The sequence below is a fragment of the Podarcis filfolensis genome (assembly GCF_964270895.1).
Source record: "Podarcis filfolensis genome assembly, chromosome: 13".
Classification (NCBI taxonomy): Eukaryota; Metazoa; Chordata; class Lepidosauria; order Squamata; family Lacertidae; genus Podarcis; species Podarcis filfolensis.
This window is the reverse complement of record NC_139615.1, coordinates 44,814,710-44,921,765: the sequence shown is the minus strand read 5'-3', so window position 1 is coordinate 44,921,765 and position 107,056 is coordinate 44,814,710. Positions and strand designations below refer to the sequence as shown.

Below are 107,056 nucleotides of genomic sequence, written 5' to 3'. Positions count from 1 at the left end.
TGGAGTGCGGTGGCGGTTGGTGGAGCTCAGCGACTGGCTGCTGCTTTTTTCCCGCCCCTTCCTGATTGGGCAACGCCAATGCTTCCTACGTGGCCGATTCTGAATGTGGACCACGCTCCCCAGTGCCCCAGGGCGTCAAGGGAGTTCGCGTCTTAAAGGGGCCGCAGCAGTAGAGCGCTTAGCAAGGCTGGTTTTTGCAAAGGGGAAAAGCATCGCGAATGTGCCTTGTGGAATCTGAAGGCTTCTTTCGCACTCGCCCAAGGCAGCAGCTGAGAATATATAATAAATAATAACAGTGATAATGTGCTACATTACATGGTCAAAACAAAAAAAAAAGTTTTTCTTCCAGTAGCACCTTAAAGACCAACTAAGTTAGTTCTTGGTATGAGCTTTCGTGTGCATGCACACTTCTTCAGATACACTGAAACAGAAGTTGCCAGATCCTTCTATATAGTGAGAAGGTGGGGAGGGGTATTAATCAGAAGGGTGGTGGGAATGGGTGATTGGCAGATGAGCCTGTTGACGACTCTTAACGACTGCAATAGGTCTTACAGGAAAAAGCAAGGGGTGAGAAGGTGAAAAATGGCTTTGTCATGTATAATCTGTCATGTATAATCAGATCTGGCAACTTCTGTTTCAGTGTATCTGAAGAAGTGTGCATGCACACGAAAGCTCATACCAAGAACTAACTTAGTTGGTCTTTAAGGTGCTACTGGAAGAAAAAAAAATTTTTTGTTTTGACTATGGCAGACCAACACGGCTACCTATCTGTAACTACATTACATGAACATTAATCCCAGCAGCAAAAATAAAAAAATTAAGTGCCCTGTTTTATAATTAGGCCCGGTAGAATGAGACTTTGGGGACTCCTGAATTCACAGTGTGGTGGTGTCCTACACTTTAGAACTCCCTGCCTGTTATGTACTGAGTTGAATAGGATCCGAAATGCAGCAGTCTGATTGGTCCTAGAACAATGGGATCAAGAATGCAGCAGTCTGATTGGTCTTACAACAATAGGATCAAAAATGCAGCAGTCTGATTGGTCCTAGAACAATAGGATCAAAAATGCAGCAGTCTGATTGGTCCTAGAACAATAGGATCAAGAATGCAGCAGTCTGATTGGTCCTAGAACAATAGGATTCAGAACGCAGCAGTCTGATTGGTCCTAGAACAATAGGATCCAGAATGCAGCAGTCTGATTGGTCCTAGAAGAATAGGATCAAGAATGCAGCAGTCTGATTGGTCCTAGAACAATAGGATTCAGAACGCAGCAGTCTGATTGGTCCTATAACAATAGGATTCAGCATGCAGCAGTCTGATTGGTCATAGAACAATAGGATCAAGAATGCAGCAATATGATTGGTCCTAGAACAATAGGATCAAGAATGCAGCAGTATGATTGGTCCTAGAACAATAGGATCAAGAATGAAGCAGTGTGATTGGTCCTAGAACAATAGGATCAAGAATGCAGCAGTGTGATTGGTCCGCAGGAGCCACCCAATCCAGCTCCAGGTGGAAGTGAATCCGCAACCTGATTGGCCTACAGGAGAATCCTGGAATTAGCTGATCATGTGGGGCCTATTGTGTAAATAATTTATATAAAGCTGACACTTTGGGGGAACTTGCATTCCTCACTACTATGAGCTGAATAAAGAGCATGAAATCCACACTGGACTCTGAGTATATTTCACTGCCTATTGAGATCAAGCAGGCATCTTCTTGAAAACATTCCTGTTTAGACAAGCACACCCAGATACTTAGGTAATTATAATCCATTTTAGTATTTTAACTTGTGTATGTTTCAAAGTACGGCTGATTCTGCCCGCCCCCCGCCCCCCAGGTTTTTATTGGGGGCTTTTTGTAAATCGTTTTGAGATATATATAAATATCAATATTACAACTGAGGAATTTTATTAAATAAATAAATAAATAAATAAATGGGGATGGCTACCACTTCAGGGGCTGCATTCACATTTTTGATAGACAATGGAACATTTCCTGCAGTTGTCGTGGGGGGAGGCAGGATTGCAGCGAAGGGGGTAGAGCAAGAACCTTTCTCTCCATTGTATTTGACAAGAATGAATAAAGTGTTGGGGTGAGCTCCCACTGCTCGGTCCCTGCTCCTGCCAACCTAGCAGTTCGAAAGCACGTCAAAGTGCAAGTAGATAGATAGGTACCACTCCAGCGGGAAGGTAAACGGCGTTTCCGTGCGCTGCTCTGGTTCGCCAGAAGCGGCTTAGTCACGCTGGCTACATGACCCGGAAGCTGTACGCCGGCTCCCTCGGCCAATAAAGCGAGATGAGCGCCGCAACCCCAGAGTCGGCCACAACTGGACCTAATGGTCAGGGGTCCCTTTACCTTTACCTATGTTGTGGGAGTGGGGCAGTCAAAAAATAAAACTGAAAACCCATCAACTGCTGCCTCGAGTTGCACAGTCGGCTCTATACCGCCTTAGTATTCTGCTGCAGTCGAATGTATAAAACCAGTCCTGCATTCCTAAGTTTCCACAGGTCGCTTTCTTCTGCTCAGCTGCCAGCAACTCAGAAGTGTGCATGCACACGGAAGCGCATACCAAGAACAAACTTAGTTGGTCTCTAAGGTGCTACTGGAGGACATTATATACACACACACACACACACACATATATATATATATCTATATACACACACACACACATATATATACACACACACATATATGTATATATATATACACATATATGTATACATATATACATATATGTATACATATATACATATATGTATATATATATATATACACATATATGTATATATATATACATATATGTATATATAAATACATATATGTATATATATATACATATATGTATATATATATACATATATGTATATATGTATACATATATGTATATATATATATACACATATATGTACCGTATTTTTCGCACCATAGGACGCACTTTTTCCCCTCCAAAAATGAAGGGGAAATGTGTGTGCGTCCTATGGTGCGAATGCAGGCTTTCGCTGAAGCCTGGAGAGTGAGAGAGGTCGGTGCGCACCGACCCCTCACGCTCTCCAGGCTTCGCACACATCTCTGCAAGCAGCGGGAGCCCAGCGCTGGGCTCCCGCTGCTTGCGGAGAGTTGCCAGCATGCCGAAGCCTGCGCGCGCTGAGATCAGCGCGCCCAGGCTTCGTGGACCTCTCCGCAAACAGCGGGAGCGCTCCCGCTGCTTGCGGAGAGTTGCCAGCATGGGAAGCCTGCGCGCGCTGAGATCAGCGCGCCCAGGCTTCGCGTACCTCTCCGCAAACAGCGGGAGCGGTCCCGCTGCTTGCGGAGAGTTGCCAGCATGCGGAAGCCTGCGCGCGCTGAGATCAGCGCGCCCAGGCTTCGCGGACCTCTCCGCAAACAGCGGGAGCGGTCCCGCTGCTTGCGGAGAGTTGCCAGCATGCGGAAGCCTGCGCGCGCTGAGATCAGCGCGCCCAGGCTTCGCGGACCTCTCCGCAAACAGCGGGAGCGCTCCCACGGCTTGCAGAGAGCTGCCTGTTTGGGGGCAGGGGTCGGGGGAAGCTCGAGCTTCCCCCGCCCCAGCCCCGCGCCTGGGGGGGAAATAATTTTCCCCCTTTATTTCCCCCCCAAAAAACTGGGTGCGCCCTATGGTCCGGTGCGCCCTATGGTGCGAAAAATACGGTATATATATATACACATATATGTATATATATACACACATATATGTGTATGTGTATATATATATATATATATACACACACACACACATATATGTGTATATATATATATATACGTATATATACATATATATACATCTATATACATATATATACATATAATATAAAATATATATAATATATATATATCTATATCTACTAGGTAGGAAGAGCCTCTGTATAAGGAAGTTCCATTGGAAAACTGCCCCGAGATGTAAAATAATAAATAACAAATAAAGTAAAACAACTTTTTTAAAAAAAACAACCCTGAATAACCAGCACAAAACTTCCATCTAGCAAGCCTGAATCATGCGGGTGTTGTCATGGGAGGGGTATTTTTAGGATCAAGGCTAAACTGTCAAGCCCCCACCCACCCCACCCTGCTGCTATTTTGCTATTGGCAGGAGGTGCAAAGTTGTCAGTGTCATGAAAGGCGGCATATATAATTGGAATATTGTTTTTGAAAAATGATATTGGAAAACTGCTACGTTTAGTTACAAGGAAATTCAGATGGGAGGGACTGGAGGAAGTCAAGTAAGATGTTTAGAAGGTTGGAAGCTTAATTATGAATTTGTATTGTATTTGTGTGTTTGTTGTTATATCTTTTGTTGTTATTTGTTTTATTTGTTTCTCTTTCTATTTGTTCTTTATTGGGTTTTTTTTAGTTTGTGTTATTGAAATATACTCAGAGTCGCAAAGTGATTTCATGCTCTTTATTCAGCTCATAGTGGTGAGGAGGAATGAATTAATGTCCCCTCAAAGTATCTGCTTTATATACATTATTTACACAATGGGCTGCACATGATTGGCTAATTCCGGAATTCTACTGTAAGCCAACCAGGTTGTGGATTCACTTCTATCTGGAGCATGATTGGGTGGTTCCTGCCAACCAATCATACTGCTGCATTGTTCTAGGACCAATCAGACTGCTGCATTCTGAATCCTATTGTTCTAGGACCAATCAGACTGCTGCCTTTTGGATCCTATTGTTCTAGGACCAATCAGACTGCTGCAGTTTGGATCCTATTCAACTCAGTACATAACAGTTATATTTGTAAGGAACTTAATAAACATTATGGGGAAAAAATGAAAGGCGGTATAGAACTTTAAATTAAATTAAGACATGACATATAATATAATATAATATAATATAATATAATATAATATAATATAATATAATATAATGTAATGTAATGTAATGTAATGTAATGTAATGTAATGTAATATAATATAATATAATATAATATAATATAATATAATATAATATAATATAATATAATATAATATAATTAATATAATATAATATAATATAATAATATTCAGCCACTGCAAGGACAGGCTACTGGACTAGACGGGCCTTCACCCTGAGGCAGCAGGCCGTTCTCCTGCCCTTAACATGAGGCCTTGGCGCGCCGGGGTGCATTGTGGGTGCTGTAGTTCCCCGCCCGCCTGGCGCAGGCTCTCCGCCTGGCGGCGGCACTACAAGCCCCATGCGGCCGCGGGGTGGCGAAGGCCGCTCAGCTGAGGAGGGAGAGGCCGGCTTCCCTCAGCCGCGGAGCAGCCAGGTGGCTTCCATGGGGCCGGCGGCGGGCCGAGGCAGGCGGAGCTGAAAGGGGGCGGAGGAGGGCAGGCGATGCGGAGCCGGGGGCAGCGCGCCGCCCTTCTCTGCCGGAGGCTCGCGGCGGAGGGGAGGAGGCACGTGCACCGGCGCGCCCCGCGTTGCAGCAGCCAAAGCATTATTAGCAGCCAAAGCAGCGCGATGACCGAGGAGGCGAAGAAGCTGGCCGCCTGGGCTGCGGTGAACAACCACGTGCAGGTGGGGAATCTCCTTTGGGCTTTGGCTTTTTGCAAAGTGCACAGCAGGCTGCGGGAGCCGGGCGCCTCTGCTTCCACCAGAAATGCAGGATCCCGTCTCAAATGTTGGGGGTGTGGATCTCGTGCACGTTGCCTCGGCTGGGGTTTTGGAGGACAGCGGTTTGTAGGACTACTGCGAAGAGAGAGAGAGAGAGAGTGTGTGTGTGTGTGTGTGTGTGTAAATATATATATACACACACGCACATGTATGTATATATAGTGAAATACACAGAGAGAGATACGCACGCTCAAAAGTTTCACCCAAGAATTCATAGAATTTCATCCTATAGAATTGTTTTTATATATATACTGTACTGTATATATATACATATATATATATATATACATACATACAGTGGTACCTCGGGTTACACACGCTTCAGGTTACAGACTATAGAACTGTTTTTATATATATACTGTACTGTGTGTGTGTGTGTGTGTGTGTGTATATATATATATTCACCCTATAGAATAGTTTATATATATATATACCATACTGTGTGTGTGTGTGTGTGTGTGTGTGTATTCATCCTATAGAATTGTTTTTATATATATACTATACCGTATATATATATATATATATATATACACATATATATATACAGTGGCACCTCACGTTACAGACGCTTCAGGTTACAGACTCCGATGCTAACCCAGAAATAGTACCTCGGGTTAAGAACTTTGCTTCAGGATGAGAACAGAAATTGTGCAGCGGCAGCGGGAGGCCCCATTCTCTAAAGTGGTGCTTCAGGTTAAGAACAGTTTCAGGTTAAGAACGGACCTCCGGAACGAATTAAGTACTTAACCCGAGGTACCACTGTAATATATATACACACACACACATGTATGTATATATAGTTAAATACACACACATATATAGAGACTCACGCTCAAAAGTTTCACCCAAGAATTCATAGAGTTCTCAGCTGGCCGCCTGGGCTGCGGTGAACAACCACGTGCAGGTGGGGAATCTCCTTTTTGGCTTTGGCTTTTTGCAAAGTTCACAGCAGGCTGCGGGAGCCGGGCGCGTCTGCTTCCACCAGGAATGCAGGATCCCGTCTCAAATGTTGGGGGGGTGGATTTTGTGCTGAGGTTTTGGAGGACAGCGGTTTGCGAAGAGTGTGTGTGTGTGTATAAATATATACACACACACACACACACATATATATACACACACGCACATGTATGTATATATAGTTATATACACACATATATAGAGAGAGAGATACGCACGTTCAGAAGTTTCACCCAAGAATTCATAGAATTTCATCCTATAGAACTGTTTATATATATACTGTACTGTGTGTGTGTGTGTGTGTGTGTGTGTGTGTATATATTCACCCAGGAATTCATAGAGCCGGGCGCGTCTGCTTCCACCAGGAATGCAGGATCCCGTCTCAAATGCTGGGGGTGTGGATTTTGTGCTGAGGTTTTGGAGGACAGCGGTTTGTAGGACTACTGCAAAGAGTGTGTGGGTGGGTGTATGTGTATATATATAATATATATATACACACACACACGTACATGTATTTATATATAGTTAAATACACACATAGAGAGAGAGATACGCACGCTCAAAAGTTTCACCCAAGAATTCATAGAATTTCATCCTATAGAACTGTTTTTATATATATACTGTACTGTGTATGTGTGTGTGTATATATATATATATATATATATATATTCACCCTATAGAATAGTATATATATATATATATATATATATATATATATATATATATACCGTACTCTGTGTGTGTGTGTGTGTGTATTCATCCTATAGAATTGTTTTTATATATATACTATATATATATATACATATACATATATATATATATATATATATATATATATATATATATATATAGTGGTACCTCGGGTTACAGACGCTTCAGGTTACAGACTCCACTAACCCAGAAATAGTACTTCGGGTTAAGAACTTTGCTTCAGGATGAGAACAGAAATCGTGCTCCAGCGGTGCAGCGGCAGTGGGAGGCCCCATTAGCTAAAGTGGTACCTCAGGTTAAGAACAGTTTCAGGTTAAGAACGGACCTCCGGAACAAATAAAGCACTTAACCCGAGGTACCACTGTATAAAAACAATTCTATAGGATGAAATTCTATGAAATCTTGGATGAAACTTTTGAGCGTGTGTATCTCTATATGTGTGTGTATTTAACTATATATACATACATGTGCGTGTGTATATATTTCATTTTAATACATCACACACAAAAAAGAAATATAGAAGTAAACAAATATCCATAACCACCTAGCAACTAAAAAGGAAAGAAAAAAGAAAAGAAAAGAAAAACAACAATAATAATACATTAAATAGTTCTCACAATACATTTAACATAAAAATGACTTTTTCCCCTATATCCTATAGAATTGTTGAGTTGGAAGGGACTCCGAGGGTCATATGCATGCCCTTGTATTTATTCCTCACTTCATTATGGTTCTGTTTAGTTCAGTTTGTAGAGCCCAAGACTCTGAGCCCCACGTTGGGCGAAAAGATTCCTGCATTGCAGCAGGTTGGGCTAGATGACCATGAGGGGTCCCTTCCAACTCTACGATTCTATGATTCTGTTATTGGAACAAATAAAACAAACAAACAAAACCCTCCAAGCGGTTTATGAAAAGATGCAGCAAGAAAACTGTGAAAAATCCACAACCACGCTTTAAAGAGTACAAAAGTTAAAACGTTGAAAAGGATTAAAACGCACCTCGGCTTTCTAAGCATCTGTGTAAACAAGAGTGTTTTAGAAGGTGCTTTTAAAAGAATGCAGTGACTGAGGGCAGTTGCTTGATCTCAATCTTGTTAATATCCCAGGAATTGTATGTTTGGCTTGGACCTAAAGCAGTAAAGCACTCATAAGTTTTGTTTGTTCACAGCTAGGAACTTTTGCAATGCATGTTTGCTAAGTCCCGCTGAACTTCAAGGGTTACTCTTTCAGGTATTTCATAATGTTGTTAAATACACACTTGAAACAGGAAATTCCAAATATATACCATACAGACAAGTAGCAGAATTCTGTATTAAATACAATGGTGAAATACAGTATTTAGCTGTACATGTTAGTTTTCAATGTAAGGAAATTAATAACTATGACTTCATACTTTTTTCCATCTGCTTAGTTTTTAACATAGAAGGGTGTTTTTTTATCAAAGCATGTCTTATTTTACTGGGCCCTATCTTACAAGGGATGTGGGACGCGGGTGGCGCTGTGGGTTAAACCACAGAGCCTAGGACTTGCCGATCAGAAGGTCGGCGGTTCGAATCCCCGCGACGGGGTGAGCTCCCGTTGCTCGGTCCCTGCTCCTGCCCACCTAGCAGTTCGAAAGTACGTCAAAGTGCGAGTAGATAAATAGGTACCACTCCGGCGGGAAGGTAAACAGCATTTCTGTGCGCTGCTCTGGTTCGCCAGAAGCGGTTTAGTCATGCTGGCCACATGACCCGGAAGCTGTACGCCGGCTCCTTTGGCCAATAAAGCGAGATGAACGCCACAACCCCAGAGTCGGTCACGACTGGACCTAATGGTCAGGGGTCCCTTTACCTTTACCTTATCTTACATGGGATGTCTTTCTGCCTCAAAATTAATACTGTGGTTCAAGGATTGGGAACCTCTGGAACTCTGTATGTGGCCCTGCTACTCGGTTTGATGGCAGTTGGGAGTCCAACCGTACCTGGAAGGGTACAGGGTCCACACCTGTGCCATAAATTATCAAGTTTTCTAGAAGTTGCCACTTTTTGCCTATGCTAAATACTCTCCAGTAAACTCAAGCCATGTGGTTTCTAAGTTGACTAAGTGAGAACAAAATATTTGTCTTTTTTCTTTAGAATAATCAAGTCCTTGGAATTGGAAGTGGGTCTACAATTGTTCACGCTGTGCAGAAATTGGGTATGCATTTCCGCTATTCTTTTTGTCAGAAATTATGTTTCAGTTATTTAAACTTCAAGAGTCTGTTCTAAACAAGTGTACCTTGTTTTACTTGCCAAACAGCTAGCCCAGTGTGTGGAGTCTGTGTCAGGCTAAGGGCTGGGATATCTCTATCTTGGATGTGATCTTTGTACAGTGACTCCATGGATTAAATCCAACACATGTAGGCCCAAAACATAGTTAGTTTTTGGTTTCCATGTGGGCATATGTGTGTAGCACAGTTTTCTTCAGTCTAGTGATCTCTAGAGGCTTGAGTTATTTATTAAATTTGCATACCGCCCTTCATCTGAAGATCACAACACAAAATAAGAGCACAAAATACATAATAAAATAAACCAATAACTCCCCTCCCACAAACACACTTAAAAGGACACCCAGCTCTACCTCTCTTTTAAATCAGAACCAGTGAAGGTCCTGTGTGAGTGCCTGGAGGCGGTTGGAGGATGGACAGCAGCTAACAGATTTAGACTGAATCCTGACAAGACAGAAGTACTGTTTTGGGGGGACAGGCGGGCGGGTTTGGGAGACTCCCTGGTCCTGAATGGGGTAACTGTGCCCCTGAAGGAGCAGGTGCGCAGCCTGGGTGTCATTTTGGACTCACAGCTGTCCATGGAGGTGCAGGTCCACTTTGTGTCCAGGGCAGCTGTCTACCAGCTCCATTTGGTACGCAGGCTGAGACCCTACCTGCCCGTGGACTGTCTTGCCAGAGTGGTGCATGCTCTAGTTAGCTCCTGCTTGGACTACTGCAATGCACTCTACGTGGGGCTACCTTTGAAGGTGAGCCGGAAACTACAACTAATCCAGAATGAGGCAGCTAGACTGGTGACTGGGAGCGGCCACTGAGAACATATAACACCAGTCCTGAGAGATCCGCATTGGCCCCCAGTACCGAGCACAATTCGAAGTGTTGGTCTGACCTTTAAAGCCTTAAACGGCCTCGGTCCTGTATACCTGAAGGAGCGTCTCCACCCCCATCGTTCAGCCCGGACACTGAGATCCAGCGCTGAGGGCCTTCTGGCGGTTCCCTCATTGTGAGAAGTGGTTATAGGGAACCAGACAGAGGGCCTTCTCAGTAGTGGCGCCCAACCTGTGGAACGCCCTCCCATCAGATGTCAAGGAAATAAGCAGCTATCCTATTTTTAAAAGACATCTGAAGGCAGCCCTGTTTAGGGAAGTTTTTAATATTTAATTCTGTATTGTTTTTAACACTCAATCTGGTCTAGGGAATTGGTCAAGGACCAATAAGTGCAAAGGATTAAGGTCTCAACTGCGGATAAGATTCCAGGATGATTATGTTAAACTTTCTAAAGTTTTCGTAATCTTGAAAATTTATTCAGAATCTAATTTCCAAAGCTGCCTCGAGCTACAGTATCATGTGATAACAGCCCACTTCCCTCTTTAGCACGGTTATCGTAGCGTTTTCATGTGAAGCAGTTTCAAAGCTGCAAGTTGCACGGTTGTGACTTGAATCAAATCTCTGTGTGGTCTGCTGAGGTCTCTGGGTTGTGCTCCTGGAGAGAAGCCAGTTGAATATTGTGATATGGTGCGTTTCCTGATGTTTCTCTGGTTACTGGAACATGCTAAGAGCTAGAGATATGTAGCCTTCAAGGCATGCTTGGAACAGATATACAATTCTGAGAGGCTGGAGGGCTCAAAATGCTGCAGTCCCGTCCCCCCCCAATGAATGCAGTGCCCTTGTATTGCCCTCATCACAACAGGAAGGGAGCAGGAACCTGCACAATTGGGGCTATATAGCCGGTAGTCTTAATTCCAGTGGTGCATGGCTTTTCTGCCCAAGCATGCATGGTGCACAGGGACATGGGTGGCGCTGTGGGTTAAACCACAGAGCCTAGGACTTGCCGATCAGAAGGTCGGCGGTTTGAATCCCTGCAACAGGGTGAGCTCCCGTTGCTCGGTCCCAGCTCCTGGCAACCTAGCAGTTCGAAAGCACGCCAGTGCAAGTAGATAAATAGGTACCGCTATGGCGGGAAGGTAAACGGTGTTTTCGTGCGCTGCTCCGGTTCGCCAGAAGCGGCTTAGTCATGCTGCCCACGTGACCCGGAAGCTGTACGCTGGCTTCTTCGGCCAATAAAGCGAGATGAGCGCTGCAACCCCAGAGTCGTCCACGACTGGACCTAATGGTCAGGGGTCCCTTTACCTTTATGCATGAGAGAAGCCTCCTCTGGCAGGTCCACTTCCTCAGTTCTTTGAAATAAAGCAATACCTCTGGATTGGGATTGGCTGAGCAGGACAGAGCGCTGATTGGCAGAAATATCTCCAGAGCTCCTCTCGAGTTCAAATGGAAGTATAGTGGTACCTTGGGTTACATACGCTTCAGGTTACAGACTCCGCTAACCCAGAAATAGTACCTCAGGTTAAGAACTTTGCTTCAGGATGAGAACAGAAATTGTGCTCTGGCGGCGCGGCAGCAGCAGGAAGCCTCATTAGCTAAAGTGGTGCTTCAGATTAAGAACAGTTTCAGGTTAAGAACAGACCTCCGGAACGAATTAAGTACTTAACCTGAGGTACCACTGTATAACACATATGTGGGACAGGGAAGAGTATGTGGCCTTGAAATTTGGGTGCTCTTTTGTTTTGTTTTGTCCTTGGGAGTGCTGTTCCCCGGTAGCCCTGGTTGCAAGAGTCCCAACCATTGCTTTAGCTGAGTAGTGATGAATGTTAACCCCAAATGACGATGCTCATGGATGAGAAAAGGGCCATATTCAGAAGAACAGCAATGCTAGCTATTCCATGATAGCTGCTAACCAGAATGGTCAGAAATTTTCTTCTTATTTGCTACTGGCTGTCCTCCATCAGTTGTATCACCTTCAAGATGGTTTCCTCAATCTGTAGTTTGAAGAGTCTTTTCTGAACTTGTGAGTAAGGTAGCAGCTTGCAATTTGTTCAAGGCAGGAGCTGTAAAAACTGGTATGTTCAGTAAATTTCGCGGCGTTAGCTAACTGCTAATGTGCTGCTAACTGGACATACCTTTTGCTTCATTTGCTGCGCAGAAATGACACGGGTAATTAGGCTTTTCATCAGAGATTGAAAGTGGAAATTGTTCTCCATTCGGCAGAAACCTTAAACTGCACCAGCAGTGGGCATTTCCTTCCTGTTTCCTTTTGCAAGCGGAATGAAGCACAATATGGTCGTACCTTGGAAGTTGAACGGAATCGGTTCCAGAAGTACATTTGACTTCCAAAAATAGCTCGCAAACCGGAACAGTCACTTCTGGGTTTGCGGCATTCGGGAGCCAAAACATTTGAGATCTAAGCTGTTCAAAAACCAAGGTACGATTGTAACTGAAAAATAAATAAATGATTGGACTAGTTTAAGCAGGAATATTTTAATAAGGGTGCATGACTCTTTCTGGTCTGAGTACGTATTTAACAAAGCAATTTCCCCCCACAGCTGAGAGAGTGAAGCAAGAGAATCTCAACATAGTCTGTATACCTTCGTCTTTCCAGGTAAAATCTTCCCCTTGACATCTCCATTTTTTAAAGAGCCAGATCTTCTGTTTACATCTTGATCAGCCACTCAACAGCTACGAGGCTGTTTTCCAGTATGTAAGCAGCTAAATTAAGGTTATTTGTAGGATAGCTTTCTGAACTGATCTCGTGTGGACCCCTATCCCATTAGGACTCCACTTCTGACTTCCTTATGAAAATCTATATGCCATCACAGAGGTGTTAACAATACTCCTTGTGGTGTCTAGACCATGGGGAAACTCTGTTCCAACAGTGAGTTGTACTTGTAAGTCGTCAAGGCAGCACACTGGAAAGGCATTGCTAATTTGCCTTGTTTCTTTTTCCCATTCGTTGTTTTCTTAATGCTCCTCCCGAGATTAGAGCTCTGAACATGACAGCAGTGCTACTTGCAACCCTGTCCATTTTTGAACTGTGTGCTGAACTCACCTGAGGTCACAGCCTAGCAACTGTTGGTTTCCTAGCAACTAACACTGAATTGCCTTCGTGTCTGGAGCCTGAATTTCCAGATCATTAGACCGTTGGTGCAGTACGTCTACATTCAGCTGGGCAACATAACAATGTTCTTTAATGTTCATTCCCACAATAATGTTCATTTTCATGTGTGAGTAGGATGTTTGAATGGCCACCTTAGGTGTTCCTTTTGGGACTGGAAGGTGGGGTTTGAGTAAATATCCAAGTTCTATTCATTCAGAAGATCTAGCATGCATTTACATGCTTCCTTATCCTGTTGAAACAGGTAATCTGACAGGTGAGACCTGCAAGGTGGCTAAACACTGGAAAAGTCAGTTTTGAAATGTGGCTGTGTCTCTAGTACAGAGAAGGCTTTCTTGGTTTGTGGGGTATATGGCTGTAGTTGTAAGAATCAATTGACAATATGTGGTTCTCCAACAATATTAAGCAATTTCTTACTGGGAAAGGTAGCCTGTAAAAATACCTTTCAGCTGCATTAGGCCTTGATTTTACAAGAGTGTTTCCTGGGACTGGAGTTACTAGAAGCATTAGGTAGCACCACACACCCTCCAGATGTTTTGGGACTACATTTCCCATCATCCCTGACCACTGGTCCTGTTAGCTAGGGATGATGGGAGTTGTAGTCCCAAAACATCTGGAGGGCCAAGTTTGGCCATGCCCTGGATTAGGTGGTGCCCAGGTTGCTTTTGTTAAATATTGCATAGCTGTCGAAAAAGATGTGCTCATAGGAGCATCAACTGTTGCTTATATCACTCAAAATGTACTGCTGGTATGCAGCGTTACAGGTATACATGCCACAGTGCGTTAATATCAGAGTCCAGCAAATCATTTTAAGAAATCCCACCCTTTTCTAATCCTCATGGAATATGATCTTGCTTGCAGAGGGCGTCAGGCCACACCTAATAAGTACACAGGTTTAGGATTGCAGCCATCGTTCAGTTGTATCGATGTGAACCTTGTGCAGCGTTTTTAATGCGAGTATCTTTCATAGTCTGTTGAAATACTAAATGGGTGTTCCAAGTCAGACCATTAGTCTACCTAGATCAGTATTGCCTGCACTGGTTTGGCAGCATCCCTCCAGGGTTTCAGGCAAAGTTACGACAGATTAAATTTGGGACATTTTGCATGCAACACATGTGCTCTGCTATTAAGTTTGTGCTGTTTTGACACCAGAGATTACATGTTGCTTCTGAGAGGGCCGTTCCGACCTCTTACAGAAGACGATGGATTTTATATCTGCCTGGCTTGTTAAAGAAGAGGAGAACTTGAGGGTGCAAAGGCTTTAAGACTCCTTCATTGTGGGAGAAATGAGTCTTTTCTTGGTTGAAAACCCGCTTTCGTTGGATCAAAATAGCATGCTCCTGAAAGATTAACATTCACTCCATTATAGTGCAGTTTCTTAACCACTAATTTGTATTACTGCTGCTAATAAAAATGTTGAAATGACTCTGATTTCTCCCCTATAAACTCTGGGAAACAATTTTGGCTTTTTCTTTCCATTTAGGCACGTCAGTTGATTCTGCAGAATGGCTTAACCTTAAGCGACTTGGATCGACACCCTGAGGTAAAAGATTTGGGTTTTTCTTGTGCTCTTCAGCAACTGTTCAGTTCCCATGCAACACTGCTCTTAGTTTTCTCAGTACAGTGGAACCTTGGTTCTCAAACTTAATCCATTCCGGAACTCTGTTTGACTCCCGAAACTGTTCAGAAACCAAGGCACAGCTTCCGATTGGCTGCAGGAGCTTCCTGCACTCAAACGGAAGCTGCGTTGGACATTTAGCTTCCAAAAAAGATCGAAAACCGGAACACTTAATTCCGCGTTTTCGGCATTCGGGAGCCGATTTGTTCGTCAACTAAGCCGTTTGAGAACCAAGGTTTCCACTGTATAAATGATTCTAATGGTTCTAATAATTGCAGATGATACAACGGTGGAACTCCCACCGGGCTCCGCAGGCTTGCAGAGAGCTGCCAGAAGCCCGGGGTGCACAGCGCCTCACTCCCCGGGCTTCGGGCTGCAGGCCTGCGGAGCCCGGCAGGAACTTCCCCTTCATTTTTGGAGGGGGAAAAGTGCGTCCTATAGAGCGAAAAATACGGTACGTTCAAAGAAGATTGGAAAACATTTATTGAATATATGGGGGGAAGTTGTGTACACCTGAAAATGCTGGCAGCGTTAAGATAAATTCAACAGTGTAAATAATTTTGGATGGATGGAAAACCAATTGGTATAGTTTTTGTAAAACATGCAGAGATATAAGATATGCAAAATGAACCATGGAACGAGAAGGGAAGTCATTGATTTCTTAAGGATGTAAAATGTTGATCTGAAATTGGAAAACAGAAAAATTAATAAAAATCATATTTTTTAAAAAAAACTCTTTTCTTTCCTGAAGTTGAATGTTGCCATTGATGGTGCCGATGAAGTCGACTTGGACCTCAATCTTATCAAAGGAGGAGGGTAAGAAATAATGCCTAATTATTTTACTTGCAGATGAAAGCACTGAGAACAAGGGTGGAAAGCTCGTTGGAAGCTGCTGGACCCTGTAGCTGGTAGGCTGGTGACCAGGCAAGGCTATGGAAAGCAATCATTCCCCTCCAGCTTTTATTTTTCTAGGCCTGCTTTTCAGAAAATGGAAACACTAGAATACCAGTTGCTGGAAAACCGTAGGAGGCTGATTTGCACAGAAGCAGGGCTGGGCATTCTCAAAACAGAAAAATAATTCTAATCGGCTTGCCAGATTGCCAAGGCCTTGGAGTCCAGACATTTTGGGAGTGTTTATATCGGATGCCTACTAATTTCTATGCCCAGATTGGCCGGATTGCCTATACAGATGCAGGTGAAGATTTTAAAAATGAACAAACAAACAGCAAAAATCCCTGGGGTTTGCTATGGGAATGTGTTTTCCTGCCTGGAGGTGAGCTAGAGAGACCTTCAGGCCACAGCAATAGTTTTGGCTCGGGGTTGGCTGAGCAGTGGAAAGAGCTGATCGACAGAAATGGCTATAGCAGTTACAACGGAAGGCTAGGGAGTGCTCAGGGAGAGCAGGAAATAGTATGGTTTTCTTGGCAGGGTGGGGTTATATTTGGGAGGATTTTGCGATGGGGCAGTGCCCCAGTTGTCCTAAGCCATGGATAGACAGCCATGGACCCGGCCCAATCGCCTTCTCAATCCGGCCCGCGGACGGTCCAGGAATCAGCGTGTTTTTACATGAGTAGAATGTGTCCTTTGATTTAAAATGCATCTCTGGGTTATTTGTGGGGCATAGGAATTTGTTCAATTTCCCCTCCAAAATATAGACCGGCCCCCCACAAGGTCTGAGGTACAGTGGACCGGCCCCCTGCTGAAAAAGTTGCTGACCCCTGTCCTAAGCTGGCCAGCCTGGAATAAATAGCTGTGTTGATATCCAGGGCTCCAAGATTCTATAGATAGATTTCCTTCCTAAGCCGTCGGTTGCTAAATCCTTAGTTGACTTCTGATCGGTCTGGGTGACAGAGTTTGTGTTCTGCTCTCTTTCCTCCTCCAGAGGCTGCCTGACGCAGGAGAAGATTGTCGCTGGCTATGCGAAAAGCTTCATTGTCATTGCTGATTATAGGTAAAACACGCTGTTTGGTGCTTTTTCCAGAAGAGAGAGGGAGCTGTATTCAGTCCTAACATACCTGAAAGACTATCTCACTCAATCGACCATTGCATATTGCAGGAGAAGACCTCCCGAAAGTTTATCAATAAGGCCCATTCGGTAACATCGTGGAATTGGGGATGTTAGTGTTGTGACGGCTACCCTTTTGTGTAGGTCAAGGTAAAGGGACCCCTGACCATTAGGTCCAGTCACAGACGACTCTGGGGTTGCGGCGCTCATCTTGCTTTATTGGCCTAGGGAGCCGGCGTACAGCCTCCGGGTCATGTGGCCAGCATGACTAAGCCGCTTCTGGTGAACCAGAGCAATGCACGGAAACGCAGTTTACCTTCCCGCCAGAGCGGTACCTATTTATCTATTTGCACTTTGACGTGCTTTCGAACGGCTAGGTTGGCAGGAACTGGGACAGAGCAATGGGAGCTCACCCCATTGCGGGGATTTGAACTGCCAACCTTCTGATCGGCAAGTCCAAGAGGCTCAGTGGTTTAACCCACAGCACCTCCTGCGTCCTTTTTGTACCCTTTTGTATAATAGGTAAAGGGGCCCCTGACCATTAGGTCCAGTCGTGGCCGACTCTGGGGTTGCGGCGCTCATCTTGCTTTCTTGGCCGAGGGAGCCAGCGTACAGCTTCCGGGTCATGTGGCCAGCATGACTAAGCCGCTTCTGGCGAACCAGAGCAGCGCACGGAAACGCCGTTTACCTTCCCGCCGGAGCGGTACCTATTTATCTACTTGCACTTTGACGTGCTTTCGAACTGCTAGGTTGGCAGGAGCAGGGACCGAGCAACGGGAGCTCACCCCGTTGCAGGGATTCGAACTGCTGACCTTCTGATCAGCAAGCCCTAGGCGCTGTGGTTTAACCCACAGCGCCACCCGCGCCCCTTTTGTACCCTTTTGTATACAACCCCATTAAATATTGTAGGGGCACTGTCTCCTGTCCCTTCTGCACTGTACTTTTAAAGCAGTGTCATACCACTTTAAGAAGTCATGGCTCGCCCACACCGTAAAAAGAAGGAACCCTGGAACTGTAGTTTAAGGTCACTGTGACTTGTTTTTTAAATTTTATTCATTTTTCTTTTCATTCATTACATACATCTCAAATTCTTAACGTTTCCTATATATTCTTCCCCTCCAAGACTTCCCCCAACTTGCATTTCTGGTTTGTTTCTATTTTCATCCACTTTGCTATCTCTCAACAGAAAAGGTTATTAATAACATAACTTCAAACCTATGAACATAGAAATAAAATTAACTACATCCTCTTATTTCACTATCTTCTAAATATTTCCTGATGCTAATAATGTGAATGTTTATTTAAATCCTGCCATCAAGTCTATTGCCTTTCTTTGTTTCTGCAAATATAATATGAATGGTTCCCAATCTTTTTCAAAGTCTCTGTTGTCTTTTTCTCTTGGTCTTTCTGTCATTTTTGCCAGTTCTGCATAGAAGGGCACTGGGAGTTGCAGAGAGAGCCCTGTTCCCTTCGCAGAGCTACAATTCCCAGAGTGGTTCATCAACCAGTCCCTCTTCTCAGGAAACTCTTTCTTGTGCAACCAGCTGCAAAAGAAGTGTGCATTTGTACAATGTGTTAATTCCGGTTTTGCTTTTAAACAATGTCCCTGTAGGAAAAAGTCTGAAAGCCTCGGAGAGCAGTGGAAGAAAGGTATTCCTATTGAAGTCATCCCAATGGCCTATGTTCCCATTTCCAGAGCTCTGGCCAAGAGGTTTGGGGGTGTTGCTGAGCTGAGGATGGCTGTGAATAAGGCGGTAAGTTTTGATTTCTGGGCAAAAATGCGCCTTCTAGAAGGTATAGAATTTATTTCAGCTTGGGCCTGTATAATTTTTCTCTTTGATCAACTTGTAGGATTGTTGTGTGAGACAGGTATTACCCTATAGGTAATACTGTGCTTGCAATATGCTTTACTGAGTATCTTTCATCGTCCAATTCTCTTTTTTTCCCAAAATTTTTACTGGACTTCCTCGTATCCCCCTAGTTGAATTTCAATGCATATCATTTTAACGGTTTCCCAAATCAAAGTTCTTAAGATAATCTTAACTTAATCACTTAACATCACTCTTTTTTCCCAATTCAGCGTTAAACATAATAACTCATCACATTGCTTATTTAAATCCTAAGCCTAACTGGTAATTGCAAGCTTTTTCCAATTAATTTAACTTAATGTATTTAACTAAATATTAAATTTCGTCCATTCTTCCTGGTACTCCTCCTCCTTCTGGTCGCAGACTCTTCGGTCAGGTCAGCTAGCTCCAAAAAGTCCATCATCTTCATCTGCCATTCTTCCACAGTTGGTACTTCTTGCGTTTTTCACTTCTTAGCTAGTAAAATTCGAGCAGCAGTTGTGGCATACAAAAATAATTTAACATCTTTCTTGGGCAATTCCAAACCTGTTATTCCAAGAAGAAAGGCCTCTGGTTTCTTTATAAATGTATATTTCAACATTTTTTTCAATTCATTATAAATCTTTTCCCGGAAGTATTTCACCTTGGGGCAGGTCCACCACATACATGTGATAAAAAGTTCCTTCTTTTTCTTTACAGTTCCAACATAGATTATCACAGTTATGATAAATCTTTGCTAATTTAACAGGAGTCAAATACCATCTATATATCATTTTCATTGTATTTTCCTTTAACATTGTACATGCAGGGAACTTGACCCCTCTCTTCCACAATCTTTCCCAATCCTCAAACACTATGTTATGACATTGTCCAATTCTAGGTAACATCACACTGTTGAATCTGTTCTGCAGTATTCTTCCAGGGGTATACAGTATAACAAACATTCGCCCCCATTTGTGCTTTGATTTGCATTAAATTAGGGAGTCGCTATCACATGTGAATATGGTGACTTTTCTTTTTTCAGTCCAGCAGTCCATAATTCCATATAATGATTCTGTTCTAGAGTGCTTAAGTTTTCACTTGGAAGTTAGGGTTTGTTTTGTTTCTGTTTCACCCGTTTTGATTTTTGTTTCTTAAAAAACGAGCCTCTACCTATTCTCTTCGCTGCTAGGGCCCTGTCGTGACTGACAATGGGAACTTCTTACTGGACTGGAAATTTGATAAAGTCCATAATTGGCGTGAAGCGAATGTGGCAATCAAGATGATACCAGGTAGGTAGTCTTGCAACAGAAGCATATTTCATGAGGGTTTTTTTAAAAAAATTCCCTTGTAGCTGGCGTATTAACAGCTGTACAACTGTGGAATTAAAAATTCTAAAAAGTTATTAATTAGTGAGTCCAGTCCTCTTCTTTATAAATGAGGGAAAATATATGCCTAATGCCTGAATAACACAAGAGTCGAATTAAGTGCTTTGGAACTTATTTTTGCCCCTGACTGTACATCGTCTTAGTACAATGATAAATATGAATTCTTAGAAAATATTTCTTTTACCGAAAGCCTAGTTAATGCTGTATTTTCAACTGTTAGACAGCAGGTGGCGCCATTGGTGTACATTGCTCTATATGCAGTTCGCTCAGATCACCTGTGTTAGGATATATTGTAGCATCATTTATTTTATTTTACTTTTTGTAACTTTATTAAGAGTTTCAAAACGAATATTTTGTAAATGCAGTAACAGAAAAACCATCTTGAGGTGTAGGACAATGGCACATGTGGATAACATTGTTCTACCATTATATAAAGCAGTGGTTCTCCAACTTATTTCTCTGGACCACACTTCCAGGAAAAAAAATTTGCTCGTGCCACACCATTTATTATTATTATTATTATTATTATTATTATTATTGATAGGAAATACATTGGAAAACAGAAAGAAGCAGCTCCTAGCAGTGCTTGCTTCATAACATAGAATGTGACTGCTTTATAATATGAAGACGAGTCATCCAGAAAGTGTAAAACATAAATCATTCCCAAAATATAATTATGAATGAGCCTCTTACATATATCTAAGTATATATATGCACCTTAAGTGTGTATGCAAACTCAACGAAAGTTGTGAGCTCGCAATGTCTGCAGCAAGAATCCTGGTGGCTAAGTATTGGAAAGGGAATCAGTTACCCACTAGGGGAGAGTGGCTATGTAAGGTTTCAGAATACTTAGAATTAGCCAAATTGACAGACATAATAAGACAAAAACCAAAAAGTGAAGTAAAAAAGGAATGGGAGTGCCTAAATGAACACCTCAAAAGTCAAGGTTCGAGGGCAGAAATTGGCTGAGTCTGGAATAACCTTGTGAAGTGAAAGGATAAGGAAGAGGGATTTATATCTAGATGCTAGGATAGAGATGATAAAGAAAACAAGAAGACACAATGAGACATAAAGGAGGTGCTGTGGGATTGGTGGAAGTCAATATCTTCTTGTTGTTTTAGTGTTTATAATATTAACTTGTAAGATATGGATTTTTATTTTGTTTTTGTTGTTGTTGCTTTCTTTAGTTTTCGAATGTTGATTTTTGTGTGTTGTGTATTGTTATTTTTAGATATCTTTCGTGTTGTTGTGTGGAAAATACTAATAAAATTTATTTTTTTAAAAAATACTTCTATTGCATTCAGACGTGATTTTGCTTTTCTGTTCTAGGGGTGGTGGAAACAGGCCTGTTTATCGACATGGCGGAACGGGTTTACTTTGGCATGGAAGATGGTTCTGTCAGCATCCGGGAGAAGCCAGTCCACTGACCGCCACCCAGCCCCCAAATCTACTCTGCCTTCAGCCCATTGCATACAGTTTTATCACTTTGGTGCCAATTTGACATCTTGCCTTAAATCCTGTCCCGATCTTGGTGAATGTAACCAAAGGTCCAGCAGATCTCACTAATACTGGAAATGAATGTTGTTTTAAATTATATTTTTTACTATTTTTTCATGTAAATCATTTTTTTAAAAAAAGCAAAATGTGATCAATCATTTTGAGCATTTTAAACTTTTTTTTCACTTTGGTTTTTATATAAAACATTGTACCAAAATGGATATTTTATACAGTACTTGAACCATCGGGTTGCTCGGAGTGTGTCTAATGGGGGGGGGAATAGAAGTTGCATTTTGTGGTATTTGCATAAACACCCCCCCCCCAAAAAAAATGCATTGACGCAGAAGGGTAGTGCCCAGTTGGTACTCACAGATGCCTTATTAGAATCTTTTTTTATTCTCTGATTTATGCCTTTCAATGATTTTTACCATAACTGTTTTTAACAGAGAATGTTTAGTCTCAGTATAGATAATTTACTGATAATTTGTGCTGTTGGCCTCCATGGAATTTGTACGGCATGGGATCAGCCACGACGCCCATTCCACGCAAGGAATTCATACCTTTAAAATAATATATGAAATAACAAAATAATATATTTCGGAAATGTTTCAGGACCCCCCACCCCAACTTCCCCAATAATGGATATGGCTGAAATTCGAGGCTGCCTAACCATCCGTACAGGTGAAGATGCACTGGGTTAATGTCCAGTTTAACAATTTTGGGCCCAGTTGGAGTTTCAAAGAGTTCCTGGCCCTCCCTTTGCATGACGACATTTTCGCAGAATGCTGCTTCGAAACACGTCCAAAGAACGAGCCTTACTGGAAGGATTGTATTAATGTAGCAAGAGCAAGGCACTTTTTTAAAAACAAAAAACCTGTTGTCTCTCATCTCTTAAGTGCTTTGCATGATAACCGTGTCAGAAATGTACGACTCGTCGTTTTTGTTTTAGGCACTGAAATAAAGAGCTGTAATGCCAGCCATTTGTGTGTTCGTGTTTGTTCTTAAACGCCTTCCTGGTCCCCGGATTGGGTCAAAGTGCCTCGTGCTGCCCCGCCCCAGATTGTCATGCAAGATTGGATCCTGACGCTTAACAGTGTCCAATCCTGTGCCCTGTTGCTTCAGGGAAACAACATCAAACCTAGCGTTACGTAAAATACATTCAACAGACCCACAAAACGTAACTGGCTGTGCATTCACATAAACAATGCTCTTCTGTATTTATCACAGTATCAAATATTTCTCTTGCACATAATCAACACATAAAGTACAACAAAGTAAACGGAAATCCCAATAGATCAGTTCATTCAGAGAGTCCAAATATTTGCTAGTTTCTGTTCCACGTATGTCTTTGTATGTTCATAAAATCCAAATGGGAGCTTGCTGCAGTTCCACAGAATCTTGACAAGGATTTCCAGAATAATGCCTTGTTTCGCACTCCTGGGCTTCATCAGTTGTTTCTGCAGAAACCATCATGTCATACCGTATTTTTCGCTCTATAGGACGCACCCGACCATAGGGCGCACCTTGTTTTAGAGGGGGAGAACAAGGGGAAAAAATTCTCCCCCTCTCTGCTCAGCGCCCCTTCAGCGAAGCAGCAGGAGAAACAGAGCCCCTTCCATTTCTCCTCCCGCTTCGCTAAAGGGGCGCTGCACAGCTCTCCCTCTCTGCTGAAGCCAGGAGCGTCTTGCTCTCCTGGCTTCAGCAAAAGGAACCTGAAGCCTCTGGAGCGCAGCGGGAGCTCCCGCTGCGCTCCGAAAGCTTCAGGCGGCTATCCCTGAAGCCTGGAGAGCAAGAGGGGTCTGCGCACCGACCCCTCTCGCTCTCCAGGCTTCAAAGAAAGCAACGCGAAGCCTCCGGAGCGTGGAGGGAGCGCTCCCTCTGCGCTTCGGAGGCTTCGCGTTGCTATCGCTGAAGCCAAGGAGTCTGCATTCACTCCATAGGACGCACACACATTTCCCCTTAATTTTTGAGGGGGAAAAGTGCGTCCTATAGAGCGAAAAATACGGTAAGTTCCATTATCTTGATATACTACATACAAACATGTACAACTGATGAAGGTGAACGGCATTTCCATGCGCTGCTCTGGTTCGCCAGAAGCGGCTTAGTCATGCTGGCCACATGACCCGGAAGCTGTACGCCGGCTCCCTCAGCCAATAAAGAGAGATGAGCGCCGCAACCCCAGAGTCGGTCACGACTGGACCTAATGGTCGGGGTCCCTTTACCCTTTCCCCCTGGGTTATCTCAGCCTGGCTCCTGACGCTTTGATAATCTCAAAAGACCACGAGAGGGAGCTCCAAGCTAACGGAGTCCAAAATCCTGCAACAGTTTAGTGATGGAGCAGATCATTTCATTCTCCACATTCTCGTTTTAAGGAAAAGGAGAGATGCTCCTGCAGAGTGATGCTGTTTGAAATGAAAACTCGCAGCTGGTCCTTCTCTTCCCAAAGCTTGCTAATCTGAATTACCACAAATGCAGAGTAATAATGCTTTTGAAAAACATAACACAGTTTTTCATTTGAATTTATGTTGAAAGGTAATTCACCTCCTGGCAAATAGAAGGGGAAGAAATGGAGGCAGTGAGAGATTTTACTTTCTTGGGCTCCATGATCACTGCAGATGGTGACAGCAGTCACGAAATTAAAAGACGCCTGCTTCTTGGGAGAAAAGCAATGACAAACCTAGACAGCATCTTAAAAAGCAGAGACATCACCTTGCCGTATAGTTAAAGCTATGGTTTTCCCAGTAGTGATGTATGCAAGTGAGAGCTGGACCATAAAGAAGGCTGATCACTGAAGAATTGATGCTTTTGAGTTATGGTGCTGGAGGAGACTCTTGAGAGTCCCATGGACTGCAAGAAGATCAAACCTCTTCATTCTGAAGGAAATCAGCCCTGAGTGCTCACTGGAAGGCCAGATCCTGAAGCTGAGGCTCCAATACTTTGGCCAGCTCATGAGAAGAGAAGACTCCCTGGAAAAGACCCTGATGTTGGGAAAGATTGAGGGCACAAGGAGAAGGGGACGACAGACGACGAGATGGTTGGACAGTGTTCTTGAAGCTACCAGCATGAGTTTGACCAAACTGCGGGAGGCAGTGGAAGACAGAAGTGCCTGGCGTGCTCTGGTCCATGAAGAGTCGGACACGAGTAAACGACTAAACAACAACAACAACAATTGTGTGTATGTGGTTGTAACCAAGATAACTGGTTACTTCAAAGAACCCTATGTTCTGCAGACTTGTGAAATACGTTCTCTGAGCAAAGAGTGGAGTTTCGCTTTATCTTTTCAACGTCTGACAAGGCTACTGCCACTAGCAAACTCTCTTTACCTTGCAGGGTGATAAAACTATTTTTAATTCTGTTGTTTGTGGGTGGTTAATTCTGTTGTTTGTGCTCTCTGTTCTGTGAGCTGGCTAAGCGTTGGTAACCACACTGCTTGAATACAATGGACCTCCTGCACACAAACTCCTCACTTCCTCAGTACACGGTGTGTGGCTTCATTGCCGGTTTTGAACATATTGTACCTTCTTTATAGAAAAACAATGCTTCTAGAAAGTTGTTTTAACATAATAAAACATAATAAAACATCAAATATCGGAAGCTTCCTGAAACACGGCTACCTTCAGATGTCTGCAAAAAGTCATATAGTTGTTTATCTGTTTGACATCTGATGGGAGGGCATTCCACAGGGTGGGCGCCACTACCAAGAAGGCCCTCCGCCTGGTTCCCTGCAGCTTCACATCTCGCAGTGAGGGAACCTCCAGAAGGCCCTCAGTGCTGAACGATGGGGGTGGATATGCTCCTTCAGGTACACAGGGTGAGGTCATTTAGGGCAGGGGTAGGCAACCTAAGGCCCGGGGGCCAGCTGTGGCCCAATCACCTTCTCAATCTGGCCTGCAGATGGTCTGGGAATCAGCGTGTTTTTACATGAGTAGAATGTAAATTAGTTAAAATGCATCTCTGGGTTATTTGTGGGGCCTGCCTGGTGTTTTTACATGAGCAGAATGCGTGCTTTTATTTTAAATGCATCTCTGGGTTATTTGTGGGGCATAGGAATTCGTTCATTATTTTTTTCAAAATATAGTCCGGCCCACCACATGGTCTGAGGGATGGTGGACCAGCCTATGGCTGAAAAAGGTTGCTGACTCCTGGTTTAGGGGGTCAGCACCAACACTTTGAATTGTGCTCAGAAACGTACTCTTGTGGTGCTGAGTCAAACCCACAGTGAAGGCAGCTGAATGGATAGACTCCTGATATTCCAGTGTGCTTCATATACAGTTGTACCTTGGGTTACATACGCTTCAGGTTACAGACACTTCAGGTTACAGACTCCGCTAACCCAGAAATAGTACTGCAGCTTAAGAACTTTGCTTCAGGATGTGAACAGAAATCACGCAGCACTGGCGCGGCGGCAGCAGGAGGCCCCATTAGCTAAAGTGGTGCTTCAGGTTAAGAACAGTTTCAGGTTAAGAACAGACCTCCGGAACGAATTAAGTACATAACCAGAGGTTGTTGTTGTTTAGTCTTTTAGTCGGGTCCAACTTTTCGTGACTCCATGGACCAAAGCACACCAGGCACTCCTGTCTTCCACTGCCTCCCACAGTTTGGTCCAACTCATGCTGGTAGCTTTGAGAACACTATCCAGCCATCTCGTCCTCTGTCGTCCCCTCTCCTTGTGCTCTCCATCTTTCCCAACATCAGGGTCTGATTTCCTTCAGAATGGAGAGGTTTGATCTTCTTGCAGTCCATGGGACTCTCAAGAGCCTCCTCCAGCACCATAACTCAAAAGCATCAATTCTTCGGTGATCAGCCTTCTTTATGGTGAGGGCTGCCCAGCATTTTGTCGCCCCCCTCGGTGGTGACACCCGGGGCGCATTGCCCCCACCGCCTCCCTCCTCCGCCCCTGCTGACCTGACAGCTTGCTGTCTTCCTACGATTGCTCATGTGTGCATCATACTTTCCGTGAACGTGCATAATGGAGAGGGAGATTACAGCAGCAAACTCTGGCCCCAGAATAGGCGTGTTTATTGCACCATGTGCATAGTCCTTACACTGAACGGGCATTGTAGGTAAACAAAACAAGTTTTGATGTTGTGACTCCATTTCCCTAACTACCTAGGGAAATGTTGTGACTCCATTTCCCTAACTAACTAGGGCAAGAGTGCATAAAAATGCATACTAGTGAAAATAACATACAGAAATGCAATATATTAATGAAAATTTGCTTGCAGGAATGCATGTATTTGTCAAAAAGTGCATACAAAAATGTGTTTCTTAGGAGAAATTTCCACTAAAATGCTGGTGAATTTTCATAAGGATTCTTTTAACTAAAATTCACAAATTGCTATATAAATGTGGAACACTTAAATTAACTGTTTCCGAGCACAATTCAAAGTTTTGGTGCTGACCTTTAAAGCCCTAAACGGCCTTGGTCCAGTATACCTGAAGGAGCATCTCCACCCCCATCGTTCAGCCAGGACACTGAGGTCCAGCTCTGAGGGCCTTCTGGTGGTTCCCTCGCTGCGAGAAGCCAAGTTACAGGGAACCAGGTAGAGGGCCTTCTCGGTAGTGGCACCCACCCTGTGGAACGCCCTCCCATCAGATGTCAAAGAGAAAAATAACTACCAGACTTTTAGAAGACATCTGAAGGCAGCCCTGTTCAGGGAAGCTTTTAATGTTTAATAAGTTATTGTATTTTAGTGTTTTGTTGGAAGCCGGCCAGAGTGGCTGGGGAAACCCAGCCAGATGGGTGGGGTATGAATAATAAATTATTATTATTATTATTATTATTATTATTATTATTATTATTATTAATTATCATCAGCATCCTCTGTCTGGTTCTGCCCAGCAGATTCAGAATGAAACGTCTCAGCCAGTGCTGGATTTACATATAAGCTAAACAAGGTATAGCTTAGGGCTTCGCTCTCTTGGGGGCCCCAAAAAAAATTAAAGGGGAAAAAACTGGATGTACATTTCCAAAATATTAGATAAAAAATCAAATAAAACCTACCTACAGCAACAGTGTTTTGTGTTGCATAGGCTCCTATGATGCAAGTAATGGGCCCCACCTGCTAGCCTGCTCACTAAAATATCACTGGTTTGCTCATTTCTATATATAGGGTGCCTACAAAGAAATGGGAGTGCCTGATCACCTCATCTGTCTCCTGCGAAATCTCTATGTGGGACAAGAAGCTACAGTTAGAACTGGATATGGAACAACTGATTGATTCAAAATTGGGAAAGGAGTACGGCAAGGCTGTATATTGTCTCCCTGCTTATTTAACTTATATGCAGAATTCATCATGCGAAAGGCTGGGCTGGATGAATCCCAAGCCGGAATTAAGATTGCCGGAAGAAATATCAACAACCTCAGATATGCAGATGATACAACCTTGATGGCAGAAAGTGAAGAGGAATTAAAGAACCTTTTAATGAGGGTGAAAGAGGAGAGCGCAAAATATGGTCTGAAGCTCAACATCAAAAAAACGAAGATCATGGCCACTGGTCCCATCACCTCCTGGCAGATAGAAGGGGAAGAAATGGAGGCAGTGAGAGATTTTACTTTCTTGGGCTCCATGATCACTGCAGATGGTGACAGCAGTCACGAAATTAAAAGACGCCTGCTCCTTGGGAGAAAGGCGATGGCAAACCTAGACAGCATCCTAAAAAGCAGAGACATCACCTTGCCAACAAAGGTCCGTATAGTTAAAGCCATGGTTTTCCCAATAGTGATGTATGGAAGTGAGAGCTGGACCATAAAGAAGGCTGATCGCCGAAGAACTGATGCTTTTGAATTCTGGTGCTGGAGGAGACTCTTGAGAGTCCCATGGACTGCAAGAAGATCAAACGCATCCATTCTTAAGGAAATCAGCCCTGAGTGCTCACTGGAAGGACAGATCCTGAAGCTGAGGCTCCAATACTTTGGCCACCTCATGAGAAGAGAAGACTCCCTGGAAAAGACCCTGATGTTGGGAAAGATGGAGGGCACAAGGAGAAGGGGACGACAGAGGACGTGATGGTTGGACAGTGTTCTCGAAGCCACAAACATGAATCTGACCAAACTGCGGGAGGCAGTGGAAGACAGGAATGCCTGGCGTGCTCTGGTCTATGGGGTCACGAAGAGTCGGACACGACTAAACGACTAAACAACAACAACATTCTGCATGTGCAAATGGCTTTAGATACCTATTAGGTCCATAAATTACCATATAGCATATATTCAGCACAAAAAACAGCGGCAATTTGTTGTTGACAAAGGACAGCTGGACATATAAAGGGCCCCGTTACCTTCAGCAGCTTAGGGCCTCATCAAACCTAAATCCGACCCTGGTCTCAGCAATAGTTGCTTTACTTCCTATGGACCCCAAGCACTCAGCAAAATCTTCAGTCACTTGAAAACTAGGACGTGAAATACAAAATCAAGTACAGCCGTACCTTGGAAGTTGAACGTTTTGGCTCCCGAGCGCCGCAAACCCGGAAGTGAGTGTTCCGGTTTGCGAACGTTCTTTGGAACCCGAATGTTCCGCTGCAGCTTCCATGGCTTCCGGTTGGCTGCAGCCAATCAGAAGCTGTGCCTTGGTTCCCGAACATTTTGGTTCCCGAACGTTTTCCGAGATACAACTGTACCTTTCATGCCGTTATCAACTATAGTTTGCAAAATGACAAAGAGCACACCTTGGTTTTTTATCTTATTTTTTAAAGATCTGAACTAAAGCAAGTTTACTTGGATTTGCTGAAAACTACCCCAGAAGTCACCCGATGTGTCCCCCACCCGAGGTACTCCCCCTCTTCAAATACATGGCCATAAAATTCTGCTAAGACCTTTAGATGCAAAGCTGAAATTCCCCATGCATTTCTTTCTTCTTTTTTGAATTTGCATTTTATTTGTTAACATTCTTATATTACATCGGTAAACGTCATATTACATTACAGGACTTACTATAATATAATTTCCGACATGTATACAAAAAATATATACAAACTTTATATACCTAGAAAGAAAATGAAACAAAAGAAAAAGAAAGAACAAAGAGAAAAAACAATTTCCCCAAAATCATATACATACCAACACACTAGACTTACTGTCTTTCCCGTTGTATATTCCTTTTTTACAAATGAATGTACTCTTATTATTGTGTATATCTTTACATATTATCTAATACATCCCTATATCAATATGTGCTCTTAGTCTTATTTCTCAAATCAGTCTCACTCCAAAGTCAATCAAATACTAGCATAGTAGATAGTGAACCTTTACTGTATTTTTGAACATATGTTTCATATCTATCCCATGTTTTCCATAATTTTTTGTTTTGAATTGCTGGAAATTCCCCATGCGTTTCTAGTTGTGGACACGCAGTGGCAGTATTGCCTACCGTAACGTGTAGGCCTAGCAGTTTAGAGGAAGCTACCTAACTGTAGGCTAATTGGACCAAGCAGATATATTTCAATTTTGCTAGCTTTCAGGGCTTCTGATTGTTTCCTCACAATGTTAAGTTTAGGCAGCATTTAGTAGTGTCTGTGCATGTGCAGGTTTCTTGTGAGGTAGTCAGTCTCCCTCAGGAGCAGCAATACAGAGCCTTTTGAACTCGGAGCTCCTCAGTCCAAGGCAGCCTTCCTCACCAACTTGGTGCCCTCCAGATGTTTTGGACTACAGTTCCCATCAGCCCAAGCTGGAAAGGCCCAGGGGTGATGGGTTTTGTAGTCTGCATCATCTGAAATGCACCAGATTGAGGAAGGCTGGACTTTGCAAACTGTATCTGTCGTGATATCCCTCATTCCCTGCACCTGCGCCTTAATTTCTGCTTATTTGAGGCTACACATCTGCTTCTGAGCCACATGGCTCCCCTGTGCCCCCAAATCGAGACCAAACCCTGAAAGTTTTGGAGGTGCCATTTAAATGTTTTTTTGCGCGGGTATTATTATTGGGGGTTTTTCTGTGATTGTTTTATTTTTTATTATTGTTATGGTATGCAAATTATGTTTTTTAATTATTATTTTATTTATGATTTTCAGTTTCATACATTTCAATAATTTTACAACCATTTTAACATTTCAGCAATCGACTTCCTTCCCCTCCTTTCTGCGGTTCCTTAAATTTGTGTGTCCCCCCCCCCCCATATTCCAAATTAACTTAATTGACTCATTTATTCATCTACTTTAAATATATACTCTTATAAAACTGCCGGTTATTGCAATAATCCTGCCCATGTTCTTATCTGTTTACAGTTTATTTGTAAATATTCAATAAATTGTAAAAAACTTTTGTAAAAAGTTTGTTATCTTGATTTCTTATTCTTCCGGAAAGTCTCGCCATTTCTGCATATTCCATAAGTTTTTGTATCTGTTCTTCTTTTGCTGGGAGTTCTTCTTTTCCATTTTTTTGGAAAATGGAAGAAGAGGAAAATGGGGGTGGGTTTGTAAATTGCGTTTTTAATGTACACCGCCCAGGGATGTTCCAATGAAGGGCAGAATATAAATTTAACAACAACAACAACTAGTGCATTTCTGCCCCCTGAACTTGCTTGCGGCTAAAATTGCGAAAAGAGACGACGATATGCTAGCACCCCAAATCCCTTGTGGTACAAGCTGATTGGGGGGCAGAGAAACACCACCTCATACTTTTCCATGGTGAATTAGGGAAAGGAGCAAAGCATTCATCTTGATCCTGCGCTGCTGGGGAGAAGATGTCTGTGTTTAGAGGGAGACTGAGAGCTCACAGGTTGCCAATTGCTTCACACTGAGAGAGGTGTGAGGGAGATGTGAGCACATGAAATGCTCTGTGTAGGTCATTTGGCCATGTGGGTCACTTTTGGTGCGATGTCAAGGGGGCAGGTGTGAGCAACTGCTTTGGCGCTGATTTAAAATTGGGGTTTGGTTTTTGATGCCCAACTCCCCATGGGACTCTGAGTCCCCAAAGTCCATGATTGGTCAGAAAATAATGGATGGAAGATCTACCACAAGAGTGATAATCTATGTTGGAAATGTAAAGAAAAAGAAGGTACCTTTTACCATATGTGGTGGACTTGTCCCAAGTGAAAGACTTCTGGGGAAAGATTTATAATGAATTGAAAAAAATGTTGAAATATACACTTATTAAGAAACCAGAAGCCTTTCTTCTTGGAATAACAGGTTTGGAATTGCCCAAGAAAGATGTTAGATTGTTTTTGTATGCCACAACTGCAGCTAGAATTTTGTTGGCCAATTACAGGAAGAAAATTGGAAATTTCAAGAAGTACCAACAGTGGAGGAATGGCAGATGAAGATGATGGACTTTTGGGAGCTAGCTGACCTGACCAGAAGAGTCCACGACCAGAAGGAGGAGGAGTACCAAGAAGAATGGAAGAAATTTAAAGACTATTTAGCTAAATATGTTAAGATAACTTAAACAGAATTACTTGTGAGTATCAGATTGGCCTAGGATTTAAATAAGTGATGTTGTAGAATATTATGGTAAAAAAAAAATTGAAAAGAAAGATGTTAATTGACCAAGTAAATTTTATGTGAAAATAGTTTTAGAAAACTGCTACAATGATTTATATGGAAACTCAGCCAGGGGGACTCGAGGAAATCACCCAACAATGTTAACAAAAGTGGAATTATTACAGCTAGGATAAATGTTTGTTTGTTTGTTTGTTGATGTTTTTTTTTCTATTTGTTTGTCATAAAGTTGGAAAACTAATAAAAAAAATTGAAAAAGAAAAAAAGAGAAGAATGGATGGAGGCAGGATCCAGTGGAAAGCAAGGCTGATCTTTATTTTCCTCCTTCCAAGGAGCGAAAGACCCTGAACCAAAGTGTGCAGGAACCTTGTAAGACTCGACATTGCCCAGCCCCTTAGCCAAAGACCAGCCCAAAATCATCGTAGGAGGTAGTCTACAGCCGAAATCCTGTCTGCCAGGATACCTGATAATGGTCACTGGTTGCATTACTTGGGCAGCCTGGCCATTCTTTGGTGATGGTTAATACTTTAGTTCAGGGGTGTCAAACTCAAATTCATCGGGGGCCGCATCAGCAGTTTGGTCACCCTCAAAGGGCCGGTTGTATCTGTAGGACTATGTGTCCACTCTTTATTATCATAAATTATTGTCACTGCATTCAATTATTACACATCACAGGATGGCATGCACTCAATATAAAAACAAGTGGAGGTTTCCTAAATGCATGTAAAGTGGAGGTATCCTGTGTAGAACGGCCGGCGCCGCTAGAGGGCAGACGTTCTCTGGCTTGTAGGCTGCCGCGCATGCGCTGAAGAGGCGGCTTTCTTGTGTCAAAAAAAAAAAGCGAGAATAAAAGGTGAAGGCTGGCGGCCGGCGGCGGCTACACGGGTCACATGACGAGGTCTGGCGGGCCGGATTCGGCCCGCGGACCTTGTGTTTGACACCCGTGCTTTAGTTCATGGGTAGGCAAACTAAGGCTCAGGTGCCGGATCCGGCCCAATCGCCTTCTAAATCCGGCCCACGGACGGTCTGGGAATCAGCGTCTTTTTTACATGAGTAGAATGTGTCCTTTTATTTAAAATGCATCTCTGGGTTATTTGTAGGGCCTGGTGTTTTTACATGAGTAGAAGGTGTGCTTTTATTTAAAATACATCTCTGGGTTATTTGTGGGGCATAGGAATTCGTTCTTCTTTTTTTCAAAATATACCGTATTTTTCGCCCCATAGGGCACACCGGCCCATAGGGCGCACCTAGTTTTTTGGGGGGGAAATAAAGAAAAAAAAATATTCCCAGCCCCCAGAACAGGCTGCTATCTGCAAGCCTAGGGAGCCCGGCTGGAAGTCGCGCCGGTCTCCCCAGGCTTGCGGATATCTGCCCGAAGTCACGCAGCTCTCCCACGGCTTGCGGAGAGCTGCGCGAAGCTCGAAGCTCAAAGCTGAGCTCAGCGCGCCCCAGGCTTCAGGATGCAGGCAGCTCTCCGCAAGCCGTGGGAGAGCTGCGCGACTTCGCAGCGGATAGCTTCCTGAAGCCTGGAGAGCGAGAGGGGTCGGTGCGCACCGACCCCTTTCGCTCTCCAGGCTTCAGCGAAAGCCTGCATTCGCCCCATAGGACGCACATTTCCCCTTCATTTTTGGAGGGGGAAAAGTGCGTCCTATAGGGCGAAAAATACAGTAGTTCGGCCCCCCCCACAAGGTCTGAGGGACAGTGGACCGACCCCCTGCTGAAAAAGTTTGCTGACCCCTGCAAGTTTAGTTCCTGAATCCAGGTCACAGGCTCACCCTATTCATATGCAAATAGGCCCTTAAGACAGGATTTGTAAGTGAAAAGACAATGGGAAGACTTTCCCCATTTGCCTCCCTTACCGCAGAGGAATATTTGAGGTCACTGGGGGAGTCCAAATGGCTTCAGGATTGCTCTCCTTTCAGACACATCGTTTATATATTTAGATATGCGAGCATTTATGAATATTTATTCTATATTTGAGACCTTAGAACAGCGCTGGTCCTGCAAACCTTAGTGGCAATGGCTCCATGTTCATCTTTAGTTGATGGTGCAAGGAATTCGGCTGAGGCGATGAGTATGGCACAGTGATACAGTTCAGCACAAAAACCTATCTGGCAGGCTTCGTAATGCCAGCCATCTGTATCGGAACCTATCAAGTCATAAAGAACTTATTTATGTATGCTACAACGGCGGCAAGTGTCTTGATGGAAGAATGAGGAAATCCCAATGGAAGAACAGTGGCAAGAGAAATTGATGAGCTACGCAGAGTTGGCTAAATCGACATACATATTGCGGGACAAGGACAACTGTGACTTTAAAGAAGAATGGGAGCTTTTTACAATTTATTTAGAAGGACAACCAAATGAATTGGACTCCTTGGCAGGTTTTGAATAAACATACACAAATTTATTGGTTGATAACATGGTAGATAGATCATGTAAGGATATGTATAATTTTATAACATGCAGAGAATAATATGTGCTGAGAAATCAGAGGGAGGAGCTGAGGGAAGTCTCTGAGGGGAGAGGGAGGGTTTGAAGGGGGTGGAAAAAAGGGGGGAAATAATGAATATGATGTGTTTTGATAATTTGTTATGTTGAAATTGTTAATAAAAACTTTAAAAAAGAACCTATCAAATCATGCTTAAGAGGAAGTATCATAATGATAATGATAATGATAATGATAATAATAATAATAATAATAATAATAATAATAATAATAAACACTCCCCTTTCTGAACCCCATACGCTTATTTATCAAGGTATGCACTCCCCTTTCTCTTTATATCCGGAGAACAGTGTCTTCTGCTGTGTTCTGAAAAGAAATTACCAATATTTGCACTAGAAAGAAATTGTTTCAGCACCGTGTGCGTGTATGCAAATTTCAGACCAGCTGGGTATTAACGTGCCCAATCAAATAGCCAATGTTTCACAGAACAAAGAATGGCCAATTTTGGTTTCATGCTTTGTGGACCTGAAATGTGCACACATTTTCTCTCTTTGCCACTCAGACAGACACACAGACCAAAACTATTGGTTTTTTCTTTATCTTAAAGTGGTCAATAATGCTACTCAGGACCCAGGTTGGTTTCAGAGATGTACCGTATTTTTCGCTCTATAAGACGCACCAGACCACAAGACGCACCTAGTTTTTGGAGGAGGAAAACAAGGGAAAAAAATATTCTGAATCTCAGAAGCCAGAACAGCAAGAGGGATTGCTGCACAGTGAAGGCAGCAATCCCTCTTGCTGTTCTGGCTTCTGGGATAGCTGCGCAGCCTGCATTCGCTCCATAAGACGCACACACATTCCCCCTTACTTTTTAGGAGGGAAAAAGTGAGTCTTATAGAGCAAAAAATATGGTACGTTTGCAGTTTGACCTGCTTAGCTGCTGGTGAGGAGGAGTGATGGCTTGCAACGTTTGGTTGTTATGTTTTCAAAAATAAAACTAAGAAAAAGTAGTGTGGACAACTGTTTATTCCTACGCACCATTCGCTGCGCATACTCTGTGTTGATGAAGAAGTTCAACAAAAACTACCCCGCTTCCTGTTTGTTTCCTTGAAAAACCAGTCAAGAAACACATGAGAAATCATTTGGGTCACCCATTTGGCTTGCTAGGTCCCTTCAGCACCCCATAACTTCAGGCTTCTGTGGTGGGGCCTGGTGAAGTCCAAAACCAATCAGTGGGGCCTGGACATGTTGCTCATGGTTGTGTTGTTAACGAATTAACTGCTCTTGAACAAAGTGTGCCTGTCACTTTACATTGGGGAAAACCATATTCTGTGTGTTTCTTAATACCTTTTTGGTGTTTTGAAACCTTTTGAGTGACACAGAAGAAGTTCCAAAGGAAGAGGTTGCAGGAGATCACAATGAGTGGTTCACCTAATGAATTTTATCGGTAAGCCATATTTTCTCCAAAAAAGGAGAGATATGTCCCTTATTTTGCTATGTGCAGATTTTCTATGTTCTGATGCCTGGCAAATATTTTACATTTGTGCCATTGAATTTGGCATTGTGCCTTCGTTTCTAATTGAGACAGTTAAGAAATCTGTGATGGCGCGGTTATCTGTTTTTTGGACATGATTGAGGATTGCAGAGCCAGAGGCAAAAAGGTCTGGAGAGATAAAATCAGATATGGAAATATGAAAATATTGTGAGAGGCAGGACTGAGATATTGATACACTTTGAGGTTCAGACTGTGGGAAGTCGTAAAACCAAAATTACAATTCGGAAGACAATTTGATATTTTTTTATTTTTTTATTTTTATTATTGGATTATGATTTGATATGTTAATTGGATGTTTTTTATTGGAAAATTAATAAACGCTCTAACAAACAAACAAGCAAAAATATCTGTAATGTGGAAAGCCGGGACTGAAAATATCCCTAGGTAATAACTACTTGTTGAAAAAAAACCCAAACGTATCTTGTGATTCATGACGTGAGACCTTCTGAGTAAGTCTGCAGTCTAGATCATTTGCATAGATTTCCATCCCTGGCACTTAATAACTCCCCCAATTTTATCCCCATCATTCGGAAGCTGGGCTCTTGGTGGTGATAATACCTGGGAGACAAGCGTTCCGCCAACGGCAACGTCATGCTACAGATCTGTTTGATTTGGCTCATCTTGAGTTTCTTTGAGGGTAACTTTTCACAGAGATGTCATTACTTGCAAATTTCTCCGGCAGGCGTTACGGATTCAGTAACCTATTCTTGTTTTTTTCTCCTCTCCTCCCAGAAGCCAGAGGGCAGATTGTCGTCACCCAGACCCCAGCTTCTTTACAGGCGAATCCTGGGGACAGAGTCACCATCCAGTGCAAAGCTTCCTCTTCCATGGGTGATGATATGGCCTTATATCAGTTTAAACCAGGACAGAGACCCAAGCTACTTATTCATGATGCTACGAGCCGTTTTGAAGGGACCCCAGATCGCTTCAGTGGTACCTACAGTAACACTGACTTCTCCTTCACTATCAATCGTGTCCATGCCGAGGACGAAGCAGTCTATTTCTGTGGCCAAGACAACAGCTTTCCTCTACACAGTGATACACTTCAGTACAAAAACCACCTCAGTGAATTAAGGCAGGGGAGAGAAATGGAACTGGTGTTTTGCAACAGCAGCACCACCCCTTCTAGCTTGCTAGAATGGAGGGTGAGAGAACAACTGAAAGCCCATGCAGATCAACCAAAAGAAAGCCAGGTTTTTGGATTCTCTAAGAACTTTGCTTCCAGGGAAGCTGTGCACAATGTTAAAGAGGCGGCAGCTTCACCTCAGCCTCAGTCCAAGGCACAGGTGCATCAGAAGCTGCCTTGCACTTAGTCAAACTATTGGTCCACCCAGCCCAGGGCTGGATTAGCCACTAAGCAAGATGAGGACGCGGGTGGCGCTGTGGTCTAAACCACTGAGCCTAGGGCTTGCCGATCGGAAGGTCGGCGGTTCGAATCCCTGTGACGGGGTGAGCTCCCGTTGCTCGGTCCCAGCTCCTGCCAACCTAGCTGTTCGAAAGTAGATAAATAGGTACCGCTCCGACGGGAAGGTAAACTCTGGGGTTGCGGCGCTCACCTCGCTTTATTGGCCGAGGGAGCCGGCGTACAGCTTCCGGGTCATGTGGCCAGCATGATTAAGCTGCTTCTGGCGAACCAGAGCAGCGCACGGAAACGCCCTTTACCTTCCCGCCGGAGCAGTACTCCTCCTCTCCACAGTGATACACTTCAGTACAAAAACCAGCTCAGTAACCTAAGGCAGAAGGATGAAATGGCAGCAGGTGTCTTGCATCAGCACCCTCATTTCAGCTTGCAGAATGGGAGAAGACTGGAAGGGAGAATAGGAAAGGGGGTGAGGACCAATGGCCTCTGAAGTTCAACCAGGAGGAAGGCTGCTTGGACATGGCTGTTGAAGAAGACCACACTTTCTTCTCTGTTGAAGGCACATGAACTGCCTTATAGTGAATCAGACATGGCGTCCAGAACTCTGTATTTTCTACACTGACTGGCAGTGGTTGTCCAGGATCTCAGTCTTGAGTTTTTCCCACCATACTTGGAGAGGTCAGGAACCCGGGACCTTTTGTATGCAATGCAGATCATGTGGGCCCTTCCAAATGACAGAAGGCAAATTGGCAAGGAGTGGAACAGCATGAGGGCTTGATGTGGACCAGGCCAGAATGCCATCTCCCACTTCTTCCAGGACTTGGGACAGAGACCGATGGCACAAAGGTGCTGTTCCGAGAATTAAGATTTCACGTGGCTGGCCCATTGCAGTCCAGCATATCCAGCGACCTTGTAAGAAAAAGTTTTTTTAAAAAAATGGTTAAAAAGAGTGAAGCTGAGGCTCCAATACTTTGGCCACCTCATGAGAAGAGAAGACTCCCTGGAAAAGACCCTGATGTTGGGAAAGATGGAGGGCACAAGGAGAAGGGGACGAGAGAGGATGAGATGGTTGGACAGTGTTCTTGAAGCTGCTAACATGAGTTTGACCAAACTGCAGGAGGCAGTGGAAGACAGGAGTGCCTGGCGTGCTCTGGTCCAGGGGGTCACAAAGAGTTGGACACAACTAAACAACTAAACAACAACAACAAAAAGAGTGGGGGGAGGACAGGACAAGCTCTGTGGCCCAGTGCAAAAGTCCTGGGGCCTGGACCTCATGGACCATTCCGTGACAACAACTTTCCTTGCCTACCTGAGCAACTGGTGAAATGAGTGGAGTTGGCAGTGATGGTCTTGGTCTCTGCATGGTGGAGAGTACAAAGGGTCAAAGCTCAAGGGTAGAACCTCTGCTTTGCATGCATAAGGTTCCAGGTTCAATCCTTGGCATTTTTAGGTATGGCTGGGGAAGAAACCCCTGTTTGAAACCTGGAGACCTGTTGATGATCAGTGTTGACAGTCCTTAGCTAGATACACCAATGGTTCAAACTTGGTCAAAAGCATCTTCCCTATCTTTCTACTACAGAGTCCACTGGAATGACGTTAGGCCAAGAGGTGGCCCTCTCTGCCTAGTGAAGGTGCTACAAGCGTGGGCATCTGTTATGTACTGAAGTTCTCACCCTGGGCCAGCAGGGGGATACTATAGATAGTTTTCACTCAGGTCCATGTCAGTTATTTTAGGCGGGAAACCCTGGGTTGTTGTTGCTACAATGTTGACAGCCGGCTGCCTATAAAAGCAGGCCGGCTGAGCTGTTTGCGGTTCAGTTCTGTCCAGCTTACAAGTAAAGAGCTGCTCTGGAGAAATCGCTGTGTCGTCTGCTATGTTCGCCCACAATTTAACAGCATCAAACAAGAGCATTCAGAAACAAGGGCCTGAAAGCTCATTGAGACAGATCTTGGGAATGGAGCACTGAGATGAAGCCAACCAGCCTGGGCTATTGAGGGGCCTCTACTTTTGGAATATGAAGTCAATGCATAACTGGTGCTTTTTTCTGGGGGGACACAGGGGTATGCATACCCCTAAACATTTTGTGAATCTAGGTTTGGCCTCATTGAGGGGCAATATATCAACATGAGTAGGAAAAGGAGAAGGGTCATGAGTGGCACTGTGGGTTAAACCACAGAGCCTAGGACTTGCCGATCAGAAGGTCGGCTGTTCGAATCCCGCGACGGGATGAGCTCCCGTTGCTCTGTCCCAGCTCCTGCCAACCTAGCAGTTCGAAAGCACGTCAAAGTGCAAGTAGATCAATAGGTACCGCTCTGGCGGGAAGGTAAACGGCGTTTCCGTGCGCTGCTCTGGTTCACCAGAAGCGGCTTAGTCATGCTGGCCACATGACCCGGAAGCTGTACGCCGGCTCCCTCGGCCTATAGAGTGAGATGAGCCCAGAGTCGGTCACGACTGGACCTAATGGTCAGGGGTCCCTTTACCTTTACTTTAGGAAAATGAGAGTACCCCTAAACATTTTTTTCGGCAGAAAAGAGCGCTGGGTTCAGCTGCAACTGACATTATTCCGTTTCGTTGTGCTTGCGGCCAATAAAGGTTCTGTAACCATGTCAGTACACGTAACTGACCAGTTCATTTCTGGTTTGCATGAAATCATTTCCAAATAAGGAATATGATTTGTAAGGATCACATTTCCGGAGTGGGGTGGAGGAAGTCAATACATCAATAACTATTGCGACTAAGTGTCTGCAAGTGCTGTGTGGGATGCGTGAAACAAGTACAATGGAGTACCCATGGATTTGGGCTGTGTTTTGCACTCTGATTTCACAATAAAATCATTTGGGAAGAAAGAAGCAACCAAATCAATTTTATTGGAGGGAGGGAAAGACATGACATGGTAAATCACCACAGAACTGTCACTCTGATTGGTTAAATCCAAAATTGTATCGTTTTCCAACACTGTTAAGAAAACTGGAAGCAAAGAAGTATTAACCGTAAACAAAGGGCCCTGAGTTGACATTGGCCTATCATATTCCAACATACACAGTTATTTTATATTCCACATTAGAGCTTTCCGTAATTCCCACTCAGCCTTACTAACAACATATCCTCCAATGTTTACCTTCTTCATATTGGGCTTTTTGAAGACAATGTGCATTTTAAATTGGAAATGCCCATTCAGTGCTTATTTGAGTTCATAACACTGACAAAGTTACTTGAGCCAACATCTCATGAATCCCACACCATACAAAAAATTCTTACATCTCTATTCAACAATAGGTAAAGGTAAACGTACCCCTGACAGTTAACTCCAGTCACGAACAATTCTGGGGTTGTGGCGCTCATTTCGTTTTAGTGGCCGAGGGAGCCGGCGTTTGCCTGCTTCCACAGGCAGTTTTTCCGGGTCATGTGGCCAGCATGACTAAGCCGCTTCTGGCGAAGCCAGAGCAGCGCACAGAAACGCCGTTTACTTTCCTGCCGGAGCAGTACCTATTTATCTACTTGCACTTTTGATGTGCTTTTGAACTGCTAGGTTGGCAGGAGCAGGGACCGAGCAACAGGAGCTCACCCCATTGCAGGGATTCGAACCGCTGACCTTCTGATTGGCAAGTCCAAGCGACGTAGTGGTTTAAACCATAGCGCCACCCACATCCCTCTATTCAACAATAGCTCATCTTAAAAAGAGTTTCAGAAGGTCATGCTACTTCAAGTTGCCTCTTGACTTCAGGAATGATTCCAGCTCACCCTTGTTCCTGTTCTGTACATGGAATATGAAGAGTGGAGTTCTGGGATGATGATTCTATATCCATGTCATTGGCATAAAGAACAACTCCCTTCCTCCTCCAAGACAACATGTAACAACACTTTAATTCTGTCCATGTCAAACAGCATAATTTTTAGGTTCTAGGTATGTAGCTGCAAGTATCACTTCATATTCAAACTGCTGCTTTTCATATATCTTTTTCCTCATGCTGCCTACCAACGTGCTAGAAAACTGTATTGACTGCACTTTAGCAATTGCCAGCTGGCACCTCGACCATGCCCCACTGAAATCCCCTGTGGCCACCTGCTCAGATGGCAGAATTATCGTTGCCACTTGGGCAGGTGCTGGTGCAGCTGTCAAGTTTCTGAACTGATATTCAGCCCTTCTCACAGGTTCCTGTGGCCCCAAATTGCTATGTCTTGACACAACTCCCATCGTTCCAACAGTCTCTCCAACATGTCACAGCTTCGGCGCCATCTTGGAGGGCAATTCAAGTTGTGATTCTACTATTCTCTCTCTCTCTCTCTCTCTCTCTCTCTCTCTCTCTCTCTCTCTCTCTCACACACACACACACACACACACACACACACACACCACTCTCCCAATGCCCAAGTTGACCCACTGAACCCCCTTCCTAAGTGGGATCCAAACCTTGCTCCACCATCAAGAGTATATTCAGAAGCTGGCTGAGCTCTGCAGTGTGTGTGGGAATTAGATCAACTGATGGATCAATAGATCCGTCTATCAATCAATGCCACCTTTGCTCCAAGGAGCTCAGGCTGGCTTACATAATTCTCACTTTCCCATTGTATTGTTACAGCAACCCTGTGAGGTATGTTAGGGTATGAGAGGGTGTGGTTAGTTCAAGCTCATCTTGAGAACTTCTTGACGGAGTGGTATTTGGACCATGGTTGGGTTGTGCCGTTCCAACTGCTACAGTGCCCAGGCTCTCTGAGTATCAATTCAAGAGATGAGATACAGCTCTAATGGAGAAATCCACACATTATTTGAGATTTCAACAACAACAAAAAATCAATTAATGAAAGACCTAAGCTGAGAACTAAGGACCTGAAAAGACAGAAGAGGGGTAACTTTGTGAGATGCTTGGGTTGCCAAGACAGCTCACTGCTTCTCTCAAGGGCACCAGAGGGGATTACAGAGGATTACAGTTCATCATAGGGATGCGGGTGGCGCTGTGGGTTAAACCACAGAGCCTAGGACTTCCTGATCAGAAGGTTGGCGGTTCGAATCCCCGCAACGGGGTGAGCTCCTGCTGCTCAGTCCCAGCTCCTGCCAACCTAGAAGTTCGAAAGCACGTCAAAGTGCAAGTAGATAAATAGGTACTGCTCCGGCGGGGAGGCAAACGGGGTTTCCGTGTGCTTCTCTGGTTCGCCAGAAGGGGCTTAGTCATGCTGGCCACATGACCCGGAAGCTGTACGCCGGCTCCCTCAGCCAATAAAGCGAGATGAGCGCCGCAACCCCAGAGTCGGTCACGACTGGACCTAATGGTCAGGGGTCCCTTTACCTTTACCTTTATAGTTCATCATGTTTGAACAAGCAACAACCTTTAATCAAGATCCACTGAACTGAGAGGAGAAAGCCATTCAGAGGTTAATGTACTCTCCACTATAGGACAGCATTCCTGAACTGTGAATTTAGTTTCTCCTCCCCTTTATCTTCTTGCTTCTGCTATAACAACTGATGGCTGATACAGTGGTACCTTGGGGTACATACGCTTCAGGTTACAAACTCCGCTAACCCAGAAATAGTGCTTCAGGTTAAGAACTTTGCTTCAGGATGAGAACAGAAATCGTACTCTGGCGGCGCAGCGGCAGCGGGAGGCCCCATTAGCTAAAGCGGTGCTTCAGGTTAAGAACAGTTTCAGGTTAAGAACGGAACCTTCGGAACGAATTAAGTACTTAACCCGAGGTACCACTGTATTGTTAAGCGAAATACCCAGTTCAAACCTTAAAGTGTGTCTGTGTTCCTTCTGGTGAGACAAAAACCATGCTCTGCCTCAAGGAATACTACCAACCCATATTTTCCTTCTGTAGTATTTTCATATAAATATGCTGCCTTTTATATACCAGGTGCAAATTTTCTCCATTCTGGTGTTCCTTTGCATTCATGTAAGTGAATTTGGGATAGTGTCCTTTACTTCTAATGGAGTGAGATATAAGGTGGAATATCTATTACGCAGGAAACTGGAGCGGAAAATGATCTCTGCAGAACGTTTTCTTTCCAGATAGGCAAAACTATTTTGTAATTCAGGAACTCAGATCTTCACATTCATGTTTCTCATTGATTGCTGTCTGTACATTCCTTGGGTTCCGTCTGTCTTAAAGCACAATCCCCACAGGAAGGGACTCTCATCCCTTGAACCCCTTCAAGCCATTTGCATAGATTTCCATCCCTGACACTTAATAACTCCCCCAATTTTATCCCCGTCATTCTGAAGCTGGGCTGCCTGGTGCTGATAATATCTGGGAGCCAAGAAAGTGTGTCATCCACAGCAGCAGCAACATGTTACGGCTTTGTTTGATTTGGCTGGTCTCCAGTTTCTTTGAGGGTAACTTTGAAGAGTTGCGTTCTTCTCTCTGAATTTTTAAGGCAAATGTTGCAGATCCACTAACTTGTTTTATGCCTCTCCTTCCAGAATCCAGTGGGCAGATTGTCATCACTCAGACACCGGCTTCTTTACAGGCAAGTCCTGGGGACAGAGTGACAATGCAGTGCAAAGCTGCCTCTTCTGTCGGCCGTTATATGGCCTTATATCAGTTTAAATCAGGTCAGAACCCCAAGCTACTGATTCGTTCGGGTTCAACCCGTTTTGAAGGGACTCCTGATCGCTTCAGTGGCAGCTACAGCGGCAACGACTTCTCCTTCACTATCAATGGTGTCCAGGCTGAAGATGAAGGGGTATATTGCTGTGGCCAATACAGCAGCTTTCCTCTCCACAGTGATACACTTCAGTACAAAAACCAGCTCAGTGGCCTAAGACAGAAGGAAGGAATGGCAGTGGGTGTGTTGCAGCAGCACCGCCCTTGCAGTTTGCTGAATGAGAGGGGGTTGGAATGGAGTATGACAAAGGGGGTGAGGACCAATGGCTCTGCAGATCAACCAATAGGAAGACAGCCTGGGCCTGACTGTTCCAGGTGATCACACCTTTTCCTCAGACTCCTCCTCCTCCTATTATTGTTATTATTATTATTATTAACTGAATTTATATATGTCCATATGACATATATATGACATATAATTTTTATATGTCAGACCATGTCTGAGCCACAAGAAGATGGCCCATGTTTTTTTATTCTGATTTTGTCATGAAATTATTTGGGAAGGGGAAAAGAAGCAAGCAAAGACATTTTAAAGAGGAAAGGGGGGGGAAAGAACTTGGTAAATCACCACAAGACCAGTGCTTTTTTTTAATAAAATAATGTTTAGGGGTACTCTCATTTTCCTACTCATATTGAAATACTGCCCTTCAATCTTGATTCACAAAATGTTTAGGGGTATGCGTCTCCCTGTGTCCCCCCAGAAAAAAGCACTGCGTGACAAGACTGACCCAGGACAGATTATATTGTTTTCCAACTAATTTATGAAAACTGAGGAAAAAAAGGATTATCAACCATAAACAAGTGTACCTGAGTTGATATTGGCCTATCATATTCCTGGCATGCATTGTTGTTTTGTACTCAGTATTGGAGCTTCCTGTAATTTCTGTTCAGTCTTACCTCAGACCTTTTCCTTCACGTCGAGCTTTTAGATCACAATATGCATGACGCCATGATTCTAAATTGTAAATATACATTCAGGGCATACTTGAGTCAAAGCAAGCCAACAGGCACCCTCACATCCGGATTATTTCCTGAACTCCCCCAGTATTTCAAATATTTACATCTCATCCTTGTCGCTTTTCTGTTCATGGACTTTGCAAAGGAGAGTCCAGGGGTGACTATCTTATACTCATGTCATTGGCATGAAGAATAATTTGCATCCTCTTGCGTGGCAACATGTGATGACACTTGGATTTAATTCCGTCCATGTCACATAACCAGGATATTTAGGTTCTAGGCATATAGCTGCAAGAATGATTACTCCATATTCAAAAAATGATTTTTCCTATATTTTTCTCATGCTGCCTACCAATGTGCTAGAAACCTGAATTGGCAGGACTTTAGAGATTGCCAGCTGACGCCTCAACCGTGTCTCATAGAAATCCCCTGTGGCCACCTGCTCAGATCGCAGCGTTTTCGTTGCCACTTCGGCAGGTGACAAAGCAGCTGTCAGTTTCTGAACTGATATCCAGTCCTCGTCGCTCATCATCACAGCTGCATGTTGCCATGTCTTGACAAGATGGCTTTCTTCCATTTCAACACTCTCCACCTTTCCTCCAAAGAGTTCAGGCTAGCACACATAATTCTCACTCTCTCCGTTGTATCTTCACAACAACCCTGTGAGGTTGGCCACTTTAGCTGAGTGGGATTTGAAGTCCAGTCCCCAGCTCCTAGGCTGATATTGTAACTGCTACGCTGCACTGTCTCTCCGGACATCAGTTCAGGAACTGACAGCTGCTCTGCCAATCAGCCAAAGTGTCAGCTAAAACACTGGACTCTGAATATGTTGTGGGCGAAGACCTACTTACTACAGATGCATTCTCAGTACAGCCAACACCAACACTGGGAAGCTTTCTGAGCAATGCAACCTAGGACAGTTATTACGCAGAAAAGAGCAGTGATGTTCTCTCACCTATTATGCCACCAAAAGGTCTTTGACAGAACCTTATTTCAAAATTTGTATTCTCAGCGTGCTTCCGCATTGCCTTGGCTGAGGGTTCGTATGGGCTTTTTGGCCATGACAATGCCTGCCATACCTTCCAACATTTCTCCGATCAAAATAGGGACATCCTATTCCATAGTAGTAGTCGTTGTCGTTGTTGGAATATTTATATCCCCGCCATCTGACTGGGTTGCCACAGCCACCCTGGGTGACTTCCAACAGTGGAACCTCGGTTTTCGAACGTCTTGGCTGCTGAACGTCTTGGAAGCTGAATGCCGAAAACCCGGAAGTGAATGCTTCTGTTTTCAAACACGCCTCAGAAGTCAAACAGCTTCCGAGGCACATTTCTCTATTTTTTCAATTGAATTCTCCGACCGCCCATTGAGCGTCAGTTGTTGAACGTTTTGGAAGTCGAACTGTCTTCTGGAACGGATTATGTTCGACAACCGAGGTTCCACTGTATATAAAAACATAATAAGACATTAAAAATTAAAAACCTTTCCTATACAGTGGTACCTCAGGTTAAGTACTTAATTCATTCCGGAAGTCCGTACTTAACCTGAAACTGTTCTTAACCTGAAGCACCACTTTAGCAAATGGGGCTTCCTGCTGCCGCCGCACCGCCAGAGCACGATTTCTGTTCTCATCCTGAAGCAAAGTTCTTAACCTGAAGCACTATTTCTGGGTTAGTGGAGTGTGTAACCTGAAGCGTATGTAACCCGAGGTACCACTGTACAGGGCTGCCTTCAGGTGTCTTCTAAAACTTGTATAGTTACTTATGTCCTTGACTCTGGGGATCACATAACTGCCAAAATTCCTCTGATGGAAACAGGGACATCCTAAGGAAAAGTGGGATATGCCAGCATCAAATCAGAAACTGGGATGGTTTCTGGAAATCCAGGACTGTCCCTGGAAAGCAAGGGACCCTTGGAGGGTCTGTGTTCCCTCACCTTTCTGGTTCCCCAGGCCTGTTCTAGACTTCACAATGGTTCATATTTGCAGAGCACATATGAGAAAGCTAATCTCTTGGCATGCACACAGAACAAAGTTGTGCATATTTACAATGCATGCACTTAATGGACGGCAAAATGGGGAAACATGAAAGAATGAAGAGAGGCAACAGAGACTAAGCGGGTTTTTGGCATGATCGATCCTACATATGAGTGCAAGTATGCTATAGACAGTGCTAGACAATTCTTAGACCAAAAATTATCCATTAATGAAGATGATTGTATCTGAGGAGGTGAGAACTTCTCTTTGTTTCATTAAGTTTGCTTGAAATCTCCCTTGCTTTTCTTCTGCTTCATGCGTTGCAACATCCACCACAGACATTTATTCTGCCCTGAAGCACAATCCCACAGGGAGGGACATTCTTCTACTCGTTTGCATAGATTTCCATCCTTGACACTTCATAACTCCCCCAGTTTTATCCCTGTCGTTCTGGAGGGGTTGTCTGGTGGTGAGAATATCCCAGAGGGAAAGGGAAAGGTTTCATGAACAGCAGCATCATGTTTCAGATTTGTTTGATTTGGCTGGTCTCAAGTTTATTTGAGGGTAGGTAACTTCTCAATCCGGCCTGTGGACGGTCAAGGAATCAGCATGTTTTTACATGAGTAGAATGTGTGCTTTTATTTAAAATGCATCTCTGGGTTATTTGTGGGGCCTGCCTGGTGTTTTGACATGAGTAGAATGTGTGCTTTTATTTAAAATGCATCTCTGGGTTATTTGTGGGGCACAGGAATTCGTTCATTTCCCCCCCCCCCCCAAAAAAAATATAGTCTGGTCCACCACATGGTCTGAGGGACGGTGGACCAGCCCACGGCTGAAAAAGCTTGTTGACCCCTGTTTTAAGGGAAGTGTTGTTCTTCCTGAGTTTCTCCGGGAAATGGGCTGCCTTCACCATCTTCTTTTCTCTCCTCGTAGAATCCAGGGGGCAGATTGTCATCACTCAGACACCAGCTTCCCTACAGGCAAGTCCTGGGGACACAGTCACCATCTTGTGCAGGGCTTCCTCTTCTGTCAACAGTAATATGGACTTCTATCAGTTTAAACCAGGGCAGAAACCCAAGGTGCTGATTTATTCAGGTTCAAGCCGTTTTGGAGAGACTCCGGATCGTTTCAGTGGCAGCCGCAGCAACACTGACTTCTCCTTCACGATCAACGGTGTCCAGGCTGAGGACGAGGCAGAATACCACTGTTTCCAGCGCCAAAAGTTCCCACTCCACAGTGATACACTTCAGTACAAAAACCAGCTCGGTGGCCTAAGAAGGCAGGAAGGAATGACAGTGGGTCTTCTGCAGCAGCAACATTCATTGGCAGAGCATCTTTTCTGAAGTCAGAAGGTGTGGCGATCACACAGGGTCCCCGGACGTTTGACGGTCTATTGATCCCTGTGCCACCACTGTGCTCGCTTCCCCGCTGCCACCAACCTGTTACTCTCGGGTAAAACACTGAGTCCAGTCAGCTGTTAAAAGTGAACCAAAAAACCAAGTTTATTTTACAAACATTAACAAGTTTATGGTTTCTCAGATAATATTCCTGTTAGTATCTTAACTTTAGTTTCTTTACCGGCCTATACCTTCCCAATACCTTCTGACTGATTATCTCAGTGGTTTGACTGACTCCTCTTAATAAATTCTCTTACTCTCTCACACCAGACTAGCCCAAACCACAGACTTATCTTCTCTGTCTCTTCTAACTCCAGACTGTCTTCTCAACAACTCTAATTCCCTAAAAACCTCTGTGCTTAAAACTTTTACACAGTTAACTCTGCCCCCCGGGTTCCCGTTGCTTAGTAATTTTACAATTAGTTAACCCTTTCCCTATGAACCCAGTATGATGCTACACACAGAGGGCAAACGCCACAGAAGGTTCCAGCTTAAATCCCTGATAATTCCAGCTACAGCACAAGGATGTGATCCCTGATCTAAAATCCTGGAGAGTCCTTTCAGGCTTGGAGTACATGGACGGGGTGTGTGTGTGTGTTAAAAACCTCACCTGCCAGATCCAGTTCCTCACTCCTAACCTAGTTTGAAGAACATTTCTGGAGCACTCAAAAGCTTGCATGTTATGTGTTGACATTTGGGGCTGCCGAATTGCCCCGATTCATATTGAGAAAGCTATTTTTCATCTACTGTCTATATTGTTATGCTGCCTGCTAACATGATTTTTTTCACAAAACCTGCACTGATGGTACTTCTGAGCTTTCCAGCTGACATTTCAAGCATGTCCCACAGAAATCCCCTGTGGCCAGTTGTTCAGATTTCAGCGTGTTCGCTGCCACTTTGACAGGTGGCAAAGCAGGCGTCAGTTTCTGAACTGCTTCCCAGTCATTGCCACGGGGCAGGAGGGGGCATACATTAGATTTGGTTCGCATTTAAAGGTGAACCTACCAGATTAGCACTTTCCCAAACTGCATGAGAACCGAAACACAAGTATGCTTAAGAATCTGCACTTACCTGAATTTTCCATAAATTTCCCCCACCAAACCACATATACAAAAAAAAATCAATATACTAGTGAGAATAACATAAAAAAGCACATTCTGCTTAGGGGAAATTGCCAGAAAAATGATGTACATTAGCTGAAACTCTCTAACGGCTTTACCACACTGGCTCCCAGAATATTAGTTCAGCAACTGACATCTGTTTTGCCAATCTCACCTCAATGCCACAAACTGAATAGTATCCAGTTACACTTGGAGTATGCAGTCGTTCCCTGGTTGCCAAACGCCTTGGAACTCATACAGTTTGGCTCCCAATCGAAAACCGGAAGTGACTGTTACAGTTCTCCAACGATTTATGGAAGCCGAACGTCTGGTGTGGCTTCCGATTGGCTGCAGGAGTCCACTGCAGCCAATCAGACACCGTGCTTGGGTTTCCAAACATTTTGGAAGTCGAATGGACTCCTGGAACGGATTCCGTTCGACTTCCAAGGTACGACTGTACTAGAAGACTGTACTAGAAGACTGTATTGCCAGTTGACACCTCAACCACGTCCCATAGAAATCCCCTGTGGCCAGCTACTCAGACTGCAGGTTTTCATTGATACTTGGGCAGGTGTCAGAGCAGCTGTCAGTTTCCGAGCTGATATCCAGTCCTTGTCACAGGTTACCATAGCTACCTGTTGCCATGTCTTGACAACACTTGCGTAGTTCCAACAGTCGCTCTAACCTAGCATAGGTTCAATTCCATCTTGAAGAATTATCCAAGATGGATTTCTTCCATTCTAACGCCCACACACCACATTTCCTCCAAAGAGATGAGGCTAGCATGCTTAATTCTGCATCTCCCCATTATATCTTCACAACAACCTTGCGAGGTTGGCCAGGGTGAGAGAGTGTGATTAACCCAAACTCCTTAGCTGAGTGGAATTTGAACCCTGGTCCCCTAAGCTGATACTGTCACTGCTTCAGGCACAAAACTGGAGCTGGCCTGAAAATATATCAAGGCAATATATTATTTCTGGAAAGATGAATAATTTTGTAATTCAGCAGGTCAGATTGCACTTGTCTTGTATATCAGAAAGTGAGGTCTTCTCATTTACTGCCATCTGTGGGTCGGCAGTGGGGCTGTGTGCCTTTGGGGGTGAAGTCAAACTGTTGGAAGTTTGCAATGCCTCGTGGTTCCCCCTGCTTTATGAGCTGGAACATCGACCACAGAGATTTCTTGTGCCCTGAAGCACAATCCCCACAGGAGGGGACTCTCATCCCTTGAACCCCTTCAAGTCATTTGCATAGATTTCCATCCCTGACACTTAATAACTCCCCCAATTTTATCCCCGTCATTCTGAAGCTGGGCTGCCTGGTGGTGATAATATCTGGGAGCCAAGAAAGAGTGTCATCCGCAGCAGCAACAGCAACATGTTCCGGCTTTGTTTGATTTGGCTGGTCTCCAGTTTCTTTGAGGGTAACTTTGAAGAGTTGCGTTCTTCTCTCTGAATTTTTAAGGCAAATGTTGCAGATCCACTAACTTGTTTTATGCCTCTCCTTCCAGAATCCAGTGGGCAGATCATCACTCAGACACCGGCTTCTTTACAGGCAAGTCCTGGGGACAGAGTGACAATGCAGTGCAAAGCTGCCTCTTCTGTCGGCCGTTATATGGCCTTATATCAGTTTAAATCAGGTCAGAACCCCAAGCTACTGATTCATTCGGGTTCAACCCGTTTTGAAGGGACCCCTGATCGCTTCAGTGGCAGCTACAGCGGCAACGACTTCTCCTTCACTATCAACGATGTCCAGGCTGAGGACATTGGGGTATATTACTGTGGCCAGCACAACAGCTATCCTCTCCACAGTGATACACTTCAGTACAAAAACCAGCTCAGTGGCCTAAGACAGCAGGAAGGAATGGCAATGGGTGTGTTGCAGCAGCACCACCCTTGCAGTTTGCTGAATGAGAGGGGGTTGGAATGGAGTATGACAAAGGGGGTGAGGACCAATGGCTCTGCAGATCAACCAATAGGAAGACAGCCTGGGCCTGACTGTTCCAGGTGATCACACCTTTTCCTCAGACTCCTCCTCCTCCTATTATTATTATTGTTATTATTATTATTATTAACTGAATTTATATATGTCCATATGACATATATATGACATATAATTTTTATATGTCAGACCATGTCTGAGGCACAAGAAGATGGCCCATGTTTTTTTATTCTGATTTTGTCATGAAATTATTTGGGAAGGGGAAAAGAAGCAAGCAAAGACATTTTAAAGAGGAAGGGGGGGGGGAAGAACTTGGTAAATCACCACAAGACCAGTGCTTTTTTTTATAAAATAATGTTTAGGGGTACTCTCATTTTCCTACTCATATTGAAATACTGCCCTTCAATCTTCATTCACAAAATGTTTAGGGGTATGCGTCTCCCTGTGTCCCCCCAGAAAAAAGCACTGCGTGACAAGACTGACCCAGGACAGATTATATTGTTTTCCAACTAATTTATGAAAACTGAGGAAACAAAGGATTATCAACCATAAACAAGTGTACCTGAGTTGATATTGGCCTATCATATTCCTGGCATGCATTGTTGTTTTGTACTCAGTATTGGAGCTTCCTGTAATTTCTGTTCAGTCTTACCTCAGACCTTTTCCTTCATGTCGAGCTTTTAGATCACAATATGCATGATGCCATGATTCTAAATTGTAAATATACATTCAGGGCATACTTGAGTCAAAGCAAGCCAACAGGCACCCTCACATCCAGATTATTTCTTGAACTCCCCCAGTATTTCAAATATTTACATCTCATCCTTGTCGCTTTTCTGTTCATGGACTTTGCAAAGGAGAGTCCAGGGGTGACTATCTTATACTCATGTCATTGGCATGAAGAATAATTTCCATCCTCTTGCGTGGCAACATGTGATGACACTTGGCTTTAATTCCGTGCATGTCACATAACCAGGATATTTAGGTTCTAGGCATATAGCTGCAAGAATGATTACTCCATATTCAAAAAATGATTTTTCCTATATTTTTCTCATGCTGCCTACCAATGTGCTAGAAACCTGAATTGGCAGGACTTTAGAGATTGCCAGCTGACGCCTCAACCATGTCTCATAGAAATCCCCTGTGGCCACCTGCTCAGATCGCAGCGTTTTCGTTGCCACTTCGGCAGGTGACAAAGCAGCTGTCAGTTTCTGAACTGATATCCAGTCCTCGTCGCTCATCATCACAGCTGCATGTTGCCATGTCTTGACAAGATGGCTTTCTTCCATTTCAACACACACCACCTTTCCTCCAAAGAGTTCAGGCTAGCACACATAATTCTCACTCTCTCCGTTGTATCTTCACAACAACCCTGTGAGGTTGGCCACTTTAGCTGAGTGGGATTTGAAGTCCAGTCCCCAGCTCCTAGGCTGATATTGTAACTGCTACGCTGCACTGTCTCTCCAGACATCAGTTCAGGAACTGACAGCTGCTCTGCCAATCAGCCAAAGTGTCAACTAAAACACTGGACTCTGAATATGTTGTGGGCGAAGACCTACTTACTACAGATGCATTCTCAGTACAGCCAACACCAACACTGGGAAGCTTTCTGAGCAATGCAACCTAGGACAGTTATTACGCAGAAAAGAGCAGTGATGTTCTCTCACCTATTATGCCACCAAAAGGTCTTTGACAGAACCTTATTTCAAAATTTGTATTCTCAGCGTGCTTCCGCATTGCCTTGGCTAAGGGTTCCTACGGGCTTTTTGGCCATGACAATGCCTGCCATACCTTCCAACATTTCTCCGATCAAAATAGGGACATCCTATTCCATAGTAGTAGTCGTTGTCGTTGTTGGAATATTTATATCCCCGCCATCTGACTGGGTTGCCACAGCCACCCTGGGTGACTTCCAACAGTGGAACCTCGGTTTTTGAACGTCTTGGCTGCTGAACTTCTTGGAAGCTGAATGCCGAAAACCCGGAAGTGAATGCTTCTGTTTTCAAACACGCCTCAGAAGTCAAACAGCTTCCGAGGCACATTTCTCTATTTTTTCAATTGAATTCTCCGACCGCCCATTGAGCGTCAGTTGTTGAACGTTTTGGAAGTCGAACTGTCTTCTGGAACGGATTATGTTCGACAACCGAGGTTCCACTGTATATAAAAACATAATAAGACATTAAAAATTAAAAACCTTTCCTATACAGTGGTACCTCAGGTTAAGTACTTAATTCATTCCGGAAGTCCGTACTTAACCTGAAACTGTTCTTAACCTGAAGCACCACTTTAGCAAATGGGGCTTCCTGCTGCCGCCGCACCGCCAGAGCACAATTTCTGTTCTCATCCTGAAGCAAAGTTCTTAACCTGAAGCACTATTTCTGGGTAAGTGGAGTGTGTAACCTGAAGCGTATGTAACCCGAGGTACCACTGTACAGGGCTGCCTTCAGGTGTCTTCTAAAACTTGTATAGTTACTTATGTCCTTGACTCTGGGGATCACATAACTGCCAAAATTCCTCTGATGGAAACAGGGACATCCTAAGGAAAAGCGGGATATGCCAGCATCAAATCAGAAACTGGGATGGTTTCTGGAAATCCAGGACTGTCCCTGGAAAGCAAGGGACCCTTGGAGGGTCTGTGTTCCCTCACCTTTCTGGTTCCTCAGGCCTGTTCTAGACTTCACAATGGTTCATATTTGCAGAGCACGTATGAGAAAGCTAATCTCTTGGCATGCACATAGAACAAAGTTGTGCATATTTACAATGCATGCACTTAATGGATGGCAAAATGGGGAAACATGAAAGAATGAAGAGAGGCAACAGAGACTAAGCGGGTTTTTGGCATGATCAATCCTACATATGAGCGCAAGTATGCTATAGACAGTGCTAGACAATTCTTAGACCAAAAATTATCCATTAATGAAGATGATTGTATCTGAGGAGGTGAGAACTTCTCTTTGTTTCATTAAGTTTGCTTGAAATCTCCCTTGCTTTTCTTCTGCTTCATGCGTTGCAACATCCACCACAGACATTGATTCTGCCCTGAAGCACAATCCCACAGGGAGGGACATTCTTCTACTCGTTTGCATAGATTTCCATCCTTGACACTTCATAACTCCCCCAGTTTTATCCCTGTCGTTCTGGAGGGGTTGTCTGGCGGTGAGAATATCCCAGAGGGAAAGGGAAAGGTTTCATGAACAGCAGCATCATGTTTCAGATTTGTTTGATTTGGCTGGTCTCAAGTTTATTTGAGGGTAGGTAACTTCTCAATCCGGCCTGTGGACGGTCAAGGAATCAGCGTGTTTTTACATGAGTAGAATGTGTGCTTTTATTTAAAATGCATCTCTGGGTTATTTGTGGGGCCTGCCTGGTGTTTTGACATAAGTAGAATGTGTGCTTTTATTTAAAATGCATCTCTGGGTTATTTGTGGGGCATAGGAATTCGTTCATTCCCCCCCCCAAAAAAAATATAGTCTGGTCCACCACATGGTCTGAGGGATGGTGGACCAGCTCACGGCTAAAAAAAGCTTGTTGACCCCTGTTTTAAGGGAAGTGTTGTTCTTCCTGAGTTTCTCCGGGAAATGGGCTGCCTTCACCATCTTCTTTTCTCTCCTCGTAGAATCCAGGGGGCAGATTGTCATCACTCAGACACCAGCTTCCCTACAGGCAAGTCCTGGGGACAGAGTCACCATCTTGTGCAGGGCTTCCTCTTCCGTCAACAGTAATATGGACTTCTATCAGTTTAAACCAGGGCAGAAACCCAAGGTGCTGATTTATTCAGGTTCAAGCCGTTTTGGAGAGACTCCGGATCGTTTCAGTGGCAGCCGCAGCAACACTGACTTCTCCTTCACGATCAACGGTGTCCAGGCTGAGGACGAGGCAGAATACCACTGTTTCCAGCGCCAAAAGTTCCCACTCCACAGTGATACACTTCAGTACAAAAACCAGCTCGGTGGCCTAAGAAGGCAGGAAGGAATGACAGTGGGTCTTCTGCAGCAGCAACATTCATTGGCAGAGCATCTTTTTTGAAGTCAGAAGGTGTGGCGATCACACAGGGTCCCCGGACGTTTGACGGTCTATTGATCCCTGTGCCACCACTGTGCTCGCTTCCCCGCTGCCACCAACCTGTTACTCTCGGGTAAAACACTGAGTCCAGTCAGTTGTTAAAAGTGAACCAAAAAACCAAGTTTATTTTACAAACATTAACAAGTTTATGGTTTCTCAGATAATATTCCTGTTAGTATCTTAACTTTAGTTTCTTTACCAGCCTATACCTTCCCAATACCTTCTGACTGATTATCTCAGTGGTTTGACTGACTCCTCTTAACAAATTCTCTTACTCTCTCGCACCAGACTAGCCCAACCCACAGACTTTTCTTCTCTGTCTCTACTAACTCCAGATTGTGGTTCTAGGACCCGACCCCCGCAGTGTGAAATGAATACACAAGGACACGTGATGTAAGGTTAATGGGCAAGGAAAGGCCACAACTTTATTGATTACAGCAGTGAAAAGGTATTGGCTTAGGCATTGGATCTCTAAAACAAGTGGGTTTATTCACCAGTAGGTGGAGCCTGTTGATGCTAATCCAACTATAGGCTCTCCCCTGATGTCACCGAGGGTCGTGCTATGGCCTCCCGCCAAGCAGGCATCGGACAGAATACACGACCGCCAGATTCCTTTAACGGAATACCCAAAAATTGAAGGCATAGGCGATGGCCACACCTAGCCCTTCGACACACCACAACACATTATTCCAATGCCTAACCTACCCACCAATACCACAAAAGTTGTGACGATTGCTACGAGGTAGGCGAAAAAACCAAAAAGCCTAATGCCAAATGGAAAAACTCCTACCAGGCCCCCTGGACAACCAGGGCGACCAACCTAAGGTCCATAGCAAGGCCAATGACCTAAGCCCTCACTCAAAGGGAGTGGAGGGTGGGTGACTCGCGACGAGACGACGGCGAAGAATGAGGCCGGGGAGAGGCTGGCGCTGCAGCAAAAGGCTGCTGAATACGCCCCCTCTGAGGCACCTGGTTGGGTGTCTGCCGAGGGGGGTGGGCGCCAGCCAGGTGAGGTGGAGGCAGGGGGCTGACGCCCCCTGCTAGGGGCGGTGCTCGGGCTCCCGCCCACAACCACTCCCCTCTCTTCCAGGGAGGAGAGTCTCTGTCTTCTCAACAACTCTAACTCCCTAAAAACCTCTGTGCTTAAAACTTTTACACAGTTAACTCTGCCCCCCCCCCGGGTTCCCGTTGCTTAGTAATTTTACAATTAGTTAACCCTTTCCCTATGAACCCAGTATGATGCTACACACAGAGGAGGGCAAACGCCACAGAAGGTTCCAGCTTAAATCCCTGATAATACCAGCTACAGCACAAGGATGTGATCCCTGATCTAAAATCCTGGAGAGTCCTTTCAGGCTTGGAGTACATGGACGGGGTGTGTGTGTGTGTTAAAAACCTCACCTGCCGGATCCAGTTCCTCACTCCTAACCTAGTTTGAAGAACATTTCTGGAGCACTCAAAAGCTTGCATGTTATGTGTTGACATTTGGGGCTGCCTAATTGCTCCGATTCATATTGAGAAAGCTATTTTTCCTCTACTGTCTATATTGTTATGCTGCCTGCTAACATGATTTTTTTTACAAAACCTGCACTGATGGTACTTCTGAGCTATCCAGCTGACATTTCAAGCATGTCCCACAGAAATCCCCTGTGGCCAGTTGTTCAGATTTCAGCGCGTTCGCTGCCACTTTGACAGGTGGCAAAGAATTTGCACTTACCTGAATTTTCCATAAATTTCCCCCACCAAACCACATACACAAAAAAAAAATCAATATACTAGTGAGAATAACATAAAAAAGCACATTCTGCTTAGGGGAAATTGCCAGAAAAATGATGTACATTAGCTGAAACTCTCTAACGGCTTTACCACACTGGCTCTCAGAATATTAGTTCAGCAACTGACATCTGTTTTGCCAATCTCACCTCAATGCCACAAACTGAATAGTATCCAGTTACACTTGGAGTATGCAGTCGTACCCTTGGTTGCCAAACGCCTTGGAACTCATACAGTTTGGCTCCCAATCGAAAACCGGAAGTGACTGTTACAGTTTTCCAACGATTTATGGAAGCCGAACGTCTGGTGTGGCTTCCGATTGGCTGCAGGAGTCCACTGCAGCCAATCAGACACCGTGCTTGGGTTTCCAAACATTTTGGAAGTCGAATGGACTCCTGGAACGGATTCCGTTCGACTTCCAAGGTACGACTGTACTAGAAGACTGTACTAGAAGACTGTATTGCCAGTTGACACCTCAACCACGTCCCATAGAAATCCCCTGTGGCCGGCTACTCAGACTGCAGGTTTTCATTGATACTTGGGCAGGTGTCAGAGAAGCTGTCAGTTTCTGAGCTGATATCCAGTCCTTGTCACAGGTTACCATAGCTACCTGTTGCCATGTCTTGACAACACTTGCGTAGTTCCAACAGTCTCTCCAACCTACCATAGGTTCAATTCCATCTTGAAGAACTATCCAAGATGGATTTCTTCCATTCTAACGCCCACACACCACATTTCCTCCAAAGAGATGAGGCTAGCATGCTTAATTCTGCATCTCCCCATTATATCTTCACAACAACTTTGCGAGGTTGGCCAGGGTGAGAGAGTGTGATTAACCCAAACTCCTTAGCTGAGTGGAATTTGAACCCTGGTCCCCTAAGCTGATACTGTCACTGCTTCAGGCACAAAACTGGAGCTGGCCTGAAAATATATCAAGGCAATATATTATTTCTGGAAAGATGAATAATTTTGTAATTCAGCAGGTCAGATTGCACTTGTCTTGTATATCAGAAAGTGAGGTCTTCTCATTTACTGCCATCTGTGGGTCGGCAGTGGGGCAGTGTGCCTTTGGGGGTGAAGTCAAACTGTTGGAAGTTTGCAATGCCTCGTGGTTCCCCCTGCTTTATGAGCTGGAACATCGACCACAGAGATTTCTTGTGCCCTGAAGCACAATCCCCACAGGAGGGGACTCTCATCCCTTGAACCCCTTCAAGTCATTTGCATAGATTTCCATCCCTGACACTTAATAACTCCCCCAATTTTATCCCCGTCATTCTGAAGCTGGGCTGCCTGGTGGTGATAATATCTGGGAGCCAAGAAAGAGTGCCATCCGCAGCAGCAACATGTTACGGCTTTGTTTGATTTGGCTGGTCTCCAGTTTCTTTGAGGGTAACTTTGAAGAGCTGCGTTCTTCTCTCTGAATTTTTAAGGCAAATGTTGCAGATCCACTAACTTGTTTTATGCCTCTCCTTCCAGAATCCAGTGGGCAGATTGTCATCACTCAGACACCGGCTTCTTTACAGGCAAGTCCTGGGGACAGAGTGACATTCCAGTGCAAAGCTGCCTCTTCTGTCAGTAACTATATGGCCTTATATCAGTTTAAATCAGGACAGAAACCCAAGCTACTGATTTATGGGGGTTCAACCCGTTTTGAAGGGACCCCTGATCGCTTCAGTGGCAGCTACAGCGGCAACGACTTCTCCTTCACTATCAACGATGTCCAGGCTGAAGATGAAGGGGTATACTACTGTGGCCAATACAGGAGCTATCCTCTCCACAGTGATACACTTCAGTACAAAAACCAGCTCAGTGGCCTAAGACAGAAGGAAGGAATGGCAGTGGGTGCTCTGCAGTAGAACATCTTTTTCCAGGTCAGATTGTTCCAGGTTACATACCTGGCACTATCAGCAACAGCAAAAGCAAGGGACCCCTGGCAAATACCCTGTGGAGCCCTGTCAGACTTGGATTACATGGACTGAGAGTGATGTGGATCTCACTCATTGAATCCAGTACCTTTCTCCTAACCTTGTCCAAAGAAGACTTCTGGAGCACTCAAAAGCTTCCATGTTATGTGTTGCATGTTATGTGTTGATATTCGGGGTTGCATACTTGCCCCAATTCATATTGGGCATCAGTTTCTGAACTGAGACTCAGTTTTTGTCACAGGCTGGGATGGGCGATAAATTAGATTCAGTTCATATTTAAAGGCGAATTTACCAGATTTGCACTTTCCTGAACTATGTGAAAACAGCGACACAACCAGAAATTCACGCTGAATTTTTCCCATGCACTTCTCCCACCAAACCAAAGCATATATTAGCGGAAAGTGAGACTAAAAATAACATAAAAGTGAAAACAACATGCAAAAATGCATCTTGTTGAGGAAAAATTGCTAGCAAAAGTGTGTACATTAGTCAAAACTGTATGCAAAAATATATTAATGGGGAGAAATTTACAACAAAAAGCTGAGGAATTTCCATTTCCTTTTTCTAAAAAAAAAGGAAGGTTCTCAAATTGCTTCAGAAGTCATCCTCTCCCCATTCTTCTTTCCCAACCTTATACTGTACTTAATGCTAATGTCTCACAACAAATGTAACTGATTTGTGAGAACAAATGTACAACCTGAAAATAGAGACAAGGCGTGTACTTTTGGAAACTGAGAAAATCATATATATATATATATATATATAAATTGCTTCAGAAGCGTGAAGAACTGAATTCATGGTTGGAAAACTGAGAAGCAGAGAGAGCAGAAATTGAAAATACCTTCCATTCCTAATCACAGGTCATCCTGGCTTTGTGGCACATATTTTCAAAAGTCTAATGATCAAGCCAACAGATCAGTGGTTGGTGCCATCTTGTTTGTTAATCCAAGAGGCTTATTCATTTTTAGTGCGTACACACACACACACACACACACACATGTTGGGGTGGTATATTGTCAGGCATGAACAAGCTGGCAGTAAATCACACCATGTGAGTTGGCGTTAACTCTTTATTAGCAAAGACCCAATGTGCACAGACCTGGCGGAGTGTCAGGCTGAAAGAGCACAGCCACCTATCCCTGGAAGGTCTTGCTCCCATGAAGCAGCTGCTGAGACTGAAGGTCCCCAACTCCCCCAGCTGTCTAAGTCTCCCCCTCTCCAGGGTTTTCCCCAAGCCACTGGAGACTGCTTCTGCACATAGCCAATATCTCTGTTCCACCCTTTTCATGCCTCTCCTGGTTCTGGGAGACTGCAAAGAGGGGAGCTTGCAGCAGCAGGAGACACCTTGGCTTCTTCACCAGCCTCACTCTTGGCCTCTCTCCTCCCATCCTGCTTCATTTTCTGCCTCTGAGTCTGATTCTGGACTTCTGTCTGCCACAGACTCTCCCAGCTCACTCAGCCCTGTTACCGCCTCCACATCCGACACCTCCTCTTTCCAGTCCTCCCTGTCTTCTCCCTCTGACCACTCGTCATTGTCTCCTCACCACTCCCCAGGCTCTAAGCCTTCTTCCTTTGAACCCTCTTCTTTTGGTGGTTCCCCAGCTTACCTTGGAGTGATGCTGCATTATAGTGGCATGGTCACGTAGCCTTGGCAGTGTCTTGCGCCCGAACAAAACATGGGGTTGGGCTCGATTCTAAGCCAAAGCGGACTGTGGGGTCATTGGGTTTCCTCCCATTCAGCTTTAAAGAGCAGGTTTTGGTGGAGAAAGCTCTGGGGCAAAAGCAAACAAACAAGCAAGCATGATAGGACACAGAGTTTTAAAGTGCACACCTGTGCCTGGGAAGAGCTGGGCAAAATGTAAGTGTAGATAAGCCCTGAGTCTACATAGAAGAGTTTGGATTTGATATCCCACGTTATCACTACCTGAAGGAGTCTCAAAGCGGCTAACCTTGGGGGGGCACTAGGGGCGCATTGGAAGATGGCCGACAATACCATCTCTCCGGACCACACAGGGTAATTAAGAGGCTTTTATGGGAGTAGGCAGCCTCCCTTGTTGCCCCAAGGGAATGGGGAACACTGCCCTTGCCTGCTGTGCCCATAAATCACCCCCGAATTCGAAAGAAGGGGGTGAGGACACTAGGCAGAATGCCCCCGTGCGGACTCCGGCTCTCCTAGATGCTGTCTCTGATCGCGCACTAGCTGCAGCAATTTGGAATAATTAATTACAAAAGAAACAAATGCACATATTTCAAGTGAAAAAGGGGAGGGAAGACTGCTAATAGAAGGGACCTCTGTGAAAGAAGACGACGGGTTGGAGCAACAGGAATATTTCAGAAGAAGATACATCAAAGCTGGGTATGTTGGCAACGGGACATGATGGGGGGGGGGAAACCTTTCTTTTCTTTTCTTCTATGTGATTAACCAAGAACCCCCCCTCGTTAGAACCATCGGTTAACTGACCCAAGCAGGATGATTAAGGACTGTGTGTAAATGAATTTTAACCAAAAGTATGCTTTATGGAGATCGAGTAAAGAACAAGAGCTTTTGGAATGGCGCAGCAATAAATACAGAGTCGCCATCTTGGCAGGTTTTGCCGAAGGATTTATAACCGGGAGGAGGAATGGATTTGTTTTCAGACTGCATTCCTGGTGAATCTTCTCAGAGGTTTGAGAAAGGCGACAGATTTGTGAAGATTAACGACGCTAAGACTGTTTTGATTTATGGAAGTGATGTTATACGGAAAACGTATGGATATGGCTTTTGGATTAAAATATATATATATCCACACAGGATTACAAACTGTTTTAACCCGCTTGTGGAGACTATGAGAGGTCACAAAGAGAAAGGGAAAATATATGAAAATAACAAGAAGAGATGTGGAAAAACAATAAGAAAGGACTGGATAGTACTGTGAACATCATATGGTCAGATTTGTGGACATTAAAGCAGTAGCAAGAAGATGATTGTATCCCCTTCGGAACTTGAAATATGGGTACCCCCAACAAAAACAAAAAATTCGGCTTTGTAATTTGGAATTTATGTAATTTGGTTTGATTTGATGTGATTGGTCGGTTAATAAAAATTATTCTTAAAAAAACAACATCAAAGCAGCTAACCTTCTCCTTTCCCTTCTTCCCCCACAACAAATACTCTGTGAGGTGAGTGGGGCTGAGAGACTTCAGAGAAGTGTGACTAGACCAAGGTCACCCAGCAGCTGCATGTGGAGGAGCAGAGACAGAACCCAGTTCACCAGATTACGAGTCTACCGCTCTTAACCACTACACCACACACAAACATCTGCACTTATCTTGCTTGTAAATGGTTCTTCCTTGTAAATGGGTCTTGACTCAAGGAAGGGAAGGGTGTTTGGTTGGGCTGGGTTGCTGTTGTTGTTGTTGTTTGCATGGATCAAGGCCTCCGGACTGTGAAAAGACCCAGCCCCTCTGAAATACCAGGACAGGACAATAACACAAGCGAAGACCACCAGGCACCCTTTCCTAGAAGTGTGAGGGCTGAAGAAGCAGAAGTAATAAAGTGTTTCGCAATGCAAATAATATGCTGGAGACGAGGCCTGAAGGCCCTCATTTGCTTTGCTCCACCCATATTCCATTCCTATCAGCTCTGGGCAGTGATAATAAATCCTTGGGTGCCATTCTGGGGCTTCATTGGCAAGGACCTTGAAGGCTAGGCAGTGAACACCATGCGGGTTTCAATGCTTTTCCCCATAAGTCTCTTTTTCTGGATCCAAGGTAAGAGGAACAGTTGAAACGGATTTGATTATTTTTAATGAATCTGGTATTTGATATTTGTCAAAGATTTCTCGTTGGTCTTGATTTCTCTGAAAGACTATTCCAGTGTTAACTGTTATCATGTGAGGAGTCATATAGATTTTTCTCCCTATATCTAGATGCCAGAGGGGACGTTGTGGTGCTGACTCAGTCTCCAGAATCACTCTCCTTATCCATTGGAGATACGGTTACAATTAAATGCCAGACCGTTCTCAACATCGATGATGATATCAACTGGTACCAGCAGAAACCAGGACAACCCCCGAAACTCCTCATCGCCGAAGAACATAAACGCCAAAGTGGGGTTCCGGATCGGTTTAGCAGCAGTGGCTACGATACAGATTTCACCTTCACCATTAGTAACTTCGAAGCTAATGATGCTGGAGATTATTACTGTCAGCAAAGCGACCGACGTCCTCTCCACAGTGATTCAAAGCAATACATAAACCCTTCCTCAGAAGCTTGCATCTGATATATTGGCCACTTGTTAAGCAGGGGGCAGGTAGGCTCTTCTTAGCTCTGTCACGCGCGAATGAATCACAAAACTCTCTGAACAGTAACTTCTCCAGATGTCCTGGCAGCCAATGGGGCATGAATCACTTGAACAGCCTCCTCCCCCCCCCCCCCCCCGTTCTACCTTAAAACATTTCACAGGGCATTTGTGAACTTTTGAGAAGAGCACTGTTCTCACACCAAGGATCGCTGCCTGAGAGCATGCACACATGAAGCAATGTACCCAGGTTAATACACTGGCAGGGTTTTAAGATTACTGGTAATTTTATTATGATTCAAATGGTTAAAACTTTGCAATGGGCATGTAGTACATTGATACACAATGGAACCAAGGAAGTCAATCTGTTTTGTCTTGTTTTTGTTTTTATTGCTGTTTGTTTTATTCTTATTATTGTTGGGAAATAAATAAAATGTTATGAAAGAAAGAGAGAGAGAGAGAGCATGCACACATGAGCATATGCATTTTCATTTTCATTTTTAAAAAGTTAATTGTCCAGCTCAGTTTCAAGCATGTGTTGCTTTCACCCCAATCTCTGAGCAGAGAGAGGCTCCGGGAGTGTCAGCGCTAACTTCTGGGTTTGGTTTCCTTGGCATGAAGGTCAAACAGGAATGCTGTGCGGTTATGACATTGATACATACCATCTCAATATCCATGAGAGGTGCGAGATGCCAGAGGTCTCAGGCGAGCATTACCCAGGGTGTGTGTTATCTTTTGGACACATGAGGCACAGCAGAGACTGTGGTGTCTTTATCATATATGGTTTATTTACACCTGAGGCTTGAAGGAAGAGAATCCCAGCATTAGATGCCAAGAAGGTCATTTGCTCTCTCATAAGCACAGCAGGCTTGGGTCTGCAAGCAGAGAAATGACCGTTCCCCGCATTAAACGGGGGGCGCCCTTTACGTGGACGCGCGCAGCCCCTGGACCCAGTGCGGCTCCATCAGCACAGGCTTGGCTTCACCTTCCCCCAGGTGGGATATCTGGAGGTCTCCGCCTACCTCAGTCAGTTGTCCAATCCCGCCTGGGGGAAGCGTTGCCAGGGAGACCAGGCCAGGTAGGGGAGGAATTACCTGCCCACACAATAGAGGGAGGATCTTACCTGGGAATCCTCACTTGGCTCCAGAGCTTCTCCCACCCTACCCACCCTCAGTTAAGTCTTATTTTGCAGGTCAACCTTTTCTTCACAGGTATGTGGGCACTGCTACGTCAAGGTCACTGTTGAAGGGCCAGAAAGGAATTTCCCTGCATTGGCAGGTTTTGCCTTTCCCATAGCAAAACGTCACAACTTTGGCGGTATCAGGCCTTGGGTGGAATCCTTTAGGCTATCTTCCTGAATGGGGGGAGGGGGCGTGCAGCGGTGACCCACGCCCCCTTCCTCTTTGCAGCGGCGATACCAGGGTTCCCCGTTAAAGGGGTTTCTGAGGGGAGGCTTTGACCGTACGCCGAGAGGTCGTCATTGCTCTCCACTGCGGCGGCGGCGTAACGGGGGCAGCTATCTCTGCTTGAACATATGTTCTCCAGAGCTGGCCTATCCCCACCCCACACTGGATAACCCTGATGTTCCCTAGATCCCCGGGGAGGGATAATGCCCAGTGCCTGAGCCAAGGTCTACCCACATCTGAAATATAATAAAGTTGTGGCCAATTTAATCCCATAGCACGTTATCTTGAGTCGTTATTCCACATGGGGGGGCGCCAGTGGCGTAGCGTGGGTTGTTAGCACCCGGGGCAAGGCAAGTAATTTGCGCCCCCTAACCCGTGGATTTGCCCTAACCCCAGATGTTGCGCCCGGTGCGGCCGGCCCCCCCTGCACCCCCCCACGCTACGCCACTGGGGGGCACCCAGGGTTTGGGGGACTCCGCCTGTCCACGCAATGAGCCATGGTCTCTGTGTCTTTGTCCCAGCCAGCCCAAATAGTGTTTTCTTCCTCCACCTTCTCCTTGCTAACACTGTAAAAACTAATTCTTCCCAGCCTACGTCGTCCAAAACTGAAATCCCAAACCCTTCTTGGCCCTGCCCACTAACACACAGCTGGAGGAGAAGGCCTCACCCCTCCTTGCCTGTCAGTCTTCACCCTCTTGATAGCTTTCTTGATGGATGTTCCTCCAATAGCCTTTGTTCCTCCAATGACCCACACTCAGCTAGCTCTGCCAAGCTGGCCTGACTCATTAGCATAAGATGGATCCAGGGGTTTCTATGCTTGGCACAGTTTAGTCAAACCTTAATTCATTCCAACTTTGGCTAAATCCAAGAATCATAGGTGACTTGCGCCCACAAACTCGCACCCAAACCTATCACAGTACATGGTTTTACAGAGAACCTTGTTATGTACTGAAGTTCTCACCCTGGACCAGCAGGGGGATACTGTAGATAGTTCAGGTCCACATATGCAAATAAGGGATCGAAAGTGATGTTCAGTGATTGGATAGTTACAGAAAGTTGTTACAGTTACGTTCTACTGGAGCTCTATATAAGCAGGCTGGCTAAACCCTTCAGTTCAGTTCTGTTCTGACCTGTGAATAAACAAGAGCTGTTTGGAGAATGGCTGTGTCGTCTGATATGTTCACCCACAACTTAACAAACCTCATTTCTAGGATGAAGTGGCCTCCAGGCAGGTGATGGGGAGGCCAAGCCTATTTCCTCCTTATGGAAGCACCATTGGCGATTCTCTCTATGGCAACACATCCGCACTTAACCGACTCTTTAGATATGTAAATAAGGTGTCTAACAGACTGCCCATTGACATAACAAAGAAACTGTATAAGCTCGGAGTGTTGTAAGCCAAAAATGGTTTATCTCCTGAGTTTATGCCAATAAAAACCCAGAAACTTGAGGTGTTAGGAGTCCAACGTTTATTGCAATGCAATAGGTTACAGTTGAATTGTTTCGCAAAACTGCAACCTCACCTGATGGTTCTGGCAGTGGTATTTACTGTATAAAATTTCAAACAAAGGGTTTCAATTTTCACCAATCTTGTACATCATTACCTCAAAGTTGTTGAGCAAAATAAAATACATTTTACAGCTATTTCCCAACACCCCCATAAATTGCCAAAACCATCGATTCTGATATGGGTTGCCATACACCCGGATTTCCCCAGACATTTCAGCTATTTCCACCTGGATGCTATTTCTGATAGCTGAATCCTGGGTATGTCCAGGAAATTCCAGACATATGGCAAACCTGCCAGAAAATTATCAAGTTTGGAGGCTTTGGCTGTTTCAAGTAGAGGCCACACTAAGGAATTGGATATTTAATATATTTTTGAATAAAGTTTATTGGATTTTGTTGTACACAAAGCACATGAGAACAGTAGAAAATAAAACCCCCCCATACACAAAGGTACCATAATATGAAAAATGTACGTCGTCATGGAAGGAGTAGTGATCAATTTTATGATTGCCAGATTAATGAAGTTTGCCAATGATTTCTGAATTGTTTTATCATTGTTATTGGCATATGAAATAAACAACACCTTATGGCAAAGAAAGCGTCCAGTTTTTCCTTTCCTTTTAGGGCAGTGATAAGATATATAAGATGCTGTTATATTCTGAAACACACCCTGTGGATCATTTAAAATAATTGTGGGAGCATGAACATGGAGATCGAAGACTCTTCCTCATCATCTGTGTGGGACAAACCACCATTTTGTTCTCTCCCAGCAAGAAACAAGGAACCTAAAATTGATTCATAAATGATTCAGATTTGGATCATAAATAAACTTGGATTGCCTTTTTATTTATAATTTAAAAGGTCAGAAAACAGGAAATTATTTATGCAGAAACAGGAGCTGAAAACAATCTCTATGTAATATTTACTTTCTGGAATGACTGAACTATTTGTTAATTTGAGAGAGCAAATCTTTGCATTAATTGGCTGCTTGGGCTCCTCCTGCTCCATGAGCTGGAACTTCCACCACAGGTGGCATTTCTGCCTTGAAACACAAGTCTCACAAGAAGTGACAGTCACCCCTTGCAACCCCACTATTCATTTGCATATATTTCCATCCCTGGCACTTGATAACTCTCCCAGTTTTACCCCTGTCATTCTGAAGCAGGGCTGCCTGGTGGCAATATTATCTGAGAGACCAGAGAAAAAGTTTTATAAACGGCATCATCATGTTACAGATTTGTTTCATGTGGCTCGTCTTGAGTTTCTTTGAGGGTAAGTCATAAGAGGTGCGTTGTTCTGCCTGAGCTTCTCAGGCCAATGTTGTGGATTTTACAGTGCGCTTTTTGTTCCTCTCCTTCCAGGATCCAGGGGACAGATTGTCATCACTCAGACACCAGTTTCCGTACAGGCAAGTCTTGGAGACACAGTCACCTTCCAGTGCAAAGCTTCCTCTTCCATGAGTAATGATATGGCCTTATATCAGTTTAAACCAGGACAGAAACCCAAGCTTCTTATTTATGATGCTGCGAGCCGTTTTGAAGGGACCCCAGATCGCTTCAGTGGTACCTACAGTAACACTGACTTCTCATTCACCATCAGCAGCGTCCATGTCGAGGATGAAGCAGACTATTTATGTGGCCAAGACTACAGCTTTCCTCTCCACAGTGATACACTTCAGTACAAAAACCAGCTCGGCAGCCTAAGACAGAAGTAAGAAATGGAAGTTTGTGTCTTGCATCAGCACCCACCTTTCAGCTTGCAGAATGGGAGCAGGTGGGATGGAGATGGGAACTGGGCTGAGGGTCATGGGCATCTGTAGGTCAACCAACAGAAGGGCAGCTTGGACATGACCTTCTCTGAGGCAAGCCAGAGCCACCACTGTGGGGGAACAGGAGAAAGAAAACTGGACACCAATGTCTGTGGAGCAGCTCAATCCGAGGTGGCTCCTGACCTGAAGACTCTCCTTCCCCAAAGTTTTTAGGTCGCTGTTTCCTCCTGGCATTCTGGGCCACATCGTGTACAGAAATAGTCCAATCCCATACGACTGAGTTGAAAGAGGTCATGGCTTCAAGTTCTCTTCAGACTTCAGAAATGCTTCCAAATCATCATTATCCCTTTTGCGTGGACAGGCGGAGTCCCCAGATCCCGCACGGTCCCCCCCCCCGTCATGTGGAATAACGACTCATGACAACGTGCTATGGGATTAAATTGGCCACAACTTTATTAAATTTCAAATGTGGGTAGACCTTGGCTCAGGCATTGGGCGTTCTCCCTCCCCAGTCCCCAGCCGGGGACCTAGGGAGCATCAGGGTTATCCAGTGTGTGTGTGGGGGGGGATGGGCCGGCTCTGGAGAACATATGTTCAAGCAGAGATAGCCGCCCCCGTTACGCCGCCGCCACAGGGGAGAGCAATGACGACCTCTCGGCGTACGGTCAAAGCCTCCCTTCAGAAACCCCTTTAATGGGGAACCCTGGTATCGCCACCGCAAAGAGGAAGATGGACTAAAGGATTCCGCCCAAGGCCTGATACCGCCAAAGTTGTGACGTTTTGCCACGGGAAAGGCAAAACCTGCCAATGCAGGGAAATTCCTTTCCGGCCCTTTAACAGCGACCTTAACGTAGCAGCGCCCGCATACCTGTGAAGAAAAGTTAACCTGCAAAACCTGTGAAGAAAAGTTAACCTGCAAATAAGACATTAACTGAGGGTGGGTAGGGTGGGAGAAGCTCTGGAGCCAAGTGAGGATTCCCAGGTAAGATCCGCCCTCTATTGTGTGGGCAGGTAATCCCTCCCCTACCTGGCCTGGTCTCCTTGGCAACGCTTCCCCCAGGTGGGATTGGACAACTGACTGAGGTAGGCGGAGACCTCCAGGTATCCCACCTGAGGGAAGGCAAACCAAGCCTATGCTGTTGGAGCCGCTCCAGACCTAGGGGTTGCGCGCGTCCACGTAAAGGGCGCCCCCGTTTTAAGCGGGGAGCGGTCATTCTGTGCACGGACAGATTGAAGTCCACTGATGAGATTTGCTTCATTGGCATGGGATGAAGTCCCCATCCTCTCCCATCGCTGACGTGCGATGATGGTTGGCTTTAGTCCTGTCCCTGTGAAACAGCAGGATGTTTATTTAGGTTCTTTGTATATTGTTGCAAGTATCACTTCACTTTCAAAAAATAAAACGATTACACACACACACACACACACACACACACACACACACACTTCCTACTAACTGGCTAGAAACCCAGATTGCTGGTACTCTTGAGATTTGCAGCTGACCCTTCAAGCATATGTCACAGGAATTCACCGTGACAAACGGTTCAGACTGCTGCATTTTCGCGCCGCCTTTGCGGGTGGCAAAGCAGCTGTCAGGTTTTGAACTGTTGCCCAGCCATTGTCACAGGTTGGGTTGGGGAAGAGTTTAGGTTTAGTTCACGCCGAAAGATGATTCTGCATTGCAGTTCTCCAGCCCAAAAATGTATACCAGGGGTCAGCAAACTTTTTCAGCAGGGGGCTGGTCCACTATCCCTCAGACCTTGTGGGGGGCCGGATTACATTTTTTGGGGGGAAATGAACAAATTCCTATGCCCCACAAATAACCCAGCAATGTGTTTTAAATAAAAGGACACATTCTACTCATGTAAGAACACGCTGATTCCTGGACCGTTTGTGGGCCAGATTTAGAAGGTGCCTGGCCTCTGGCCTTAGTTTGCCTACCCATGATGTATACAAAGGTGCATCTATTATGAGAAAGTGTGAATTAAATGTGAGGGTGACGTACATTGCATTGTTGTTGTTGTTGTTGTTTAGTCGTGTCCGACTCTTCGTGACCCCATGAACCAGAGCATGTCAGGCACTCCTGTCTTCGTACATTGCATTACATTATTCAAAGCTATACAGTGGTGCCTCGGGTTATAAACACCTCGGGTTACAAACACTTCAGGTTACAGACTCCGCTAACCTGGAAGTAGTACCTTGGGTTAAGAATTTTACCTCAGGATGAGAACAGAAATCGTGTGCCAGCAGCGCGGCGGCAGCAGGAGGCCCCATTAGCTAAATTGGTACCTCAGGTTAAGAACAGTTTCAGGTTAAGAACGGACCTCCGGAACAAATTAAGTATGTAACCAGAGGTACCACTGTATTCTAAAATGAATTTATAATGAGAAATTAGCACAAAAGTCTGGTGAATTTTCATGAGGATTAAAAGGGGGGGAAAAGCTTCACCAACTGGAGAAGAAGTTTGGCAAACTGAATTCAAGAAGGAAAAATAGGGAAACAGAGAAAAGCAAAATCAATAGAACCATCATCACCATGGCTTCATATTGCCACATTTGGACAAAATTCCTACAGTCCCATAAGCTCATAAATTAAGTGCCATTTTGTAGGGCTATCAAAGATGGTTTCTTCAGTTCTCTCTCTCTCTCTCTCTCTCTCTCTCTCTCTCTCTCACACACACACACACACACACACACACTGCTCTCTCCATTCTCCAACCATGCCTATTCCTCTGCACTTCTTCCATACCTGACCAAACCCCTCTCTCTTGTGAGAGCCATGTGGCTGAGCTGGAGAAACCAACTCAAACCTCCTCACAAGCTGAGTTTCTCAGGTAGGTTGGTGCAGCTGGAACAACTTGGGGTAGTTTAGGCATTGGGTAGGCATAGTTTTGGACAGAGGGGAGGTCATGGCCTCTGCCTGCCCCTCTGGAAAGTGGGGTATCCCATTAAAGGGATCCAGGTGAGATGCTTATGTCTGGACACCCAGACTCTCCAAGTACAACCCAGAAGGTTAACAACTCTTTGATGTAGGTAAAGAACTCCTTCTCTTCCGGTTGACCCCATATTAGGTACTTCCAGCCGGAGGGCCAGACGGGCTGCGGTCTACCTAATGTCTATGCCAAACTTCTTACATCTGTAGTCAATAAAGTTGTGTCCTGGTTTGACCCAAAATAGAACTTGTCGTGCTTCGTTATTTGTGGTTTAAGACAGTCCGTCGGGTGGGGGGCGCCTGGGGGTGCAGTGAGGAAACCAACAAATGCCTATAACTTTTTAATGCTTTGGCAAAATCGATTAAAAATCTCAAGCATAGTAAAACCTTCTAAGAGAACGACTCTTTACATGAATTGGCTCCCAGGTGTTTCTCCTGATTTGTGAGCTGGAACCATGACCTGAAGATGGCATCGTTTCTGTTGCCATTTTGGCGGGTGGCAAAGCAGTTGCCAGTTTCTTAACTGACACTCAGCCATTGCCACAGGTCCACGTGGCATGATATCACCAGCTCTTGACAAAACTCCCATAGTTTAATGTTATATCAGCCCAAGACGTTTTGGCACGTGAGGCGAACCACAAAGTGGTGCCCCCTCTGCTCGCTCGAGCTTTAGGGACATGCTACTGTTGCTGTGAACCAATGCATGATTCTAAAATATGTAAATATCATTTTTAAACTTACTTTACAAGTTGTTGCCCAATCCTTTGTGAAGTGGGAGAAGAAAGCTAGAGCCAACTTACTTCATAGCTGGATTTGTTCAAAACAAGGTTTTGCAGCCTAATTCCTGTGCTTTTAATTTTGCTGCCATGGATGGGATTTTGAAACTGTGTTCAACCCACACACAGGGGCACCTGGAGGGGCAAATTGCAATTTTTGTATCCTCTTCTTCCCATCAAAACCCATCCCACAGAAAGCCACTAAGGGGTTCATGTACCTGGGGGTACGGGGCTGGTTGGCTTTCCTGAGATCTGAGTTTGGTTTCTGTTTACTATCCTAACCAATATTTCCTCCAAAAGTGTTTCAGTACAAAGATATTATCTTTTATGTTGCAGAGTGCAATTTTTCTCTGTTCTGCTGTTCTTTTACGTTTGCTTCAGTGAACTCGGGATTATCTCTTGATTTCTAATTCAGAGAGCCAGAAGATGGGATATTTTTCACCCGGAAAACTGGAGCACAAAATCTCTTCCTATTATTATCTTTCTTTTTGGAAAGATCAAACTACAGTGGTACCTCAGGTTACATACGCTTCAGGTTACAGACTCCGCTAACCCAGAAATAGTACCTCGGGTTAAGAACTTTGCTTCAGGATGAGAACAGAAATCGTGTTACAGACTTCGCTAACCTGGAAGTAGTACCTCGGGTTAAGAATTTTACCTCAGGATAAGAACAGAAATCGTGGGCCAGCGGCGCAGCAGCTGCAGGAGGCACCTCCAGAGCGAATTAAGTACTTAACCTGAGGTGCCACTGTATCTTACAATTCAGGGTGGGAGAACTTCTCGTGAATTGTTCTCCTTCAGATTACTGCACATCTTCCTGAGCTTCCTTCTGCTTCGTCACCTGGAACCTCACCCACAAGCGTTTTTCCTGCCTTGAAGCACAACCATGAAGCAACACTTATCCCTTGCACCCCTTCTCTTCATTTGCATAGATTTCCATGCTGAACACTTAATAACTCCTCCACAGTTACTCCCTTCATTACCAAGCTGGACTGCCTGGTGGTGAAGCCATCTGGGACACAGGAGAAAGAGTTTCATAAACAGCAGCATCATGTTACAGATTCCTTTGATTTGGCTCATCTTGTGTTTCTTGGACGGTAAGAGAGGTGTTGTTCTGTCCGAGTTTCTCTTTATTTATATATATATATATATTTATTGATTGATTTTGACATATAAATCATAAAATGTACCACAAAACTTATCACTTATACAATCTTTTTAGACTTCCATCAGCACCTCTGATGATCCACCATTTTAACCACTTCTTATGCATTTCTTAACTTTATATTGCCTTTACATCTCTTAACAAATCATCCTCCCCCTTCTCCATTTTTGCAATACTTCCAATAATACTCCTCACAAAACGTCTTGCAAACCTACAAACGTCGTCTGATCTTCACAAATACTTTTCAAGTAGTCCGTAAATTTACTCCAGTCTTCCGTGAATTTATGGTCCCGCCGGTTTCGAATCCTTCCTGTTAGTTTATCTAGTTCTGCATAGTCCATTGACTTCATCCTCCATTCTTCAATCGTCGGTAATTGTTCTTGCTTCCATTTTTGGGCCAGGAATATTCTTGCTGCTGTTATTGCATATAAAAAGAGCTTACATTCCTTGTTCTGTCCGAGTTTCTCAGGCAAATGTTGTGGACTCACCCGTGTGCTTTATTCCTTTCCTTCCAGAATCCAGGGGGCAGATTGTCATCACTCAGACACCAGCTTCTATACAGGCAAGTCCTGGGGACACAGTCATCATCCAGTGCAAAGCTTCCTCTTCTGTCACTAAATATACAGCCTTGTATCAGTTTAAATCAGGACAGAAACCCAAGCTACTGATTTATGATGCTACAAACCGTTTTGAAGGGACCCCAGATCGCTTCAGTGGCAGCTACGGCACCACTGACTTCTCGTTCACCATCAATGGTGTCCACATCGAGGATGAAGCAGAATATTACTGTGGACAACGCCAAAGTTTACCTTTACACAGTGATACACTTCAGTACAAAAACAAGCTCAGTAGTCTCAGATACCAAAAAGAGATAGCAGTCGGTGTTTTGCAGCAGCAGCACTTAGTAGCAGAACACCTGCTTTGCAGTCAGAAGGTTACAGATTAGATGCCTGGCATCTTCAGGTCCAAACTCTCCAACAATTCACCGATGAAAATAGGGACATCTTAAGGAAAAGCTTGGGCTCCATGATCACAGCAGATGGTGACAGCAGTCACGAAATTAAAAGACGCCTGCTTCTTGGGACAAAAGCGTTGACAAACCTAGACAGCATCTTAAAAAGCAGAGACATCACCTTGCCAACAAAGGTCCGTGTTATGTACTGAGTTGAATAGGATCCAAACTGCAGCAGTCTGATTGGTCCTAGAACAATAGGATCCAAAAGGCAGCAGTCTGATTGGTCCTAGAACAATAGGATTCAGAATGCAGCAGTCTGATTGGTCCTAGAACAATGCAGCAGTATGATTGGTTGGCAGGAACCACCCAATCATGCTCCAGATAGAAGTGAATCCACAACCTGATTGGCTTACAGTAGAATTCCGGAATTAGCCAATCATGTGCAGCCCATTGTGTAAATAATGTATATAAAGCAGATGCTTTGAGGGGATTTTCATTCATTCCTCCTCACCACCATGAGCTGAATAAAGAGCATGAAATCACTTTGCGACTCTGAGTATATTTCAATAGTGATTATGTGATTAAATGTTATAAAATGGAAAATGAATAAAAATATTATTTTTAAAAAGGGAGGCATAGATGGCTCATTCCACCCATTGCTTATTTCTCTAAGCATGGTGCTGTATATTATTGGCATGGTCACATGACCTGGGCCATGTCTTGTGCCCAAACATGGGGTTGGGTGTGATTCTGAGCCAAAATTCTGTGGGGTCCACAACCCTATCTCATCCTCTTATTTTTTCACACATTGGGCTAGCATGTTCCCAAGCATTCTCCCACAAGTGGGGCTGTCTGATTTGGGGTGTCCCAAAATAAAACACCCCTAGTTCTTGACTTCCCATCTCGGGCTCCCAGAGATTTAAAAAGTGTTGTGCAAAACCAACACTTTTGCACAATACAATGACGGAAAATAAATATTCTCTTTGAGAAGAAAAATTGTGAATCTCAAAAGGGACAATCTCCCCCCAAAAGAAGATATATGAGATCCTCTTATTGTGGACTACAGGGACATAGTGACAGTAGCTCCTTATTAAGTTTACTGGCCGAGCTCATTTTGAAACCTTAAAGGAAGTAAGGAACTTGGAATAAGTAACCTACCGTATTTTTCCGTGTATAAGATGCCCCCATGTATAAGACGACCCCTATTTTTTTGAGCCCAAAATTAAGAAATAAATATTTTAAACATTCCGTGTATAAGACGATCCCCAATGTTAAACTTAAAAAATTGGGGGGGGGAATATAGTCTTATACATGGGAAAATACAGTACTTTGTCCTTGTAATGTATAGAGACAGAGAGCAGAGAGCAGTATCTTATTTGCATAGCCCAGAAGTCTTTCAAGAGAACAGCTGTGGGGGTGGGGTGGAATCAGCAAATGCAGTTAAAATTAAACTTTTAAAAAAAAATTATTATTTTTGCTTGTTAAACAGGGGGCAGGTAGAGAACAGCAGACTCTTCTTAGCTCTGTCACATATGAGTGAATCACAAAACTCTCTGAACAATAACTTCGCAGGATGTTATGGCAAGCTGATGAAGCACAGATTACTTGAGCAACCTTCCAGCACCGCAATGGCTTTTAAACGTTTCACTGGTGAAAATAGGGACGCTTGTGAACTTTTGATAATGGCACTGTTAGCACCCCAAGGATCGCTACCTTAGACGGCGCGCGCATTCACATGCTTAAAAAAATAAATAAAATAAAAAGAGCCAACTCAATCTTATGCACATTTACTCAGACCTCAGTCTCACAATTTGATGGGATACCAATAAAAAACAGCTATTTGCAAACTAATCAGGCTCCCTACTGGAGAATTTCAAATTAAAATGAGAGCAGCTTACAGGATACATATATTTCTTAGGATTTCTTTCCCTGTTTATCCTCCCAGCTGAAAGAAAAATAGGGGAAAATGTACTTGGTATATATACTTAATTTCGCACCTTATGGTGTAGCAGCTTGCAAGACTATCTTTAATACTGGGAATTTAAATATATTGTTTTAATAAAACTAATGCATTTTTATTCTACGGCTGTGTCCTTATACAGACTTACCTGAGAGTACAGTTCTCTGTATGTCCATACAAATGTACCAGACAGCTAAATCTTACAAGATACATATCATATTCTCCAAGTAAGCAAGTAAGTTTAGATTATTATTTTTTTAAAGTGTGTATATTTTATTTCCCCTGCTGCCATTGGTGTGCATTTTTCAGGGAAGACTATTTTCTTCCATGCCATGAGTCTTTCTGGAAATTTTAAATCTGTTGGCCAAACCCAGTGGTAAACATTATATGACTCCAAAGTGTACAGTTATTGTGCATGTTTGCAAGTTTCCTTCCATCGAAGTATACCTAGATGGTATCAGGCCAACATAAATCAGCCTAATACTGTCAGCGTTCCTTCGCGATACAATCAGTTGCAGAGTACTCAAAACCCATGCAAAGTTGATAACGTAAAACTGTGAGCTAAGCCTCAGAACAAGACCCTAAGAAAGAAGACCCTACCCACCCGTGGAACGTCTTGCCAGAGTGGTGCATGCTCTAGTTATCTCCCGCTTGGACTACTGCAATGCGCTCTATGTGGGGCTACCTTTGAAGGTGACCCAGAAACTGCAATTAATCCAGAATGCGGCAGCTAGACTGGTGACTGGGAGTGGCCACCGGGACCACATAACACCGGTTCTGAGAGATCTGCATTGGCTCCCAGTACGCTTCTGAGCACAATTCAAAGTGTTGGTGCTGACCTTTAAAGCCCTAAACGGCCTCGGTCCAGTATACCTGAAGGAGCGTCTCCACCCCCATCATTCAGCCCGGACACTGAGTTCCAGCGCCGAGGGCCTTCTGGTGGTTCCCTCATTGCAAGAAGTGAGGTTACAGGGAACCAGACAGAGGGCCTTCTCAGTGGTGGCGCCCACCCTGTGGAACACCCTCCCTTCAGATGTGAAGGAAATAAGCAGCTATCCTATCTTTAAAAGACATCTGAAGGCAGCCCTGTTCAGGGAAGTTTTTAATATTTTACGCTGTACTGTTTTTAACACTTGATTGGGAGCCGCCCAGAGTGGCTGGGGAAACTCATTAATTATTATTATTATTAACAAGAGAACCATAACAGACAATCGAAGACTAAGGTGAAGGAGATCATGAAAGGAAGTCAGCTATGTCATGTGCTGTTGGTGAAATGAATCCACGCAGGGACACTCACGCAGAAGAGAAGTGGCTCATCTCTCTCATACAGACACACGTCAGACACTCACAAAGGCCTAGTTTGGGTAGCAAGTTAAACTTTGGTTTGGTATTCCAAGAATAAGCCTTCAGTTCATAAGCTCACCCCATCCTCTCTCCTTCAGCACAGCTGTGAGGAGGGATTGGAAAATTTGACTTCCGTTTTAACTAATCGCATTTGCACTTTTATATCCAAACCCAGACAAACTGTGGCGAGTCTTAGTTATGGTTCATAATAATAATAATTTATTATTTGTACACCGCCCATCTGGCTGGGTTTCCCCAGCCACTCTGGGTGGCTTCCAACAAAGATGGAAAATATATTAAAATGTCACACATTAAAAACTTCCCTGAACAGGGCTGCCTTCAGATGTCTTCTAAATGTCAGGTAGTTGTTTATCTCTTTGACATCTGATGGGAGGGCGTTCCACAGGGCGGGTGCCACCACCAAGAAGACCCTCTGCCTGGTTCCCTGTAGCTTTGCTTCTCGCAATGAGGGAACCGCCAGAAGGCCCTCAGCTCTGGACCTCAGTGTCCGGGCAGAACGATGGAGGTGAAGATGCTCCTTCAGATATACTGGACCGAGGCCGTTTAGGGCTTTAAAGGTCAGCACCAACACTTTGAATTGTGCTCAGAAACGTACTGGGAGCCCATGTAGGTCTTTCAAGACCGGTGTTATGTGTTCTCGGCAGCCGCCCCCAGTCACCAGTCTAGCTGCTGCAAACCAAAATTAAAGCAGCAAACCATGGTTTATAAAGTTGGCTTGTTTTCCTATAGTTTAGGCAAGCCACAGTTTAGGATTCAGACATAACAATATACTGCAGTTCATTAAAAATGGAAGTGAAATCTTACAATCTGTTCCTCGCAGGTGTGCAAGAGGAGAATTGCATGTGCCTCAGGTTTAAACCTTGGTTTAATCCTAGGTAGATCTAGGGCCTACTTGGTGTCTGCTCCCAAACGTGCTTAGACTACAACTCCCATCATCCCTAGCTAGTTGGACCAGTGAATGGGAATGATGGGAGTTGTAGTCCAACCAAATCTGGGGACCCAAGGTAGGCTTAGAGTGTATTTAGCAACAGCAGTTTACAGCCTCTCTGACCTTTGGCAAAAAAAAAATAAAGTCCATTCTCGTCATATTTCTTAAAATCTTTTATCATGGATGTACGTAGGAAAGTCCTAATGAGAATTTTGGCCATCATAATAAAGAACAAGGTGCAGACCTATTCATGTGTATTCAGAAGTAAATCCCATGAATTGCAGTGAGATTTCTCCCAGATAGCCATGTTTAGTTTTGTAGCCTAAGTGGAGAAAACAGATGTTTTTCTTTGTTAAAGCGTGTTCTCCTTCATGGAGAGCACGTGTTGCGGTGGGGTCTGACAGGCCACCCCTCTGTTGCTGGGCGGGTTAGTATGGATGACCATCCACAGTGATTGGGCAGTTGGGTTACTGGGCAAATTTTGGTGTTGCCATTTAGGGGGATGGACCAAAGGTTATAAAATCAAGTCACGCAGCGCTGACTGGGCTCTTTTGCTGCGTGCATCAGATCACCCTCCCACCCTCCCTAATCTAGGGCTATTGCGTTGACTTTGCTATGGGTGTGATGGGGTCGTCTGCTTTGGGGGCAGGGGCGCCTGGTAGGAATTTTGTCCATTTGGCTGATTGGCTGGTGCCATTTGGTTTTTGCCTACTGCGTAGTAAATCGTCACAACTTGTAAGGTTGCGGTTAGTAAAGGTAAAGGGAGACCTGACCATTAGGTCCAGTCATGACCGACTCTGGGGTTGCGGCACTCATCTCACTTTACTGGCTGAGGGAGCCGGCGTACAGCTTCCAGGTCATGTGGCCAGCATGACTAAGCTGCTTCTGGCGAACCAGAGCAGCACACGGAAACACCACTTACCTTCCCGCCGGAGCAGTACCTATTTATCTACTTGCACTTGGACGTGCTTTCGAACTGCTAGGTTGGCAGGAGCAGGGACCGAGCAACGGGAGCTCACCCCGTCGCGGGGATTCGAACCGCCGACCTTCTGATCGGCAAGTCCTAGGCTCTGTGGTTTAACCCACAGCGCCACCCACGTCCCAAGGTTGCGGTTAGGCATTGGTTAAAAATTGGTTGGTGGAGGGGTAAGGGTTGGCGGTGCCTGCCCCTCCAATGCTGCTGCAGAAAGGGAATTCCGTTAAAGGAATCCAGGGGCTTGCCATTCTTTCGTCCGTACCCCTGCATGGGGCTTGGGCCGTGCAAACCCCTGGGTGCATGCGGGGAGAGGTGAGGGTCTGGTGCCCGGCTCCATGCTCCCCCCAATATTGTTTTCCCTTACTGGCTTTCACTGGAATCTGGAAGTCAGTTCTGTCCCTGGATGGGGACAGAAAGTCAGAACCAATGCCTACGCAACCACTCACATTTATGTATTTTAATAAAGTTATGGCCAAAATTATGCCCAAAAGCTTAAACAAAAATTATGTGTGAATTGTGAATTATTTAGGGGTGGCTTGAGGGGACCTCGACACGAAAAAGACAAGGCAAGGCCATCTTGTAGTCAGTTCAGCTGGTCCTGTGCCTAGTGCCTCATTTTTTGGTGCTCTGCAATGCTCTAAGGAGCAAATACTCTAAATTCTGGTTTGCATAGCATTTTTTGAAAGCTTTCCTCCAGCGGTCACAGCTGAAAGAAACTTGGTCTTTTTGTCACGGGAGCAGGTCTTGCTAAAGCACTGTGTTACACTTTCGGTGCCGGGACCAAGCTAGAAGTGAAACGTAAGTCTGATTTTTCCGCTGCTGCTTTGGGGTGCTGGGTGTGGAAAGTCTATGTTTTTACTGTAATTTTTGATCAGTGTTGGAAAGCAGTGAGGCGAACCCTCTACGCATTATGGGGAACGGATAACAGTGTATTGCAGTGGAATTTAGAGTTGTTCGGGCAGTGAAAAATGTCAGCATGTGGGGCAAATCCATGGGGCAAAAGCTGTGGTTCACTCTCAGCGATGGGACCAAGGGGGAAAAAAGAGTGTGCTTTACGTTCTTTTCTCCCCCATCCGCCAACATCTTGGGACTCTGCATGAAAATAATGCCAGCAGAATTTCTAGCCAAAGTTGAGGTGAAGATTAGAATGACTTCTGTAATAGATTGAGCTGGTATGAACTTGTGAAAGGTCATATTTCACCTGACTCAGTTGGAGGAGCTTGAGCCTCTTAATCTCAGGTTGGTGGGTCTGAGCCCCACATTGGGCAAAAGATCCCTTCATTGCAGGGGTTGGTCTAGATGACCCTCGTGGTCCCTTCCAACTCTACCAACTCTTCTAAGTCTATGATTCTACGAGTATGAGAAGACCACAGACTCTACAGCGATACATTAATTTGCGAATCAGGTATTTCCAGGGAATGTCATGTTTGCCCAGAGTTAACTCTGTCAGAGGCAGAATTCTGATCACTGGTGCGATAAGGAAAATAATAGTAATAATAATAATAATAATAATAATAATAATAATAATAATAATAATAATTTATTATTCATACCCCACCCATCTGGCTGGGTTTCCCCAGCCACTCTGGGCGGCTTCCAACAGAACACCAAAATACAATAACCTATTAAACATTAAAAGCTTCCCTAAACAGGGCTGCCTTCAGATGTCTTCTAAAAGTTGGATAGTTGTTTATTTCCTTGACATCTGGTGGGAGGGAGTTCCCCAGGGCAGGTGCCACTACCGAGAAGGCCCTCTGCCTGGTTCCCTGTAACTTGGCATCTCGCAGCGAGGGAACGGCCAGAAGGCCCTCGGCGCTGGACCTCAGATAAAAATCGTAAACCGGTGAAGTTCTTTTCAAAGGGTACACAGTGGGTCTCTTATCCCTGTGGAGTCAGATATATCAACCTGACGTCACAGTAATTTGAAAATGCACGTTGCAACAGGTAAAACGTGTAAGTCCTTCAAGGAGCTGAGGACAAAAAGTGGTCAGAGTTAAACCCATTGTAAGTTTAGACAGTGTTGCGCCATGTGTGCATTTACCTTGCAGGAAAAGGCCCTATCTTTTGTGGGACGGGGATTGTTTCACAACAGCTTCAAATCAGCTTTAATTGTGCAGATTTTGCTGGGATATGTTTGGAACCCTTTGTGGGTTTACTTTTCAGTTCAATGGCATTTGCTTCCAGGTAGGTGAGCTTAAGACTGCCACCTAAGTGAAGAAAATAGACGTCGTTTTCTCTGTTCAACGACTACGCTTAATGTTCCACTTTGTAGGCACTCAGTTTGTCGTGAGACTGGTACCTTGTTTCCAGATTTCTAGGAGCGAAACCATTTTGCTTACTCGTAAAAACTTTGAAATCTTCCCTTCAGTGGCCACAGTTGGGAGGGACTTGGGTTTTTGCCGAGGGCATGAGCAATGGCAAACCACTGTGGTTCACTTTTGGTGGCGGGACCAAGTTAGAAATCAAGCGTAAGTCTGTTTTCTCTCTCTGTTGCTTTGGGGTACAGTGTGTCGGAAATCTATATTTTCATTTTTGTTGAGTGTTGGCAAGCTTCTGGGCATTGGGAGAAAAACTACACAAGCTGGGGAACGGACGATTATGACAGAAAACTGAGGTAGGGTTTGGGATTGTATTTTTTTCCTAACTGAAGCTGCTAAGAGCTTCGTTTGGTGGTCAGTAAAAAACTTCAGCGTGCGGGAAAATGCTGCGATTCACTCTCTGCAGTGGGACCAAACGGGAGATAAAAGAGTGTGCATTTTATTCTTCCCTTGTGTCACTTCTGCCTCTTTCCCCACAATGTCTTGAGCTCTGCATGAAATTGATGCTAGCAGACTTTCTAGCCAAAGCTGCAGTAAAGATGGGAATAACATCTCTAACTGGTTTAATTTGGTATGAGCCAAGTGATATCCAATGGAGAGCCAATTTAAAGAAACAGTTTAAAGGTTTTCAGAACGTAGGGAGTCGTCCCAGAAGCTAAATCGGGTTGCCTCTAGACAAACCAATAACAGTTCAGACTTACTGTTTTAAAAAAACTGCTAATTGCTGAAAACTTGATGAAGAAACCAGATCACAGACAGAGAAGGGCAGAAAAAAAGAACTGAATATTCAGTTGAAACAAAATTCCCCTTTCTGCACTTTACCAGGTTTTTACACTGGGTGTTCAGCAGTTGCTAATAAAAACATGTATCCTTCATAGAAAGCGCTTTATTTGAAATAAATTACAGTGGGAAGGGAAGGTGGTTTTTTTGCAAAGCGCTTGGAAACCAGCCCAGTTCATTTCAGGGGAATTTATTTCAATGTAAATGGGCACAATTTGGAATATTTTGGTACCCTTAAGTCCCAATGGATGGCTGGGTGGTAAAAATTATGTAACTCCTGGCTTGACTGCATAGAACCAAACCTGCCGTCATATGTAAACTTTTTTTTGGGGGGGGGAATTCAATTAAACCTGCATAGGATTGGGTTGTATGGCACCACTGGGTATCGATTTAGCACACATTCATCTGAATGAATGGAAAGAAATCCCATGGGAGCAGTGAACCTTGATTTATGCACTTGATAAAGTAGCAAGAACACAACAGATGATTTCTGGACTCGTTAATTTGAGAATACATTAATTTGAAAATGCAGGTATTTCTAGGTGAGATCCTATTTGTAGTTAAGTCTAGCATTGTAACTAAGATGCTAGAAATACTCTATCATTGATTTTCACAGGGATTTTAGTCTGACTGTTCTGAAAAAAACCTATGTTAGAAACAGATATAGATATAGCTCTATAGACTACCCTAATTGGAGGACTTTTGCCCAAATGGCACAGTAAAGCCCTTTCCCCCCTCTTTTGGCTGTGGCGTACCATGCATATTGATGGTGCGGTGCAAATATATTGATTGATCAGCAAATACATTGATAAATCAAAATCTGTTCTATCATAGATAAGTCAAGAGGAACCTTAAAAAATAATAATAAGCAGGCATTTTATCAATGTGCTCTGTCAAAGGCAACTGGGATTGAAGACGCTATTAATTTATAGCAGAGACAGAATTCTGCAATAAGGAAAGTTAGGGGGGGAAGAAAAAGAGTGAAATTTCAAGGCTATTTTCAAAGTGAATATAGTATTTATTTTGTCCCTACCAATCTGATGGGGCAATACTTTGCAGAGATCAGTCACAGCAAGTAAAATGAAATGTATGTCCTTTACGAAACTTAGAGCACAAGCTGATCAATGTTAAGCCCACTGAATGCTTAGCACATGCTTAATTATTTGCCGTTGAAATTAATAGGGGGACTTCATATTTTACTGGTTTGGGCCATTGTTAGTTACTTGGGCATTTCTGAAGTAATCAAGAAAGGAGAAACAATGTAAAATATGGTAAAAACGTAAGTTTTAAGATGGAATATAGAATTTAACTCTCCTATGTGATTCATGTATTGGTGCTTAGCGAACGGTTTAAACAGCACGTTTCATTTATAGGATATAAAATGTAAGAACCATGTACAAAGAAGTAAAGAAATGTCTGCACTTACACTCTAGCCAAATTTATAACAATGCACCACACACCAATTACCCAAGCCAAACTAATGCAGAATATTTCTAATTTTGCAGCTTTCCACGAGCTCAAATTCTCTGTCCCAGCCAGAGGACAGGGCTGTAGGACCCAGATATGAATACTGGCCCATGGAGTCTTTTCTCCAGTTTTTACTTTACTCAGTAAAGACTGAAAGATACTACTAGGAAAATGTTCACTTTAAAAATGTGTTGAACTATTTCTTTTACAATGACACCTGCCAAACTTTAGATCAGATTTCTGCACAGCTACTGTGTCTTGTCTGAGAGTCTGCTGAGCCCAAATTTTACTTTCCTGCAGTACAAACACTGTCATGAACACTGTAGGTTTTGAATTTCTATGGTTTTCAGAACAACCGTGTCCATGTTTGCATGGCAATGAGACATTCTCAATTCAGCAGGGTTCACTTCCAGATAAGGGGACGTAGGGGTGCAGCTTGAAGTCTTTTCTGTACCTTTAACAGCTGTTTAATCTGCAGACATCATCAGCAAGAATAAAAGCATTATAACTCCAATCAGTTTCAGAATGTTGGGCTGCTCCTAAATAATAATGATGATGATGATGATGATGATGATGATGATGATGATTTATTTATACCCCGCCCATCTGGTTGGGTTTCCCCAGCCACTCTGGGTGGCTTCCAACAGAATATTATAATACAATAGTCTATTAAACATTAAAAGCTTCCCTAAACAGGGCTGCCTTCAGATGTCTTCTAAAAGCCTGGTAGTTGTTGTTCTCTTTGACATCTGCTGGGAGGGCGTTCCACAGGGCGGGTGCCACCACCGAGAAGGCCCTCTGCCTGGTTCCCTGTAACTTGGCTTCTCGCAGTGAGGGAACCGCCAGAAGGCCCTCGGCGCTGGACCTCATTGTTTGGGTAGAATGATGGGGGTGGAGACGCTAAATGTGTGGGGGAAGCAATAATAATAATGATGATGATGATGGCAAATCTGAGCCTGAATGCTATTTGCATTTCTGGTCTGATCAAGGTAGCAAACTAGGGGGTGTCATGAAACAGCAGCAAATACTGCACTTACTTTATTGGGGGGGGGTGAAGAAGTAGAGGGGAAACTTGTGGATGCTCGTTGCCTCAAGCACTTGGTAGCTTCACAATTTTTTGGACAGCGGCGCCATTTGCAGCAAAATGTTTTGAGCTAGCACTGTGGTTTTTCACTGGCCCTGTGGTACACCTGGATGATGCAATATTCTGTGTTCTTGTTTGTTAACGCAGGAAGAGAAGATTCCACCCCATCGGCAATCATTTTCCCACCTTCGCCGGAGCAACTTAAAACGGATTCAGCCACTGCAGTGTGCCTGGTCAGCACATTCTACCCGAGCAGCCTGACCGTGGTCTGGAAAGTGGACGGCACTCCCGTCACTGAGGGCGTCCAAACCAGCCCCCCAGCGTCGGATACAGACAACACCTATAAGCTGAGCAGCACCCTGACACTCCCTACATCAGATTTCAACACCCACAAACTATACAGTTGTGAAGTGACGCACAAAACGTTGTCCAGTCCTCTTGTGAAGAGTTTTAGGAGGTCTGAGTGTTCCGGATAGGCCCCTCTATAAAGCAGGCCCTTCTTTTACTGGTCATTTATAGTCATTCCCCTGTTTACCACCCCTATCAGAAATCCCCCTAGTATTATGACTGTAGGAAATATCTCATATTGCATGTCCTTTCTCTGCAGTCTGTAACTTCTTCCACATCCTTTTTTCCTCTTACTGATATCATATTAACCTTGGGAAATAATATAAATGCAGAAATAAACGCATTATGTTGGAAAGCATGGTGTCTCCCTCCGCTTCTTGTTTTCAAGGTCGCAATCAATGGAAATCAAGCAAAATCAGATGAATTATAATACTTGATGGGGGGGTGGGTTGAGGGGAGAGGGCAGGTTGCTGCTTGCTATCGATCTTAAGGCATAATGAATCAACCATAAGGAATCAATATGACGGTAACCATAGGCGTGGTTGGTAAAAGGTCTTAAAACATCCACCTGCTCTGCAAGGACTTTTCAAGGCCCAGCAAATATGGCCTCCTATGGTCACTACATTCCTTTATCCACTGAACGGGTGAGAATTTGTTGGTTGGTGCCTTTGGTTGCCATGGTGCACAGTTAGAGTGTAAATGGCCTAAACATCCCTAAATGGCCTTGGCCCAGTGTACCTGAAGGAGCGTCTCTACCCCCATCGTTCAGCCCGAACACTGAGGTCCAGCGCCGAGGGCCTTCTGGCGGTTCCCTCATTGTGAGCAGTGAGGTTACAGGGAACCAGACAGAGGGCCTTCTCGGTAGTGGCGCCCACCTTGTGGAAGACCCTCCCTTCAGATGTGAAGGAAATAAGCAGCTATCCTATCTTTAAAAGACATCTGAAGGCAGCCCTGTTCAGGGAGGTTTTTAATATTTAATGCTGTATTGTTTTTAACACTCGACTGGGAGCCTCCCAGGGTGGCTGGGGAAGCTCAGCCAGATGGGTGGGGTATAAATAAATTATTATTATTATTATTATTATTATTATTATTATTATTATTATTACATTTACAGTGCCAACCTATATCCATTTATTTCAGTTAAATCCACATAATCCTGGAGCTTGCACTTTCTCTATCTCTCTCTCTCACACACACACACCCTACAATGTCCGGGGTTCCCTGGAGGAGCGGGGATGACTCTGAGGTCTCTTCTGCACTGTATATTTCAATTACAGTGGTACCTCTAGATACGAACGGGATCCGTTCCGGAGCCCCGTTCGCATCTAGAGGTAAACGCATCTAGCTACGGCATGTCTGCGCGCACACACATTGCTTTTTGCTGCTTCTGCGCATGCGTGTGACGTCATTTTGAGCGTCTGCGCGTGCGCAAGCGGCAAAACCCGGAAGTAACACGCTCCGTTACTTCCGGGTTGCCGCGGAGCACAACTCGAACGTGCTCAACTCAAAGTGTATTTAACCCGAGGTATGACTGTAGTTTCATAGCTCTGCTTCCCACATAGAACTCTGGGAAATGTGGTTTGTTAAGGGTGCTGAAAGTTGTCAGGAGATCCCTATTTCCTTCACAAAACTACAGTTCTCAGAGTGGTTTGACGACCAGCCCTTCTTCCCAATGAACTCTGGGAACAGTAGCTCTGTGAGGGGAAGAGGGCTCTCTTTTTTTTTTTAAAGAAATATTTATTAAGATTTTACAAAAACAGATATACAAAAACACATAATAAAAAAGCAAAAATAATAATAATAAACATACAAAAAAAAATACAAAAAATTAAAAACAATTCTTTTTCATAATTTAAAACTCATTTGCTTGTTTCTTTGACTTCCTCACACCTCCCCTTCTTGTATTCCCATTTAAATAAGCAAATCAGCAAATCCTTACCCTCTTTTGTCATCCATTATCAATTCATTTTTGCATATTCTTATTAACTTTGTTACAAATACCACTTATTTCCAATCCAACATCATTTTAATTATGTTTTAACCTATTTATACCCTTTTTCCATATTCTTAAAGCATTACACCTGGAAACCACTTAATTTCTATCCAACATCATTCTAACATTCATTAATTTTGCAATGTTTCTGTAGATAGTCTTTAAATTTCTTCCAATCTTCTTCCACCGCCTCTTCTCCCTGGTCCCGGATTCTGCCAGTCATTTCTGCCAATCCCATATAGTCCATCACCTTCATCTGCCAGGAAGAGGGCTCTCTTAACAAATTTCAGAACCCTTAACAAAGGACAATTCCTTGTCTCTAACGCTAGGGCGTTAATACTTTATGTGGGTAGCTGCTTGTGTGTGTTTGTGCGCCGTCATCCACACACGAGCGCTTTCCATTTTATGCCCTCAAAATCTATATTGATGCTTCCCATCCACACGAGTGGGGGGGGGCTTAATGTGTTGTACAGTGGTTCCTCGGCTTAAGTACTTAATTTGTTCCGGAGGTCCGTTCTTAACCTGAAACTGTTCTTAACCTGAGGTACCACTTTAGCTAATGGGGCCTCCCGCTGCCGCCACACAATTTCTGTTCTCATCCTGAAGCAAAGTTCTTAACCCGAGGTACTATTTCTGGGTTAGCGGAGCCTGTAACCTGAAGCATCTGTAACCTGAAGTGTCTGTAACCCGAGGTACCACTGTATTTGTGCAGCATATTGCTGTCCCTTTTCCTCAGTTAGTACTTTGTGCTCATCATAACTTCTGGAAACCTGAGGTCTGTTGTGGGTATGCATGCAGGTATTTGTGTGTGTGCGCGCGCACATTTAAAATATATATGAAATAAAACATTTACACAAAAGAACAGAAAAACCATCACCATCACCACCATCATCTATGGTAATAAATAATGATTTGGAGTCACTTGTGTGAAACAGCTTTTCCTCCCCACCTCCTGTATCTGCAAAGGCAAATTTTCTTTTCAAAAAAGGTGCTTTGCTCAACAGCAGTTCCGCGTGAAAGAGCTGTTTTAGAAATAAAATAAATGAACTTCAAACCTGCCTTCAGCTACAACTGGTGAAGAAAGGCACCCTGAATTGTTTCGGCTATTGCCGGAAACATGATGGAAAGGTGTGCATGAAATTTCTGTGAAATGTCACTGCACACTAAAACTAAAACTTAAATCTCCCACACAATGCATTCCTGTGTGTCTACCTGTGGATCAGGAAAATCCTAATTTGTGAGTAAAATATGTGGGCTGCCACTTGGATGAGGATGGCATCATGTGGATGCCACACAAAACACAGAGGCCCAGGCAGTTTCAAATCCACAAGGTCAATGTGGACAAGCCCTAAATATCTCTTGCACAGGCGTTTTCTCGTTGGCCTCCCTGAATGTTGCCTTGCACTTGCAGTGTTCAGACAGACACTAACATTTTCACCCTTAGGAGGAATGCATCCTGAATTGGACAACACTCCTCAGTATCTGTCGGCCTTCTCCCAGGGATCAGTTTCGTAGCTGATATTCCCCCTTTTCCATTTTAAGCACCAGCAACCTGGTTCTACTCCAGTTAAAATATATATATTAGATATAATATCTGGTTGTTGGATAGAGGTTATAATAGACGAAATATGAAAAGTCATTTGTTGGGGTTAGATAAAGTAGGAATAGTGGTGAATTGGGTTTATTATTATTATTATTATTATTATTATTATTATTATTATTATTGCTGCTTTGATTACATTTGTCTAGCTATATAAGTGCATTTTAAAAGGGCGCTAGTTACTGAGGAGGACAGTGGCACAATTTTAGCCAACCTATTTTTAATTTTACTGTTTTTGCCAAATGAAGAGACAAAATTGTGAAGTATGGTGCTTCTCCAGAGTACCAGCTGAATAGTGCTCAGAGTCTGTAGCTTTCATAATAGGCAGAATACATGCGGCATTTAATTAGGACCAAATGCAAAAGCTTCATTTGGTGAGTTGAAATTCTTGCTGGTTCATCTCCTTTAGGACACTGAGTTACAGGAATCCACCAACAGGACTAAGGATGCAATAATCGTCTTAATTAAAGGTACCCCTGCCCGTACGGGCCAGTCGTGTCCGACTCTAGGGTTGTGCGCCCATCTCACTTAAGAGGCCGGGGGCCAGCGCTGTCCGGAGACACTTCCGGGTCACGTGGCCAGCGTGACGAAGCTGCTCTGGCGAGCCAGCACCAGCGCAGCACACGGAAACGCCGTTTACCTTCCCGCTATAAAGCGGTACCTATTTATCTACTTGCACTTAAGGGTGCTTTCGAACTGCTAGGTGGGCAGGAGCTGGGACCGAACGACGGGAGCTCACCCCACCGTGGGGATTCGAACCGCCGACCATACGATCGGCGAGTCCTAGGCACTGAGGTTTTACCCACAGCGCCACCCGCGTCCCAATCGTCTTAATTAGTTGTGGTTAATTAATTCTCACAAACGGTGGCACATAAAACTGATGGTATCACCACACCTTTAAAATTAAACATTTTATAATGTTGATATACGATCTTTCAAAGAAGCTGAACATTTGATAAATGAAAGAGGACACCTGAACCTAGTCTTTACCTTGCCTAAGAGTATTTTTCCTGATTCCCAATGATTGGGAATAAAAAATATTTTCTATAGGTCCACGAGTTTAATATTTTCTTTTCTGACAGCAAATTTTCATCTCCTTTTGCAATGTTGTGTGTGTGGTGTCCTCATTACGGTGGTGACGGCCATAGTTCTCATTTCTCATCTTTCTATTTCACCTATTCTGATTCAGGTGAAGCAACGTAAGCGTAGAACTGGTGCCTGGAATCTGTTATAGACTGGAAGAGGATCAATAAAGGGAAACTTAGGCCCCGTCTGCACTATGTGTTTAAAGCAGTTTCATACCACTTTAAACATCATGGGAACTGTAGACTTAAGGAGGTGAATGGCGCTAATAGTTCTTAGGAGACCAATAGTCAATCAATCAATCAATCAATCAATCAAAATGTTTATTCGGCTTTACGCCCATCATGAAACACAACACAACAAAACAAATCAAAACAAATCAAATCAAATAAAACAGCGGACTCATACAAGCCACAAGTAGTATAACACAGTTCACAAGAGACCAATAGTCCTCTCACAGGGCTACGATTCTCAGAGCGGTCCAAAAATCAATGCCTCTTCACAGGGGACTCTGGGAATTGTAGCTCTGTGAGGGGAGAAGCTGTGACTTTTTTTAAGTGACGCGCTACAGTGTTAAATGTAAAATGTACATGGGGCCTTAATCAGTGGCGGAGCAGCATGGTGCACCCCCCGGAGTGAAGAACAGGTGGGGGCGTGGCTGGCGCGCATCCTGCGGGCGTGGCACGTGGCGTGGGGGCGTGGGGTGCGTCCCAGGAGGCTGCGGCGAGCGGTGTGCATCTCGGGGGCAGTCGCGCGATGGCACCCTTTCCCAAAATGGTACCCGGTGCAGCATCCTCCCCTGCCCCCCTTCCTACGCCAGTGGCCTTAATCCCAGCAAGATGGAGGTTATGTGGGAAGACAATTCTTCTGCTCCTGCTCAGGGAGATGGTATTCAACCTGTTCTTGAAAGGACTGCACTCCAACAGTAGGATCAGAGCCACTGTCTAGGGCTCCTTTCAGAACACCCTCCCTCAAGCGGGTACCATGATGTTGAACTATTAACACTCATTATCCCCATTTTGGCGTTGAGCCTACTTTGGAATTAAGCCTATGAGTACTGTAGCAGTATTGGCACCAGTATTATTAGTATTATTCTCTGACTGCTGGACAAGCTAGGGACGCGGGTGGCGCTGTGGGTTAAACCACAGAGCCTAGGGCTTGCTGATCAGAAGGTCGGCGGTTCGAATCCCCGCGACGGGGTGAACTCCTGTTGCTCGGTCCCTGCTCCTGCCAACCTAGCAGTTCAAAAGCACGTCAAGTGCAAGTAGATAAATAGGTACCGCTCCAGTGGGAAGGTAAACGGCGTTTCCATGCGCTGCTCTGGTTCGCCAGAAGTGGCTTAATCATGCTGGCCACATGACCTGGAAGCTGTACGCTGGCTCCCTCGGCCAATAAAGCGAGATGAGTGCCGCAACCCCAGAGTCGTCTGCGACTGGACCTAATGGTCAGGGGTCCCTTTACCTTTACTGGCCAAGCTGACTGGATCTTTGGAAGTTCAGCAACACATCTGGAGCACACCTGAGATCCAGGTAGCCTCTATGGCGAGGAGTGCCTTTCATCAGGTTAGACTGGTGCACTAACCTATTTTAGGCAAGGATAGCCACAGTCATCCATGCTCTGGGAGCTATCAGAATTGACTACTGCACAGTGTTGTATGTGGGGCTTCCTTTGAAGACTGCTTGGGCACTGCATCTGATTCGCAACACGGCCCTTGGCTGCTAACTGTGACCAGTCATTGAGCAGATACCTGCCAGGTACTTGAAGATCTTCTGGTCTGTTTCTGAGTTCAATGGGCTGGTACTTACCTTAAAAGCCCTATGCTGTTTGATACCTGGGAACCTGAAGCAATACCTTCACCCTATTAAAAAAAAGTGGGGTAAAGGACCCATGATAGTCAGTGGCGTAGCGTGGGTTGTCAGCACCCGGGGCAAGGCAAGTAATTTGCGCCCCCTAACCCGTGGATTTTAGCAGGGGGCAGAGAGCTGCGAGTGCGAGCACGCGCCCCCCAGATGTTGCGCCCGGTGCGGCCGGCCCCCCCTGCACCCCCCACGCTACACCACTGATGATAGTTAAGTCCAGTCACGAATGACTCTGGGGTTGCAGCGCTCATCTCGCTTTACTGGCCGAGGGAGCCGACGTTTGTCTGCAGACAGTTTTTCCAGGTCTTGTGGCTAGCATGACTAAGCCGCTTCTGGCGAACCAGAGCAGTGCACGGAAACGCTGTTTACCTTCCCACCGGAGTGGTACCTACCATATTTTTTGCTCTATAAGACTCACTTTTCCCCTCTTTTTTGCTTCCCTCTTTTTTGCTGCTTTCACTGCACAGCGATCCCTCTTGCTGTTCTGGCTTCTGAGATTCAGAATATTTTTTTCTTGTTTTCCTCCTCCAAAAACTAGGTGCATCTTGTGGTCTGGTGTGTCTTATAGAGCGAAAAATACGGTATTTATCTACTTGCACTTGACATGCTTTTGAACTGCTAGGTTGGCAGGAGCTGGGACTGAGCAACGGGAGCTCACCCCGTCACGGGGATTCGAACTGCCGACCTTCCGATCGGCAGGCCCTAGGCTCATCCTATTAGCATGTTGAGGTATGTTTCAGAAGATCTCTTCTGAGTGCTTCTACCAAACGAAGTCAGGGGGCAGGGGGTTGACCAAAGCTTCGTTGTTGGTGGCAACCCCCGGCAGACTCACCTGGCACCAACATGCTCGCATGTTTTGCTCCAGCCAAATTCCTTTTTAAAAAATTCTCCCCGGCCATAAAAGTTCTTACTGTTTTTAAACTTTTCTAGTGGTCTTCATAATATTTTGTTTCTATTGTGCTTCCATTTTGATAAAAACAAGCATGTCTGAAAGGGGATTCATAGATTTTAAAAACAAACATAACAGTCCTTAAGGTCCACAAATGACAACACTTTGGAGGTCCCAAGTCGTAAGGTGGTTAGATTGGTCTCAACTAGGGCCACCCAACTTGGTGGAACGCTCTGTCACAGTCAAGTCCCACCGGGCCTGCAAGACAGAGCTGTTCTGCCTGGCCTTTGGTTTGGACTGACCCTTATGTTTCCCTCCCCTTATGGTTTTGATCTATGGGCTACTATTAAAATGAGGCTGCATTTTAAATTGTATTTTAACCCGTATTTTAAATTGGTTTTTTTTCTTCTTCTCCCCCCTATTATGTTTTTATTGTAATTTTACTGGTGTTAGCCGCCTTGAGCCCGGCTCTGGCCAGGGAGGGTGGGGTATAAATAAAAATGTAATAATAATAATAATAATAATAATAATAATAATAATAATAATAATATTTCTGAGTCATAGTGCCTGGCAAAGGAAGAGGCAATCCATTGAAGATCTCAGGCATAGGAGAACCGTTTTCTTCCAGATCTTCCTTTCGGCTGGGCAAAAAAGTTAATTGCTACTAACACATTATAATGCTTCAGGCAACGATCCTATGCCCACTTCTAACTTCAGACTAACTTCTGATAGCATTGTAGTGTTAGCTTTGATTTTCTGTGGGTAAATATGAAATAATGTTTGTGACATGCTTGGAACACCTAAAATGCTTCTTCTTCTTCTTCTTCTTCTTCTTCTTCTGGTTGAGCAACCATCAGCTTCCGAGACTGGTGTGCTGTTTGTGATGTCTCCAGGTGCGTTGCGGTTTTGGGGTTTCGGTTCCTCATAACGGGGCCCCGACTGATACTGTCGCCTTGGTGATCTCTAAATTGGCCGCTGCAGCTACTCCCTTGAGGCCTGTTTAGACTTTCAAAACAAGTCAGGTTGAAACCGTAACCTGTAGAAAATGTTGATTCTCTTATTCTCAGTATGGGACAGATGTCACTGGACTTTTTGGCTATCACTACTGATGGATGAGAGAGAGCTCCCCACACATTTCAGTTCAGATATAACATTATACTGTTATAGGTTTTTCCGAGATGGGACATTCTGGTGTTTAAGGCTGTTCTTGCAAAGCAAGAACACAAATATCCTTCCATTGCAGGCCAGGCAACCATTTTTATGACGCTATTTCCCCCACTGCTTCAATTGCTAGCTCAGTTCAGCAAAATGGGTACTAAGATCAGATTTGTGAGTCTTTCAATGTATTGATTACCCTGAAGCCTGCTTAGATGTGATGACAGAGCATTTAAATATGGGACGCAAGAGTTGAGAGTTAAGAACTTTTTTTGGCAAAGTTGTTTGGCCTTTTTTTTTTTTATAGTTTTGCCTGAAGTTGTTGAGCTTTTCTTGCAAACTCTCAAAAAACTATTTTTAAATTTGCCAAAATCTAGACTTACAACATTGGTTGCCGTATGTCCAGATTTGCTCCAGGACGCTACATGCAGGGCTGAATATCGGACTGATGGCAACCCTAATTTAGTATCATGCTACTTCAGTCATAGCTTTTCCCGAAGAATCCTCAGAATTGCAGTTTGTTAAGGGTGCTGTGTGTTGTTAGAAATTTCCCAGAAGCTACGGCATGCACTGATGCATTGACATCATCGTCTTATGTCATGCAACTTCCTGCAAACGTATTCTAATATGACTTCATTGTGTCAATTAATATTACATATAGATATGCATCTGTAATGTATATACAGTGGTATCTCGGGTTAAGAACTTAATTCGTTCCGGAGGTCCGTTCTTAACCTGAAACTGTTCTTAACCTGAAGCACCACTTTAGCTAATGGGGCCTCCCACTGCGCCGCACAATTTCTGTTCTCATCCTGAAGCAAAGTTCTTAACCCGAGGTACTATTTCTGGGTTAGCGGAGTCTGTAACCTGAAGCGTATGTAACCTGAAGTGTCTGTAACCCGAGGCACCACTGTACAAGCTGAAGATACCGGTAGGTACTTCATAGTTACCGGTAATTAAATTTCCTTTTCTCAGATTACTGTTTCCATCTTTGAACACGAGGTATGTAACTGGGTATATAATCAAACTAAATTGGGAGTCCCACCCAAAATGTATTTTGTAAAGACACCACAACCAAACCTTGCCACTGCTGGCTCTGTGCATTATTATTTCAGTTGCAAAGCGGACAATGAACACCATCTCCATTCCATACTTTTACATGTCCAATATGTTAGAGTAAAACAACAACCACCACCACCACCAGTTTGCCAGTCCTTCTTTTATTTGGGGAGGTGGGAAGGGAGGGTGCTGAGCATTAAGTTCACCCTTTAAACTCACTGAAATCACAGCACAAATCATGCCGATAGGAATAAAATAAGGATTGCTTCTGCTGGCCTGAAGCTGAACACGTTTCCTTAGGAGGAAGCACCATTTTTTTGTAGAGAAGAATAATATATTTTAATGCAAAAATGATGGTGAAGGAGGTGAGGACAGGTGACCCCACCTAGGCCCGAAGTCACCCCCCCCCAAAGCAGGCTCAAAGCTTCTCAAAGCTTTTCAAAATCATTTTCTCAGCAGCTAAGCATCTGCTCATTTGCTCTGCTGTTGCAAGGCAAAATGTTATTGTTTTATCAGTACGAGAAGGCTTCAAAAAGCTAATGAATAGACTCTGTCAGAGCAGGCCTGAGAACTGAATCTTATCTCATTCGGTTGCAACATCTTGGACATGCTGAACCACCAGGGCTCCTCGACCCCTTGGCTCTCACCCCCATTTCCTGGGAAGGGTGCCAAGAGTCCAATAGTCCCAAGGCAGCTTTCTGTTCATGCTCAGGGGAACTCAAGGCAGGACTCCTGAGGGAGGAGAAAGGGGAGGGAACTAGAAGGGGAATATATACTCTGTGCATATGACTGTGAACTCGTGCATGCTTTTTGTGAGTTATCACACTTGCTCCTTCTACCAGTTCATGGATGGTAGAAATAAAGCTTTTTCTCCGAAACTATTCCTTGAGTGTCTGTTGACTCCCATCTCCCTTTCCCAGGCGCAATATTTTTCAAACCCGAGGGCAAAGCCTCATAAGGCTACATTTCAACGATCACCTGTAACAGGCCAGCCTTTTCCTGACTGTAAAATGTCCTTTAAAAAGAATAGGAGGAGAAATGATTTTGCAGTGACCAGTGTCAGCTCTGACAGGGCGTGGCATGCTTATGGTACACCTGCTCTCATCACCTGGGAACCCTGGGCTATGGAGTCCTTTTTGGTCCAGTGGTCTAGCTCTGAGTGCACTGTTTGCAAGAGCCAAACTCAAAATCTAAGTGACTTAGATCATGCACAAGGAACAAGAGAGAAAGTCAATAAACCAAGGAACTTAGGAAATGAGAGACATAGGAGCATGGATGTTTAGGAGAGGGTGGAAGATACAGAAGCTCTTTCCTGAGGGCTCATACTGGCCCATTTACTGGAGCCCCATCACACAAATTATGGTTGGGTAATCAGCCCTGCCCTGTCCTTTGAGGTAGGACATCCAGGCCCCCTACCCAAGACTAGGAGAACATCTGGAGGGCCGCAGGTTGGGGGTGCCTGTCCTAGAGTGTAGCGCATGAAAGGCCTACTCTTCAACTTTAACAGCATGATCCTATGCATGCCAGTTCAGAAGTGAAGCTCATTGACTTCAATGGGGCTTAAAGGTAAAGGTAAAGGTACCCCTGACCATTAGGTCCAGTCGTGACTGACTCTGGGGTTGCGGCACTCATCTCGCTTTATTGGCCGAGGGAGCCGGGGTACAGCTTCCGGGTCATGTGGCCAGCATGACTAAGCCGCTTCTGGTGAACCAGAGTAGCGCACGGAAACGCGCTTACTCCCTGGTAAATATGTATAGCACACTATCTGAGAAAAGAAAAGCTATGAAACTATGTCACTAACAACTCTGCTAAGCCTGTATGGTTTTGTCCCAGAGCATCTCCTCCCATGAGCAGATGCCAAGTTTTATTTGTCGATTTGTAGAGCTCTTTCTTCTCTGTACGCCAATAAAGGTTGCTTGATGATGTTTAGGATTGCAGTTTGCTACAAAAAAGGGGGGGAAAGACAAGTGCATTCAAAGAACACATAATGGTTACCTTTTTTTTAGATATAAATTTTCTTTATTGAATTTTGATGATACAGAAAAAAGAAAAATACGTAAACAAACAGAAATAGGCTACTATTTACACAAACGCCATTTATTTTCCCCATCCCTGTGACAACCCATCACCACTCCCCACCGCGTCCCTCCACTTTGACTTCCATATATTTTCAGTTTGGTACAAAACATTGCAATCTTTTGGGTTTTGTATTTTAATCTCTTTATAACTTATTAGTGGTTTCTTTTCTGCTTTACTCCTTTAATCTAAACATATCAGCATATTCTTTTTTGAACAGTGTTTATCCATATATTATTCAAAGCATTGTCTAAGTTTTTGATTTGAATGCATTCTTATGTATGCTGTTAGTTTTGCCATTTCCATAAATTCACTTAATTTATGTAACCAGCCATCTTTTGTAGGTATTGTCTCATTCTTCCATTTGTTGGCAAACACAATCCTGGCACCTGCTGTAGCGTATAGGAAAATTCCTTTCTTTTTCTGAGGTATATCTTTCCCCAGTGGCCCTGATAGAAATGCCTCTGGTTTCTTTTGTATAGACACTTTTAGCATTTTTAAAAAGTTCTTCGTGAATCGTACCCCAGTATATCTTAGATTTTTCGCAAGTCCACCAGGCATGGGAAAATGTTCCTTCTACTTTCCTGCATTTCTAGCAAAGGTTGGATTTCTGTTTGTAAATTTTGGCAAGCTTAGATGGTGTTAGTACCACCTGAAAAACATCTTCTTAAAATTCTCTTTTATCACAGAACAAGGGGCGAACCTAATGTCTTTATGCCAAAGTCTTTCCCACCTTTTTAAATACTTCACAGTACCCAGTAATATAGCTGCTTCTGGGGAATCACCGTATGTTGGCAGTGCACATACTATATACCTTTTAAATCACATTCCAAGCACATTGTTTTCCTCAGAGAATTGTGGGCGCTGAAGTTTAGCCCTCACAGTGTTACAATTCCCAGCAAATGGAAGTACAGAGTGGGAGCTGATGGTTCTCTCTGCTCCTTTCAGTATCATCTCTGACTAGAACCACAACAAAATGGTTCCCTGGCCTACAGTGAAAGGAGATGTGTTTTACTTTGTTTTGCTTTGCTTCGTTGGGTGAAAAATTGGATAGCCTTACACACCAGAATGTCACAGTCCAGAAACACTATAACTTTAATGTTTAGGGTTATAGTGGACATTTATCTGAATCGAAAATGTGTGGTGACCCACCTCTCTCATCCACCCACCCAGGGCTGGGACCATAAAAGTCCAGTGACATCTGTCCTCTACTGAGAATAAGCCAACTTTCTTAAGAGTGCACCAACATTTTCTGCAGGTTACGGTTTCGCCCTGATGCGTTTCGGAAGTATAAACAGATGTCGAGGGAGTGGGCCCATCGGCCAGTTTTAGCGATCTCCAAGGCAACAGTATCAGCCAGGGCCCCATTTTGAGGAACCGAAACCCCAAGCCGCAATGCACCTGGAGGCATCGCAAGAAGCACCCAACGGGCTGTTTTGCGTCTCGGAAGAGGAGCTGAGGCTGACTGCTTAACAACAAATGTTGAACCAGAAGAAGAAACAGGAGCATTAGTGTCTCAGGTGTTTAGAGCATGTCACAAACATGATCTCCCAAGTGAAGCTAATGATGAAGCTAATAGGGCGAGCCTTTCCATGTCTACTCAGAAGTAAGTCCCCTCGAGTCCAGTGGACAGAGAGGGGACTGAAGCCTGAATTACGGCAATGTGAGTGTAACAATTATTTGCAGCCCAGGAAGACCGGAAGTGGTACCTTTCCTGCCTAAAACTCCTAATGGGTTGCCTATTACTAATCTGGCAGCATCATGATAGGTAGAAAAAGAAAAAAACCTGCCCAGGTGACTATCAGGTATACAGTGGTACTTCTGGTTACGTACTTAATTCGTTCCAGAGGTCTGTTCTTAACCTGAAACTGTTCTTAACCTGAGGTACCACTTTAGCTAATGGGGCCTCGCGCTGCTGCTGCGCGATTTCTGTTCTCATCCTGAAGCAAAGTTCTTAACCCAAGGTATTATTTCTGGGTCAGCGGAGTCTGTAACCTGAAGCGTATATAACCTGAAATGCATGTAACCCGAGGTCCCACTGTACAGTAAATGCATTTTTTTATTAAAAAAAACAACAATTTTATTGAAGGTTTGTAACATATTGAGCACTACAATCCCAAAGACATTCATAAAATGATAATAAAAAGCAATATATCCAAACAGAAATTATATATATATAGAGAGAGAGAGAGAGAGAGAGAGAGTAAGTATAACATAGCTATCAACGTTTCCCTTTTTTAAAGGGAAATTCCCTTATTCCGAATAGGATTCTTCACAAGAAAAGGGAAAAGTTGACAGCTATGCAGTATAATTATTAAATATTATAATTATAAATTATGTAATTATAAAAGAATACTCATGGTCCTTACAAAACACCATTCTATAGAAAAGAAAAAGAGTAAAAGCATGTTGAGGTAGTTAGGGAAATGGAGTCACAACATCAAAACTTGTTTTGTTTACCTACAATGCCCGTTCAGTGTAAGGACTATGCACATGGTGCAATAAACATGCCTATTCTGGGGCCAGAGTTTGCTGCTATACTCTCCCTCTCCATTATGCACGTTCACGGAAAGTATGATGCACACATGAGCAATCGTAGGAAGACAGGAAGCTGTCAGGTCTGCAGGGGCGGAGGAGGGAGGCGGTGGGGGCAGTGCGCCCCGGGTGTCACCACCGAGGGGGCGACAAAACGCTGGGCAGCCCTCACCACGGGGCCTGCAGCGTGCCCGAGCCACACGTCTCTCCCGGGAGTGACATGGTGGCTTGGTTGCACGCAGGCTCTGCGCTGCCCCAGACGGTCCGCCCGCCGCCTCCCCCTCAGCTGTAGGGCGGCTGAGGGGGAGGAGGCAGGCAGACTCCTCAGAGGCCCCACGGAGCGTCCTGTCGCAGCTGGCCCTGCCCCTGGGCGCAGGGCACGAGCGCCGCCCTAGGCGCCCGATCGGCTTGCTCCGCCACTGCAGGTCAGTGGTCCACCTGGCTCAGGGGACATTGCTATTAGGATATAGTTCCGTTCCACCTTAAAGGGAACAGGCTGTTGTGTGTCACACGCCTGTTTACTTCCAGCTTCCCGTTTTTGTATATAGCTTTTGTTCCGGCTGTTTTCCTGGACACGGAGGCATGCAGTCATGTTTTCCCTTTGTTCTGAACTACATTGAATAAAGCTGTAAATATGCTCTCCTGTCGGCATCCTTTCGTTGTGGAGACTCTGCTGAAAGGGTGTGCATGAGTCTTGGAATGTCTCTGAGGCTCGTGTCGCTAATTGACTGATGCTGTTCCACGGGAGACCGGTGATCGTCCGGAGACGTCTGGGGGCCTGCCTGATTCCTCCGTCTCCCTGGCAGTATCCCAACAACAGCCAGTCCACTCAACGTTCTCCTCAAAATCACTGCCTCCTTACACTCCTCCCTCCACATTTTCTCAGGCCCTCTCCTTTTCCAAAGTATTCCTGGTATGAGGAAACTTGGATGGGAATGTGTGGGAATGCAGTGATTTGGAGGGCGTCATATGGACACTAGAGAATTAATGGGGGAAAAGAAACGTTTCTATCCACCAGGACCAGCCCAAGACCTTTTGGCACCTGAGGCAAGGCATGCCGTCAACACTCCCCTTTCCCAGATCCAGCCACAACCCGATGGGGTTTGAAGAACATGCCACGTGAGGCGGGTTGCCTTATTGGTGGCCAGCCATGCTAAGGCAGCAAGCTAGCTTAGAGGCTGTAGGGCAGGCTATATGGAACACCGTTCCAGCCACTTTCCACCCCTCATAATTTGCTGCCTGAGGCAACTGCCTCAGACTACTTCATGGTAGGGCCGGCTCTACTATCCACATTCAATAGCAGTACAGATGAGTCTCAAGTGTAAGGTTTCGTTGGCCCAGCCAAAGCAAAACACTTCAAGTCTCAGAGATTTAAATGGGAAAGGTATAGGCTGAAATTCTGAACTCGCTTACCTGGGAGTAAGCCCCATTAATTTCAAGGGGCTTTCTGCTTTGTAAACATGAAGAGGACTGCGCTCTTAAAATATTTAGACGACTGCTTAGATCAGTGATATTTAGAAAATAAACCTATTCATATCTACATCAGTAAGCCCCTTGTAAATTTCATTTATGTCTGTTTGGGGAATTGTGTCTGCGTGTACGCAAGAAATGATTGCAATAAGTTGTGCCATGCTCTTTCCTGAAGAGAAACACTTTCATTAAAAACCCCCAGAAGGATTCAGTATGGCAAGACTTATCAATCTGTTCTTTTGCAGCAGTTCTCAGATTTGTGACCTGAAAGTATTTCAGAAGAAATGCTTTTGAAGAGGAAGGTTTACGTTTGTCAAGAGAGGGGGAGAATGAAACATATAATACTTTGATTTAGTCTTGTGTGCACTAGGGATGGACAAAGAAGTCAATTTTGGTTCTCATTTTTCAAATCTTAATTTAAGTGTTCCACATTTATATAGCAATTTGTGAATTTTAGTTAAAAGAATCCTTATGAAAATTCACCAGCATTTTAGTGGAAACTTCTCCTAAGAAACACATTTTTGACAAGTACATGCATTCCTGCAAGCAATTTTCATTAATATATTGCATTTCTGTATGTTATTTTCACTAGTATGCATTTTTATGCACACTTACCCTCTACTACTGTATATGTATTTCTGTACACATTACTTGGCTTGAGATTTGCACTGCAAAATTTTGAGAAGTACAAATCTTGAAGGATGGTTGTGCTTCAGTTCACATCTTGTTTCAGACAGTGCTATTTATATAGATTTAACTTTCAATGTGAAGAGACTCAATTTTCTCCTCCACCCTTAACATGAAAGCCCCCTCCCTGCAGATGTTCATGCTGATGTGTTAGGAGAATATGAACCCCTTTTGCACCCCCTTTGAAAGCCCACCAGTTTCCAAATCTGTTTTGTGCCTTGTGGTCTTTGGTGGCAATCAATCCCGGATTTCTCTGTTGATGCAAATCAGGTGGCCATACAACTATACTGGAAAACAAGACAGAGGGACATCTTTCCTGGGTACACTATATTTCTGGTTTGCTTTGCAGTGAATTCTGTTCGCTTTAGAGCAACTGCCTTCAGTTCAGGAAAATAAAAGGTAAAAAGGTAAAGGACCCCTGGTCGGTTAAGGCGACTATGGGGTGTGGCGCTCATCTCGCTTTTCAAACCGACGGAGCCGGCATTTGTCCACAGAGAGCTTTCTGGGTCATGAAAATTAACTTGCCTATTGCAGTTGCCTTACTCCAGTGTCCAAAAATGCTTTCTCCCCAAAAAGTAAAAGGTTCACCTTGTCTGCAACAACTGCAAGAGCTCTATATGGGGGGAAGGTACGGATGGGCAACATTTTCCATTATCGCTATTCCATTACCATAATCGCGTTTCAGCATTTATCAGGAAACACAATGTATCCCTCTATTGTGTGGGCAGGTAATCCCTCCCCTACCTGGCCTGGTCTCCTTGGCAACGCTTCCCCCAGGTGGGATTGGACAACTGACTGGGGTAGGCGGAGACCTCCAGGTATCCCACCTGAGGGAAGGCAAAGCCAAGCCTATGCTGATGGGGCGCTCCAGATCCAGGGCTGCGCGCGTCCACAGAAAGGTCGCCCCCCGTTTTAAACGGGAAGCGGTCATTTCTGAAGCACCACAGAGAGTGCTGGCACTGTCAGTTTCAGTGTACAGTGGTACCTCGGGTTAAGAACTTAATTCGTTCCAGAGGTCCGTTCTTAACATGAAACTGTTCTTAACCTGAGGTACCACTTTAGCTAATGGGGCCTCCCGCTGCCGCCGCCGCGCAATTTCTGTTCTCATCCTGAAGCAAAGTTCTTAACCTGAGGTACTATTCCTGGGTTAGTGGAGTCTGCAACCTGAAGCGTCTGTAACCCGAGGAACCACTGTAACTATACAACCTTTAGAAGGCATCTGAAGGCAGCCCTGCATAGGGAAGGTTTTTTATTGTACAGTGGTACCTCGGGTTACATACGCTTCAGGTTACAGACTCCGCTAACCCAGAAATAGTGCTTCAGGTTAAGAACTTTGCTTCAGGATAAGAACAGAAATCGTGCTCTGGCGGCGCAGCGGCAGCAGGAAGCCCCATTAGCTAAAGTGGTCCTTCAGGTTAAGAACAGTTTCAGGTTAAGAAAGGACCTCCGGAATGAATTAAGTACTTAACCCGAGATACCACTGTATAATGTTTACTTATGTTTTTATATACAGTGGTACCTCTGGTTACAAACTTAATTCGTTCCTGAGGTCCGTTCTTAACCTGAACTCTTCTTAACCTGAGGTACTATTTCTGGGTTAGCAGAGTCTGTAACCTGAAGTGTCTGTAACCTGAAGTGTCTGTAAACCGAGGTACCATTGTATATCAAATGCAGAAAATGACTGATGTTGCCCCCTGCCCATTTTCTTTTTCTAAAAAAAGAACTTTGCATTGCTATCAAAAGTTTGCCTTTTGCTCCTTGGGGTTCTGTCTTGTAAAACAATGTGTAAAAGGATGGTGGCTGGCCTTGTTTGTTCATCATGTGTTTAGCATTATTCGTGTACAACATACTTTGCAGTTCTTCTTTAACTGATCTGTACCATAATCTTGCAAAGCTGCTCATTAATACCACATGGTTATTCCTCATTGATATGCAATTCATGGATGGCATGAACAGACACTTTGTCCCACAGAGGCCAATGGCGCTAAGTTACTGTGAATGCAAGTACCATAGTTAAAGCCAGGCATGGGGTCTCTGTGGCCCTCGATTCTGATGGACTACGATTCCCAGGGGCACAGCTAGGGACTAGGGAGGATGGGAGATGTAGTTTAACAACATCTGGAGGGCCAACGGTTCACCATACCTGCTGCAGCCTAGCAAGATCTGGCAGACACAATGTTTACTACCCTGTAAGAGAGGGCAACTGTGGTCTTATTGGTACAGTGGTACCTCTGGTTATTTCTTGGGAGAAAAGCAATGACAAACCTAGACAGCATCTTAAAAAGCAGAGACACCACCTTGCCAACAAAGGTCCGTAGAGTAAAAGCTATGGTTTTCCCAGTAGTGATGTATGGAAGTGAGAGCTGGACCATAATGAAGGCTGATCGCCGAAGAACTGATGCTTTTGAATTATGGTGCTGGAGAAGACTCTTGAGAGTCCCATGGACTGCAAGATCAAACCTCTCCATTCTGAAGGAAATCAGCCCTGAGTGCTCACGGGAAGGACAGATCCTGAAGCTGAGGCTCCAATACTTTGGCCACCTCATGAGAAGAGAAGACTCCCTGGAAAAGACCCTGATGTTGGGAAAGATGGAGGGCACAAGGAGAAGGGGGCGACAGAGGACGAGATGGTTGGACAGTGTTCTCAAAGCTACCAGCATGAGTCGGACCAAACTGCGGGAGGCAGTGGAAGACAGGAGTGCCTGGTGTGCTCTGGTCCATGGGGTCACGAAAAGTTGGACCCGACTAAAAGACTAAACAACAACAACCTCTGGTTATGTACTTAATTCGTTCCGGAGGTCTGTTCTTAACCTGAAACTGTTCTTAACCTGAAGCACCACTTTAGCTAAGGGGGCCTCCTGCCGCCGCCGCGCCAGTGCTGCGTGATTTCTGTTCACATCCTGAAGCAAAGTTCTTAAGCTGAGGTACTATTTCTCTGTTAGCGGAGTCTGTAACCTGAAGTGTCTGTAACCTGAAGTGTATGTAACCCGAGGTACAACTGTATATGAAGCACACTGGAATATCAGGAGTCTATCCATTCAGCTGCCTTCACTGCGGTTTCTCATGACTCAGCACTACAAGAGTACGTTTCTGAGCACAATTCAGAGTGTTAGTGTTGACCCCCTAAACCAGGAGTCAGCAACCTTTTTCAGCCATGGGCTGGTCCACCATCCCTCAGACCATGTGGTGGGCCGGACTATATTTTGAAAAAAATAATGAACAAATTCCTATGCCCCACAAATAATCCAGAGATGCATTTAAAATAAAAGCACGCATTCTACTCATGTAAAAACACCAGGCAGGCCCCACAAATAACCCAGAGATGCATTTTAATTAATTTACATTCTACTCATGTAAAAACACGCTGATTCCCAGACCGTCTTCAGGCCAGATTGAGAAGGCGATTGGGCCACAGCTGGCCCCCGGGCCTTAGGTTGCCTACCCCTGCCCTAAATGGCCTCACCCTGTGTACCTGAAGGAGCATATCCACCCCCATCGTTCAGCACTGAGGGCCTTCTGGAGGTTCCCTCACTGCGAGATGTGAAGCTGCAGGGAAGCAGGTGGAGGGCCTTCTTGGTAGTGGCGCCCGCCCTGTGGAATGCCCTCCCATCAGATGTCAAACAGATAAACAACTATATGACTTTTTGCAGACATCTGAAGGTAGCTGTGTTTCAGGAAGCTTCCGATCTTTGATGTTTTATTATGTTTTTATGTGTGTTGTACGCCACCGAGTGGCTGGGGCAACCCAGCCAGATGGGCAGGGTATTATTATTATTATGTTGTTGTTGTTGATAAGGTTCAGCTTTTAGGAAAGTAATGATAAAAGGTGCATCTTCCAACTTGCTATATGGCAGTATTCCTTTATGCTCTTTTATCTTCGGCTTATTTCATTCATTTTTTTAAAAAAGCGCATTTTCACACAGAAAGTTAACTTTATGGTTCTTGTACTCTTCAATTATGTTAAAACATCTTTCTCAAAGCATTGTTTTTCTATAAAGAAGGTATAATATGTTCAAAACTGGAAATGAAGCCACACACCGTGTACTGAGGAAGTGGGGAGTTTGTGTGCAGGAGGTCCATTGTATTCAAGCACTGTGGTAACCAACACTTAGCCAGCTCACAGAACTGAGAGCACAAACAACAGAATTAACCACCCACAAACAACAGAATTAAAAATAGTTTTATCACCCTGCAAGGTAAAGAGAGTTTGCTAGTGGCAGTAGCCTTGTCAGACGTTGAAAAGATAAAGCGAAACTCCACTCTTTGCTCAGAGAACGTATTTCACAAGTCTGCGGAACATAGGGTTCTTTGAAGTAGCCAGTCATCTTGGTTACAACCACATACACACAATTACCTTTCAACATAAATTCAAATGAAAAAACTGTGTTGTTTTTCAAAAGCATTATTACTCTGCATTCGTGGGAATTCAGATTAGCAAGTTTTGGGAGGAGCAGGACCAGCTGCGAGTTTTCATTTCAAACGGCATCACTCTGGAAGAGCATCCTCCTTTTCCTTAAAAACGAGAATGTGGAGAAAGAAATGATCTGCCCAGTCACTAAGTTGTTGCAGGATTTTGGACTGGGTTAGCTTGGAGCTCCCTCTTGTGGTCTTTGAGATTATCAAAGGGTCAGGAGCCAGGCTGAGATAACCCAGGGGGAAAAGGTAAAGGGACCCCTGACCATTAGGTCCAGTCGTGGCCGACTCTGGGGTTGCTGCGCTCATCTCGCTTTATTGGCCGAGGGAGCCGGCATACAGCTTCCGGGTCATGTGGCCAGCATGACTAAGCCGCTTCTGGTGAACCAGAGCAGCGCATGGAAACGCCGTTTACCTTCATCAGTTGTACATGTTTGTATGTAGTATATCAAGACAATGGAACTTACCGTATTTTTCGCTCTATAGGACGCACTTTCCCCCCTCAAAAATTAAGGGGAAATGTGTGTGTGCGTCCTATGGAGTGAATGCAGGCTCCTTGGCTTCAGCGATAGCAACGCGAAGCCTCCGAAGCGCAGAGGGAGCGCTCCCTCCACGCTCCGGAGGCTTCGCATTGCTTTCGCTGAAGCCTGGAGAGCGAGAGGGGTCGGTGCGCACTGACCCCTCTCGCTCTCCAGGATTCAGGGATAGCTGCCTGAAGCCTCCGGAGTGCAGCAGGAGCTCCTGCTGTGCTCCAGAGGCTTCGGGTTCCTTTTGCTGAAGCCAGGAGAAAAAGACTCTCCTGGCTTCAGCAGAGAGGGAGAGCTGTGCAGCGCCCCTTCAGCGAAGCGGGAGGAGAAATGGAAGGGGCTCTGTTTCTCCTGCCGCT

At 44.4% G+C, this 107,056-nt stretch overlaps 1 protein-coding gene and 1 gene segment (V, D, J or C); both read left to right on the top strand.

Moving 5' to 3' along the window:
- Positions 1-5,160: 5,160 nt before the first annotated feature.
- On the top strand, positions 5,161-22,787 carry RPIA (ribose 5-phosphate isomerase A). The gene is made up of 9 exons (XM_083583529.1): positions 5,161-5,520; positions 9,398-9,458; positions 12,909-12,964; positions 14,961-15,020; positions 15,847-15,911; positions 16,978-17,046; positions 18,713-18,854; positions 20,119-20,218; positions 21,644-22,787. Exons 1-9 carry the CDS (start codon positions 5,338-5,340, stop codon positions 21,739-21,741), a joined length of 834 nt encoding a protein of 277 aa, XP_083439655.1. The 5' UTR covers positions 5,161-5,337; the 3' UTR covers positions 21,742-22,787.
- A 28,134-nt stretch (positions 22,788-50,921) lies between these two features.
- LOC310748048 (Ig kappa chain V region Mem5-like) lies at positions 50,922-85,709 on the top strand. The segment is given in 4 exons: positions 50,922-51,058; positions 51,146-51,439; positions 80,117-80,152; positions 85,151-85,709.
- Positions 85,710-107,056: the final 21,347 nt, after the last annotated feature.

Bases quoted from the DNA above. Each gene is read 5' to 3' on its own strand.
- RPIA (XM_083583529.1), top strand. From the start codon at position 5,338: ATGCGGAGCCGGGGGCAGCGCGCCGCCCTTCTCTGCCGGAGGCTCGCG. The intron at 18,855-20,118 runs GTAAGTTTTGAT...CTTCGCTGCTAG, and splicing joins GGATGGCTGTGAATAAGGCG to GGCCCTGTCGTGACTGACAA. The intron at 20,219-21,643 runs GTAGGTAGTCTT...TTTCTGTTCTAG, and splicing joins GGCAATCAAGATGATACCAG to GGGTGGTGGAAACAGGCCTG.